The 141,347-nt window shown below is 37.0% G+C and overlaps 3 protein-coding genes, 2 long non-coding RNA genes, 1 pseudogene and 6 gene segments (V, D, J or C); 6 read left to right on the top strand and 6 right to left on the bottom strand.

Annotated features, from left to right (window-relative positions):
- Positions 1 to 1,118: 1,118 nt before the first annotated feature.
- On the bottom strand, positions 1,119 to 2,468 carry LOC129409386 (T cell receptor alpha variable 23/delta variable 6-like). The segment is given in 3 exon segments: positions 1,119 to 1,412; positions 2,042 to 2,337; positions 2,407 to 2,468. Coding segments are annotated over 3 exon segments (636 nt in total).
- A 2,905-nt stretch (positions 2,469 to 5,373) lies between these two features.
- LOC129411046 (uncharacterized) lies at positions 5,374 to 5,554 on the bottom strand. The gene is made up of 2 exons (XR_008633113.1): positions 5,510 to 5,554; positions 5,374 to 5,428 (listed from the first exon to the last, which is right to left on the bottom strand). It is a non-coding gene; the product is annotated as an uncharacterized LOC129411046 (long non-coding RNA).
- A 396-nt stretch (positions 5,555 to 5,950) lies between these two features.
- Positions 5,951 to 6,463, bottom strand: LOC129409385 (T cell receptor alpha variable 10-like). The segment is given in 2 exon segments: positions 5,951 to 6,339; positions 6,404 to 6,463. Coding segments are annotated over 2 exon segments (429 nt in total).
- Positions 6,464 to 9,337: 2,874 nt separating this feature from the next.
- Positions 9,338 to 9,950, top strand: LOC129410736 (Ig heavy chain V region-like). The segment is given in 2 exon segments: positions 9,338 to 9,442; positions 9,522 to 9,950. Coding segments are annotated over 2 exon segments (447 nt in total).
- Positions 9,951 to 13,790: 3,840 nt separating this feature from the next.
- On the bottom strand, positions 13,791 to 16,105 carry LOC129410364 (uncharacterized). Its single transcript, XR_008632844.1, has 4 exons — positions 16,075 to 16,105; positions 15,876 to 15,923; positions 14,451 to 14,529; positions 13,791 to 14,344 (listed from the first exon to the last, which is right to left on the bottom strand). It is a non-coding gene; the product is annotated as an uncharacterized LOC129410364 (long non-coding RNA).
- A 3,826-nt stretch (positions 16,106 to 19,931) lies between these two features.
- LOC129410361 (T cell receptor alpha variable 36/delta variable 7-like) lies at positions 19,932 to 21,709 on the top strand. The segment is given in 2 exon segments: positions 19,932 to 19,984; positions 21,371 to 21,709. Coding segments are annotated over 2 exon segments (384 nt in total).
- Positions 21,710 to 23,945: 2,236 nt separating this feature from the next.
- Positions 23,946 to 32,265, top strand: LOC129409383 (uncharacterized; annotated as a pseudogene).
- An 11,264-nt stretch (positions 32,266 to 43,529) lies between these two features.
- LOC129409676 (T cell receptor beta variable 10-3-like) lies at positions 43,530 to 45,449 on the top strand. The segment is given in 3 exon segments: positions 43,530 to 43,741; positions 43,812 to 44,107; positions 45,305 to 45,449. Coding segments are annotated over 3 exon segments (375 nt in total).
- An 11,675-nt stretch (positions 45,450 to 57,124) lies between these two features.
- LOC129409678 (Ig heavy chain V region 6.96-like) lies at positions 57,125 to 57,796 on the top strand. The segment is given in 2 exon segments: positions 57,125 to 57,285; positions 57,356 to 57,796. Coding segments are annotated over 2 exon segments (369 nt in total).
- A 1,414-nt stretch (positions 57,797 to 59,210) lies between these two features.
- On the top strand, positions 59,211 to 65,300 carry LOC110157344 (M1-specific T cell receptor beta chain). 3 transcript variants are annotated; one of them, XM_055156127.1, is made up of 5 exons: positions 59,211 to 59,375; positions 63,287 to 63,634; positions 63,716 to 63,751; positions 64,729 to 64,835; positions 64,926 to 65,300. In XM_055156127.1, exons 1-5 carry the CDS (start codon positions 59,312 to 59,314, stop codon positions 64,947 to 64,949), a joined length of 579 nt encoding a protein of 192 aa, XP_055012102.1. In that variant the 5' UTR covers positions 59,211 to 59,311; the 3' UTR covers positions 64,950 to 65,300. The 3 variants fall into 3 exon arrangements, with proteins under 3 accessions (XP_055012102.1, XP_055012099.1, XP_055012097.1); XM_055156124.1 differs by lacking the exon at positions 59,211 to 59,375 and adding an exon at positions 59,749 to 59,958; XM_055156122.1 differs by lacking the exon at positions 59,211 to 59,375 and adding an exon at positions 60,946 to 61,221.
- Positions 65,301 to 70,738: 5,438 nt separating this feature from the next.
- LOC110157522 (solute carrier family 2, facilitated glucose transporter member 1) lies at positions 70,739 to 77,396 on the bottom strand. The gene is made up of 11 exons (XM_020921867.2): positions 77,192 to 77,396; positions 77,130 to 77,133; positions 76,004 to 76,121; positions 75,230 to 75,390; positions 74,410 to 74,650; positions 74,071 to 74,233; positions 73,313 to 73,497; positions 72,776 to 72,877; positions 72,555 to 72,656; positions 72,027 to 72,230; positions 70,739 to 70,915 (listed from the first exon to the last, which is right to left on the bottom strand). Exons 1-11 carry the CDS (start codon positions 77,394 to 77,396, stop codon positions 70,739 to 70,741), a joined length of 1,662 nt encoding a protein of 553 aa, XP_020777526.2.
- Positions 77,397 to 84,290: 6,894 nt separating this feature from the next.
- On the bottom strand, positions 84,291 to 139,307 carry smoc1 (SPARC related modular calcium binding 1). 4 transcript variants are annotated; one of them, XM_055158034.1, is made up of 15 exons: positions 138,993 to 139,307; positions 120,169 to 120,334; positions 120,020 to 120,082; positions 112,001 to 112,113; positions 111,719 to 111,818; positions 107,591 to 107,638; positions 107,265 to 107,291; positions 106,539 to 106,595; positions 105,336 to 105,416; positions 101,582 to 101,774; positions 100,512 to 100,594; positions 97,005 to 97,110; positions 95,820 to 96,064; positions 94,551 to 94,592; positions 84,292 to 84,969 (listed from the first exon to the last, which is right to left on the bottom strand). In XM_055158034.1, the coding sequence occupies exons 1-15, from the start codon at positions 139,089 to 139,091 to the stop codon at positions 84,953 to 84,955; spliced, it is 1,440 nt and encodes a 479-aa protein (XP_055014009.1). In that variant the 5' UTR covers positions 139,092 to 139,307; the 3' UTR covers positions 84,292 to 84,952. The 4 variants fall into 4 exon arrangements, with proteins under 4 accessions (XP_055014015.1, XP_055014009.1, XP_055014001.1 ...); XM_055158040.1 differs by lacking the exon at positions 107,265 to 107,291 and having other exon boundaries at positions 84,291 to 84,969; positions 100,527 to 100,594; positions 106,539 to 106,628; XM_055158026.1 differs by lacking the exon at positions 107,265 to 107,291 and having other exon boundaries at positions 106,539 to 106,628.
- Positions 139,308 to 141,347: the final 2,040 nt, after the last annotated feature.

Below are 141,347 nucleotides of genomic sequence, written 5' to 3'. Positions count from 1 at the left end.
CTAATGACTGAAATTGGGTTCCTTTTATTTATTATATAAGTTGTCATGTTCACGACTCTGTTTGAAAAAGACAAACACGATGTTTTTTATTGCAGTTTTGATATGTTTTTGTCTGTTTTGGTTTGTTTAAGTTGCAGTGACTTGGAATAAATTTTAAAATCTGAAAGTTGCATGATTTTGTTTTTCTACTAGTGCTCATAAGGTAATTACATAAGCTGCAGATTGTAATATTATAAAACTAAATATTTATGTTGCTGTATTGTCTCAACAAGCAGCTGCACTGTTTTATTAAAACAATTTGCACATTAAAAGTGGGTGTGGCCAACTGAAATGTATCTAACTTTTGAGGCAATGTGGTTTTTGTATTGAGAAATGGGGGCTTTTATCACTGTGAAAGAAGCTGCACAGTAGTAGATTGCACTGCTCGGCTCCTCTATGGTTAAAGTTGAAATTTTGCCCTTGTTTGCTTCTCCTCTAATTTGTACTTTAGCCCCAGACTCTGGAGATCCTGAAGTGCCATAGATGTAACCCAACAACTGCAGCTGTCCATCATTCAGCTGTTTGTACCAAAAGATTTGGTTGTAGTTATCGATGTCATGGGAACACTGGATTTCAGCGATGGTTCCTTTTGTGTTGTATATGTCCTTTGGAGTCTGGTGGACCTGGTCATTCAGAGAAGAACCTACAAAAAATATAGTTAAGTAGAAAGTTGAACAAATTGTACAGTGCGTTGTTATGGAATTTATATTACCTGAAACAAAATTAATATGAAAAGATAAAATCAATGTAACGAACATCTTGCTGTTTTTATGATCAAATGGGGAATCAGTTTGGAGACATTGTAAGAACCACCAAGTAATCGTCCAATCAGGAAAGAGTGTGTATGTAGTGGGTGTGGTCAAATGTGTCTAGTTCCTGATTTACCTTTGTAGAGACTTTGCATTCTGCAGATTTATGTTCACCTGTTAGATATAGAATAAGTCCAAAACATTTCATAGTGGCCATGTTGTGTTGTTCAGCTGAATTTTACATCACTTACAATGAATAAGAAAAGCATTGTAAGGACATGATTCAAAACCATTAAACAGGTTTTTGTACAAGGAGAACATGATATGAATTCATTGTGCAGGGCTCGCTGCACAGTAATATACTGCACTGTGCTCGGGCTGTAGGTCCTTTATAAACATGGAAGCATTTTTGGCTTTTCCCGCGCTCAAATCTCCAGTAAATGTAAAATGTTTCTTATAAGATTCCTCATAGTCATTGCTTCCATGGTAGATATGTCCAATACGTTTGATTGACAGGTCGCCAGGTAACTTTTGGTACCAGTGCATCATATAATAATCCATTTTCTCATGACTGCAGACTACTTGGATCTGCTCTCCTGGGTTTTTGAAGACATCTGATGGAGACTGGTGGATTTGAACAGAAGCAAGGCAAATGTGTAAAAGTGAAAACCAAATCAATAATGTTTGCATGTTGTCTGGTCTGAGACTTCACATCTACTGTGACAAGTCTGATTCATAGATGTTCTTTTTGATCAAATCCAGGTGGTGTGTAGATTCAGTCTGGTGTGTTCCTGAAGCTACAGCGCCACCTACAGGGAGTTATAAACACAAACCATCCACTACTCCAATGGAAAGTTGTAATGAACTTATCCTAATGACTGAAATTGGGTTCCTTTTATTTATTATATAAGTGGTCATGTTCACGACTCTATTTGAAAAAGACAAACAAGATATTTTTTATTGTAGTTTTGATATGTTTTTGTCTGTTTTGGTTTATTTAAGTTGCAAAGACTTAAAACAGAATAGATCTTACTACCTTAAAGTTTAATCATTTTTTCTACTAGTGTTCATAAGGTAATTACATAAGTTGCAGATTGTAATATTATAAAACTAAATATTTATGTTGCTGTATTGTCTCAACAAGCAGCTGCACTGTTTTATTAAACACATTAAAACTGGGCATGGCCAACTGAAATGTATGTAACTGTTGAGTCAATGTGGTGGTTTTTGTATTGAGAAATGGGGACTTTTACCACTGTGAGAGAAGCTGCACAGTAGTAGATCGCACTGCTTGGCTCCTCTATGGTTAAAGTTGAAGTTTCACCCTTGTTTGCATCTCCTCTAATTTGTACTTTAGCCCCAGACTCTGCAGATGGTGAAGTGTCCCAGATGTAACCCAACAACTGCAGCTGTCCATCATTCAGCTGTTTGTACCAAAAGATTCGGTTGTAGCTGTCGATGTCATGGGAACATTGGATTTCAGCGATGGTTCCCTTTGTGTTGTATATGTCCTTTGGAGTCTGTTGGACCTGGTCATTCAGAGAAGAACCTACAAAAAATATTGTTAAGTAGAAAGTTGAACAAATTGTACAGTGTGTTGTTATGGAATTTATATTACCTGAAACAAGATTAATATGAAAAGATAAAATCAATGTGATGAACATCTTGCTGTTTTTATGATCAAATGGGGAATCAGTTTGGAGACATTGTAAGAACCACCAAGTAATCGTCCAATCAGGAAAGAGTGTGTATGTCGTGGGTGTGGACAAATGTGTCCAGTTCCTGATTTACCTTTGTAGAGACTTTGCATTCTGCAGATTTATGTTCACCTGTTAGATATAGAATAAGTCCAAGACATTTCATAGTGGCCATGTTGTGTTGTTCAGCTGAATCTTACATCACTTACAATGAATTTAAAAAAGCATTGTAAGGACATGGCAGCTGTGATGGGCGGGGCTAATGTCGTTTCTGATTCAAAACCACTAAATAGGTTTTTGTACACAGAGGACATGATATGAATTCTTTGTGCAGAGCTCGCTGCACAGTAATATACTGCACTGTGCTCGGGCTGCAGGTCCTTTATAAACATAGAAGCATTCTTGGCTTTTTCTCCACTCAGATCTCCAGTAAATGTAAAATGTTTCTTAAAAGATTCCTCATAGTCATTGTTTCCATGGTCGATCAAATCCAGGTGGTGTGTAGATTCAGTCTGGTGTGTTCCTGAAGCTACAGCGCCACCTACAGGGAGTTATAAACACAAACCATCCACTACTCCAATGGAAAGTTGTAATGAACTTATCCTAATGACTGAAATTGGGTTCCTTTTATTTATTATATAAGTTGTCATGTTCACGACTCTGTTTGAAAAAGACAAACAACATATTTTTTATTGTAGTTTTGATATGTTTTTGTCTGTTTTGGTTTGTTTAAGTTGCAGTGACTTGGAATAAATCTTAAAATCTGAAAGTTGCATTATTTTGTTTGTCTACTAGTGCTCATAAGGTAATTACATAAGTTGCAGATTGTAATATTATAAAACTAAATATTTATGTTGCTGTATTGTCTCAACAAGCAGCTGCACTGTTTTATTAAAACATTTCGCACATTAAAAGTGGGCATGGCCAACTGAAATGTATCTAACTGCTGAGGCAATGTGGTTTTTGTATTGAGAAATGGGGCCTTTTATCACTGTGAGAGAAGCTGCACAGTAGTAGATTGCACTGCTCGGCTCCTCTATGGTTAAAATTGAAGTTTTGCCCTTGTTTGCATCTCCTCTAATTTGTACTTTAGCCCCAGACTCTGGATATGCTGTAGTTGCCAAGATGTAACCCAGCAACTGCAGCTGTCCATCATTCAGCTGTTTGTACCACAAGATTCGGTTGTAGCTGTCGATGTCATGGGAACATTGGATTTCAGCGATGGTTCCTTTTGTGTTGTATATGTCCTTTGGAAGTTGGTGGACCTGGTCATTCAGAGAAGAACCTACAAAAAATATTGTTAAGTAGAAAGTTGAACAAATTGTACAGTGTGTTGTTTTGGAATTTATGTTACCTGAAACAAGATTAATATGAAAAGATAAAATCAATGTAATGAACATTTTGCTGTTTTTATGATCAAATGGGGAATCAGTTTGGAGACATTGTAAAAATGCCAAGTAATCCTCCAATCAGGACAGAGCGTGTATGTAGTGGGTGTGGTCAAATGTGTCCAGTTCCTGATTTACCTTTGTAGAGACTTTGCATTCTACAGATTTATGTTCACTTGTTAGATATAGAATAAGTCCAAGACATTTCATAGTGGCCATTTTGTGTTGCTCAGCTGAATCTTACATCATTTACAATGAATAAGAAAAGCATTGTAAGGACATGATTCAAAACCATTAAACCAGTTTTTGTACAAGGAGGACATGATATGAATTCATTGTGCAGAGCTCGCTGCACAGTAATATACTGCACTGTGCTCAGGCTGTAGGTCCTTTATTAACATGGAAGCATTCTTGGCTTTTTCTCCGCTTAAATCTCCAGTAAATATAAAATGTTTCTTAAAAGATTCCTCATAATCATTGCTTCCATGGTAGATATGTCCAATACGTTTGATTGACAGGTCGCCAGGTAACTTTTGGTACCAGTGCATCATATAATAATCCGTTTTCTCATGACTGCAGACTACTTGGATCTGCTCTCCTGGGTTTTTGAAGACATCTGATGGAGACTGGTGGATTTGAACAGACGCAAGGCAAATGTGTAAAAGTGAAAACCAAATCAATAATGTTTGCATGTTGTCTGGTCTGAGACTTCACATCTACTGTGACAAGTCTGATTCATAGATGTTCTTTTTGATCAAATCCAGGTGGTGTGTAGATTCAGTCTGGTGTGTTCCTGAAGCTACAGCGCCACCTACAGGGAGTCATAAACACAAACCACCCACTACTCTAAAGGAAAGTTGTAATGAACTTATCCTAATGACTGAAACTGGGTTCCTTTTATTTATTATATAAGTGGTCATGTTCACGACTCTGTTTGAAAAAGACAAACAAGATATTTTTTATTGTAGTTTTGATATGTTTTTGTCTGTTTTGGTTTGTTTAAGTTGCAGTGACTTGGAATAAATCTTAAAATCTGAAAGTTGCATTATTTTGTTTGTCTACTAGTGTTCATAAGGTAATTACATAAGTTGCAGATTGTAATATTATAAAACTAAATATTTATGTTGCTGTATTGTCTCAACAAGCAGCTGCACTGTTTTATTAAAACAATTTGCACATTAAAAGTGGGCATGGCCAACTGAAGTGTATCTAACTGTTGAGTCAATGTGGTTTTTGTATTGAGAAATGGGGCCTTTTACCACTGTGAGAGAAGCTGCACAGTAGTAGATCGCACTGCTCGGCTCCTCTATGGTTAAAGTTGAAGTTTTGCCTTTGCTTGCATCTCCTCTAATTTGTACTTTAGCTCCAGACTCTGGAGATGGTGAAGTTGCCAAGATGTAACCCAACAACTGCAGCTGTCCATCATTCAGCTGTTTGTACCAAAGGATTTGATTGTAGTTGTTGATGTCATGGGAACATTGGATTTCAGCGCTGGTTCCCTTTGTGTTGTATATGTCCTTTGGCGTCTGGTGGACCTGATCATTCAGAGAAGAAACTACAAAACAAATCATAACTGAATAGAAAGTTGAAAAATTACCACACCCAAAATTAATGTTGAATGTTTTGTTTTCAATACCTGAATCTAGGATAACACTGAAAATAATAAGAAATATAATGCCCATCTTGCTGTTTTTATGATTAAATGGGGAAGCTGTTGAGACACATGTAAGTACGCTAAGGAATCGTCCAATCAGAAAGGAGGATGTGTTTAGTGGGTGTGGTCTTGATTTATGCTTGTATTGGTATATAAATAATAATCTAAGTTAATATGAGTAATTGTATCTTGGGTTGTAGATAAAACATTTTAATCATCAGTCCTGTATTTCAGTAAGATCACTGAAAGCCCCTGTGAGCTGCTGTGGCCAAGTAATTTTCCTTTTGGGTCAATAAAGTTTGTCAAAGCCCAAGAAACTGCTTTAATGCCTCAAAACAGGGGCTACATATGTGTCTTATGTGACCTCACCTGACTTTTCCTTGTGCAGAGGATCTTGTGTGGGCTGATAAATTGCCTTGTGGTTCATTTGCGCAGGTGTTTTCCAATACAAATGTGCTTGAAAGGAGTTTGTTTTTGATATGAGACTAGGGAAAATGTACCACTGTGCATACTGGGAGCACAATAATATACTCCACTGTCTTCTACTGTGAGATCTGAGATGGAGACACTTGTATTTGAACGACCATCTCCGTTAATGTTGATTTTGTCTTTAACAGCATCTTCAACGTTAGGAAAGTTAAGATTCATAAAACCCAGAAGTGTCATGGCTCCATTTTTCTCCTGTTTGTACCAAAATGTCCGATCGTAGCTGGATATACTGTGAGAACATTTGAGCTCATTGTTGATTGTTTCGTTAGAGAACTTTATCAGGTCTTGAGGAGATTGGGAAATTTGGTCATAAAGGGATTTCCCTGTAAGAAAAAAGAAGTTCATCTAAAAATTCAAAAAATATAAATATGCTTTAAGAATTCTTACCATTTATTCCATGAATTAACATAAGAATTATAAGGATCATATTTACAAGGCTACAGTGAATAGTTCTATGCATAGAAAAAGACTGATGTAATTGCATTTGGAGGTGTCTCATTTAGTAACTGTGGGAGTGTTTGTTAAAAGGCAAGTCATCTGGTAACAACTGTCTCCCTCTTGTGGTGTGATAGAGCACGATTCACCAGGTCTTTATCATACTTAAGGTGCATTGTGTAACTGTCATGGCAACAGAGTGGTTGGCTGCTTTTGTGGCTACCAGGCTCACACACTCAGGAATTTTTAGATCTTTTGTTTGTTTAAGCTCAATTTTTATCATCATGTCATGGGATTTTAACCAAAAAATGCAACATGTGCAGTTCCAAGCACACAAGTGAGGGACTCTTGGATTGTATGAAATTACCATTCTGTTTTTCCCATATCCATGGAGACCACGTACGAGGCTAACTAAAAAGCTAGCTATGAGCTTTTGAGATGCTACAAGCTTTTTATACCATATGTAGCAGGAAACGCGTCAGAAGACCTTCAAAAGGAATTTCTCTGAGACCTTCCAGAGGAAATACTTTAAGGGAATTAACTATTTAATCAAATAAAACAACAGAGAGGAGTGAGAGTGAGGTCTTTTCTGTTGTGTTCACCTGGCTCCCTCCGGAAGCTGCTGTGATGCTGCATGACACAGAGGAGAGACACTTTTGGTTCTTCCTTTCCTCAAACTGCCCTGACACAAATTTGCTGACCCTCCCTGACTCTTGTTATACTGCACTGAGACCTTTGACTGAGATACAAAGGTGACAGAGAAGTGCAGTGTAAATGTTGCTGTAGCAAAACTTGAATTTCCTTCTGGATCAGTAAAATCTCTCTCTCTTTTCTGTTGGGGTACACCACCTGCTTGTCTCCATGGAGATGTTATTGCTTTGCATGAAATGTTCTACAGTATGCCACAAACTTATCTACAGTATCATGCGCTTATTCAGTGATAGTAGTTTTTATAGCTCAAAATGCCCTGGAAAACATTCTTACTATAAGTCTCATCTCAAATCTGACCTGTAACATGTCCTTGTGGTTCCATCTGCTGGATGTATACATTTAATGCCTTACTTTGGAACCAGACAAAGTAATTACTTCCTTGGAGACAAGCAAGTGGCAAACCCTGCACCAAAAATGTTCCACGGTACACCTTTAACATCACAAATCTCATTGTGGATGACAATTGTCCAATAGCCCAGTTTTACCCACTCTTCTCTGGTGAAGTTTGACTGTATTCTTTTCAAACCAAAACATCTCATACAAATACATTGTGTTGCTGTGTGCACCTTCCACACCTGTCACACCCATGCATGACCCTGTCCATACCTCATCTCAAAACCAATTTCAGAACAAACATCTGGAAGATATTACATTTATGTGCCAACTGAACAGTGACTTTGACAGTCTGGGCTTCAAACTACATTAGAGGTGAATAGACAGTGTGAAAAGGAGACAATAACAAGGAACTTTTTGAAACTTAACCTCCTAGGACTGGAACTCTTGCATGGCATGCTTTATTGATTTCTCTTTATTATTTGGGCTGTTTGGGACCTGATGAGTGCAAAAACAGATAATTTTATATTTATTTATTTATTTATAATACTTTTATATTTTTATATTTATATGTCCACATTTGAATGATAAAACATTCATTTGTTTAAATCATTTTGATGGAACACAATAAAGTCATAATTGAATAATGATTTGTTAAAACAATTTCTTATCTGCCTGAACTCAAAATGTGAAAATGTGCACATATGTGGACGCCAGGTCCTAGGAGGCTACATATGTAAAAGATGTGGGTAATAGGACTATCATTGAAAAAATCATGGTATCATGATTTGGCAATAGTCTATGTGCTTTTTTCTTATGTGACTATAAATTCAATATCTGATATCATTCAGTAATTGATTTATATAATTACTTACACATATCTCCATGTGAATGGTTGTTACCATCACATAAATACTATGATAATAAAACACTATGTGTATTCTTTATCCCTCGTTCATCCCCTGAGAAGAGCTGACCACAACATTATACATCTGTGGCCTGTGCAGTGTTAACTAGAAGGGATACTGGACTACCTTACAGTTAGTGAGAACACGGGACTGTATGTCTGACCTCCTGACCTGCAATGTGGGGGACCCCAGGGGACAGTCCTTCCTCTTCACTCTTCACCCTTTAAACTGCAGACCAACTCCTTCCTGGCCTGTCCTCTGGAATCAGTGCAGGGCATGGGGACAGGAGGGTCCTGCCTTAACTCACATCGATGATGGAGCATGTGTCACCTCCTGCAGGACACCCTGCGCACTCTGGAGAGCAGCTTTAGTAAGAGACTGATCCACCCTCACTCTGTGAAGAAGAGGTTCTACAGGTCTTTGCATCTTGCTGCTGTCAGACAGTACAATGAACAGTGCTAACCCTGTACATGTGTCATCCACACAGTATCAGAAATAACATTGCAACATACTGTGAATTATCTCCTGTATAATACACTTTACCTGCTGTGGATCCCATTCATGCTGCATTGTGCAGGAAAACAGTCAAAGTCACTTACTGTGAACAATACTGCTGTAGCACTTTATTTTATTATACTTGGACAGTGTTGGTTTCTAATATTTATTATAATGATTGAATGATTGAATGCCTCATTTTATTCTCTTGCTGTTCCTAAACTGTATGTTGCAACAATGGAATTTTCCCAGTGGGGGACAAATAAAGGTTCTCTTATTTGATCTTATCTTCCTTTGATGACCTGGTGCAAAGAGATGCATAGAGAACAAAATGTCATTCCTACTGTAACTGGAGTTGTCAATCCTACCACCAGGAGGAGCTAAAATACAGTATATGTATGAGTATTAAGTAGAGCTCTTCCTACAAGCCCCCATTACACTAAACTTTATTGAAGTTCAGACAGCAAGGCTTCAGAGACAGAAATCTGACACAAGATGCTAATACTTTTTATTTGGTTTAGTTTTTACATTTGTGGAACTAAAGGTAAGCAAATACTACACAAACATAATAGATTCAGAAATCTATTGAATTCTTGTTATAATAAGTAATTTTCCCCCCAAAGCTGCACAAAATGTCTCACAAACTCCTCTTGAGGTTGTGAAATTTGCCGGTGAATCAACCAACGAAATGAAATGCTCTCATAAAGATTCAACATTTGAACAGATCCTCTGGTACAAACAGGACAAAAGCGCTACATTCAAATTCCTCGGCTTCCTGAACTTGAAAAATGCCTACCCCGAAGACGATGTCAAAGATCGCATTCAGTTAAGTGGAAATGGACGTTCCGATTCCACTCTCTCTATAGGGAACCTGACAGTAGAAGACAGCGCTGTGTATTTCTGTGCAGCCAGACGCCACAGTGCTGCAGAGCCTTATAAAGCTCTCACAAAAACCCTCCATGTGAAATATCAGACCAAAGAGCCACCTGCAAACAGAAAAACCACTACTCAAGTCAGATAAAAACTATGTAGACTATGAAGCCAGCATCTATCTACACCCCAGCTCAGTCTAATACAATAGTTATAAGTTACTGTAAATACAAAGGGAATATGAAAATTACATTATCTTACTTATAAGTAAATAAGTACATGTATGAAAATCTATGTATTTTTGAAATTAGTGTTTAATTAATATTATATATATATATATATATATATATATATATATATATATATATATATATATATATATATTTTTTTTTTTTTTTTACAGAATCATATCTTCCACTCTTTTGGTCTTAAAAGGTTGCATTCAAAATTCACCAGATGAAAGTGGGCTGAAAAGGTGTCCAAACAGGATCACAAAACAATTTAGATATAGTAGATTTCTAATGTTCAGTCTATAAATTTTTGGTGATTTGGTGGATTATCATCACACCATGAGAGGGAGACAGTTAAGAAATGACTTGCCTCTCAACAAACACACCCACAGTTACTAAGAGCCACCTCCAAATGCAATTACATCAGTCCTTTTCTATCCACAGACTTCATTCATTGTAGCTTCATAAATATGATTTTTCTAATTCTTATGTTAATTCATGGCATAAACGGTAAGTATTGCAAAACATATATTTGTAATTTTTATGTAGTCTTTTGATTATCTCTTCTTTCTTACAGGAAAATCCCTTGACGACCTAATTTTCCAATCTCCTCAAGACCTAATAAAGTTTTCTAATGAATCAATCAACAATGAGCTCAAATGTTCCCACACTATACCCGGCTACAATCACATATTCTGGTACAAGCAGAAGAAAAATGGTGCTATTAAACTTCTTTATATGAATCTTAAATTTAAAGACAACCTTGATATGGGTGCAGATGGTCGTTCAGATTCAAGTCTCTCCATTTCAGATCTCACAGTAGAAGACAGCGGGGTGTATTATTGTACTCCCAGTATGCACAGTGGTATAGTTCAACTCGTCCCCTATAAAAAAAAACATTTCATCCAAGCATGTGTGCATTTGAGAACACCTGCAGAAATAAAACACAACACAATTTACTTGCACAAAGTGTTCTGGTTTGAAAAGAATACAATCAAAATAAAAAATAAAAAAGTGGGTTATTGGACAATTGTCATCAACAATGAGATTTGTAATGTTAAAGGTGCACTATGGAACATTTCTGGTGTAGGGTCTGCCACTTGCTTGTCTCCATGGATGTAATTGCTTTGTCTGATTCCAAATTAAAGCATTAAACTTATACATCCAGCAGATAGTACCACTAGGCCAAGTTACAGATCAGATCTGTGGTGAGGCAAGCCCTCTCTCAGCAAAGGCCTTACTCTGTTGCTTCAGTTGACAATGAAATGTATTTCCTCTGGAAGGTCTTCTGCCACATTTTCTGCATCTCAAATGTCCATAGCTAGCCCCTCAGCTAGCCTCTTGCACAGTCTCCACGGTTATGAAAAAAAAAAACTGTGACTTTTACAAAGTCCAGTTGATTAAAATCCTATGATATGGGGAAAAAACTGAGCTAAAAAACAAACAAAAAACGTTTTCAAAAACTCCTGAGTGTGTGAGCCTGGTAGCCACAAAAGCAGCCAACCACTCTGTTGCCATGGCAGTTACACAATGCACCTTAAGTACGATAAAGACCTGGTGAATCGTGCTCTATCACACCATTAGGGGGAGACAGTTGTTACCAAATGACTTGCCTTTTAACAAACACGCATACAGCTACTAAGAGACACCTCCAAATGCAATTACATCAGTCTTTTTCTATGCATAGAACTATTCACTGTAGCCTTGTAAATATGATCCTTATAATTCTTATGTTAATTCATGGAATAAATGGTAAGAATTCTTAAAGCATATTTATATTTTTTGAATTTTTAAATGATCTTCTTTTTTTCTTACAGGGAAATCCCTTTATGACCAAATTTCCCAATCTCCTCAAGATCTGATAAAGTTCTCTAACGAAACAATCAACAATGAGCTCAAATGTTCTCACAGTATATCCAGCTACGATCGGACATTTTGGTACAAACAGGAGAAAAATGGAGCCATGACACTTTTGGGTTATGCATATAGTAACGTTCCTAACGTTGAAGATGCTGTTAAAGACAAAATCAACATTAACGGAGATGGTCGCTCAGATACAAGTCTCTACATTTCAAATCTCACAGTAGAAGACAGTGGAGTATATTATTGTGCTCCCAGTATGCACAGTGGTACAGTTTCCCTCGTCACGTATCAAAAACAAACTCCTTTCAAGCACGTTTATATTGCAGAACACCTGTGGAAACCACAACACAAGTTATCAGACCACACAAGATTCTCTGCACAAGGGAAAGTCAGGTGAGGTCACCTAAGACACATAGCCTTTGTTTTTGAGGCATTAGATTGAACAATTTCAATAATATTACTGAAATCCAGGAGACTCTACACAAAGCAAACTTTAAATGAGACTGAAAATGCAATGTTAATGTTTTGTCTAAAGCCCAATGTGTAGTTATTCATATTGAAATACATTACCAATTATATACCAATACAAGCATAAATCAAGACCACATCCACTAAACACATCCTCCTTTCTGATTGGACGATTCCTTAGCGTACTTACATGTGTCTCAACAGCTTCCCCATTTGATCATAAAAACAGCAAGACGGCCATATATTTCTTATTATTTTCAGTGTTATTCTAGAGGGAATGAAAACAAAACATTCAACAGTTTGGATGGGGTAATTTTTCAACTTTCTATTCAGTTATGGTTTGTTTTTTAGGCTCTGCTCTAAATGACCAGGCCCACCACACTCCAAAGGACATGTACAACATAAAGAGAACCACTGCTGAAATTCAGTGCTCCCAACTACAACCGAATCCTCTGGTACAAACAGCTGAATAACATACATGCTGTTTGGTGCAGTATATCTAGAATCTGGAGCCAAAGTACAGATCTGAGCTGGTTTACAAGCCCCCATTCCTCAAAACAAAAAACACATTGATTCAACAGTTGGACACATTTCAGTTGGCCATGTCTACTATTGATTATGTTGAGTGATTTAAAAAATAAAACAGTGCAGATATTTGTGTGGATGGTATAAAATACATAATAGGAATTAATAGTTTTAGCATTCCTATTTGCAACCTGTACAATTCACTTATGAGGACTACGCACAGACAGAAAAAAGGAAACATTCACAGTAATATCTATAATATAAAATCATATCATCATAATCATATCTAATATACATAACAATTGTATATATCAATGCATATATCTGTACAATGTGATGCTCTACAATGTAAAATCAAGAACTTGACACATTTGGCCACACCCACTACTTACACGTTCTTTCCTAATTGGACGATTACTTGGTGTTCTTATAATGTCTCCAAACTGATTCCCCATTTCATCATCAGCAAGATGTTCATTACATTGATTTTATCTTTTAATATTTATCTAGTTTCAGGTAACATAAAAAAGAAAATGTTATATTTTGACTAAGCATTTCTTTAGCTTTCTAATCAAAATATGATTGTTTTTGTAGGTTCTTCTCTGAATGACCAGGTCCACCAATTTCCAAAGGACATATATAACACAAAAGGAACCAGCGCTGAAATCCAATGTTCACATGACATCGTCAACTATGATCGAATACTCTGGTACAAACAGCTGAATGATGGACAGCTGCAGTTTCTGGGTTACATCTTGGGCACTTCACCATCTCCGGAGTCTGGGGCTAAAGTACAAATTAGAGGAGATGCGAACAAGGGTAAAAATTCAACTTTAATCATAGAGGAGCCGAGCAGTGCGATCTACTACTGTGCAGCTTCTTTCACAGTGATAAAAGCCCCCATTTCTCAATACAAAAACCACACTGACTCAACAGTTAGATACAGTTGGCCACACCCACTTTTAATGTGCAAATTGTTTTAATAAAAAAGTGCAGCTGCTTGTTGAGACAATACAACATAAATATTTAGTTCTATATTACAATCTGCAACTTATGTAATTACCTTATGAGCACTAGTAGACAAACAGAATCTTGTATCTTTTAAATAGTTTGGTTGTGCTCTCCTCAAATATCATGTTTCTATTCAGTTCATCCTGGAAATAATATTTCTAAACTATATGGTCCTAAGAGCTCTCTATTATTTTATTGCCTTTGTTGCTGAGATGTATTCTGTTTAAATGTTTACAATTCAAATGAACCAAAACTTAACAAAATTTAACAAAATAATAAAATATATCATATTGCTCTTACTCATAATGACTCTTGAACATGACCACTTATATAATAAATAAAACCAATTAAACCCACTTTCAGTCATTAGGATAAGTTCATTTCAACTTTCCATTGGAGTAGTGGATGGTTTGTGTTTATGACTCCCTGTAGGTGGCGCTGTAGCTTCAGGAACACACCAGACCGAATCTACACACCACCTGGATTTGATCAAAAAGAACATCTATGAATCAGACTTGTCACAGTAGATGTGAAGTCTCAGACCAGACAACATGCAAACATTATTGATTTGGTTTTCACTTTTACACATTTGCCTTGCTTCTGTTCAGATCCACCAGTCTCCATCAGATGTCTTCAAAAACCCAGGAGAGCAGATCCAAGTAGTCTGCAGTCATGAGAAAACAGATTATTATATGATGCACTGGTACCAAAAGTTACCTGGGGACCTGTCAATCAAACGTATTGGACATATATACAACAGAAACAATGACTATGAGGAATCTTTTAAGAAACATTTTACATTTACTGGAGATCTGAGCGGGGTAAAAGCCAAGAATGCTTCCATGTTTATAAAGGACCTGCAGCCCGAGCACAGTGCAGTATATTACTGTGCAGCGAGCTCTGCACAATGAATTCATATCATGTTCTCTTTGTACAAAAACCTGTTTAGTGGTTTTGAATCAAAAATTATATATAAGTCCCACCCATCACAGCTGCCGTGTCCTTACAATGCTTTTCTTATTCATTGTATCAGCTGAACAACACAAAATGGCCACTGTATCTAATAGGTGAATAAAACTAGCTTTTTAATGCAGGGAATGCTTTATTGTAAAGTGCTTTTCTAAGAATAACAATTTCTAGTTTGTTTCTATTTATTTATTTGATGATTATTATTTAAATATAATATTTATTTCCTAGTTATAAGCCTAAAATGCCATTGGGTGGGTCTTGATTGTGTTCATTTAAAGTTGCACTATGTAACTTTTCCACTGGGTCCGCCACCTACTTGTCACCTTGGAGATGTTATTGCTTTGTTTGAAATGTTCCACAGTATGGCATATAATTTATATGCTTCTACTTTAGTCAAAGCATATTAACAGATAATTCTAGTATTTCAGGTTTAGTCTTATTTTGTCAGTTTAATTTTTTTTTTTTTTGTAAGTTGTAGTTTTGCTAAAATTGAACAGTACCAAAATTATTCATAATTTGTTGTTATGACATTCATCAAAGTTCACCAAATATCATCTCTGACCAAAAAGTGAAGATCCAGTGCACTCAAACATTTCAGACAGTGTATTTGGTTTCATCAACCGAGCAGAAGTACACTCTGAAGCAAATAGGCAGTGTCAACTTCAAAAAATTCACCATAGAGAGGCCCTACAGAACACATTTTGAAATTAGGGGAGATTTCAACAGTGACAACTATGACAAAATGAGTGTGTTGGGGATGAAAATGGAAAATCATCAGCAGAATGGACTATAATACTGTGTAGCAGGATGTCACAGTGACTTGGGAAGACATGAGAAGATGACAAAAACCTGTGCATAAGAAACAGCTGTAACAAACAGGCTGGTTTGTTACCCAGAACCACACTTAGCATCTTCACCCTTCACTAGAGCACTTTAAAACACTGACCTTTCCTTGCACACAGCACTTTTAACATATTTGCACATCACAAAATAAATTGCACATAATTGGTTTTAAAAAATATTTATTGTCTTTCCTTTTACCATTTTTTATTCCTGAGGCACAGCACTTTAATTGGAAGCTGCTTGCCCCTGAAGGAAAAGGGAGACAATTACCAATTACATTTTAAATTGACTTAGTGCAATATATGGTGCAATATCTGTTTTAGAATGTTTTAAGTGTTGATGTGTATAGTGTATTTTATTGTGTTTTAATGAATGGTGTGGATCTGCTTTTACTTACCTCCCCTTTTTATCTTCTGTCCAGGTGTGAAAAGGGTCCCCCGGAAACGAGCTCCCTCTTTTATGGTTCCCGGCTGGACCATGTGCATTATTTTGTACAGGGGTTTTAGGTTAGGTGTTTTATTGGTTTATGGGTTTTAACATTTAATTGGTGTAATGGTTTTAGGGTTTTTATGTATATAGTTGGTGGTTTTAATTGTTATCTAGGTTTTGGGTTGTTTTATGGAGGTTTAGGTTATGATTTTACACTAATGATAAGTTTTACCATCCCTGTTTTAGCATAGTGGTTTTAGCCAATCAGTAGGACCAGCATAAAAGGCGCCTTCAAAGATCAGTCTGGGTTCTGCTGCTGGAGAGGAAACTGCTGCCTGCTTACATTTTGCACCCTGCACTTTTTGCACTTGCACTTTTTGTAATAATTGAAAAACAAAAGTAAACCGTGGACCACAACTACCTGTCTGTGTTTGGATTTGTTTTTAACCTTGTTCACTGAACCCCAAGCCACTCACGGTCAACCTACGTCACACAGCACCTGTTGTAGTGGCTAACTTTAATGTTACTCACCAATACTTGTACTGTGAAACTCTTTGGGCAATTGTAACCCAATGGAACCCAAAATCTCAAAATGCTGTTAACTAAATTGCATAGGACTTATCTTATGTGTCGTCATCAAAATATGTATAAGTAATAGGATCTATGACTAGATACCCATACACATTTTTTTTTCAAATGCACCTTGACCACATGGTCAAATTAAACTGTAATTATTCTCTGTTGAAAACTTATATTGTAAACAGTTATGATCATAATATTGAAAAGGTGAAGATGACTGCAGTGTAAATATTTGCATCTTGTGTTTAAAAAAATTGTTTTTTTCAATGCTGTATCAAAAATCAGTATTGAGTATTGAGCACTGCGCTCTTTCTTATTGAAACTGAGTTGGAAACTGCAGCCATTTTAGCAAGCATATTTCTATTGCACAAGTTGCAAACAAAGACATTAAAACCACAATTTGAAGTCAGCACTTAAATTTGTTACATTTGTCAGTCTAGCTTTGCTCAAATGAAAGTAAATTGAATACTTTCACTCTTGAATACCTTTTATTTTAACAGCCTATTGTGCATCACATGATTTTGTCATCACTTCCTCCTCCTACATGTTTTAGCTCAAGTTCAATCTCTCCATCAGTCTTCTCTCATAACTCACCACAGTCAGTGTCTTCACCAAAGCCCCTTACAAAAATGATACATCTGTTATGTTTATGTTATCTCACAGGTAACAGACTAAGGCCAAAACAACACTATTGCATTTCTATTGCATAACTTCAGTTTGTGTTTTGCAGGTATTTCTTGGGCTGTGCTTATCAATCAGCCTCCATCTTTATTTGTTAACCTTGGTGCTACAGTCAGTCTCGACTGCTCACACAACCGATCTGACTACAGAGTGATGCTGTGGTACCGTTTAATATCTAATAACACTGCTCTAGACCTCATCGGATATGGATACAGTGACTTTACCAAAGACAGCGTGGAGCAGCCTTTTAAGGACAACTTTAAACTAGAAGGAGATCTGAAGGCCGATGTAAAAAAGGGATTCTTGGTTATTACAAATATAACAGAAGAGCACACTGCCACGTATTACTGTGCAGCAAGAGAAGCACAGTATTCAAACAGAGCCACAGTCACAGCACAAAACCTGCTCTGTGAGTCTCCTTATCTGATAGAGGTACAGTCAATACAGGGGGAAATATGAGAAAATTAATTACGGCTTTATTATTAATATTGAGTCGCTTTCACATTGTATTTTAAATAAGTAGAAGTATAATATTACAGCACTTTTGTATATTTTTGAAATCTTTTTTGTGCTCATGAAAATGGTAATTTACATGACAATAACATGACATGACATTATTCAAAACATAGATTACATATAGAGTTGTACAAATCCAAAAATGCTAAAACTTTTTAAAGAAGGTATATTGTGCTTACGTCTCCTATATAGTTCAATTCTATGACATCTGTGGATCATTATGTTATAATTCGCAATATTAATCTAAAACGACTAAGAAATAAGTATGCTGAAGTCCACAAAAATGGCAAAATGCCATCTTGAAAAAAAAAAAACAGTCAAAGATTGTGCAAGCATGCAATAAATCACAACAATCACAACTTTGGGTGAGTAAATGATGCGGTGAAGCTCTGAAAAGTCCATTTTGAAGCATACGTTTGCTTTAAAGTAATCTGCAGCCCAAACCTGCACTAACCTGGCAAAATGTTCTTTGACACAAAAGCCTCATTACTGTCTGAGAGCCAAAACTGTTTCATTATTATTACATTCATATGAACCCATCTATTCCAACCCCCCATGTCCTTCTAACATGGTAAAAAGGAATGTAAAATATCTGCCTGCTTTTTGTAGTACCATATCACCAAAGCACATTTCTAGTTTGTGAATTATGCTCAGTGATTGGCTGACTACTTAACATTACTACCATGCATCACTTCCTGTTTACACCTCTTGTATATAACATGCCACATGTGCACACACACTCACAGTTCAACTCTCAACATGAAGACATCTCTTTACATCCTTCTCTTTGCTACGGCCATTATCAAAGGTTCTGTTGAACTCATTACTGCACATTGTTGCCTAATTCTAGTGTATCTGATTATATCTAACTAATGATTTGCTATGTTTTTTTTCTATAGGGGTTTTTCTCAAAGATAATCAGAAAATAACACAGTCTCCATCTTATGTGTTGAATGAACCAAAAACCTTTATAAATCTGAATTTGAGGCACAATTTGTCCAACCATGACACTATTCTGTGGTACCAGCGTCTTAAAGGGGACATGACTCTCAAACTCGTGGGCTACCTGTACTACAACAGCCCAACAGTTGAGGACCAGTTTAAGGATCGGTTTAATATAACTGGGGATGCACGGACATTTTCCAATCTCCACATTTCTGATGCAAAAGTGACAGACAGTGCGGAGTATTTTGGTGCTGTACGAATTCCACAGTATCAACATTAGTGAAGTTCTTCTACAAAAACTGGAGACCACGAAACCAAGATTATCTGACAGAGCAGCTGTTCACCTCAAATGAACCTGTCAAAAAACAGGGCCATATGCGTGTAATCCAAGCACTCCTCACACTTCACATACAAACCCCCTTCTCCAACGCACTAGAAGAAAATGTCTGAACACTGAACACATCATACACACAATAGTTAGAGTTAGTTATATAATATATCTCTGGATTATATTAAAGTCTGTGGGTCACATTTAAAACATTTAGACTTGCATGGGAGATCCAAATACAGAAAAGATGCAGTGATCTTCTAAACTGGTTTTAATGATATATTGATATTTCTGCATTTCTGTTGTTAAAGGTACACTATGTAACTTTTCTGGTGGACAGTCTGCCACCTTCTTGTTTTCAATGAGACCCTATTGCTTTGCCTGGAAATCCACACAATGACTTTAAACTTATTTCTCATCTTGGAGGCAAGGTGATGCCAGCAGGCCAGGTTACAGATCAGATCTGTGAAGAGGTGGCTCTGCTCTGTAGACCTATAAAAAGACATTAAATCACTGAACAGGATTTTAGCTGCAAATTAGTCGCCTACAGACAAGTAACAAGCTGGTGGACAAGTAACTTTTTAGGTATTATCCAGAAAATGAAAATGTATTTTTGAGACTGCATGTAAAAACATGGTGTTGTATAATTTTAGCTTGTTTGAATTGATTAAACCATTTGGGGGCAGTGTAACACCAGCCACACGCTCTCAGCAGGAAATGATGATGAATAAAACCACTGTAATGAACTGAACCCTCCCAAATGATCCAACTCTCAACATGTCTCCACCTCTGTTCACGTCTGCTGCTGCATTCTGTCTGTATTTTTCATGTAAGACTCAGATTATCACATCTTTTTGAAATTATAAATTATACTTTAGTTAAGACATTTTAAATTCACATTTTATCCCTTCTTCTTGATAGTTCTAATTAGTCTTTGCTTAGATTCAGTTTTATAACTCCTGCTTGACTTTTTGATGTTTAGTCATATATTTCACATTTGTTCAAATCACATTTTCATCTCTGTTTTTTGCATATACAAGAATAACTACCATTTTCAGAGACTGGAGATTTTGACCAATTGCTACAGCTACATTTGAATATTTTTTACCTCCACAGATCTAGCAGCGGCTGTTAAATTTCAGCAGTCTCCCTCGATAATAGTGAACCAAGGTGTTAGCGTGTCTATAGAGTGCAACCATGATGACAGTTCCCTCACTGTTATGCTCTGGTACCAGCACCGGACAGACACTCAGTCTATGATGTTGATTGGATACAATTTTGTGGGAAGTGATAACTATGAGAAAGAACTTGAAAAGCAGTTTAAGATGGAGAGATCCTCTGTGAAGACCGGCTCTCTCACAGTGCTCAGTACAAGCCCCTCACACTCGGCTGTGTACTTCTGTGCAGCCAGTATCACAGTGATGAAGTATAGAGCCACTCCCAGCTAAAAACCTACTGCACACAACATACAAGAAAGTACTGTGACCACGTTTACATGTCTACACATCAAACACTGCTCATCTAATGCTGTATATGGACACACCTCTTTTATATAAGAAACTATGATAAATGTTTTTACATCTACAAAACAGGACCTAAAAATCGGACTGAAACTTTAAAATTAGCATGTGTGCAAGTCTTAATCATTTCACTTTTATGGAAATACAATACTGATCATGCATTAATATAGTTTTAATCCTATTGTATTTTATTGACTGTGGAAGTTTACTCAACCAGACACAACTCATTTGAACCAGGAAATGATGATGAATAAAACCACTGTAACAAACTGCACCCTCCCAAATGATCCAACTCTCAACATGTCTCCACCTCTGTTCACTTCTGCTGCTGCATTCTGTCTGTATTTTTCATGTAAGACTCAGATTATCACATCTTTTTGAAATTATAATTTATATAATTTTGTTTAGTTAAGGCATTTTTAAATTCTTGTTTTATCTCTTCTTTGATTGCAAACATGTAAACTTAATCTTGATAGTTCTAATTAGTCTTTGCTTAGATTCAATATTTTTAGTCCTGCTTGACCTTATGAATTTTAGTTGTAGTTGACATTTGTTTGAATCATGCTTTATTCCACTTTTAGACCAGGTTCATCTCTGTTTTGTGCACATACAAGAATGCCATAACTACTATTTTCAGAGATTGGGGATTTTCATCGATTTTTACAACTGCATTTGAATATTTTTTATCTCCACAGATCTAGCAGTGGCTGTTAAATTTCAGCAGTCTCCCTCCATGATAGTGAACCAAGGTGTTAGCGTGTCTATAAAGTGCAGCCATGATGACAGTTCCCTCACTGTTATGCTCTGGTACCAGCACCGGCCGGACACTCAGTCTATGATGTTGATTGGATACTATTATGCAGGAAGTGACAACTATGAGAAAGAACTTGGAAAGCAGTTTAAGATAGAGAGATCCTCAGTGGAGACCGGCTCTCTCACATTGCTCAGTACAAGCCCCTCACACTCGGCTGTGTACTTCTGTGCAGCCAGTATCACAGTGATGAAGTATAGAGCCACTCCCAGCTAAAAACCTACTGCACACAACATACAAGAAAGTACTGTGACCAAGTTTACATGTAATACTGCTCATCTAATACTGTATCTATAGTGATACACCTTTACTTTTATGTACAAAAAAAGTTAATTGAAATTAATATTGAATTAATAAATATATTTTCACATCTATGAAACAGTACCTACATTTGGGGGAAAAAAAGTAAAATATACAGTATGTGTATTGTTTTTATGGAAATAGAAAACTGTTCATTTAGTTTTTGTTCTACTGTATTTCATTGACTGTGGTTTACTCTAGTTTACTCAGTTACTACTCAACTAAATTACTACTTGACAAAACTCATTTAAACCACCAGTGGCTCTGCACCAAAACACAAGAAACAGTTTCAAAGGTGGTTTGATTAAGAAGTAACTGAAAAACTTAGAGAGATACTTTATTGATCCTGAAGGAAATTCAGGTTTTGCTGCATCATTTCCACTCTTCAGTGACCTTTGTGTCTCAGTCAAAGGTCTCAGTGAAGTTTAACAGGAAGGCTGGTCAGGTAGGGTCAGCAGATCCTGTGTCAGGGCAGGTTGAGGGAGAGCTAAAAGTCCCTTCTCTGTGTCCTGTAGTATCACAGCAGCCTCCAGGGGGCGCCAGCTAAACACAACAGGAAAGGCCTCACTCTCACTCTGCTCTGGTGTTTTGGTTGGCGATGAAATGGTTCATACCCTCATATTATTTTTTCTGGAAGGTCTTCTGCCACATGTGGTGTAAAAAGCCTGTAGCATCTCAAAGTGGGGCGCCAGTGGCAAAAAAACGTTGTGTCCTTAGGCAAGACATTTCAACCACATTGCCTAGTATGAAACTGGTGTGAGCGTGAGTGATGGTGGTGGTCGGAGGGGTCGATGGCACAGATTGGCAGCCTCACTTCCGTCAGTCTGCCCCAGGGCAGCTGTGGCTACAGTAGTAGCTTACCACCACTGAGTGTGGAGTGACTGAATAATGAACTGTTAATCGCTTTAGGTATCTTGAAAGGTGCTATATAAATGCTATCAATCACTCAAACGTCCATAGCTAGCTCCTTAGCTCTAGCTCCTTAGCTAGCCTTATGCATGGTCTCCATGGATATGGGAAAACTGTTCATTTCACATGATCCAGCAGCCCCTTTCTTGTGTCCTTTGAGCTGCACATGCTGCATTTCTTAGTTTGTTAAAATCCCATGAAAAAATATGTATTGGAATATTGTAATTGCAATATTTTTGTGTATTTACAGCTACTGAAGCTATCCTCACCAAAGATAGTGAACCAAGACACAAATGTTGAAATGAATGATGTCATCGTGACAATAATAATATGGATATACTTTGGTACAAACAGGTTCAGGACAGACAGTTGAAGTTAATTGGTTTCAGCTACAGTGGCTTGTCCCTTGTCCTTCAGGATGATTTTGAAGAGAAATTTGTGCTAAAGAAATTAGACATAAGACAGAAGATCTGAGCATCTTGAATGTGAAATCATCAGACTCTGCAACATATTTCTGTACTGCCAGGGCACAGTGATGCAGGATAAGACCACTCCCAACTCATACCCCTCACACAAACATGCATGAGCTCAACTGCCACTGTATGAGCTGAGTTCACCATGTCCCTCTTATAATTTCAAATGGACCATGTAATCATACTTGGAACACATCAAAAACACAGCAAAATTATACTAAAAATATTCAAGAAATGACCAAAAATCGCCCTTACTCTTGAGTTTCATCACACATACTGGAATGGTCAAAAGGTTATATTGAGTTACACTTCACCTCTCATCAATCATCTGTAAAATTTGTATTTAATTTACCGTCTAAAACTCTATAAAAAGTAATATTAGAAGAGAGCTGGAATACTTTTTGAAACATTTTCTTACCATTGACCAAACTGTGAAAATGTTGGACTAAATCAGAATCATTCTAATGCTCCAACATGATGGTCCATTGCGAGGTTGAGATGGAAGGTAAAATAAAATATTATCAATAGAAAAATGTACAGTTTAATCATCAACACAGTGCTGTTTTGCCTTGGGTTATGATTAATATATAATACAGTTAAAAAGCAAAACAAATACTAATACTGACATATAAGGACAAGACAGTTTTCAGTTACAGACAGATTAGATTTCACAGAGGGGAAGACAGTGAGCTGAAGTTTTAAAGGGTGTCACTTTAAGCCACTCCCTCACCCCTCAACAAATCAAAAGCTAACTGCATAATTTCACATTCAGGACATGGAAAAGTCTTCTTGTTATTTGTGAAACATGTCGAATAAGATTAAGTTGCCTCTTGCTGTGGTCGGATTCATTCTCACTTTCTTATTAAGTAATGTTTATTTTTTATCACAACAATATATTTTGAAATTGTTTTTGAACTTTAAAATGTATATCTGTGTTTTTATTTACAGAGGCAGAAGCTATAACATTTGATCCATCTCATCCCAGGATAGTTAATAACTCCACAGAAGTACGGATCAACTGTCACCATGATGATAATAATATGGATATCATGCTTTGGTACAAACAACTCCAGGACGGACAGATGAAGTTAATTGTTTACAGCTACATTGGAAGTGACCCTGTTTTTGAGAAAGACTTTTTGAAAAGGTTTGAGATGAAGAGAACAGACAGGCAGACAGGAGCTCTGATCATCTCCAATGTGGAGCCCAATGACTCTGCGATGTATTTCTGTGCTGCCAGTACACAGTGATGTGGTTAATGTGAGTCTGATATTAAAACCTGCTCCTGGATCTCATTCAGCGCACAAAAACACACATGTTCAAACTGAGAGGATTCAACTAGACACACGACAATGTTGTTTCACTAATTACTATCTCACAACTATTGATACTTCATTGCTGATGTCATCAACAATCCCTGTGGGTGTGACGCTAACTGGAGGCACTGCTCTGTCTGAAGCTCTATTACTCAAATTAGCCTTTGATCTGAGCCTTGTTTTAACTCAGCAGAGCTGACTTAGCTGGAACTACAACATGTGTTGTTTAAATCCATTTTGTATTTATTCTTGAGTTTTCACACCATCTTAAAAAAAATTGACAGTGTTTGCTAATGTGCGGACTGTGTTACCACGCTGAACATTCCTCCATAGACATACATGTAGAACACCCCCAGCATGATATATTAAAGGTATCAATATCACCCCATTTGGTTTCATTTCTAGACTAAAGGGACAGTGTTTATCAGAGCTAATATAGGCGATATGCATTTTTTTCATATATTGAGCTGGTACAGGGCTTGAATGCCAAATAAATAAATAAATAAATATATATATATATATATATATATATATATAATATATATATAATATATATATAATAAGGAGTTTTAAAAAGTTAAATTTCAATTTAAACAAATTAATAATATGGAGCTAATTTCTTGAGCTGCGAAATTGAAATGACAAAACTGTTATAAGTTGAGCTTTGTCACCAGTAGGAGGCACTGTTGTTGTGTATAAAACCAGCTCATAGAGGAGGAGTGTATACCACAACACAATTTACAGTAGTGCATTTGATATCTGTTGAGTGCTGGTAATAACATGTAACTATGGCTACTACAGTATTAAGACTTCTGCAGCTTTTAATTCAAATTAGTAAGAAAAACTATTTCAAGATTTACCATTGTAATGTACCAGTTGTATTTTAATGTATGTCTTTTGTTTTTCATATTTCTGCCTTGCTGTGCATATCAAACAACTTCCATTTGTGCTGAACTATCATGATTTTATTGCATCTTTTTATTGCTCTCATCATCACAAAGACCACCATTACATGTACTGGTATAAACAGAGTGCTTCAGAGGGCATGACATTGGTGGCATATTCTGCTGGAAAAGATACAGCCACTTTTGAGAGCACTCAGCACAAATCCAGGTTTATTTTAAATAGACCAAATGTGTTTGAATGCTTCCTGCACTTACATAATCTGACGTTTGAAGATTCAGAGTCTGTTTTTTACTGCGCTACAAGTCGAGCACAATGATACAGGGAAACACAAATGTTTAACAAGAACTTGGCATTCACTCAAAAACATGAAATTTGATTCTCGACACAAATTTGAGATAAACATGCAGGTGTCACATAGAGTCTAATACTAAATGAAACCTCAAGGCTCCAGGTTCGAAAGACAAGAAAGATAGTGAAACATAGAGCCACTCCCAGCTAAAAACCTACTGCACACAATATACAAGAAAGTACTGTGGCCAAGTTTACATACCTAACAGTGTATATAGTGTATAATGTTTTTGATTAAAAAAAATAAGACTAAACTGTATTGTCCAAGTAAACACAAAAGTACTCAACTAAATAATTTGGATTCCAAAATGATAAGTATATTTTTTACATCTATAAAACAGCACCTAAAAATGTACGTAAACCCTTAAAACTATACAGCATGTACCATTAATAATATCACTTTTATGGAAATACAATACTGTTTATTAATATAGTTTCTGTAATATTGTATTTCAGTGGCTGTGGAAGTTTACTCAACAAGGCAAGACAAAAGGCAGAAATTTAAACAAATGAAGAATATGGTATGACATTGGTGGCATATTCTGCTGGAAAAGATAAAGCGATGAATAAAGTGCAGATTATATCGTGCAGAGTTAAACATAAATATGAATGATGAGTTGTTGTTTTTGTTATATGAAGCTTTGATGTAACAAAAATGAAATGTAGTCCTCACCACAAAAGTGAGATAAGCAGCAGGTGTCTTTCACACACTATAGACACAGTACACTGTCATTGTCTTGTTTCAATGATGATACAGCTCATGTCACGAAATCTATGTAATTATTCAAAGGGAGATTAGATCAGTGGATTGTCTTCAGATGTGAAACGATAACAGGTTTAAGTGAGAAGACACTGACCTCTGCTGGTGGGAAACAGGATTACATTTATAAAGTATAGAATTCAAGATGTGATGTTAACTCAGTCACTCGTAGGCTGTGTACGTTTGTGTTTGTATTCAGCTACATACCCCATACATTAGGCCTGTAGTTGTAGATACGATTCATCATTTATCTTACTAAAGAAGATGAAATTATAAGCAAAATGCAAATAGTTTAACTTTTTTTCCTCAAGCTCTGTGTATATACTATTATGGTATGTCTGTGTGTGGTCTCCATGATATAAAATTATATTAAGATCAACTTTTAGCATCACATTAAAGATTAAAAAACTATAAAAAGTAAACAGAGCAGGCTCAAGACCCACCTGTTCAGCCTTTGATTAAAATGTTATTCTTTTACTTGTTTTTATTTATTCATTTTAGGCATACTGTTAACTTGAACTCATATTCTTTTATCATTTTTAGGATTTCCAGTGTTTCCTCTGTAGGAGCCCTCTGCACAGGGAGCGGTGGTCGGCTGCGGCTGTCACGGTCTGTCATGTGGGCTCCTGGTGGATCTCTCTGCTGGGCCTGTGGTGATTCCTGGTGGCGGAGGACGGCTCTCTGCTCCTGGTGCAGATGGCTCCACTGATGGTGCGATGTGCAGTTTTATGTATTTTAGTATGTTTGTATGTGTGTGCGTGCGTGCGTGTGTGTGTGTGTGTGTGTGTGTGTGTATGTGTTTGTGTATATGTGTATGTGTATGTGTGTCTGGGTTGTTTGGTTGTGTGGGGTCGGGCAGCTGTGGGGTGAAATAATAAAAAAAAAAAAAACTTTAAACATTACTGATTGACTTAGGCAGTAAGGCATGGATTTCAAATGAGCATTTCCTAGTGATTTTGACTTCTTAAGGGAGTTTATAGAGTGTTCAAATACAGATGCCATTTACTAACACAGAGTTTGCCTATAAAGAGAAGAATTCTACCCAAAGCTGCTCTAACGTTGTGATGTAGATCTTTGTTTTTTGTATCTGATTGGATCTGAGGTGTGGCCAGGAAACGTGTCACTTCCTGTTCTTAAAATTGCCTTCTGTATATGTATTATGTATATATATTTTATTGCCTTGTGCTCCTACTTTGAGTTTGATAGTCACAGCTGCTCCTCTCTCTCTCTCTCTCTCTGTCTCTCTCTCTCTCTCTCTCTCTCTCTCTCTCTCTCTCTCTCTCTCTCTCTCTCTCTCTCTCTCTCTCTCTCTCTCTCTCTCTCTCTCTCTCTCTCTCTCTCTCTCTCTCTCTCTCCTCTGTGTCTGAGGGAGCGGAGCTTTTTGTATGAAGTGTTTTCATGGTGGGGACAGGGGGCACCGTGATACAATCCTATAGAGACGCCATACAAAAACCTCTGTGCTCAAACACAGGGCTGTACTGACAGGACTGGGACAGGAGCAGAGACAGGAGCAGAGACAAGCCCACATGGACACTCCCCTCTCTGAACTGGACACTACTCTCATTGAAGACACTGGCCTATAATAAAAACACTTGATCAGTTTAATACCTGGATGTTGTAATATAAAGACAATATCAAATACAACTAGAATATGAACTGACTTTTTTTTTTCTTTGGCCCTTTTTGAACAAATTTGGAGTATTGAGGAACATTGTTTGATCAAATGAGTATCACAAACAGACTTCTAATCAAATGAGACAAATAAAGTGAACGGAAACATCAAACATCTGGATTTTTTGGATTACCCTGAACTAATTTGAACTTTTTGGACATTTTAAACTTTTATAATTGTAGAAATATCCTTGAGGTTTTGTTTTTGAATGGATTCAGTTTGACAAAGAAGAAGCAGAAGAGGAGGGAGAGAGATTTTCAGTGTCAGTTTTGATCTTCACCAACAACACTGTGGCCAGCACTCAGCCTGCGTACTTTGGACCAGGCACCAGGCTCACTGTACTAGGTAAGTACTAACAGTTATTGTGTATTTTAATGTATTTTGGTTTGAATGCATCACTTTGGAAATAGTTTTACAATCACACAAAATAGAGAGGTTTGAGGCTCCATATAACGTCACTGTGAAACATGAATGAAGCCTACTTTGGGCAAGGAACCAAGCTGACGGTTTTAGGTAAGTGATAATACTTCAAAAATATGGCTAGATTATTACAAGATATGAGTTAAAAATATAACGCAATTAAAGAAGTTGGTGTAACAATGTTTTGAGATGAAGCTTGAGCTCTGTGTCAACTATGAAGCTTATTTTGGCCAAGGGACCAAGCTGACTGTTCTGGGTGAGTAAACCAATAGTGTAGCTTTGTGAAAATTACTCCAGATTGTCTCTATATTCATTTCATTTGTGAGTAGAGTACTTTATAAAATACTTGGTTGGATTTCATGAGCTGGTTTGGACACCAATTAAATTCACTGTGCCTTTGGTGAGAGTGAAGCATACTTTGGTGGAGGAACCAAGTTAACTGTTTTAGGTAAGAAAAGACTCAACTATCTATCTATCAAATCTGTTGGCATCTACCTTTTAAAAAATGTCATGTTTTGTAAAAGAATCAGTGATTATAATCACAGTGAAATGGAGAGATAAAAAGCAGGTGGTTTTTGAATAGTTGAGTTGATCTGTGTACATACAGTGAAGCTTACTTTGGAACTGGCACCAGACTCACCGTTTTAGGTAAGAAAAATAAGAAAAGTTTTGAGTGTCATTATATTATTATGTCATTATAAATCTCCTAATTGAAGCTTTTGAGGTTGGAGAACAGAGTTGGTAGTAGAAAAATACAGTTGTTAGTGAAACCAGTGCTATAATGAATACTTTGGCTCCTTGCCCAGTCTACGTGGTCTAGTACTGAAAGAAGTTCTTAGTATTCAGATGTATTACTGTGAACTACCAAGCAGAGGCTTACTTTGGACCAGGGACTAAACTTACTGTTTTAGGTAAGAACAACCAAAATTATTACAAAAATAACATTATGTCTAATGTTGTAACTTAAAGAGGCACTGTGTAACTTTTCTGGTGGATTATCCGTCAAATGCTTTTCTCCATGGAGAAGTTATTACTTTGTCTTGAAAGTCTCACAATGTGGTATTAAACCTCTGAGCTATAAAACCACTTGTGATTGAAAAAATGTAAAGTAGAGCTGTTTAATGTTGTACTGTGGAACATTCCAGCCAGAGCAATGACATATCCATAGAAACATGCAGGTGACAGACCCCCAACCAAAAAGTTTCATAGTGCACCTTTAATAAAAAAAAAAAAAAAAAAATATGCCAGTATGGATTATAAAATGTAAAGTTTGTCTATGATTAGTTTGGTAAAGTTATTGTGTTTTGGCTAGTTGTAAAAGTGTAACCTTCATTTGTAGAAGAACTTAAGAGCCTGTTTTAGGTACAGAAAAAAAAAAAAAAAAACTCTAAACATTGACTGATAACAGCTGTAACACAGTCACATTTACTATATACTGCTCAATATTGGACCCATGTGTAACTATATTTTGAAGCACGATATACTGCTACAGAGATATACTGAGATAAACAAACATATTTAAACTTCTTTATGCCACTGAAACAAAGTAAAATAGTCCCAAAGTCTGTTTTAAAGACATCAAAATCTCTCCACTATTGCACAGAAAAAGTACCCACGAGAAATACTGGGCCCCAAAATATATTGTTCAATCTTTCATATATTGAATGATAAATGAATATATTAATTATCGTGACAGATCTTTGTGTAACAGAGCCACAATGAAGAGAACCCAGTGATACACCCAGTACTATACTTGCTTTGTGAATTACTCGATTGTGCTCATAATTTTTTCATAATTCATCTTTACAGAACCCAACACTGAAATCAAAGAACCACAAGTGAAAATCTTCAAACCATCAGATAAAGAAGGTCCGAAAACCAAGACCCTGGTGTGTGTGGCCAGTGGATTCTACCCGGACCACGTCACTGTTACTTGGTTCATTAATGGAGATGAAGCTGAAAATGGGGTATCTACAGACAGCGCCCCCCAGAGGGAAGACAACAAGAATTACACCATCACCAGCCGACTCCTGATCCCTAAGGCAGTGTGGTACATCCCGCACAACACTTTCAAATGTGAAGTGCAGTTTGTCAACAGGCTTTAACGTCACAAAGCATGCTGATGAAATACAAGGTAAAGGAGGATACAAATGTGTTTGAATGAGATGAATAAAAAGGCAGAAGTTTTTTGGTTCTAAATCACCTTTGTCTCAACAGGAGAAAAGGACATCGTACGGGGTATGTATACTTTGTACTTGTTGTCTTGATAACTGCAATTCTAATGCTGCATTCATGTGGTCCTCGAAAAGCTGGGACTTCTGCTTCTGCATCTGAAGTGAACTGCTCTGTGCAGATGAATCAAACTCTGATGATTCGTCAGTTTAACACATTTGAGCTCTTTGACCAAAGTTGATCACATTTTAGGGGTCAATTGTCACTTCCTCACATCATTAGAGCAACAGATCTGCACACTGACACTACAACTGTTAAATCACAGGTGTAACGTTGACTAGCTAAAGTAAAAATAATATTTAGTTTTAAGAGAGCTACAACAACATCTCTGTTACTGAGCGGACTCATTGTATCGATGGTGACATCAAAATCCAGACTTTATGAGAAAAACAACACAAACAAAGTCTAAATCCTGTCTCATCTCAGAACCCCGAGTTTATTATTTGGATTACAGTATAATCCTAAAAATAATAATAATTGTGAAAAGTTTAGGAGTAAAAATAAGTCATGTCAATTCAAAATATACAAAAAAGTATTTTTTATTTAAACTACAATTAATTCACATTAACTTAAAGGGTAATACATAAGACAGTACATGTAGGTTTTTTATGTTGTTTGGTGATGATGTCAGTGAATTGTGAGAAACTGCTGAATCATAACTAAACATTAACACTAAAATGTCATATCTCTAGTTGGTTACGTGTTTAGTTTTCCCATAATATTCATATTATTTGTTTAATTCCTCAGAAAAATACATGAAGACCACTCAAGCTGGCAAACTGTCGTACACTGTTCTGATCGTCAAAGGGCTCATCTATGGAGTGTTTGTTGGGGCTCTGGTCTGGAAACTTCAGGTCAGTGTCACAACATATAAAGTATAGTAAAAGAAACAGTAATGATTCAATGCGTTTGAAATCTAATATAAATGTCTCTGTTTTGGTTTAGGGAACAACTGGGAAACAGTGAAAGAAGTGGAGCGCATGGATTAAATGTTATATTTTAGATTATTATAGATTATATGTTATGTTTCTGGTTGTGAAATAGATAGTCTAATGCATGTTTATGTCTGAATACTGAATAGAAAGAGTTAAACAGCTTTTTGAATGATAATGTTTCCTTTTTCTTTACCAAAGATGGTGCACATCTGCCAAATTAGACAATATAGACTTGAGAAGAAATGAGATGTATCATAAAATCTAGGTGTAAAGTCCTGATGATGGGCTGTGAACTCTGTCAAATTATCAAATTATGTCATTTGTGTTTTCGGTTGAAAAAGAAGTAAAAAAATACCTTAAATGTTGTATAATCTATGGATCTTTAAGAGTCTCTGTTTCATTGCAAATACTTTGAGCTCAATCCCTGATATACTGATAATGTTAAGATGTAAATAATGTATCTTTGTGATTTACGCTGTATTGATACAAATAAATGTTTTGCATAGTGTCCAAGAAGTCACTCTTATCTCAAATTATCTCTACATTTATGGAAATATAAAATTAATAAAATAAAACCATACAAATAATATAATAAATAAAAATAATTTTTCAAATTATACATGGACAAGTTGATGTGGAAGATAGACTGTCTCACTGTAATATGCATTATACACTGTATTGCCAGTCCATAAACGCACATAGCCCCTTTAATTAAAATAATATTATTATTCACAGTAATGTCAAAGTCTGACAAAGCTGAAGTTTTGAAGTCAGCGTGATGGAAAATGACACGTTTTACAGGAAGTGGTCTGTGGTATCGGAAAAACCCGGTTGAAGCGCTTGCTGATGTGAGAGGCATTTTGTGAAAGTGCAAGAGACAGGATGCGGTCACAGCAGCTGCAAAAGACCATGTTTAAGTAGAAGCATAAGCCCCACCCCCTGCACCTGTGCCCGCTAACCTGACCTCCATCTATACATTAGCAACACGAGCTGCAAATACAGCTGGTTATATGTGCCAAACAAATGTACTTTTTCTGATCATGAAGGGTTTTATTAGAAATGAAAACACTAAATACAGTAAGAATAATTCGTCTGAACAGCAGCACAATCACACACAACAATGGCTGGAGTACATTACAATCTAATGGTAATTAAAAAAAGAAAAGGAACACATGAGATTTACTAAGAACAGTAAAAAGGTTCTAGTTTCGTTTTCTGGGTTGCCTGGATTTTTCTGTGTGGAGTTTGGATGTTTCTTTCTGTGTCAACCCAAATCACACCAAAAGTAAAATCCTCCAGCTAAGATAGTCCTGACCAAGCCTAGTTCAAGATCTGAAATGGGTCCCCGGGTGCAGCGTTGAGCCAACTGCTCTTGACAGTTTGCCCCAGCGTGATGTGAAGGATGGGTCAAATGCAGAGAGTAAACTCCCCTACAGTGACAATAAAGGTTAATCTTAAAAGTGCACTGTGTAACTTTTTGGTTGGGGGTCCATCATCTGTTTGTTTCTATGGATATGTCATTGCTCTGTCTGGAATGTTCCACAGTGTGACATTAAACAGCTCCTTACATTTATTCAAGTGCAGGTAGTATTTTTGAGCGACTGTGTGTGGGGTTGCCTCTCCACAGATCTGACCTGTGACTTGGTCTGTTTTTTTCTCCATAAAGATAGAAAGGTTTAATAGCACATTGTGACGTCTCCACAGAGAACAGCATCTGATGGACCCTCCCCTGGAAAAGTTACACAATGCACCTTTAAGATTTATTTGATATAGTATCTCTTATTTTTCTGTGACATGCCCAAACTGGTAGTAAGTAAATATCTGGTCTGAACTAGGACAAAACCTAAAACATGACTCAAGTATTGTCAATAAGGACTATACGCGGAGAACAAAATACTGCTGAAGACTAAACATTGTGGACCACCAACCTCCAACTCTCAGCCAATCACAATCTTATATCTTTGACTCTAACCAATCCCGTTGCTCCATATGTGTTTTTCATGTAATCACAGCCCTGTATCTCTCATCCAGTCACAATATTTCAGTACCACCACTCACTTACAGCCTGGTTTACTGCGACGAAAACCCCACTAAACTATGGACAGTGTCAAACGTTACAATTACTTTATTTTTCTCCTTTGGATTAGTGGTAATTTTTAAAAAATCACTGCATATTTCATGTTGATTAGATAAGAGAATAGAGAAAAATTAATTATTCTCTTTCACTTTTAGCAGGTCAAATTGATGGGACAGTGGTCAAGCAAAGTTCATATTTGGTCACAGCTGTGGGAGACAATGTGACAGTGAACTGTGACCAGTCTCTAGGTTTAAACACAGACTGGATTTATTTCTTCAGACAGCGTCCAGGACAAAGAAGCTTGGTGCTGGCGGCTCAAACTACACTAACTTACATCACTTATGCAGAGAAGCGATGGAGGCAGTATATTCATAGGGAATGGCAACCTAAAGTAATTGGTTTAAAAACACTGAATGTGAGCAGAGAGGATGAAGCTGTGTACTTTTGTGCTGTGAGCCTCTTATCTACCACAGTGAGACAGGAAGAGAAGGCAGATGAACAAAATCTATACACCTGCAAACACACACACCACAAACATAACACATTTCAGTAGTAGGTACTAGTGCTACAGTTTTAAAACTAGCTCCAAAACTACTCAATTGTAAATAGAACAAAATGGACATTCCTATGTATTTTTAGAATGGTCTTGGTCAAGATAAGTGATACAGGAAATAAGATTGCAGGCAAATTGGTCAATGCTCAATCTTGTCTGTTCTCTACTTTTAAATCATGACTTTATAACTATGAAAATGAATATAGATTATGTTCACTAGGGGGCACTCACTTCTCAGTCATGTGGCATTCATATAAAGATATTATAAAGTGAGCCTCTTATTTCAAAGAGAAACAAAATGGCCAAACATGTTCTGTTCTTCTTAGTGATGCTGGTCTGGCTAAATGAAAAAGGTAAAGCCTGTTTACAGATGCATTATGTACATTTCTTGTGGAGGGTTTGGTACCTGGTCATCTCCTTGGACATGACTGAACTTATCTATCTTGCGTTTCCTCAATTACAGGGACATTTGTAAAGATAGCCATAGTGTGGAATATGGAACAGTCCATTCAAAGCACAAATATCTCCATGGAAACAACCAGGTGGCAGACCCTCCTTAAAAAAATTCCATATTGCACCTTTAACAACATACAAAACAAAAATGACTGAACATTTAAATTGAGTATAAAACATTATTTTGAGTATGCAGGTCGCGCTACAGATCGAGATGTCACCCAGTCGGACATGTTGTGGAATCATAAAGGGGAAACAGAAACAATGAAATGCAACCACACTAAATGAGCTACTTATTTCAAAATGTACTGGTACACACAGAGACCTGGAGAAAACATGAGACAAATCGTATTTAAATCCAAATTCTAATCCAGATTTTGAGTCAGATTAGAAACAAGGGAATTACAGTTATAAAGCCAAATGCTTAAAATGGGACATTGACAGTGGAAAAGCTGCAGCCTGGAGACAGTGGAGTGTACTTTTGTGCTGTCAGTGAACACAGTGAAACAAACTCATTTCAAACATGAACAAAACTCAAGATAAAACTAATAGAGAAGATCAGAGAGTCACTGACACCTACTGCACTTGGCAAATACTCAGTACACAGTGGTTAAAGACTACAGTTATGACAATACACTTAATGTATCAATGATTTATAGAGGCGTTTGCCAATTTACTCAGAATCACATCAAATGATTTAATTTATTGTTAATTAATACTGCTGTTGATGGAGCACAGATATTAAATCTGTGCTGCATCAACAACAGAGGGTTTGTTACCACAAAAAAGCAGTTCTGAAAAATAAGAAGGGCCAAGAGATGTTATAACAGAGGTCTCCAACCTGTAGCTCGGGAGCTACCAGCAGCTCTGTATCATTCTGATGCCTTTGTGCACTAATAAATGGATATAATTATGTAAATGTTTTATAGGCATCAAACTGTACCCCATCTAAAGCTGTAATATTTATTCCATTTCTTGTGACCACTAAAATGAGTAGCTCACTGGCATTTTTGTTTTGTAAGGGTAGTTCATCAGAAAAAAAGTTTGGAGACCACTGTGTTATAAGATGGTTTGTGTGGGTCAGTGGAGTGTTATAAGAAAAAAAAAAAAAAAAACATTTTAGTATGAATAAACATATTTGTTGATTAATGTTCTTATATCTTGCAGTGTCACATCATTGAAATGGTTGTTGTTTGTCATTACCACCAGGAGGCGCTCACTGAATAATATCAAATACAGAAAGCCTCAATAGTGTCATTTCATTTGAATAGACCCAAGACACAAACATGCTCAACCATCTCCTAAAGTTGCTAATCATTTTAATTCGGACTAAAGAAAAAAGTAAGTTCATTTTCACAACACGAAATGATTAAAATATATATTGGTTAAAGGTGCACTGTGCAGATTTTCAAGTGGAGGGTCCGCTAAGTACTTGTCTCTGTGTAGATGTTACTGTTCACCTGGAATGTCCCATGGGATGACATTACATACATACAATCACAGATCTAGCTTCTACTTGTTTTGGGTGTTACTATTGCTCAAAAATACAATAATTGCTTATTTGGATAGGGACGACTTTCTCTGGTGACAAGCAAGTGGCAGACTGCACTGGAAATGTTACACAGTGCATCTTTAAACTGCAACTATCCTCCACAGGTACAGATAATGCAGATGCTGATGTGACCTAAACACAAACAATATTGACAAAAGATGGAGAAAATGTCACCATGGACTTCAGCCACAGAAAAGGGCCCACGTATTCTCAATTGCACTGGTACAGACAGAAACCTGGAGAAAACATGAGACAAATTGTATTAACAACTCCAACCACAGAGTCAGATTTTGAGCCAGATTTTAGAAACAAGAGATTTAAATTTACAGAACCAAATGCTGAAAATGGGACATTGACAGTGGAAAAGCTGCAGCCTGGAGACAGTGGTGTGTACTTTTGTGCTGTCAGTGAACACAGTAAGACAGACTTATTGCTGTGGCAAATATAAAGTGGTTAAAGCAAAGTGAAGTGAAATAGCATAGTAAGCACACCAGACACTAAGAAACAAAAGCCAAGTCTCAATGTAACACTTTTAAAATGGAAAAATATAAAATAAACAACCTATTAAAATTCAAATTAGTTAAAGCAAAGACTACCCAGTTGTTTTATGTGTAGAATACCTCAGTTTGTGGTGTTGTTTTAATATTTATTATGCCTCAAAATTAGCATTAGCATTAGCATTAGCATTGAGACACAAACACACAAACATCTCTCTTTCTAAACATTTCTAAACAAGTATTCATTTTATTTGTACCATATGTTGTCAGTCACATCCACCCGCAGCTCTCTGTGCACTTCCTTATCCTTAAATATTTTAATCAATTTAGCACAACTCAGCAAAAGTGAGGTTGCCAGGTGCTATTGTGAACAGAGCCTATTATTCACTGACTTTGAATTTATTCATTTTATAAACTGCCCTGATTGTACAAGTGACTTCATTGTATTATTCTGTGTTTTTATTCTTTTCTCTGTACTGTATCTTTCTATGCACAAGTTTCAAGTTTACATTATATCAAAGGATAAAGAAAGTTAATGTTTACCCTTAACATTTAATCCTCTTTGGTCTTCTTCTAGGTTTCTTCTCTGTCTGCTCTATTCTCAGCATCATACATTCTCTCTATAGCTCCTTTGTGCATCACTATGTCACAATCATGTTGATGCAGTGTCACTTTCTGCACATAGGGGGCGATCTACCCTCAGTCTGGGAAGGTCATATAAGGTGACACAATATAACTACATATCTGTACTTCCTCCAATTCATTTCAGTCACTCAGGCCCCAACATGTTCAGACACACAATCACCTTTCTGGTGGTTTTGTTTAGATTACAGGTAAAAGGTAAGATCCATGAAACTTTACATTATGTATTTACGTATTATCGTAGATTTTTTTAAATGACCATTTATATTTAAATTATAGGTCAAGTTGAGGGTTCAGATGTGACCCAGGATGGATTGATTTGGGCACAAGAAGGAAAAGAAGCCAACATGACCTGCACCCACACAAAAGGAGCTAGCTATAATCAAATGTACTGGTATCGACAGCTGCCCGGAGAAACTATGAGACTCATAGTTTTTACATTATATGGCAAAAATGACCATGACTTTGGAGATTTCAGCAAAGAAAAATACTCCGCTCACCGGGCCAAAGCTGAAAGTGGAACATTTACAGTGAAAGATGTAACAGCTGCAGATAAAGCCATGTATTTCTGTGCTGTAAGTGAACACAGTGAATCAAACTCATGCAAAACCTCAACAAAAACATATCAAGAGTCTGGATGTACAGTAGGGGGATTATCAATCCACAGCTGTCTGAATGAAGACAAGCCCACCTACAATGGAACTACTCTAACATATGGTTTTCTTCATTAACACAAGAGTCTGTCTCCAGCTCAGACAACATGGGCTGTTTTAATCATGCGTTTCTAAGAGTATTTCTACTAATCTTATTTTATGGTAAGATTTTTTTTGTTATTATCAACATTATTTTGTGATAGTCCTTCTCCATGGCCTCCCCGAACTCCTCCCAGCTCCGAGTTTTTGCCTCCGCAACCACACGGGCTGCAGCACGCTTGGCCCGCCGGTACCCATCAGCTGCTTCAGGAGTCCCCCGAGCCAGCAAGACCCGACAGGACTCCTTCTTCAGCTTGACGGCATCCCTTACTTCCGGTGTCCACCACCGGGTTCGGGGATTGCCGCCGCGAGAGGCACCACAGACCTTACGCCCAGCAGCCGCATCGACAATAGAGGCCGAGAATGAAGCCCACTCAGACTCCATATCTCCAGCCTCCCCCGGAATCCGGGAGAAGTCCTCCCGGAGGTGCGAGTTGAAGGTCCCTCTGACAGAGGGCTCCGCCAGACGTTCCCAACAGAAGGAGTACTTTGAGGATCTCCTCAATCCCACCGTCACGTCTTCCGAGGAGGAAGCTGAGGCTGGGTACTCGGAGGCGGACTCATCCATCACCTTGGCTGAAGTCACTGAGGTGGTTGGAAAGCTCCTTGGTGGCAAGGCTCCGGGGTTGGATGAGATCTGTCCTGAGTACCTTAAGTCTCTGGATGTTGTGGGGCTGTCTTGGCTGACACGCCTCTTCAACATCGCGTGCTGGTCGGGGACAGTACCTCTGGACTGGCAAACCGGGGTGGTAGTCCCTCTGTATAAGAAGGTCGACCGGAGGGTGTGTTCCAACTATAGGGAGGTCACACTCCTCAGCCTTCCCGGTAAGGTCTATGCCAGGGTACTGGAGAGGAGAATCCGGCTGATAGTCGAACCTCAGATCCAGGAAGAGCAGTGTGGTTTTCGTCCTGGCCGTGGAACACTGGACCAGCTCTACACTCTCCATAGGGTGCTCGAGGGTTCATGGGAGTTTGCCCAACCAGTCCACATGTGCTTTGTGGACTTGGAGAAGGCATTCGACCGTGTCCCTTGTGGTGTCCTCTGGGGGGTGCTCTGGGAGTATGGGGTCTGGGGCCCTTTGCTAAGGGCTGTCCAGTCCCTGTATGACCGGAGCAGGAGCTGTGTTCGCATTGCCGGCAGTAAGTCAGACCTGTTCCCGGTGCATGTTGGACTCCGCCAGGGCTGCCCTTTGTCACCGGTTCTGTTCATTGTATTTATGGACAGAATTTCTATTCGCAGTCAGGGGCCGGAGGGGGTCCGGTTTGGGGACCACAGGATTTCATGTCTGCTGTTTGCGGATGATGTTGTCCTGTTGGCTTCATCGAACCAGGACCTGCAATGTGCACTGGGGCGGTTTGCAGCCGAGTGTGAAGCGGCTGGGATGAAGATCAGCTCTTCTAAGTCTGAGGCCATGATTCTCGACCGGAAAAAGGTGGCTTGCCCTCTCCGGGTGGGTGGGGAGTCTTTGCCTCAAGTGGAGGAGTTCAAGTATCTCGTGGTCTTGTTCATGAGTGAGGGAAGGACGGAACATGAGATTGACAGGCGGATTGGTGCAGCTTCGGCAGTGATGCGGTCGCTGTATTGGACCGTTGTGGTGAAGCGGGAGTTGAGCCGAAAGGCGAAGCTCTCGATTTACCAGTCAGTCTTCGTTCCTACTCTCACCTATGGTCATGAGCTCTGGGTAGTGACCGAAAGGACAGGATTGCAGATACAAGCGCTCGAAATGAGTTTCCTCCACAGGGTGGCTGGGCACTCCCTTAGAGATAGGGTGAGGAGCTCAGTCACACGGGAGGAGCTCGGAGTAGAGCCGCTGCTCCTCCACATTGAGAGGAGCCAGTTGAGGTGGCTCAGGCATCTGTTCCGGATGCCTCCGGGCATGTCCCGCCGGGAGGAACCCCCGGGGGAAGACCCAGGACACGCTGGAGGGACTATGTCTCTCGGCTGGCCTAGGAATGCCTCGGGGTTCCCCCGGAGGAGCTGGAGGACGTGTCTGGGGTGAAGGAAGTCTGGGAGTCCCTGCTTAGGCTGCTGCCCCCGCAACCCGGCCCCGGATAAGCGGACGAAAATGGATGGATGGATGGATTATTTTGTGAAACCAAATATTATCTCATTGCATCATAGATGCATGTAATGTAATTGTTATGTTTTTAACTATTAATTAAAACACATGAGACATACTTAATTCTGTTAGAATTAAGTATGGATCCCACTAAGGCCAGCCTGCAGGCTCAAGTCTTTTTTCCATTTAAAAACCATGGAAGAGAACAAACTATTTTCTGCTTTAGTTTGATTTTTCAAAAGATAGAATATTTAGTTTTAAGTTGAATTTTGAATTGCTATGGTAACAGCCCCACATTCATACTCAAGATACAACTAATACAGAAGATTAGAGTCACTCACACCTGCTGCATTTAGCAATTTATGCAGTATCACTTTCTGCATATAGGGGGCGATCTACCCTCAGTCTGGGAAGGTCATATAAGGTGACACTATATAACTACATATCTGTACTTCCTCCAATTCATTTCAGTCACTCAGGCCCCAACATGTTCAGACACACAATCACCTTTTTGGTCATTTTGTATAGATTACAGGTAAAAGGTAAGGTCCATGAAATTTTACATTGTATGTTTATTATCACAGAGTTTTAAAATGATTCTTTCATATTTCAATTACAGGTCAAGTTGAGAGTTCAGATGTGACCCAGGATGAATTGATTTGGGCAGAAGAAGGAAAAGAAGCCAAAATGACCTGCACCCACACAAAAGGAGTTGAATATTCTCAAATGTACTGGTATCAACAGCTGCCTGGAGAAACTATGAGACTCATAGTTTTTACAATGTATGGCAAAAATGACCATGACTTCGGAGATTTCAGCAAAGAAAAATACTCTGCTCACCGGACCAGTGCTAGAAGTGGAACATTTACAGTGAAAGATGTAACAGCTGCAGATAAAGCCATGTATTTCTGTGCTGTAACTCAACACAGTGAATCAAACTTATGCAAAACCTCAACAAAAACTTATCAAGACTGTGGGTGTACAGTAGGGGGACTATCAGACCTCAACTGTCTGAATGAAGACACGCCCACCTACAATGCAGTTACTCTAACACATGGTTTTCTTCATTAATACAAGTCTGTCTCCAGATTATATTTGCCAATGTTATTTAATGGTAAGACTTATATCAGCATAATTTTGTGAAACTCAAAATTTCTCATTGTGTCATAGATGTATGTACTGTAATTGTTATGTTTTTGACTCAATTTTAAAAACAATGCAAAAGCACAAACTATTTTCCTCTTGGGTTAAGTAAGTCTTTATTTATATAGTGCTTTTCACAGACATATGTCACAAAGACGCTTTACAGAGGATTATTGATTCACTACATACCCGGTGATGGTAAGCTACTATTGTAACCACACCTGCCCTGGGGTAGACTGACGGAAGCGCTGCTGCCAGCCAATTAGCGCCATCGGTCCCTCTGAGCACCACCATCACTCACGCACACTCCATTTTTATACTTAAGCTATTCATGGATGTAAGTTTCATGGTACAGCGTGATTTTGAGGATGTTTGATCTTTCAAAAGACACAATAATTAGTTTTGAGTCGTTAATTGCTATGGTAAAAGTCCCACATTTGCAGATTTCTTAATCAAAAGATCAAATTCACAACATAAACATAACTTGTATTTCTCTGTTAAGGTGTGTGTTTTTCCACTGTGATCCAATTTAGCAATTTATGCAGTATCACTTTCTGCACATAGGGGGCGATCTACCCTCAGTCTGGGAAGGTCATATAAGGTAACACTATATAACTACATATCTGTACTTCCTGCAATTCATTTCAGTCACTCAGGCCCCAACATGTTCAGACACACAATCACCTTTCTCATCATTTTGTATAGATTACAGGTAAAAGGTAAGGTCCATGTAACTTTACATTATGTATTTATTATCAGAGAATATTCATTTCTGCTTATATTTCAATTATAGGTCAAGTTGAGGGTTCAGATGTGACCCAGGATGAACTGATTTGGGCACAAGAAGGAAAAGAAGCGAGCATGACCTGCACTCATACAAAAGGGATTAACTTTATTCAAATGTACTGGTATAGACAGCTGCCTGGAGAAACTATGAGACTCGTAGTTTATACAATGTACGGCAAAAGTGACCATGACTTTGGAGATTTCAGCAAAGAGAAATACTCCGCTCACCGGGCCAGTGCTCAAAGTGGAACGTTTACAGTGAAAGATGTAACAGCTGCAGATAAAGCCATGTATTTCTGTGCTGTAAGTCAACACAGTGAATCAAACTCATGCAAAACCTCAACAAAAACATATCAAGAGTCTGGGTGTACAGTAGGGGGACTATCAGACCACAACTGTCTGAATGAAGACACGCCCACCTACAATGCAACTACTCTAACATATGGTTTTCTTCATTAACACAAGTGTCTGTCTAAAGCTCAGACAACATGGGGTGTTGTGATCATGGGTTTCTCAGCTTCTTGTTACTAACCTCATTTAATGGTAAGATTTTTTTTTTATATCACATTTTTTTGTGAAACTCAGTATGATCTCATGTATGTACTGTAATTATTATGTTTTTAACTTTTAAATAAAACATAAAATACATAATTAATACTACAAGAATGCTTCTAATCATACTAGATCCCTAAGCCCAGACTGCAGGCTCAAGTCTTCTTCCATTTAAAAACATTGCAAGAGAACAAACTATTTTCCTCTTTAGTTTGACCTTTTAAAAGACAGAATATTTATTTTTGAGTTGTTAATTGCTTTGGTAACAGTCCCATATTCGTGGCTAGATTTCATAATCAAAAGATCTAATTCACAACATAAACATAACTTATATTTCTCTTTAGGTCTGTGTTTTTCCAGTGTGATCCAGAAGAACATTTTGTGGGAATCTGAAGGAAGGAATGCCACACTCCACTGCAGCCACACTAAAGGAGGATTATATTATCAAATGTACTGGTACAGACAGAGACCTGGAGAAAACATGAGACAAATCGTATTTACAACTCCAAACTCTAATCCAGATTTTGAGCCAGATTTTAAAAACAAGGGAATTAAAGTTACAAAACCGAATGCTGAAAGTGGGACATTGACAGTGGAAAAGCTGCAGCCTGGAGACAGTGGAGTGTATTTTTGTGCTGTCAGTCAACACAGTGAAACAAACTCATTTCAAACATGAACAAAAACTCCAGATTAAATTTATACAGAAGATCAGAGTCACTCACACCTGCTACACTTGGCAATTGATGCAGTATCACTTTCTGCACATAGGGGGTGATCTACCCTCAGTCTGGGAAGGTCATATAAAGTGACACAACACATATCTGTACTTCCTCCAGTTCATTTCAGTCACTCAGGCCCCAACATGTTCAGACACACAATCACCTTTCTCGTCATTTTGTTTAGATTACAGGTAAAAGGTAAGATCCATGAAACTTTACATTATGCTCTTTTTTTTTTTTTTAATTACCATTTATATTTCAATTATAGGTCAAGTTGAGGGTTCAGATGTGACCCAGGATGGATTGATTTGGGCAAAAGAAGGAAAAGAAGCCAACATGACCTGCACTCATACAAAAGACATTACCTATACTCAAATGTACTGGTATAAACAGTTGCCCGGAGAAACTATGAGACTCATAGTTTATACAATGTACGGCAAAAATGACCATGACTTCGGAGATTTCAGCAAAGAAAAATACTCTGCTCAACGGGCCAGTGCTCAAAGTGGGACGTTTACAGTGAAAGATGTAACAGCTGCAGATAAAGCCATGTATTTCTGTGCTGTAAGTCAACACAGTGAATCAAACTCATGCAAAACCTCAACAAAAACATATCAAGAGTCTGGGTGTACAGTAGGGGGATTATCAGACCACAACTGTCTGAATTAAGACACACCCACCTACAATGGAACTACTCTAACACATGGTTTTCCTCATCAACACAAGTCCGTATCCAGGTCTCTAACATTATATTTGCCAATCTTATTTCATGGTAAGATTTTATATTAGCATTATTATTATTGTGAAACTCAAAATATCTCATTGTGTCATAGATGTATGTACTGTAATTTTTATGTTTTTGACTCAATTTTAAAACAATGCAAAAGAACAAACTATTTTCCTCTTCATTTAACCAATTCATGGATTTAGGTTTCCCGGTACAGCGTCATTTTGAGGACATTTGACCTTTCAAAAGACAGAATATTTAGTTTTGAGTTGTTAATTGCTAGGGTAACAGTCTCATATTTGCAGATATATTTCCTAATCAAAAGATCAGATTCACAACATAAACATAACTTGTATTTCTCTGTTTAGGTGTGTGTTTTCCCAATATGATCCAGAAGGACATTTTGTGGGAATCTGAAGGAGGGAATGACACACTCCACTGCAGCCACAATAAAGCATATTACAATCAAATGTACTGGTACAGACAGAGACCTGGAGAAATAATAAGACAAATCGTATTTCCAATGACAACAACCAAACCTGATTTTGAGCCAGATTTTACAGATGATATATTTAATGTTCCCAGGCCAAATGCTGAAAGTGGGACACTGACAGTGGAAAAGATGCAGCCTGGAGACAGTGGAGTGTACTTTTGTGCTGTCAGTGAACACAGTGAAAAAATCTTTTTAAAACATAAACAAAACTGCAAGAGAAAACTAATACACAACATAAGAGAGTCCACTCACTCCTGCTGCATTTAGCAATTTCTGCAGTATCACTTTCTGCACATAGGGGGCGATCTACCCTCAGTCTGGGAAGGTCATATAAGGTGACACTATATAACTACATATCTGTACTTCCTCCAATTCATTTCAGTCACTCAGGCCCCAACATGTTCAGACACACAATCACCTTTCTGGTCATTTTGTATAGATTACAGGTAAAAGGTAAGGTTCATAAAATGTAACATTATGTATTTATTATTGTAGAATTTTAAAATGACTATGTGCCTAAAATATTATATTTCAATTATAGGTCAAGTTGAGGGTTCAGATGTGACCCAGGATGGATTGATTTGGGCACAAGAAGGAAAAGAAGCCACGATGAGCTGCACTCACACAAAAGGAGCTGGTTATCCTCAAATGTACTGGTATAGACAGCTGCCTGGAGAAACTATGAGACTCATAGTTTATACAATGTACGGCAAAAATGACCATGACTTCGGAGATTTCAGCAAAGAGAAATACTCTGCTCACCGGGCCAGTGCTCAAAGTGGGACATTTACAGTGAAAGATGTAACAGCTGCAGATAAAGCCATGTATTTCTGTGCTGTAAGTCAACACAGTGACTCAAACTCATGCAAAACCTCAACAAAAACATATCAAGAGTCTGGGTGTACAGTAGGGGGATTATCAGACCACAACTGTTTAAATTAAGACACACCCACCTACAATGCAACTACTCTAACATTTGGTTTTCTTCATCAACACAAGTGTCTGTCTCCAGCTCAGACAACATGGGCTGTTTTAATCATGCGTTTTTCATTTTATTTTTACTCATCTTATTTAAGGGTAAGATTTTTTTTGTTTTGTTTAAGTATCAGCATTGTTTTGTGAAACTCAAAATATCATCTTATTATGTCATAAATGTATGTACTCTAATTGTTCGTTTTTTAACTTTTAAATAAAACACACAAGACATATTACTTATACTGTGAAAATGCTTTTAATTATATTGGATCCCTAAACCCAGACTGCAGGCTCAAGTCTTCTTCCATTTAAAAACTTTGCAAGAGAACAAACTATTTTCCTTTTTAGTTTGACCTTTTAAAAGACAGAATATTTAGTTTTGAGTTGTTAATTGCTTTGGTAACAGTCCCATATTCGTGGCTAGATTTCATAATCAAAAGATCTAATTCACAACATAAACATAACTTATATTTCTCTTTAGGCATGTGTTTTTCCAGTGTGATCCAGAAGAACATTTTGTGGGAATCTCAAGGAGGGAATGCCACACTCCACTGCAGCCACACTAAAGGAGCTACTTATTATCAAATGTACTGGTACAGACAGAGACCTGGAGAAAACATGAGACAAATCGTATTTACAACTCCAAACTCTAATCCAGATTTTGAGCCAGATTTTAAAAACAAGGGAATTAAAGTTACAAAACCGAATGCTGAAAGTGGGACATTGACAGTGGAAAAGCTGCAGCCTGGAGACAGTGGAGTGTATTTTTGTGCTGTCAGTCAACACAGTGAAACAAACTCATTTCAAACATGAACAAAAACTCCAGATTAAATTTATACAGAAGATCAGAGTCACTCACACCTGCTACACTTGACAATTTATGCAGTATCACTTTCTGCACATAGGGGGTGATCTACCCTCAGTCTGGGAAGGTCACATAAAGTGACACAATACATATCTGTACTTCCTCCAGTTCATTTCAGTCACTCAGGCCCCAACATGTTCAGACACACAATCACCTTTCTCGTCATTTTGTTTAGATTACAGGTCAAAGGTAAGATCCATGAAACTTTACATTATGTATTTACGTATTATCGTAGATTTGTTAAATGACCATTTATATTTAAATTATAGGTCAAGTTGAGGGTTCAGATGTGACCCAGGATGAATTGATTTGGGCACAAGAAGGAAAAGAAGCCACGATGAGCTGCACTCACACAAAAGGAGCTGGTTATACTCAAATGTACTGGTATCGACAGCTGCCGGGAGAAACTATGAGACTCATAGTTTATACAATGTACGGCAAAAATGACCATGACTTCGGAGATTTCAGCAAAGAAAAATACTCTGCTCAACGGGCCAGTGCTCAAAGTGGGACATTTACAGTGAAAGATGTAACAGCTGCAGATAAAGCCATGTATTTCTGTGCTGTAAGTCAACACAGTGACTCAAACTCATGCAAAACCTCAACAAAAACATATCAAGAGTCTGGGTGTACAGTAGGGGGATTATCAGACCACAACTGTTTAAATTAAGACACACCCACCTACAATGCAACTACTCTAACATTTGGTTTTCTTCATTAACACAAGAGTCTGTCTCCAGCTCAGACAGCATGGGCTGTTTTAATCATGCGTTTTTCATTTTATTTTTACTCATCTTATTTAAGGGTAAGATTTTTTTTTGTTTTGTTTAAGTATCAGCATTGTTTTGTGAAACTCAAAATATCATCTTATTATGTCATAAATGTATGTACTCTAATTGTTCGTTTTTTAACTTTTAAATAAAACACACAAGACATATTACTTATACTGTGAAAATGCTTTTAATTATATTGGATCCCTAAACCCAGACTGCAGGCTCAAGTCTTCTTCCATTTAAAAACTTTGCAAGAGAACAAACTATTTTCCTTTTTAGTTTGACCTTTTAAAAGACAGAATATTTAGTTTTGAGTTGTTAATTGCTTTGGTAACAGTCCCATATTCGTGGCTAGATTTCATAATCAAAAGATCTAATTCACAACATAAACATAACTTATATTTCTCTTTAGGCATGTGTTTTTCCAGTGTGATCCAGAAGAACATTTTGTGGGAATCTCAAGGAGGGAATGCCACACTCCACTGCAGCCACACTAAAGGAGCTACTTATTATCAAATGTACTGGTACAGACAGAGACCTGGAGAAAACATGAGACAAATCGTATTTACAACTCCAAACTCTAATCCAGATTTTGAGTCAGATTTTAAAAACAAGGGAATTAAAGTTACAAAACCGAATGCTGAAAGTGGGACATTGACAGTGGAAAAGCTGCAGCCTGGAGACAGTGGAGTGTATTTTTGTGCTGTCAGTCAACACAGTGAAACAAACTCATTTCAAACATGAACAAAAACTCCAGATTAAATTTATACAGAAGATCAGAGTCACTCACACCTGCTACACTTGACAATTTATGCAGTATCACTTTCTGCACATAGGGGGTGATCTACCCTCAGTCTGGGAAGGTCACATAAAGTGACACAACACATATCTGTACTTCCTCCAGTTCATTTCAGTCACTCAGGCCCCAACATGTTCAGACACACAATCACCTTTCTCGTCATTTTGTTTAGATTACAGGTAAAAGGTAAGATCCATGAAACTTTACATTATGTATTTACGTATTATCGTAGATTTGTTAAATTACCATTTATATTTCAATTATAGGTCAAGTTGAGGGTTCAGATGTGACCCAGGATGAATTGATTTGGGCACAAGAAGGAAAAGAAGCCACCATGACCTGCACCCACACAAAAGGAACTGGTTATACTCAAATGTACTGGTATCGACAGCTGCCGGGAGAAACTATGAAACTCGTAGTTTATGCATTGTATGGCAAAAATGACCATGACTTTGGAGATTTCAGCAAAGAAAAATACTCTGCTCACCGGGCCAAAGCTGAAAGTGGGACATTTACAGTGAAAGATGTAACAGCTGCAGATAAAGCCATGTATTTCTGTGCTGTAAGTGAACACAGTGAATCAAACTCATGCAAAACCTCAACAAAAACATATCAAGAGTCTGGGTGTACAGTAGGGGGACTATCAGACCACAACTGTCTGAATGAAGACACGCCCACCTACAATGGAACTACTCTAACATATGGTTTTCTTCATTAACACAAGAGTCTGTCTCCAGCTCAGACAGCATGGGCTGTTTTAATCATGGGTTTCTCAGCTTATTTTTACTCATCTTTTTTAACAGTAAGATTTTTTTTTTTTTTAAGTATAGCATTATTTTGTGAAACTCAAAATATTATCTTATTATGTCATAGATGTATGTACTGTAATTGTTAGTTTTTTTAACTTAAAAAAAAAAACCCACATGAGACATATTATTTATACTTTGAGAATGCTTTTAATTGTATTGGATCCCAGACAGAATATTTAGTTTTGAGTTGTTCATTGCTATGATAACATTCCCACATTTGTAGCTAGATTTCCTAATCAAAAGAGCAAATTCACAACATAAAAATAACTCGTATTTCTCTGTTTAGGTGTGTGTTTTTCCAGTGTGATCCAGAAGGATATTTTGTGGGAATCGGAAGGAGGGAATGCCACACTCCACTGCAGCCACACTAAAGGATCTTCTTATTATCAAATGTACTGGTACAGACAGAGACCTGGAGAAAACATGAGACAAATCGTGTTTACAATGACAACAACTAAACCTGATTTTGAGCCAGATTTTAGAAATGATAGATTTAAAGTTACCAGGCCAAATGCTGAAAGTGGGACATTGACAGTGGAAAAGCTGCAGCCTGGAGACAGCGGAGTGTACTTTTGTGCTGTCAGTGAACACAGTGAGACAAGCTCGTTTCAAACATGAACAAAAACTCAACTGAAACTAATATAGAAGACACCTGCAGGATTTGGCAAATACTTATTTACTCTACAGATGCTGGTGGTGGGAAATCAAACCACATGAGTGAAGAAAGAGTACTGTAATGCAATCAAACTCCATGTTGAACTTAAGTTAATACTGACTTTAAAAATAAAGTACTTAATGTGCATGCACTGTATAAAGTACTATGAATTACTACTATACTACAATATCTATATTACTACCACTACTATATCAGTTCATTTGCATAACAATTTGTCTCTATTCAATCATGTCCACTAGGATTGTAATATAGTGTTAGAGAATGCACTGTGTTTTTCAGCACCATGGACAGCAGTAGAGGTGCATTGTGTAACTTTTCAGCTGAATGGTCCATCACCTACTTGTCTCCATGGTCATGGTATTGCTTTGAACGGGGGAATATTTCAAAGTTTAGCATTAATTCTTTTCTTTCCATGGAGAAAAGCAAATAATGTCACCAGGTTAAGTTACAGGTGATCTGTGGAGTGGGATGCCAGTACACCAAGTCCCGAGAGGTACAGCGCCTCTAAACCTGATGCACAGAAGAGGTCTTTGGCAGTGATATGTGTAGAGGCAGAGGACAGTGGAGTGTACTTCTGTGTAATGAGTTAAAATACTACAACTACTGTGCTTTTCAGTCATGTGTGCCTTATCAAACCTTTTGAAAAGCTCTATAAGAAGTTTGAGTGGTAAAAAATACATCAATACTGTTTATGTACGAGACATAAAATAAAAAATTTCTAGCACCGAGTACCCAGAGACATTGTGGTAGTATTTCAGTCTAATACAGTCCAGTCTGGCTATGCTTCTGTTGTAGGGAGTATTATACCTCTGACGACGTAGGCCAAGATAGCAAGGTCTGAGATGGCAATGAGTGTCCACAGTGCAGCACAGCAGTGAACTCTCTCCAACAAATATCAAACAGAGAATAGCCGACAGGGCACAAAAGAGTAGACAGAGGTTAAAGTGCATGAAATGGGTGTTAGAATCTTCAATTCAAAAGGAAGTTAGTATCATTTTTGGGTGATTTTACAGAGAGATGGGGAGAGAGAGAGAGAGTGAGAGTGATACTTTTTTTAAGTTTTGTTGCAGTAATATTTCCACAGCACATCTCAATCTCCTTTTTGTTTCAATCAATGGTCTCAGTGCAGTTTAACAGGAGGACTGGTCAGGTCAGCAAATTCTGTGTCAGGGTAGTTTGAGGAGAGGAAGAGCTACCAATGTCCATCCTTCTTATCCTGCGGCATCACAGCAGCCTCCAGGGGGAGCCAGGTGAACACAACAGGCGATGCCTTACTCCACTCAGGTGTTTCAGCTGGAGATGAAATTGTCTATTCCCTCAGATTGTTTTCTCTTTTAGAACATGCCAAAGTATTTATTCTGGAATGTCTTCTGCCACATTTGCTGCCACATATGGTCCAAAAAGTCTGTAGCATCTCAAATGTCCATAGCTAGCTCCATAGCATTTTTTTATTTGTTAAATAAAACTCCTTAGCTGATTTTTTTAAGTGTTTAAATGTTTTGATGATAAAGATACATATTTTTTTCAACTATTTTCAAAAACTGCCATTGACGTAAAACTGATAAACATTTTGCACAGGTACCACACCAAACAAAGTCACATGCACTTAATTATTTTCCCCTGCTTTTTTGGCGTGTTATGTTTGCTCCACAGACATCATTTATTCTGTTATTTTGACACATTCAGAGAAAATGAGACTCCTCCTATCCTCCTATATCTTTGTCTCATCCTCAGAAGGCTACACACTCCGCCCTGAGTTACCATCATGTTCAGAGTTCTATTCTCTTTAGTTACACTGCCTCTGTGCTTTTCAGGTAAGATTGGAAAGACTTTTATTGTATTTAATCAATCAACTTTTTTTTTTTTCATAAATTGTTTGCCTGTGTATATTTTATGGTGGTCTGCCGTCTGGTTGTCTCCATATGTTACTGTTTTGCCTGAGATACTCTATATTCATCTATCTATCTATCTATCTATCTATCTATCAAATGCTTCTAACCGGTTCTGTTGCTCTCACCTGGTTTTGTTAATGGAGATAGATGGTTTAATTCTATATTGCTGAATGGTCCAGACCCTGCACAAGAAAAGTTACATAGTGCATCTTTAAATGTAATTAAATGGGAATAAAAACATAATATGAATTTAATTGTTTTTCCTTTTTCCACAGATCAGTCGAAATATGCTGTCACCCAAAGTCCCAAAAACATCATCACAGCCCCAGTGAACGTCATAGTGATAGACTGCAGCCATTCAAACTCAGACTTTGACATGATCCTGTGGTACAGACAGACTATTGGACTCACAGACCTGACCCTCATTGCTTATGCCAGATTTTCCAGTTTAGTTGTTGAAAATACATTTGAATCCTTGTATAATGTCAGTGGGAGTGGGTCCAGTCGATCGTCTCTGCATATTTTGAAAGTGAAAACAGCTTCAGACAGCGCTGTGTATTTCTGCGCTGCCAGTAGCCACAGTGAGAAGAAAACTCCACAACTTTAACAAAAACCTGGCGTTCACTATAGAAACCACAGGTATACTGACTAATAACTGTGATCACACACCTGCAATGGGCTATTTGATATGTTGATGTAATTTCATACGCATTAGGACCATTGGGGGGCGCTGTTTTGCTACAATAAAAGACAGCATTTCCAAAACCTCTACAATGTGATTTTCAACTGGACAGCAATAAGGTGACAATTTGGGAAGAAATATATGTAATTTTCATCTCCAAAACACAGTATGACATGAACCTTACTGCATTTTTTTCCATTACAATTTTATTTGCTAGACGTTTTATAAAACATATTCATTATTGTAAGCAGGCTTGCCACTCTATAGATCTGACCTGTAACTTGGCCGAGAGCTTTTGCTTGTTTCCATGAAGATAGAAGAGTTTAATGCAGTACTGTGGAACATTCTACGCAAAGCAATGACATCTCCATGAGCCAAGCAAGTTACGTAGTGCACATTTAAGTAAAACAACATATTTATACACATACTGCCCACTGAACAAGAACCAATAGGATCAGCAGTGTTTCAAGTACCTCCCACTTTTTCAAAACCCGTATTGCATTGAACCTTCTTACAAACCATACAACATACATAATTAATCATGGAACTTCATATCATTTTAATAGCCTTTAAGATTATATTGGCTTCAGGTATTATTCATATATTTTATATTTTTGGCATATCATTATGTACTAGTATATATTTGTTGATGTGACTACTTAAAGTGCAAATTATTAATTATGATTTTTGTTTTTAAGGCTCCACTTCCAAAGTCCACCAATCTCCATCAGATATAGTCGTCCAAATAGGAGAACCAAGTGAAATAACGTGTTCTCACAGCATTCAAGACTACACTGCTATATTATGGTACAAGAAGACCAAAGACTCCACTCAACTACAGCTTCTCGGACTCATGAATGTGAAAGACGGACTTCCAGAGAAAGGAATAAATGTGGAGATTAAAGGGGGAGCATTAAAGGACCAAAATTGTACTTTAACTATTCCACAAAATGATGAGAGTGCCACGTATTATTGTGCAGCAAGTAGCACAGTGAGAAAAAGAGGTCTGCCCCACTACAAAAATATTCACGTGATTAAACTGGGCTCACATCCATTTGCACCTGAGGGATGAAGAACACAGCCAAATCTGATATAAAAGTACAGGAAATAATGAACAAAACACAAACGGAACCACAGAGGGATAAGACACGTAAAAATAATGTGGAGAATTCTGACACCTGCAAATGTGGATTTCAATGCATCAAAATATCAGAAATGTCAAGGTTTTAATACTCCGGTAGAATAAACTTGGGGGAAGCCAGTTTCTAAATTGTGCAATAAGTGCTGTAGCATTAATAGGACAAGGTAGGTTATAAAATGTTATTATGTTATTGTAATTATATCAACACAAAATGCATTAAGGATAAAAGTATAAACAGCCATACAAAATCTATATTGATTTGTGTCCTGTAGATGGGGCTGCAACTCAAGCACTCAGTGTCAACATATGACTTTCACAATGTCAGCACATGATTTTCACAATATGACCTTACTATCTGGAGCATTTTTGGAAATTATAGCTGCAAATATAACTAATAATAATCTAAACTAATAAGAAACTAATAATATATCTAATTTGATTGGGCAACATATTTTAACAGAGTTTTTTTTTCTGCTGTAGGATACCTCAGTGCAGTATTTGGTTGTCAAAAGAGAGAGGGATATACTTTATTGATCCTGAGGGAAATCAAGTTTTACTGCAGCAATATATCCACCGCACTTAGTCAGTTAAAGTATTTAAAAAATTCTCTGGAAAATCTTCTGCCACATTTGCAGTCAAATATGGAGGCTCCTTAGCTAACCACAGATATATAAAGGCACATGGTAATATAAATGAAATGACATTCTATTGACTAAAGAAAGAGTGTATTTATAATTGTCATGGTATCGGTATAGATATTGAGTATTGCCTCTTAGTATCAAAATCAGGTTTGAAATTTTAGTATTGTCACAACACTAGAGCAGTACGACAGTTAAAACAGATGACGAATTGATGCAGGATAATTACGAACTGCTAAAGATCCAAGTCTCGTAAAGTCATCATTTTATATAATAAGGATAACATCTCCATAGCGACAAGTAGGTGATGTATACCCTCCAGCAGAAAAGTTACATAGGGCACCTTTAACTCTTCCCATACTGTAATGACATTCAGACCCACTCACACAAACACACGTCTTATACTTTGAACCAGCACCATACACATAACCAGAATGAGGCTCTTTTGGATTGTGTGTTGTATTGCAGGTATTTCTTTCAACTTTAACATGATCTAATTTTATGTGTATGGAATTTTTATTTTAAACCTATTTCCAGGTTGCTGCGTGTGTTTTGACATCTACCAACCCAAAGACCTGTTCGTACTCCCTGAACGAAGAGTAGAGATGTCTTGTTCTTATAATAAAAGTGACCACAGGGTGACGCTCTGCTACCAAAATCCAAGAATAGCTGAATTACTTTTTGTTGGATATCTGCACTATACTTATACCTCTGTAGATGCACAATTTGAGAAAAGACAGTTTGACCTGTCTGGAGATTTGAGCGGTAATGGTTTACAGGAATCCTTCTTGTTAATCAAAAAGGCTGGACCAGAGCATACTGCCATTTACTATTGTGCAGCTCAGTCGTCTATCAGACCCACAGTAACAGCAACTGCACAATCTATAGGCCAAAAAGTATACACACATACTGAATTATATGGTATATGTCAAAGCTCCACCTACAAGCACCTGCCATGCCAACTAATGATCATTACTTCCTGTTCAAATTGAGGAGAAGAAATTATCAGTTGGAGACTTGACTTGAACTTAGAATGATTTACAATGATCTACTTTTGTCTATTCTTCCTTATGACAGGTAAAACAATTTTAGTAATGGGTGATTCTAAGCTGTTATGTTTTTTGTGTGATGGACACTACTTAAAACAACTACATTAATTAGCTGTATTTTTATATTGTTTCTTGTTTTTTCAGGTTGCTGTCTTGGTCTTAAAGTCCACCAATCCCATTCAAATGTAATCGAGAAACCCAATGAAAAAGTGCATATATATTGCACTCATGAGAAAACGGACTACAGGCTGATGCTCTGGTACCAACAGCCATTTGGAGACACGGCCATGAAATTAATCGGATATTTATATTTTAAAGATGTCACTATGGAAACGCAATACCAAACTTTATTTAACATTAGTGGTGATTTGGGGGGAACTACAGCCAAGAATGGGTCACTGTCAGTCCAGTTAGAAGGACCGGAGCAGAGTGGAGTCTACTTCTGTGCAGCCAGCCAAGCACATCAATACAAAGACAGTCACAAAGTGAACAAAAACTATAGGTTTGATATTTTCATCAGTGGTTTTCAATGAGAGAGAGAAAGAGAGAGAGAGAGAGAGACAAGAGGGAGAGAGACAGAGAGAAAGAGAGAGAGAGAGAGAGAGAGAGAGAGAGAGAGCGGACGACGCACCTGCTATTGTGGGTTTATTCTGGTTTGGGATTATCAAAAGTATTCTCACATATTTATTGTCTGTATTAAATTTCAGATGAATTGTGTTCTTAACAAAAAGGGTTTCCTGTATAGGACTTTTGACATTAACTTAAATTGTATTGTAATGTGTCTCAATAAAAACATGTCTGTAGCTGTGTGGGGTTTGTGAAGTAAGAGCCCTCCTCTTCCTGTCTATCCTGAAGTAAACCTCAGATGTCTGTGATGAGACGAGACATTTTCAACATGAAGTCCACTGAACTTATTATTCCTTTAATCACCACATTCATGATTACAGGTATGAAAACATTTCAAAATGACATCAATTCTATTTAATCTCTTAAAGAATGAAACATATTTTTATGACTCTCTTTTGCAGCCGCGAGTCTTAACAAACACAAGGTCCTCCAGACTCCTCCTGATGCATTTTTTGAACCTGGGTCTGAACTAAAACTGACCTTGTCTCACCAAATCAACAGCTACGATACAATTTTATGGTACCAGAAATTAACTGGAGACACCTCACTCAAACTTATAGGATACATATACTACAAAAACCCTACTGTTGAAAATACATTTAAGGGCTTATTCTCTGTCAGTGGAGATGGGGAGAAGGCGGCTCATCTTCATTTCCTAAATGTGACTCCCTCAGATAGTGGAGTGTATTTTGGTGCTGCAAGCCAAAGCACACAGTTATTGTAACCAAGGAAATGCTCTTACAAAAACCTCTGAAATTATATGTGTGAATAAGTTTACGACCAGGAAAACAAAAGGTGAAAAGGTCAGTTAAGTATTCTGTGGAAGCACTGCAGAATGCATAATTTTTTCCTTCAACCAGGTTAGGCCAAACAAATGCCACTTTGCATTGGTGGCTATGTGAGAAAATAGCTGATTTTTACCTTTTCTTTTTTTTTTTTTTTCCACAATCAGGGTTACGATCAGGGTTAGGCTATACTAACCAGGCCCTGCCTTGTTTAGTTTCTGAAATCTGACAAGATCAGGTTTGACCACAAGATTTAGAAAACATTCATTTGGTTATGGTTAGAGTGTAGGGACAGGTTAGCTAACAGAGTTTTGACAGAACTGCATTGGAGGAAAATGTTAATTAAAATAAATGCAAATGAAAACTAAGTATTTGCTACAAGCCTGTTTCATTCTTATTATTTTTTAAGTTTTATGTGATATTGCTTTGCACAATGAGAGAAGAGAAACTAAATAAAACCTTGAAACCATAGACTGTATAAAACGATGTGATGAAGCGATGGGGCAATGGTTACAGGGGTGAATTTGGGTCAGAAGAATCCACATGCGGACTTCCTATTTGGAATGCGCTGCTAGCACACTAACGATGTCCATTTATACATACAGTCTATGTTTTGTAAGACTTTGGCTAATTTGTACATCAATGCAAAGTGAACAGCAGATGATAACTTAAGTTCATCTAATGCGTTTGTCCAACCCACTGATCATGTGACCACACCTTTACTATGAGCTGTATTCACCACTATAGCTCTGAGACAACAACATGCTGTTCCTTGGTCTGTCTCTGTCTCTGTCTCTACTGTTCCAACTAGGTCAGTCTTTCTGATGTGTTTTCTTCTTTATTTTCATTGAACTTGAATCTAATCATTTTCTGTACCCCAGGTCTTTCCATCACAGTTCTCCAGCCAGTGAGACACATATTTACTGACCCTGGCTCTTCCATAAAGATTGACTGCAGTCTGGAGGGATATTCAATGAGTAGTGCTGCAATGTACTGGTTCAGACAGAGGGCCCATGCAGAGATAGAGCATGTTTGTAAAGAATACGATAAAAAAACAGATCATTTTGAGTGTTTACTCGATGGATCCAAGAATAACTTTTCTGTAGTGATCAGTGATTTGGCCACAGACGACACAGGGATGTACTACTGCGCTGCCTCTCACAGCAACACATTCAACCACATGACTGCACCAAAACACTGAGGCTGCTTCTGAGGAGAGGACAGAGTCTGACCAACTTCAACTGTTTGTTAGTCAAAATAAATTTAGAGTAAAAATTCAGTTGTTTTGTTTTATCTTGTTGTTGTTTTTTTGCAACTTATAGTGCCTGAATTTGTAAAGTAACCTGATATCCGATACGTTTAATATGTACGCTATGAAGAACTTGTAGGAACATACTTTCTCAGTATAATGGAAAATAAATAGTTTGACTTAACAAAATACCTGGTCCGTGTTTCCCAGCAGTTACACTTTTCAGACAATGGACAGTCCCTCCATTGTCCCTCCGACACTGTTGTGTCCTTGGGCAAGACACTTAACCCCCCTTGCCCATAGTGTCTGCGTACACTGGTGTGTGAATGTGTGTGTGAATGTGTGTGTGAATGGGTGAGTGGTTCCTTGTTGTAAAGCGCTTTGAGTGGAAAAGCGCCATAGAAAAATGTGACCATTTACCATTATAATCATGTGGCCCCACACTGACCTCTACAGGCAACATGTGTCATTGCACTGCGAAAGACCAACATTTTGGACAATTTAATTTACTGAAATAGTGAATTCATGCCATAGTCTTCATTTATTCAAGTTATTCAAAACTTTAAAAAAAAAAATCTGATCCAAAAATAATATTGCCACTAAAGTCTTAAAGCACTACATCACATAAAATAACCACACACTGCACACTGGTCTTTTTCAGTATCATAACAGTTAAAGCACTGCTTTATTATGATATTGTAAATAGTAATATATAATAAAAACACAAGAACTTTGATCAAAAAAATACAAAAGACTGAGTCAGAAAGACTCCACACAGTGGAGTAACCGCAACTTTGTCCTTTCACACGTGTCATGTGACGTATGTCATGTATGTGCTGTACACAAACATGTCATGTCCTATATCTTCTTCCTGTTCTTTAAAAAGCCCTTCTCTTTGTGTAAACTCAGTGAGATTTATAGATATGAGCCCAGCAGCTGCTCAGAGGAGGCGCTGAGAGCGGAGCTTTTTGTATGAAGTGTTTTCATGGTGGGGACAGGGGGCACCGTGATACAATCCTATAGAGACGCCGTACAAAAACCTCTGAGCTCAAACACAGGGCTGTACTGACTGGACTGGGACAGGAGCAGACAGGGACAGGACAGAGACAAGGCCACATGGACACTTCCCTCTCTGAAGTGGACACTACTCTCACTGGAGTCAGAGGCAATCATACAAAATGTAGATTTTTCATGCAACTGTCTCCAGATGTTTGTGGGTCTCATGAGAAAGACACAGATCTGTGACTGGAGCAGACGCCTGTTCAGGAGACAAGACAAAAGCAGTCAGAGCTGTGGAGGATCAGAGCCACAGTCTGGTCTGAAGAACACTTTGTTTTATGAATGAGATCAGAGGAACAGAGAAATTTGAAGTTTGAGTTTTGATCTGCACAAACAGCACTGTGACCTACTCTGAACCTGCGTACTTCGGATCAGGCACCAAGCTCACTGTTCTAGGTAAGTATTATAATGTTTATGTTTGAGTTTGGTCTTATATTAAGTCAAATCACACATATGCTGAGTGGATACAGATACATTTGCATGTAAGTCAAATGACAGTGAAAGACGCTATAGAGTTTGTTGCTCTGTAATGGTGCACTGTGATAATGTGAACGAAGCTTACTTTGGAACAGGAACCAAGCTGACAGTTTTAGGTGAGTAAATACAATTAAAAGTTTCAAATTTAACTGCTGTGGTGTGAAAAACTGCCATTTGAGGCTGGGCTTCATATGATGAGTTTTTGATATCAAACTTGAGCTCTGTGCCAACTATGAAGCATATTTCGGCCAAGGCACCAAACTGACTGTTCTGGGTGAGTAGGACCAATGTAGCCTGGAAATTATAACGTAAAATAGAAAGTGAATAATGTTGGTTGTACATATGAGTTGTTATTTAGTAGTTGAGTTGATAAAAGTAGCTGGTTCAGTGTTATGGCAATGGCTGAGTACAGTGTGCTAATACTGGCACCGAGGCTTTCTTTGGTGGAGGAACCAAGTTAACAGTTCTGGGTAAGACATCATATAATATTCATTTAAATACCTTGAGTGTGCTCTATGTTGGGACTATTTGCAGTATAGTAAATTATGGATTAAATCACACATTTCCATATTACACTGGCTGTTAAGTTATAGGAAAGAAATCAAATGCTCCAGTGTGATTTTAGTATTGAACAAGTTCACTGTGACTCTGGGACCGCTGAAGCCTACTTTGGTGGAGGAACTAAACTCACTGTTTTAGGTAAGGTCTGTGTGTTTAATACATAATTAGTCTGACACAGTGAGTGGATGTATGGATGGACTGAGTTATTATGTCAAGCCTTATTGCTGTGCTAACAACCGAGAAGCTTACTTTGGCCAAGGAACTAAACTCACTGTTTTGGGTAAGTCAGAATGCTGTAGTTATTGGTAGCAGTAGTAGTAGTAGTAGTAGTAGTAGTAGTGTTGGTAATAATACTAGTAGTGGTAGTAATATTAGTAGTATGTATGTATGGACGGTCCAGTTGGTGTCTATTGATAAGCACTCCAGTATTTGGACATAGTATTTCACACTGTGACTGGCTCATATGAAGCCTACTTTGGTGGAGGAACTAAACTCACTGTTTTAGGTAAGTCAAAATGTTGTAGTAATTAAAACTAGTAGCAATATCAGTAGTAGTAGTAGTAGTAGGAGCTGTAGAAGTATGGTGTCTGTTGGTAAGTACTGCAAAATGTATTTGAGTATTGAACCTTCACGCTGTGAGCCAGTCCTATGAAGCCTACTTTGGTGGAGGAACCAAGCTAACTGTTCTAGGTAAGAAATCTCCTTGAATTGCAAATTAATTGGTATAAAAAGACATATTAATATGCACAATTGTACTGAACAGTGACTGAAGTCTTCATGTACATGTATTTGCAGTAACTGCAGTAGAAAAATCCTTTTGATTCAACATTTGGTCTTGAATTCAAAATGGAAAAACACTGGGGTACTTTTTGTAAGTAAGAAAAACTAAAATAGGTCAATAACAAACTGTGACTGAGATTCACAATTTAAATATTTACTAAACTTGTTAATGTCACTAGATTTTAGTTTGTAAAGCAGCCCAGGCCCCATGCAGGTGTGACAGTGGTAAAGATGTGATAATATTGAGGAGAAAAAGTAGGTGGTTTTTGAACAGTTAAGGCGCTCTGTGCTCTTACAATGAGGCGTACTTTGGAGCTGGAACTAAACTCACTGTTTTAGGTAAGAACAATGTACTTCAAATAGTTCAAACTATAGCTGCAAATACAGACATTGTCATAACCTTAAATACATATAAGATTATGTCATATTTAGACAACTCTTTTGTATGGTAATTGATCTAATGTCCCACTTAATGCTAGGAGAAGTGGAGCTAAGTAAATTCTAGTAAGTAAATGTTTGGCGCTATGCCCAGAGTTAATAGGTTCTTATCATATCCATATATTACTGTGAGCAACCAGTACGAGGCTTACTTTGGAGACGGGACCAAACTGACTGTATTAGGTAAGAAAATGCAAAAAATACTTCGAAATTCAGTTCTAAAAAGCTGTGTTGTTGATAGCAAATGCTTGAAAATGATGTTAATTTCAACTAAAATATACAATTGAAAAGCAATCACAAACCCTGCGTGATCTAGCATTAAATAATGATCTACAATGTTTCAATTCATGTCATTGTAGTTGTAATGGTATTTTGTTTTAGATAGGAAGTTAGGTTAGCTGAGAAAATAGTTGGGGAGGTTGAGGTTTTGACAGTTGCCTTGTATCAGTGTGAACAACTATGATCCAGCATACTTTGGAGAAGGGACCAAACTGACTGTTTTAGGTAAGAAATCTAAGTCTAAATTATTCTCTGCAGTACAATGCAAATTATGAATACTTGGTTAAAAGACAACGAGACAAAACTTATGTTAAAGATGCATTATATTAACAGACAGTAAAGTAAACAAAAAGATAATGTAGGATTTAAGATATTTCTTTGTCTATTAAGTTGTCCGCTACAGAGTGATTCTCAATAGACATTTTAGTTTCTATCCATACATGTTGAGATGTTGGGGTTTTAACAGTAGGGCTGTATCAGTGTGAACTACAATGAACAAGCTTACTTTGGAGAGGGAACTAAACTCACTGTACTGGGTAAGTCTTAAGGCATCTTCTCAAAATCTACACAAAAGTCAATTTTAAAAGCAAATTCACAGCAGTTTTTGAATGAATAAAATTTAAAGTTATATGTTTTGAGAATTAATATCTGTAAACAAATGAAAGTCAGGTAACAGTGATAAAATGGCTATTGCATTATTATCCAAATGTAGAAAAATAGTGGTTGAACTGAGTATTAAACTGACTGGGGCATTTGGGGTAAAACAGGTTGAGGTTTTAACAGTAGCAGTGTAACAGTGTGAACAAGCACCGATCAGGCTTACTTTGGACAAGGAACTAAACTCACTGTATTGGGTAAGTTCTGGACAAAACAATAAATATGATCAAAGTTAAAGTTAATCTGTGCTTATGCAATATAATAGTTCTCATTTTTGTGGAGAATATAGTTATTGCATTGTTATAGAGACTGAAGCCAACTCTGAAAGCAAAAACAAAATACTGATTGAAAACAGTTGTCTTAAACAAAAGGAATTTGTTCTAAATACAGAAAGCTTAATATGTATTGTATAGGATGTAAAAATGACAAGAAAAGACATTTAACATACAGCTTTATAAAGAAAATGTGTTAACTATTTAGGCTATGGTAAAATCTTGTAAAACTGTAAAAAAAAAAAAAAAAAAAAATCTAACAATATGACATATATACAAATTATAGTAGTTTAGAATAAAATTATTAATACAATCATAGGGACAAATACTTTATTATAGGAAAAATGTTCTCTCTAAACTCTCCACTGCCTGTAAGTAGCCTAAATTAGTTTGAACATGAGTATATACAAAAAATTACAAAGTTTAAGCTACAATTATAATTACAAATGTGTACATGTAAAAATACTTGTTCATTATCTACAGACAATATAACTTAAACTTGCAGTAATTGAACACTGGTTTAACTTTAAAGGTCCTATTACACAAAATTGACTCATGATCTTTACTGTAAGCAATGTTAGGATATTGTTACTTTATCAAAAATATACCTTGAGTTGTGTTTTGTTTCATTCACACACATGTTTGAGTAACTGTTTATTATTAGTCAGTCTACTCCTCTAAAGCTCAAGTTTTCAAGTCAACAGCTCCTTTTATCGTTAGTTTAAGAGAGATAGGCAATTCCGGGGCTGAAATTTGACAAATAATTCTAGTGAAAGTGTATGAAATTTAAAAACCATCTGAGAGAATAACTCAGCCTAAATATGCAGGGTTTGTGTGTTAAATCTGTGAATGAAACAAAACACAAGCAGTTTTTGATGATGAAACAACATTATAACATGGATTAGAAAATAGTGCAATATGGGTTAGAATCACACTGATGAAAATGCATGACAATTTCAGTTTCAGATCAGAATATTTGTTGAATTGTTGAATGAATTGTTGGTGTGTGTATTTTAACTTTTTTTCTTCTTCTTCTGCAGAAGAGGGTCTCAAGCCCACACCACCAAAAGTTTTAATTTTTCCCCCCTCTGAGAATGAGAGACCCAGGAACAAAGAAGAGCGTAAAGCTAAGACACTGGTCTGTGTGGCCAGAGACTTCTACCCCGATCATGTGACAGTGTCCTGGAAGGTCAATGAAATTCTCAGAACACCAGGGGTATCTACTGATGAAGCCCCCCGGAGGATTGGTCAATATTACACCATCAGTAGCCGCCTCAGGGTTGATGCAACAGAGTGGAACAATCCAGATAACAGTTTCACCTGCATTGTCAGTTTCTACGATGGGACTACTCACACTGATTACCCTGCTGAAATTAACGGCAAGAAAGGTAAGTCCAAGGATTTTAAAATGGTTATATTCAAACAGAAAAAATCTAATCATAGTTTTTGTTTGTTTGTTTATTTTTCAGGAAACGCACAGGATGATGAAGGTGGCCTGACAAGAGGTACATAACATATATTATATCAGAGGAGTTGATTTATATTAGAGGGGGGCAAATGAGAGGCTTCTTGCCCCAGGCCTGTACTATATTATTTATGCTGTTTGACTTTTTGGAACTGTACTCTCAAAAAGTGGATCAGGGCTTAAAAGTAGAACATTTTTCAGACAGTAGACTAAAGATATTGATAAAATCTATAGTTTTGTCAGTATTTTTAGACTTGGATTTGATTATGAAAAACTATGTAAAGATTTACAGACAGAACCAGACAAAAACGTACTGAGAATCTTTTCAAAATAGGGCGTCTGTAGCTCAGTTGAAGAAGTCTTCCCATTTATCATAAGGTTTACCGTTCAAATCTCTTAAGGATTTTTTAATGGTCCTCAAAGTTGGAGAGAACTAAAAAATAATGCACCCAATTGTAACATGAATTTCAGTGAGCAAAATTTTCTGTATTTTAAACAATTATATTAAAGGTGCATTGTGTAACTTTTCTGGAGGTGGGTGCATCACCTGCTTGTTTCTATGGATATGTCGTTGCCCTGCCTGGAAGGTTCCACAATATGGCATTAAACAGCTCTAGTTTACATTTATTCAATTACAGTTTTATAGCTCAAAAATACAGACATTCTGACTGTGAGTAGGGTTTCCTCTCCAGAGATCTTACCTGTAACTTGGTGTGGTTTGATCTCCATGAAGATAAAAAGGTTTAATGCCATACTGTGAAACATTTGAGACAAAGCAATAGCATCTCCCTGGAAAAAAGCATTTGATGGACTCTTCACCAGAAAGTTACGCATTGCACCTTCACGTCAAAGAGGCCAAAGTAAGAGGTGTCCACATGTAGACGATGTATTATGAATAAAGGGCAAAAGGATCGCTGCAAACTGCAAAAAGTGATAATTTATTTGTTTTATTTTTGAGTCAGGACTGCAGGTGCTTGGATAACATCGATGTGTCTTATGTTTGTGTTGTGTCCACAGAGACATACCTGAAGATTACTCAGAATGCCAAGCTCTCATATGTGGTCTTCATTGTCAAAGGTGTGGTCTATGGGCTCTTTGTCGCTTTCCTGGTCTGGAAGATTCCGGTTGGTTTTAAAATATTAATTATTTCACAAAATTATTTATATTTTTTAAGTCTTGATGAGTAACTGTGTCTCATCTTGTTTTTGTTCCAGCGTTCAAATGGAAAACAAACCTAAGTCCAATGGAGATTGAAGTTAACGTCTATAGAAGAACCGTCTCGTCAGTGTAACCAGAACTGATACTTAGTGCTTAGTTTAGCAGATCATATTTTGTATAATCTCTATATATTTTTATCTGGCATTTCTAAATCTGTAGTAGTGGTGAGTGCATTTTAATCTTTCCCTAACCCACACTCCAAAGCACTGATGTGTTAAAATGTGTATCTATAAATATACTGAGTTTTAATAGTTGTGTATTTGTAAACAGCTGACTATTCACATATCTGCTTAAAGCTTTATTATTTAAAGTGTGATGTATGTACATAATGGTATCATTGCATAACTTTTTAATAAACATATTTGTCCTTATTTGTCTTGTTGATGAGTTTGGAGTTAGATTACTGAGAGTCATATCTGTTAGTTCAGTTCATTTAAGAGATTAAGTGAGGTCAAAGGTCATGACCCTATAAAGTGCTACTGTACATGAAGTAGCAGCATTAAAAACAACCGAACTTAAATAAATGCAATGAATGTCATTTTAATTGAGATTAAGATCCAGTCCTCTACAATAGTCAGTGATATGTCTATAACCAATCCTCTCTCAGTAAGAGCATGTATAGAGCTCATATTATAATTTGCATTTGTTTTTAATAAAAGAAAAGAAAATATAACCAGCAACAGCAATATCACAATATGATCTGTACCTTTTTATGGTCCTGCCCTATAAATCTGCTCTATAAGTCTGTCCCAGTCATGTAATTACTACACTACATAGTTTTGACAAATATGATCTCATCGTCTGCCTCAGCATCTGTTTTTCTCCTGTTATTTAAAGCTGCTGTTTTCTCGCAATTCTCAGGCTGTATTTATGAGAAATGTTTAACCTATAAAACCAACATTATTATTCAGAGCACATAATTATGTAGTTTTGACAAATATCAGAAAACAGGAAGATTTGTAAAGTTCAAGGAATTGTTTGAAGAGCGAAATAATATTTTTCAATCAATCAATCAATCAAACTTTATTTATAAAGCACTTTTCATACAAAAATGTAACACAAAGTGCTTTACAGAGATTAAAAACAATCCCACATTTCCACCCACCCAACCCCCACAGCTGCCCGACTCGACACAACCAAACAACACAGACACACACACACACACACACACACATTAACCTGCTAAAATACATAAAATGACACATAGTAAGATGTGAGGCTGAATTTTTGAATCATTATGCAAAATAAGTGGGAATTTCGCACATGGCAACACCAACATGGACATTTTGTAGCTAAAGGAGGCTTTTCCCCTTCCCATTTATCCACTCAAATATTCACAGTGATTCATGCATGTTTGAGTAATTTTTGTTCTCCTGAATTCACGACATCAATGTTTCCATCAACCCCTGTTTCCACCAGTTTAAAATATCCAAAATGTAACTAAAAATATAAAATCCACAGGTGTCACAGATTTGAACAACTCTATAGCAGACAAAAGCACTATATGTTTCCTTTAATAAACAGAGAAATAATACAAACAAACCACCACCTCTGTCACAAACACAGAATAAAATAGAGACATAGATTAAAAACACAGGAGTAAAATAGAGACATAGATTAAAAGCAAAGAGTAAAATAGAGACATAGATTAAAAGCAAAGAGTAAAATAGAGACATAGATTAAAAACACAGACTAATATAGAGACATAGATTAAAAACACAGTGTAAAATAGAGACATACATTAAAAACACAGTGTAAAATAGAGACATACATTAAAAACACAGTGTAAAATAGAGACATAGATTAAAAACACAGCGTAAAATAGAGACATAGATTAAAAACACAGAGTAAAATAGACATAGATTAAAAACACAGAGTAAAATAGAGACATAGATTAAAAACACAGAGTAAAATAGACATAGATTAAAAACACAGCGTAAAATAGAGACACAGATTAAAAACACAGAGTAAAATAGACATAGATTAAAAACACAGAGTAAAATAGAGACATAGATTAAAAACACAGAGTAAAATAGACATAGATTAAAAATACAGAGTAAAATAGAGACAGATTAAAAACACAGAGTAAAATAGAGACATAGATTAGTGCAAATGCAGCAGCAGTGACAGGAAATGAGTCTGTGGTGAGTCAAACAGGTTCAAACAGGCTGTTGATGTGAGAGGAGACAGGACGTGGTTACCGCTTCTGCAAAAAGGCAACATTCAACTTTAACCACAAGCCCCGACCCCCTGCACCTGCCGCACATGTCGCACCCACACATGACCCTGTCTATACCTCAAGCCAAAGCCAATTTCAGAACAAACATCTGGAAAATATGATGTTTATGTGTCAACTGAACAGTGAGTTTGACAGGTATCTAGTGCAGCAGTGTGTAGGCTTCAAACTCTGAGGAACATTTTTAACGGCTGACAGAGTGAGAAGAAGAAAAAGAAGCTTTTCAGAAACTTAAATATGTAAAAGATGTAAAATATCATGAAGGGAACATTTACACTTAAACGCTAAACTTTATTGATCGGCGGAGGAAATTATTTGGACACAGTCGCTCACACATCACTATATATTATAATAACATAAATTATAATACATTCAGTGCAAAAATAACAAGAGACTGGTGTCAAATAAGGCATCATTGTATTGCAAGTGTATATATACTAGTAAAAATAAAAAATATATAAAATATATTTACATATAGAAATATAATATAGAAATATCTACAAATATATCTCAGTTAAATACAGGAGGTCATACAAGGAGAAACAGTGCAAAGATATGTAGTGATTGATCTGTTACATAAGAGTGAGCTGTTGTACAGTTTTATGGAGTATGGTATGAATGTAGTCCTGTATCTCTCACTAAACCTTTTGGAGAGTGAACTCCTCAGTGAGTTGAAGAGATGCAAAATTTTACTAATGGATATTTATTTACAATAGAAGCTGGTCTTAACACACATTAAAAATAGTAGTCAAAAAAGGAAAGTTTAAAAAAAAAAACAAAAAAAAACATTTTATCTTTTAAACATTAAAGTAATATTTCAGCACAATTGTAGGCACTTGTACAATCCTTTGATGTCTGATACTTAAACCTCAACTAACATTTCAACTCTATACTCTGTACTTTTTATACTCTGAACCAGGGGTCTCTAACCTGTAGGTCTCTACCCCCTTCCAAGCAGCTCGGCAAGAGATTTCTGAATTATACTTATTACCATTGTAAATCTGATCTGATGATTTGAAATTCTGATGCCTAATCTTGTGCATTAAAAATGGATAATAGTTCATGTTTTATGGGCATTTAACTGTACCTTATCTATGGCTCACTGTGGCTCTTACACTAGTTTCTTGTGACCGCTAAAATGAGTATCTCTCTGGCATTTTTGTAAAAGTAACTCACCGAAGGAAAAAGGCTGGAGACCCCTGCTCCATATTCTTTATACTCTACTGAATATATGGGAGGTACATGTGTTGTTAAGAGCACATGTGTCAGATGAACAGATAACTCGAGGGTAAAACATACTCTTGTATAAAATAACAAGATTTCTGATTTGACATTTGATAATGTCTCTCTGGCCTCCGAGAATAGTTTTGTTTTTTCAGAGTGTCGATCTCGGTTATAGAAATGTTAAACATGTAAACATGACAAAGTTGGATCTGTGGTATGCAGCAGTATATTGTTTAAAGCATAGATAACGTTTTTTTAAAATGACATTATGAAAAGTGGGTGTATGTTAAGAAGAATGCCTCCCTCTGTGTTTCCTGTTCTGAAAATGAAGGGTATAAGCACCTTGTGTGTTTCATGTGCTTCCAAATACTGAAACTTGTTCTGACTAGTGCCATCCAGTGGGTGTTTATGAAACAGCAACAATCAGATACCACCACACTCTCACTGTGGACAATTTCAATTTTAAATTTGCTACAGTTGGCGACAAACAGCGCCACCTGGTGGACATTATGTGACTATAACATATGAAAACAAGATCTGATGTAAGGATTGGATTGACTATTGGTCAACGGCGTTTGGGTTGTAAAGTTACAACACTTGTTAGAGGGAATACTTAGTCCCACAACCTTTAATAATAAAATGCTTTAATAAAACCTAGTAATTTCCAATTATAATGTATGGTGTCAGAAATGCTTGAGATTGAGTATACCCGCATACTCTATGTTTTTTTTTTCTATCACTGATCCTCAAGATAAATAACTCGCCAAACCTTTACTGTTTTAAACATGAGAAATATATTGTGTGTCTATTGTGTTGATCCTTTTTGAAAGTCACTTAACTTTTCCAGTCCATTTTTACCCACTCTCATGTGGTGAATTTTGACTGTTACCTTTTCAAGCCAAAACACCAAGTTGTCCAAATGTCTCCTTTCCCCTGACTGGTTGATGTAAATTGCAAATCTTGGGGTAGATTATGTAAAAAATAATATACTACTTTAAAAATATATTCTAAATAACTATAATAAAAGTAGTATGAATGAGCTAAAACTGTTACTTATTCTAAAATTAAATATTTGCTCAGATCTGTGTTTGTTTTTTCAGACATCATTTAGGACATGTGTGAGATTTCACACACCAGTGCACGAAACCGTCTGTCAATCATCATTCACACTGTTAGGTATACAAAAAAGCACTATATGTTCCTATTTATTTTTTTAAATGTATTTTCTGAAGAATTGTATATCGATTTAACATCAGTTATTACATAGTGAAGTAAAAACATGAATCACCAATAATGATGTTTTATTCACAGAAAGCCAGTGTAATACTTACACAGTGATGTGAAAAGAACTGGTTAGACACATATAAGATTAATACACAACTAAGCTAACTGAAAATGAGTTAGTGTCCCTGTACAAATAAACAGAAACTGTACAAAATAAACTGATACAGCATAGCGATTAGTTTACATTTACATCCAAGTGGCTCTGCATAAGGCTGTTATTTTCAGCCAGTCTTAGCCAGCTATATATCCAGAAAATAGCACCAAATTATCTTTATATTTTTTCCAGTGATGTAGTAGTAACAGTGTATTTAAAGATGCACTATGTAAATTCTTTTGGTATGGGGTCAATTGCCTGCTTGTTCCCACAGTATGGCATTAAACTTATCTATATTGTATTTATTCAAGGCATTTAAAATATATATTCTATACTGTGTGCAGAGTCACCTCTCCATAGATCTGATCAGTAACAAGGCCTTGTATTGTTGCCTGCTTGTCTCCATACAAATCAATAAGTTTAATGTCATGTGGTGGAACATTCTAGGAAAAGCAATAACATATCCATGAACATAAGTGGGTACCAGACCCTCCATTAGAAAAGGAACACAGCACACCTTTATAGGACCCATGTTACTCTATTTTCTGATCTATGTTATAATGTAGTTTCCTCATCACAAACATACATGGAGCTGGAGTTGTGTTTTGTTTCATTCACACGTTTTACACACAAACCCTGCATATTTAGGCTAGGTTCTTATGGCAAATGAAAAACACTCTACTCCACTTTGTGATGTCATGTGGTAATACAAGAAGTACTCCAGTGTGTTTTAATACAATTTCACTAGAATAGTTTAAGTGATTTCAGCCCTGGAATTGCTCACTTCTACTGAACTAAAGGTTAAAGGTTAACTTGAAAAGGATTATTCAGAATGTGTGAATGAAACAAAACACAACTGCAGGTAGGTTTTTAATGAGATCTTTAACAACATTATAACATGACTCATAAGAGTTGAGTTTGTGTAATATAGGACCTTTAAAGTTCCAGTCCCATGTGGTAGTGGTCCTTGTTCATTTGAAGGTGTTGAATCCAGTCTTGCTGAGTGGGATTCCCTCTGCTCCTCTGAACTCCTCGGCAATGTCATCAAACGTGCGCCCTTTAGTCTCAGGCAAACGCAGCAGAGTGAAGGAGAAGGCCACTACAGCCACCAGCATGAACAGCAGATACACATATGCCCCACACAGCTTCTGTTAAGGTAGAGGAAACAGGATTAAAGATGCACTGTGTAACTTTTCGGTAGTGGGTCTTTCATCTTATTTTTCTACTGAAATGTCATTGCTCTGCTTGGAATGTACCACAGTATGACATTAAACAGATCTACCTTATTTTTATTTTCAATTACAGTTGGATTTGACCAGTAACTTGGTCTGGTTTGGTCTCCATGAAGAAAGGTTTAAATCCATAATGTGAAACATTCCAGATAAGGCATAACATCACCAGAAAAGTTACATAATGCGCCTTTAACTATTAAAAAAGGGAGAAAAACATGTGCTTGCACATTTTTGCAGTAGAAAATAAATACAGTAAGGACAAATGTTTTAATTGTATAATTTACTAGTGTTACAATAGTAGTTGTTGAGTTGTTTCAGATCTTCTTACTTTAATCAGTACTATAATTATAGTTCTCCTTCAGGCTTGAATTGCTATTGAAACTCAGTCTTCTCTAGGTATTGACTATGTTTTAATTCTTAAATTTGTTGAAATATTAACACAAGTATTTTCTGAATTTATGCAGAACTTACTTTTAAATGGTTTTATTATTTTGTGTATTTTTAAAGGTCCTATATTATGGAAAACTCATACATGTTTGAGTAACCCTTTATTATTAGTCTGTCTTCATTTCCAAACCTGAAAATGCTCTGTTCCACCTTGTGATGTCATGTCAAGCTGTAGTTTTCAAATTAACAGCTACTGTTACAAAAGGTAAAAACCTTTTGTTCAGTAGATTGGCAGTTCTGCTACTGAAGTCATCCAAATGATTCTAGTGAAGGTGTATGGAGTTTAAAAACCCAGTGGGACACTTCCTGTATTACCACATGACATCACAAGGTAGAACAGAGTGTTTTGTATTTGAGAGAAGAACTCACCTAAATATGCAGGGTTTTTGTGCTAAACAAAAGTGTGAGTGGAACAAAACATTACTATAGGTATGTTGATACGGAAACAACATTATAACATAGATTAGAAACGAAAGTAATATCTACCCTTTTTATTACTTTTATTCTGCTAATAAATTTCTTTGGCAATGGATTTATACTTTGCACAGAAAGAAAATAATATATAAAAAATATAACCCACAAGTAGAGGAGGGAAGAGGAGGGCCAGGACAAACTTGCCCCCCCAGTTGAGCATGCTGGTGAATGCCATGGCGATGGGCCGTCCAGGCTGGTCAAAAAGTTCAGCTGCGATGAACCACGAGATGGGACCAGGGCCCAGCTCATAGGCTGAGATCAGACAGAAGACCAACAGCACCTGCAAGCTACGCAACTCAGGGACTAGGAGCTGCACAGAAGGAGGGGAAGAAGAGGGAGGAGACAGTGTTTGAGGTGGTCTGGCATTGCTGCTGGTATTGGACAAGCTGCTACACTTGTGTGTCTGTTTGCTATCTATAGTGATTAGTTTTGTTTGACCTGAAATTTGATTTTGTTCATAACTTTTTGTTTATAAGATAACAGTGCACCAGAAATGTATTTTTTTTACAAAAATAAAGCCTATTGTTTTAGAGTTAGGAAAGTTTGGATGGTACGATATGGACCCCAATAAAAAAAACATCATTATCTATTTTGAATTATGTTGTCATGGTGAAGCTATATTAAGAATATTTACCAACATAGAGTCCACGATGGTCATGAGTAAATTGCACACAGCAATTGACATGAATCCAGTGAGCAGCAGCTTCCTCCGGCCGGCCCTTTCCATTAGGAAGAACTACAAACAAAAAGTCTCTATGATCTGTGTTTTTATAGCTCTAATGCTTTCTGCAATTTAATGTTTCTAATGAAAATTCCCTCTGCTTTAAATTTGAAGAAACAGTAAAAAGTACTCACAGCTACCAGAGTGAAAAACACATTGACCGCTCCCACCCCCAGAGTCAGATATTTGGCCTCTTCAAACTTGGCCTGAAACATCCTGGTGGAGTAATTAATGATCTGAAAGAAACACATATATATGTATATATAATAATTAGTAAAATATATTTATTTTCTTTTGAAATTCTGCCACAGTAGTGTAATATAGTCTAAATGCTATGAAATGTTCTTAGACTAAAAATAATGATGTTAACATTGTATGTTAACTGCATTTAATTAGTTTGACCCATTTGGGCATCCGTAGACAGTGCCACAAGATGATCTCCAAAACAGTTAATAAACGGATGGATTCATTTATCGTTCATTGATTCAGTGAGGATGAAGAGAGAGTGGCTTGCAGAGAAATACCATTTCACAATCCAGCATTCACAAGATCCAGCTTCCTGTTATATGGTGCCATTTTCAACATGGTTGACCATTCAAAAGACATAATATTTTGTGGCTATGTAACTTTTCATCATTCTGGACCCATGGATAAAATACTTGTGAACTCACTGCGTTGAACCCGGAGAGCTGACTGCCCAGGTTGACCACAAGCACGAGGACGATGGGTTGTTTGTAGCGCCGTTTTTTGAAGAATTCTGCCACAGTGACTCTGGCCTGAGAATGACTGGCCTCCTCTTTCATCTCCTCCAGCTCGGTGTACACTTTATCTGTGTGGCCCCGCAGTCTCACCAGAGCTAACATGGATGCAAAGAGATGTATTTACTATTGTTGTAAATTATACTTTTTAATATTTTTTTAGATTAAGTAAAAGAACTGAAAACATCTTTGGGTCTGTCTGCATTTCCCCAGTTATTAAAAAACAAAGACAGTAAGGTAGGCAGAGATGGGTCGGTAATTAAAGTGAATGAAATGGAAGCATGGTACAAAAAAAAAAAAAAGTCAGGCTTGTCACATGTGCATTACCCAAGGACACAACTACAGTACGTAAGAGAACAACCAACCAGGTTAAGCTTAAGTTAATCTTTATTGTAGGGAAAATTGTTCTCTCTATTTGACACCTCCTTCACTGCTCAGCTAACTAAGCTGCATAGTGTCTCACTTTATTGTGACCTCAGATGAACAATAAGTAAATAAATACACTTTTATACTATTTCAACATTGCAGAATCTGAAATAATATAATAATTAGAACCTAGTGGAATATTCCTGTATTTCTTACATCCAGTTAGTTCTTCCAACCTGTTTATCTCACTCTGTACAATGGTCCTAACAAAGACCAATCTATGAAGTGATGTACATGTAGCGTACCAGCCTCAGCCTGATGATGCTGCCCCCTGTTGATGAGGAGGTAGCGTGGGCTCTCTGGGCAGAAGGGCAGTACCACATACTGGAGTAGAGCTGGGAAGAGGGATAAGGACAGCATCAGGTCCCAGCGATGCTTTGTCCCCAAAACTGTCTCCAAACCAGCCACCTGCAGCAGTTGAATTGATTGTCTTTATTTAATTGATTATCTAATTATTACATTGTTAAACATTGCTATTTTGTGTCTGACTGGATTGAGTATCTACGCCCAGTCACAATCTGTGTGCACTTTAGTCTCAAGTCTTGATGGTCCATTAGTTTTATCCACTTATAGTATGCCCTCACCATTCCTATGAGTATCCCGGAGGCGAAGGAGACCTGGTTGAGTGTCGCGAAGGCACCTCTGAGGTTTGTTGGAGACACTTCCTGGATGTAGAGGGGGTTCAGGCTCATGACGAGTCCACAGAACAGACCAAAGGTCAGGCGTCCAATGATCAGAACCTCAAACGACTCACTCAGCTTAGACACAAACATGAGGCACGCTCCCAACACAGAGAGGATGTTCACGATCAGGATGGAGTTACGCCTGGAAGACAGTAAATTGTTGAAATTAAATGGCTTTTTCAGGTGATTAGGTAACATGGACTAAATATACAACAAAGCAGTTATATAGCCAGGTCTATGTACTGGCCCTGTATTGTTTAAATTACATTTTCAATAAGTAATTAAATTTATTTATATTAATAAGAAATAGAGTATAGTTTCACCCACACATCCAGGTTGTAAACAGAAATTTGGGGCCACGGGGCATAAAGTCTCACATGGACCCCCCTCTAATATAAAGTAATAGGAAAAAGGTTCCATTCTGGGCCCCTAAAACCCTATGGCCTGGGACAACAGACAGTCTGTCTAGTGCCCTGCGCGCATCTATTGAGGAATGGTATCAAAACATACAGATCATGTTCTTTACAATACAAAGGAATATGAAAAGTATATATTTTTATTGAATTAAAGATTTAACTGTTAGATTGTATTAATTCAGATGTAATCTCTCTCTCCCAATGCAGTTTTTTTCTTTTTTGTTACTGACATCTTGTAGAATGATAATGTTGAAATATTTGAAATATGAAAAAATATAATATTACAAAACCAGTGTTGATTTGACCTGCCATAGGAGTCTGCTAAGTGCTTAACTCCCAGTGACCCAATGAGAGCTCCGAAGTCCTTGATGCTGACGGACAAGGACCAGAGCAGGGTCAGGCTGTGCTCTGGCAGAGACTGGTTGTGTCTGTCCCTCCAGGTGTGGTTAAAGAACTGCTCCATGATCTGGGAGAGATAAGATAAGTCTCTGTTACATGTTGTAACTGCAGCTTACACTGGTTTTAATCATCTGCTGAATGTCCCAATCTGCTAAATTTGATGCTCCGGTACAATTGATAATAAATCTTTAAAAAAATGTTTTAATGGACTTAGCAGATTCAAACATTAACAAACACCTTTTATTATCACATCTCCTTTAGCTGCTGTGTAACATCTTGTCAAAATCTGAGCTTTCAGATAAAGGTTTGAATTACATTTTATAGCTGAATTGGCTTAGAAATCATATCACTTTTTATCTGGTGTGAAATCCACTGTGAACTCTTCAGTCTGGTTGAAAGATGTCAAAGATGTGCTCATTTTTGGTGCAAGGCTGTGTGAGTTCAGCGAGTTGACATTTCAAGTAAATGTGATTTTATTGGGTGTATCTCAGAGATGGAGTAGTGTTTGAACAGGAGACATGGTGAACTTTTGCCTTAACACTCTGCCACTTTGCCTCTGCATTGTTCTTTGTTCTGCTTAACCACTGCAGACTTTTCATTGAGCTACAAATATGCATGATGTGAATTGTGTGTGTGAGATTTGGATGGTACCTGTGACTTTAGGTAACCTGTGTACTCACCTTGGCCGGAGCGTTGACGTTTCCCGTGTGGTACCCGATCTGGAGAGATCCCAGGACTGTGGCCAGGATAGACGTCACCAGAGGGAAGGTCATATGACTCTGCAGTAACAAGTGAAATCTTACCATAACCAGTAATATATTCAAAAAACGATTACAGTGGAGTACAATGGAACTAGGGCTGCAAGATAGTATTTAAATTACATTTAATGATTCTTTAAGTTATTGATGCTCCTTAATGTGAAATTTTCACTTTGAATTCCAAATCTAACGCAAGTCCTAATATGCATAAGACACTTCTCAATTAGATATTTCTTTTTCAAAATCGTACAGCCCGAGGTGGTATCATATTTTAATCATATGCCAATACCGTCTGAACAAATAAGACACATGAGAAATTAGGAATAAATCCATAATTTGATTTAAGATTGTACGTATTTATTTTTACCCAACTAATGAGTGCAGCACTACACTACAGGGCCATGGTCCCTCACATGCATCTCCATATGACCATGAGGAGGTCAGTGATGGCAGAGACCACAGTATTTTCACACTGCAGCATTATAAACACAATGTACTCATTTAGCACGAGGCACCACAGACACACCACAGACCCTCTGCACTGATTATAATCACTGTGTTTGTTTGAGATGAACAAAAAACTCACCTCCGGAACTGCCATTTGTGTGGGTCAGATTTCACTCAAGATGAAAGTGCATTTAACTTCTCTTCTGCAAAGAAACATTATATATAAGTCATATAAATATATCTGTATCAACTAGAATCCTCCTAGAGTTATCACAGCTTTGACACCTGCATACAGTTCACAAACAAAAAGATACAACAATCACATAAACACTACACCAAAGTTAATATATTATTAAGCATATAATAAAAGTAATATTGATATAAATTTCATATTTTACACTGACAAATGTGGACAAAGTAGACAATAGATTTACTGCTATTTTAAGACTGTAAAGAAAGAATAAAAGTTACTCAATAAAGTTATACAAAATAGTATAATAATTTACATTTTTAATATACATTTTACTACACACATCAAGACAAAACTTTATCACTGACTATTTTACTAATTATTTTAGCAAACAATTATGTAATCAAATACCGATCTAGAAATATGAGACGAAACATAGAGACATCCATATATTGAGTTTTGCATGTCCTCACCTGTGCTTGTTCCAGTTGGACATGGATCGTCTGTCTTCTCTGTGTATTTGGCTGTAGTCTGTTCCTGGAGCGTCTCGTGAGCCCTGTGGTCACACCTGTCTGCTGAATTTGAGGCTGCTCTGACAGAATGGAGCTGCTCAAACTCCTCATTTACATCTACTGGACCAACTGACTCCAGGTCAGTTTTTTGCTGGCCTGCATCCATCCTAATAAAGTCTCCGTTAAAGAATACAATTGCTCCTCAGTCAGGTCCATGTCATTGAAAAAAAAAAATCTGATATCAACAGGGGAACTTTGAATGTGTTGTTGTGACATAGTGGGCCTTTGTCTCATTTAAAACTAACATTAATTTGTTTCATTTCACACATTAGTTAATTTGATGCCATATTCAACTAAACAGTTATATATAATTCTTAGTTCTTTTTGTTAATTACTATTCATTTAAATATGCTTTATTTGTTCATTCATGTCAGTTACATCATACATTCCCTATACTTACCTGCAGCTCCACATGGTCCAGACAAAAAAAGGGACGTGCCTCATGTTGGTAATTTATAAAACCATGTGGAGGGGCGGACTGGTTTAAGTTCTGTTTCATTGCTTTAGTGTATTTGGTTTTCATAGTTTATTTTCAACACACTGTTTTGTTTATGTTAAACACTTTGATTTTAAAAGGGACATAGGCCCATGTAAATGAAATCCTATCTTTGGACTTTGGAAAGTACCTGTATAGGGACTGATACTCACCTGGGGGAGGTACATCCTGTTGGGGATATAAAGGTGAGCATGTGTTGTCACTTAGGGAGAGCTGTCAGTGCAAGTGTGTATGGTGCTGTTGCTTTTGATTTAAGTAAGTGTTAAGCTATTTGTTTGAACACTTTATTTGTACTTTATTTTATGCTACACTAAAAGTCTGTTTTAAATACATTTTAGTCACATCAAAGACACTTTTTTGGTTTTAGTCTGCCTCCTACTCAACCATTTCGGGCCAGCTTCCCTACAGTTGTGTTTATAACTTTAATGATGTAGATACGAGTCACAGCTTAAAGGGCACATATTTTACTATTTTTTGATCTATGTTATAATGTTGTTTTCTCATCAAAAACATACCTGCATCATAAGGTGGAACAGAGCATTGTGAGCTTTAGAAATGTAGACAGACAGAAATATAGACCTCATAGCACTGCTATTTTAGTTTAGTTCCTAAAACTCTGAATCACTTCATTAATTGTGCCTATAATGCTCCTTATGTAGTTTTTTATGTTATTTACATTGATTATGTTTTTATGTTTTGATTTAACTGAACTCTTTTACTGTTATGCCCTTTTTGATATGAACAAATGTTTTTTGTTTTTATTATTATTATTATTATTATTATAATCCACGCCCTTGTAATAAAAAGCTGTACTCCATTTTATACCTGCCCAGAAATAGAAATAAGCCATTTTAACTGTGGGTTTCTCCAAGCCAGTAAACAATGAATGTAAAAGGTTAAACTAATTATTGTGGGAAGGGAACATAACCAAATCCATAAATTTTAAACACAACAATAACTTTTAATACTCAGCTTAAAGTATGCACCAAAGGGCATGCATATGGGAAGTTGTAAAATCCACCTTAGAGACACGTGACGTTAGATTTTGGCACATTCAGGTCAACCAGCTTTTTTCAGGCGTAGGTCAGCTGATGGAAGAGAATATGTCTTTTATTTGAAACCAACTGAATGGACCTATCATATCTTAATAATATGGTGTGATAACTTTCAGTTGTTCACAAAAATGCGTCAACATTGTCAACTTTTTAATATTAGCATAGATTTAAATCATATTAAATAGAGTTAAATAAATTGTTAAATTTATTTAAATTAATTATAATAAATTTATAAATTAAGTTTATTTCTGTAAAGAGGCTTAACTTAAGACCAGTATTGAAGCTTTGCATGGTTTATGTCAGTAAGTGTCAGATTTATAACGCAACAAGGCAAAGCACAACATATTTTCAGAGTATTCAAAGTTTAAGTAAGTGTCCACCTGCAAGCTCCTGCAGCTGAGATCCCCATTATGGTGGATACGCCTGTCGAGACAATGACCTTTGACCCTGAGCCCTGGTCCCCGGGGAGATGACCTTGCTGACCCTTTGTTCAAGCAGGTGCTGGTGTGGCTAACCACAGCATTAAAAACAAATGGTGAGCAGTGTGTACACTCTTTGCCCCCACTGCTAATGTTTGGCTAGCGCACAAGCTAATGGGCCTCTCCAATTACCTGTAATAGTGTTTGATCTGCTGCTAAGTGTTTCAATGCACACAAACAATGGAGAAAAATCACACAAGATTGCATATTATTACTTATTATAGTGTGCTGTATTAAGGTCTCAAATGAGATTTGGATTTTAAAATATTAGTTACAGTAATTCATCTCTATAAGGTCAAGAGTTGTCTCCAACTGGTTCTAATGTTGTGAAAGTGCAAAATAAAATGTTTGTGACAAATAAGTTTTCAATATCTGTTTTACTGTTAAAAATTATTTATCCAATGTAATATAGTCTATTATGAGACAGTGCTGATTCAGAGTGCTACCACAAGAGGGAGGAGTGAGCAACTTATGTTCCTTATGGCACTCTACCCTCCTCACATAGCACCTGCACACACAGAGCACACACAGGGGTATGGGCTTCCTGGGTAGCTCTTTGGAACATTTCAACACAATAGAGTCACATGGGTGTGCTTGTGTGTGTGTTTTATCAATTTAGGCAAGGCAAGTTTATTTGTATAGCACAATTCGTACAAAAAGTAATTAAAAGTGCTTTACAGAATAAGAAATACATTAAAATCATAATAAAAACAAATCAAAACATAAATAATCATGAAGATTAAAATTAAAAAAGAGATACATAAATTGGAGAGAAGAGTGCGGAATGAAAACCTTTCAGTTATATGCACAGTCAAACAGAAATGTTTTGAGCCTAGATTTAAACAGCGTCACAGAAGAGTCTGTCTCACATGTTCAGGAAGACTGTTCCAGGTTTTAGCTGCATGAACCTGAAACGCTGACTCCCCTTGTTTAGTCCTGACTCTGGGCACCAGCAGGAGGCCGGTCCCTGAGGTCCTCAGAGTGCGAGATGGTTCATATGACACTAACATGCCACAGATGTACTTTGGTGCTCGGCCATGGAGAGACTTGTACACAAGCAGAGCTGCTATAAAGTCTATTCTCTGAGCCACAGGATCCAGTGCAGAGACCTGAGCACAGGACTTATGTGCTCGTACTTCCTAGTTCGAGTAAGGACCCGAGCTGCAGCGTTCTGGATGTTCTGCAGTTGTCTCACAGCTCGTTTGGAGAGGCCAGTGAGCAGACCATTACAGTAGCCTAACCTACTGGAGACAAACGCATGGATAAGTTTCTCCAAGTCTGCTTTAGACAGTAAACCTTTGATTTTTGCTATGTTTTTAAACTGAGAATTTAGTTCTCAGTTTAGGCTATATGTTTGAAACTTTCATTGCTGTTTGTTAGAGGTACAGGTGAGAGAGAAAGAATCCTTTGTAACTTGAAAATACCACTAGGGTTTGATCTTGATTTGGTCTTGACTTGGTCAGTGGAATAATGTCAAATGGACATTTGCATCATGACCAGTTGGGGGCACTGCTGCACCCTTCCTGTCCTTGATCTTTTGAGTCTTTTTAGCAGCTCAGACTAAATTTGACATTGCCTTTTTAGTGCTTTTGCTTTAGTTTCATTTACATTGATGCATTCTTAGTTTGATGTTGTTTTTATGCACCAATATATTCCTGTATAGCAAAACTGTAAAAAAAAATAAAATAAAATTAATTAATTTAATTTTTAAACAAATTAGAAAAATAAAGGAAATATTTTCTAAGTCGTGTTTGTACTTTTGCAGTACAAGTTTGTGCAGTTCATTTTCATTATCAGATCCTGATGCTCTTTTGAGGCTTGTAGTTTTGGCACTGATAGAAAAATAGCACCTTTCTCTATAGGTTAATGTTTAAAGATGGCCCATTCTTCAGAGTTCATACAGTATACAGAAAAGTATTATTTCCTCTGAATTTCCTAAACATGACTGCGATTGTGAACACAAAAAGAGCAAAAACATTAGAACAAAACACACTGCAATTTGTAATTCATACAACAAATCGCTCCAAATATGGGCAGTTTATTTTTACATTAAAAACATGTGGTTCAGGTGTGCTCAGTTATTTTACGATTGTTCTCAGAACACAGTGCTGTGTTTTACATGAGAGACAGACAAGTCCATGTGGTGGTCCATGAAGGAAGGAGTTAAAAAACAAACAAATAAACAAACAAAACAGTCCCCATGCTTTATCACAATATACAATAATGACAGGGATGCTTGTGGTGGTCATTTACAGTCTAGGACTTCACATTGTTTTGTGTAGAAAAGAAGAACTGTAACTGAAACAAGGGAATGGTGATCAGACATGTGGAAGAACATGGAGACTGGTGATAAACATTGTATTTACTCTGACAGAAACAACAACAAAAGCACTCACTGTTGTGTCTACATTTATACACAAAGTTCACTGTGGGGGTTGGTGAAGACTGCTAAGCCATGATAATAATGCTAAAATGCAGTGGCGTCTGTAAATTAATAATGATCTGTGTAAAATGTGAATGAGCTCAAAGTTTATGGTGTTTCTCTGGTCTTGTCAGCAGCTGTCACCACCAAATGACACACAGCTTTTGCTAGGAATGGTGCTAAAAGTATAGTTAATATGTATCCAAATATTTGATTCAGTAAAAATGACAGTGACTCCTAAAACTTTGATCGTTACAGGGCTTGACATTAACTATATCAAAAGGTTAGATTTAAAAGTGCATGGTGTAACTTTTCTGGTGGAGGGTCTGTAAAATGCTTTTCTCCATAGACATGTTATTGCTTATTTGGAATGTTTCTCAGTATAGTACTGAACCTTTCTATTTTCATGTAGACCAAGTTACTGGTCAGATCTGTGGAGAGGTAGCCCCGCTCACAGTTAGAATGTCTATATATAAAGCTATAAAACCACCTGTAATTGAGTAAATGTAAGGTAGAGCTGTTTACTGTCATACTGTGAAACTTTCAGGCAGAGCACTGACATATCCATAGAAACAAGCAGATAAGGGACCCCCATCCAAAAAGTTACGAAGTGCACCTTTAAAGTTTGGTTATTCATTCAGTCCCACTGGTCACTTTGGCCCTTGTATTTTTATGCACAATCCTCCTCACCTTCTCCTTCTAGTTTGGCTCCAGGTTAATTATGAGGGTTTAGATTAAGTTTGGTCTTGTTTTAGTTGGACTAGTTAGTCCTGGTTGAGTAGATGTTTAGTCCTTGTTTACTCCCAAATTGTTTGTGGTGTGTATGCATAGGGGAATGAATTTATCCTTGGTTACAGTTTGATCCCTGTTCAGACATAGAATAAATGTTACATAGCTTAAAGGTGCAATGTGTAAGTTTCCTGGGGTATAGTCCTTCAACTGTTTGTTTCTATGGAGATGTTTTTGTTTTACCTGGAATTTTCTACAGCAGTGCAATCCATTTGCAAAGACCCAAGCGACACTACAAGGTCAAATTATGTGGAGAGGCAACTACGCTGACAATGAAAATTCATGTTTTTAAGATATTTTTGAGCAATAAAAATACTTGTAATTCACTTAAAGGTTGTATGGAGGATTTTTTTTTTGTTTCAAGTTGTCAATGATAGCATTATAGAGATGCAGTAGCCTTGTAATTATGATGACCAAAAAAAAGAGAATAAAAATTCATCAACTCTGGACGTGGTGGTGCCAGCTAAACATTTGCCAATAGATAACGACATTGCCTCGTTATCTGTTAGCTGACAGGCTGTCAATCAATCTCCCTACGTTTCTAGCGTAACTGACTTGCCTGCGCGCCGCCGGTACGTGGTTTACGTACGCCTGTCACGCAGTCCACAGACTCAAGACGCACAGACGCAACAGTTCTTAGCGGCTTTTTTTGACCTATATCTTCCTCGCAGTTAGCACAAAGTTTGTTGCAATGGCAGACAAGAATCCAGGAGCAGTTAGCCGCAAAAGAAAGTCAGTTTTTGAGATTGCTGAAAGAAGAAGACAAGGGGAAAAGCAACGAAGCCAAACTAAGGTGATTCTTGAAGATTCATTCCAGCGATGGCGCAACTGAAGCAGACGCAGGGTCTAAAGACTGACGCATTGGTCGCCAAATTACTCCTGGACAGGTCACTTCTGCTTATTATGAAAACGTACTTTATTTCCAAGAGCTAGTCAAACGTTTTTCAGGACATGAAAGCGATATCCTATGTCTGAAAACATAATTTTCAAGGCAAAGAAAGAGTCCGCTTGCTGCTGCGTGTTGTAGCTAGTTCATTCGCACTGAATCTCCGTGCACTCTTCTCTGCACCCCTTTCCTGCTCCTCTCCCCGCTGCCCGTTCCGCTCTTCCCCCTGCTCCTCACTTCTCCGGGCACGGAATCTCCGCGCACCGCGCCCCGCTCCCCTCTCCTCTCTCTCTCCTCTCTCGCCTCTTTCTCCCTGCTCCTCACTTCTTGTCCGCGCACGAAATGTCCGCGCACCCGCTCCCCCCGCTCCTCACTTCTCCGTCTTGCCTAACCAACACTGTAGTTACTTGTTTACAAGTCATGTGCAGCGCACCGGCTGTAAACAAACCTGTTTCTGGCATACGGAGGAGGCGGGAGGAGGCGTTTCTACGTAGGAGCTGTAGGGGAGGGGGGGTGGTTTCACGCATGCGCAACATTTGAAAAAGGACAAACAGTCGCTGGATTTCTCGTTCCTTGGAAAATCCTCTATACAACCTTTAATGTGTAATGGATACATTTTATGGCATACTGTGGAACATTCCAGGGAAAGCAGTAACATCTCCATGGAGACAGTTAGATGGCGGAGTTGTATGATACACATTTAAAGTCAGATTTATACTTTTTGTTTTCTTTCTTTCTTAGTTAAGAATGTTTTATTATGATTTAAGTAAATTTCACTAGACAAGTAAAATGATCTGCCAGTGGAACAAAACTTTTATACTGAAAATACATCTTGCTGCACTTTGTATTTTCTAATGTTTCTAAACAAAATCTAATGTTGCTTAAATTAAGAAAAACACACTTAAATTAAGAAAAACATACAAACTCCATTGATAGATCACTCTACTTTTCAAACTGAATCTACTCAAATCAAGTAAAATGTTTTTAATTTACGACATTTAACTTACCTAGATATTGGTTTTTGCAATGAACCCATATTGCACGGGAGGCTAAATAGATAATTTGCAGGTCACCTTTGATCAAAAACACAAGCCACACTGACCAGTGAGCAAAATAGTTAATGTCAAGCCCTGACTGTTATCCACAATACATTTCTTCAAGCTTTCCACTGGTGAATATATTTGAAATAGGAAAATGTAGAATTTACACAATTTATTATCCACAAAATTATGAACACTGTTTTTACAATACAATACATCAGACAGGGAATGTGTCAAAATCAGCTGCAGCTCTTCCAGTGGTGAGCCTGTCTTCTTCTTCACAAATATATTCTCATTTTAGACCTTCAGTCTCTTGCACATACACACACAGTACATAAAAGTACGATGTTGGGCCTGGGGAGAAGAAAGTGCAAATATTCTGGCGCTGTTTCACTTGTTTTTATAAATTACAGGTTTCATATTTTCAGCTTGTGTCTTGAGTTTTCCTCCGTGCAGCGCTCGGACAGGTGGGGTCCCTCTGTGCTCATCGTCTCCTCACACCAGACGACCAACTGCCAACGCACACACACAGACAGTGGGGACAAAGGACACATGTTAACTGAGGGTGCTGACTGGACAGGAAACAATGTAAATGATACAATGATAAAAATGTGTTTAAAGATTGTACTTTTAAACTGTTTTAAACTGTTTTGTGAAGGAAAAGCCCAACCAGGGACAGCAGATGAGAATTAGCACAATCTATACACTCTATATAATTTTTTCCCCAAAACTGGGTTGTGACCCTCAGGTGTGTCGCAAGAGTTTTTTTGGGGGGTCACCTTGTCATGATTTGTCATGATTTATCCTGATTCATCAGCCGGTTTCACTTCGTAGAAACCATCTGACCTCGCAGTGTTAGAATTCGTTCGCTCGGACGGTAGGCAGGGTACTTTTTTATTTTTCCCACATCCTGTAGGAAGAAGGACAATAACGTCTTTTCCCTTGATAAAATTCACCAAATATTCTCTTTGTTCCGGTTTTAAATCCTTGATCTTGGGAATCGTTGACAACACTGAATGTATGGCTGGGGTTTTTGCAAACCATCTAGTGTATTTTGATTCCTGACCTAGTTGCTGGAGAGAAACGAAATTGAGTGGAGGCACTAGGTGGTGCCAGCCTGGCTTATCACGATCTGCATGTTGGTTGAAATGTTAAGACATTGTATAATTTCTAATATTTTTGTAATAATTTTATTGACTATTTTGTTCCAATATTGCTGGTGCAGTTGGATGTTGAAGAGAAAAAGAAAATGGGCTACATTCCAAATAGGCTACTTATAGATCCCTTCTATTGCTGGTTCAGTTACAGTTTTTCATAGTTTAAAACGTGAGTAATACCAACAATAAAATATCCTCATTATTGTTCAATAATAGTCAAATACACCTTTATTTTGTGATTTACAAATAAATAAAAAAGGTTTGTGACTTTTAAAATATGGGTCCCCAGAAAAAAAGTCTGGGAAACACTGATCTATATGAATCGTATCATCTGCATGCTCTGCCTGTGACTATGTATGACTGCATTGTCCCTGTCAAATAAATACATGAATTTATAGGTTAAAAAGTAAAGGTGGGTAAGGTGACCAAGATGTGTACTTCAAAACAATATTACTCGTGTAAATGGTAAATGGGCTCTTTTTTATATTGTGCTTTTCCACCTTCGAGGCACTCAAAAGCATTTTACATCAAGCAACCACTCACCCATTCACCCGCACACTCATACACTTGTGTAAACTGACACTGGAGGTTTCTTCATTGCTAAATAATTCCATCATATATTTGATTTCTGTATGTATGTATATAAAACGTAGAAAGTAGTCAAAATGAAGAAAAAAAAAAAACACTGAATGAGACTTTTGACTGGCAGTGTGCATCTTCTGTCATATTTTGAAGTGGATCAAAGTTTCAAATCTATCTTCTGTGTAAACCCAGAATTTCCTACCTCTCCACTCTCTGACGTCATGAAAAAGACTAGTGATACGCTACAGGATGGTCCTATAAGTCAAGTTGTTTTATGTTGTCCTGCATGTGTTTTCAAACCATACTAGACACAAGATTGACTCCTCTCATGAATCAGACGGGTGAGTTTGGGGCTAAGACGTGAACAGTAGAGACACAGAGAGGAGCTAACACACAGACCGATTGCTTACAGATGTGTTCAGTACTTTGCAAGGGTCCAGGGTAGTCGGATGCTTTTGAGTTTTAATCTTTATGAATTTATTTGCAGGTGAGCTATCTGTCTTGGCCACGTCTTATTTCTGTTCAGTTGCCTCCTTGATTCCTTAGCTGTAAACCCTCCCCACTTTGGAAAAGAGACCAAATAAAAGAGAAGAAGTTCATTTCTCAGTAGATTTGACTGACAGTTGAGGAATAAAGGAGTCAGTGAAATAACTGAACAGATATGGGTCTTGTCTCAATACAAGTTTTATAAAATGTTACTAAAAAACTGCAGAAAATAACTCAAAATCATTCCATCTTTGTTGGTTGTAGTGTTGTTACGATACAAAAATTTCTAACTCACTTTCACGGTAAGGAAATCATCTTTTGAAATAGTCCTGTACAGTCAATTCCTTGTCTTCATGCTATATAACACATGTATACAATAATGCCATTTTGAACACAAAATGCGAACCTGAATTAAATTGTTTTTCACTGCAGTCTGCATAATCTCTGAGTTCTGGCTAAGCATTGCAGGCAATTCATTGGTGACTGGGACTCTACTCAGCAATTCCTATTACATAAATGAAACTAGTGAAAATGACATGGCTAGAAACTCTTACAAATTTAAAAATGTACTCCAGAAAGTGGATATACCAAAATTGCCTTGGGGAGTTTTTTATAGTATGGATTAGTGTATTGTTTTGTTTTTTTATTTGACACTTCCAGTTTGTATTACCCAAACTTTTCGTGGTCTTTCGTAGCCCACATGAGCTCTGTAAAAGCAGCAGGGGGTGGATATCTGCAGGTGTGTGTGTGTGTCAGGGCTCCTTATGTTCCTGTGAAATGGAGGTGCAACTGATTTCATTGGATTTTGAAAGACAAGGTTTAAACCCGAGACTCCGCCGTGTCACGCACGGCACGCCTTTCACTGCTCCATAAATCACATGTTATTCCACAGACAGGAGCTGCACCACTGGACCTGTATTCACATATACTTTAGTGTGCCAGATAAAAGATTACAGTCTATTGTATGGAATCTATAATAACTAATAAGTACAGGAATAGAAACTATAGGATGTTAAGGGTTAAGTTAAAGGGCCAATATTATTATTTATTTTAGATATTATATTACTTTTTTCTGATCTGTTTTATAATGTTGCCTGGAGTTGTATTTGCTGTTGTGATGTCATATGGTAATATGTATGTCACTGTGTTTTTAAACTCCTTACACCTTTACGAGAACCATTTGGATAATTTCAGCCCTGGAAATGCCAGTCTTTCCTGAATAGGGTAAATGTTAACTTGAAAACTACCCCTACGTATATGCAATCACAAAGTGGAACAGCATTTAACATAATAATATAGGACCTTTAAGATGTGTTGCTAATCAAAGAGCCAAGCCAGGCAGTCCTTGGTGTGAAAGGTTTGGGAATCATTGCCTTAGAATATTTAGACTCTAGCTGTAATCTAAACTCTAATTTCTAATTTGAATAATCTGATATTAGTATATTTTAATATCTTCTTTTAAAGGTGCACTGTGTAATTTTTCTTGTATAGGGTCCAACACCAGCTTCTCTCTATGGAGATATTGCCTGGAATGTTCCACAGTATGGTATTACACTTATTCATCTCAATGGAGACTGCAGGTGACACAATAGAGCCAATTACATGTCAGATCTTTAGAGAGGCAAGCCCACTCACAGTAAGAAGGCTTTTTTAAGTAAAAAAAAAACAAAACATGTTATTGATTAAATGCAAGATGGATGCGTTTAATGCTGTACCGGGACAGTCCAGACAAAGCATCAACATCTCCATGTAGATAAGCAGATGGCAACTCCTCCACCAGAAAAGTTACACAGTGAACTTTTAAATTTCTTCTCGCCACTCGCCCGGGTCAGGTCTAAACCATCTTGCCAGGTGCTGTTAAGTGAATCCGCGCCCTGACATTTTAATGAGCCCTCATTTGGCGCTCAGATAAACCTCTTTGTTGTTTGGATCTTTGTAATTACTGCTGCTCTGTCCAGCTCAGTCACTGTGGACACTGTCTGCAGCATTACCAGCACAAAGCCCCAGCCTCTCCCCGGACACTTCGGCCCCACTTGAGATAAAGAGGTGAAAGCAGAGCCTGTCCTGCTGTGAATCGCCCCTGTCACATGGGACAGGCCCATACAGGAGTGCTGGCTTTGGGGCTGGGAAGCAAGGGACACTGCTTATCATGGCGGCAGTGAGGGGACAGGGCTGTTTACAGGGGTTTGAAGAGGACAGACAGACTATGTGCTTGGTAGATGAAATAAAAGTTCATACTCAGTCTAAGATAAGATTGAGAGAGCATGCTTTTTTCTGAATTAACTTGCTACAACCTGCTATATCATTCATCTTCTTCATAATATTACCTATGAAGCAATATATTTCATTACAACAGTGATAATAAAAAATCTATGCTTTAGACAAAAGAATGTAACTGTCAACACACAATCATTACCACATTATCTTATACTAGTTCTGAAAATGATCTATCTATCTAGACTACTCATATTTAACCTTGACTATTCTCTTTCAAGGTGAAATTTGTAAATAATGTAAAATGTGATTTTTTCAGTATTGATACTGAGATTTGGTTACAATACTAGAGATACTAGAGGCAGAGGACACTTCTACCAGGACATTAAAGTGTACCTTAATCATAACTATTAGCTGACTGGTATCTAGGTATATTTTTTTTTCACAAAAATAAAAGCATTGTGGATTTCCAAATACTGGGTAACCTTGTTCACCCTGGATTTGGCATTGGATGTTGTTCCCTGATTACAAAATGAGAAAAGTTTGGAATTGTATTTGGAGGACTGGGTGCCCCTCAGCTACAGAGCGCTGTATAAACATGTGAAAATGTGTGTACTGGGACACAACAGCAGGACATTTCTCCAAAGGAATTTTGGGACTTTTTCTGTTTTCCCTAGTTCTGATTAAACTATTAAACACAAAAAACACAAAACTAATTACCAACTTGGTTACATGCAAATACTCATATTCATGGGTTTCATCTTCCTGTGATAGGCAACATTTTGAGGACTTTTCACTATTAAAAGAATAAAATAACACGAACAAAGAACAAATGGTTTATTAAGAATGATTCAAAGGTTATAACTATTCTTATGTAAAACCTTAACTCCTTAATGAAGTAGTTACTAAGTAGTTAATAAACCTGAATCATTCTTAATGAAGGTCTTATATTATAGAAAGTTGACTTTTGTGAGTTTTAAGACATGTTAGAATATTGTTACCTCATCCAAAACATACCTGGAGTCGTGTGTTGTTTCATTCACACATATCTGAGTAATCCATTGTTATTACTGTTTACATCTCCAAAACTCAAAATGCTCTATTCCACCTTGTGATGTCATGAAGCAATAGTTTTCAAGTTAACAGCAACCTTTTCCCTTTTTTTACATGGGCAATCCCAGGGCTGAAATTTTCCAAATGATTCTAATGAAGATGTATGTAGTTTAAAAACTCTGTGGAGCAAGTCCTCTGTTACCACATGACATCACAAGGTGGAACAGAGTGTTTCCATTTGATAGAAGAACTCAGGCTAAGGACTTGTGTGTTAAACATGTGTGCATGAAACAAAACACAACTCCAGGTATGTTTGTGAAGAGAAAACAACATTATAACATGGATCGGAAAATAGGTTAATATAGCCCCTTTAACCTATTTGTTCATTAAGTGTTTCTTCATGCTTTATTAAGGATAGTGTAGTTAATATAAAGTAACTGTCCTACTTTTCCATCATTCTTCACCCTATATGGATAGAAACCCTGTCCCTCTCCTATAGCTGGCAGTGGCAGTTGTGTGTTTACATGTGTGTTGTGAGTGGCTCTGATGTCATCTTCATTAAGCACAAGTGTGAGTGGAGTAATGCTCTTGGCTCAGACACACAGGCCCTAACTGGAGCTACAGCCCTAACCCAGCCTCATAATGTCCCCATTCATCCCTATGGAGTGACAGAGATGCGCTGGATACACAAACCAGGGCCCTTAATTCTGAACAGTTTGTAAATAACCACTGTCAAAAATAATTAGTGTGTGTTTTATGAGCCAGACCTGAATTGTGTCAATAACTATAAATCATAATAAAATACTGCTTTTGTGAAGTTTTTGCATGTTACTCCAAACCAGATGTTTGTATTTATTCAAATGTGTTTACCTAAATCGTTAAGTAATTAGCATTTTGCAGACAACACCGTCAACTGTGTAGTGATTTGTTTGTTTTTTTACAGGCTACTACAGCGTGTTCTAGGCATGGATAGCTTCAGTGTACATCGCATCTTGTTTTGCTAATGTGTACACGGGCTCTTTTGCCTTCATAGTGGAGTTAAGTGGATCTGGAATTTCCCCCATTTAAACCTCCTCTTGCCAAATTTATTCTACAGGACAAGTCATAAATATTTCACAAAATTAGTGTTGACTTGTGCTGTGCTTTTCTTTCACTGGCTGCAATGTATTTTATTTGGATTAAAAATGTCCATGTTGGCAGTGACACTTTATCTATGATTGATTAAGTCTGTCCAAATGCATCAAGATATAGTTTATTTCAATTTGTCAAGTTGTCACAGACTGGACTATTTATTTATGAAGAAGGGGCTTGAGGGTTGAGATGGGCATGCAAAAATATTGACAGGTCTATCTAACATTTCTTCAAAAACTAAGTTTTCAATTTTTTCAATCAAATTTCAAAAAAGATTTTAAATATATTGTTTATATTTTAATCTATCTGAACATATATTTATTTTTAGATCTGTTCAAACTGGGTTAGAGCAAGGAAAAAGTCTTCAAAAGAAAATGCACTGGTATCACCCATTGAAACTAGTAAACCTATTAATTATTTATGTCTGTCACATTCACCGATTTATCTACAAACGGTTATTCAAAATGATCAGTGATGCAACCTTCATGAACAAGTGGGCTCTTTTGAACGGTGTCTTACTGTGAACAGCTGGAACCAGATTATTTTTTTTTAAAGAATCAAATATTTTTCTTTTAAATTTTTATAGAGATAAACGCTGAAATAACATAAGAATCAGTATAGAAGTAGAGCATGCACCATGAGCTTTGTGCACAAAAAATATTGCAATATATATTTTTTAAGTTGTAGTGCAATGTTTTACTTAGATTTTCATAGTTTCATAGGGAAAACACACCCACACTGTCAGTTTGAACCAATTTAAATCATTCTTAGCCTTGGTCATTTCTCTCTGTGATTTAGTTTGTTGTTAAAATAAGTTCTCCCATTGGTTTCTGTCATAGAAATACATTAAAAGAGCCAATCTTTTTAACGACTCTTTGAAGTGAACCGATCCAAAAGATCTCAAAAAGGAGCCGAAAGTGTCATCACTAAAAATTAGGATGAGAAAACTAAAGAATAATCAAATACTTATGTTTGGGCTTTGGACAATACCATTTACTCACAGAGAACAACTGTTAGTAACTGGCAGCACCATTTTACCCTCACTTTGTTTGACTAGAACACGTTATATTCATTAATTCCCACATGTATTTGTTGCCCGATGGCCCAAACTCTATAAACACATTGTCTTGTTTTCTTTTGCCAGTGTATTAGAGTGTGTCCTTTCTCACAGCTGTGCTCCACGTTGCCTTTAAGGGCCTGACTTCCTCACAAAAGCACGTACCGTTAACTGTAAATATGTCCAACTGCACCACTGTGACCATCCTGCACATGATAAGATTTAAAACCTGGCAACGTAAGGCCGACTTAAAGAGATCCAGCCGCTCATACCTGCACTGCTCCCCCGTCCATCTTAGTCAGGGCAGAATGGTGCCATATGTGGAGTACTGGTTTGTTCATCTCTTTTCATTATATGCTACATACTTCAGCCAGTGGTCACATAAAGAGCTGAATAAAGCTGTCAAGACAACGCAGATAGTAGCTCTAACTGCAAGCCACACTGTTTACACAGATGAGGTGAGTGGTGTCAATTTAAGGTGATTTACAGACAAGATATAATCTAATCTATAGAGTATGCATGATAATATACTATTTTATACTTTTACAGTCATGGTAAACAACAATATATTTCCAAAACGTTAACTGACTTTTTGTTCAAGTACTGTTCAGGTACTTAAGTATGCATTTTTGATATCTGTACTTTACTTAAGTAGATTTTAAAGTGGACATTTTACTTTTACTTCACTACATTTGAGAGCAGGTATCTGTACTTTCATCATTTCAACATTTTAATGGGACTTAAAAGTAAAACAATCAAACTAAAATATGCAAATAAAAACAGCTAGGAAAAATACTAACAATTTTCATTTCTGTTGGAACTAATCTTTATCATTTGAATCTTTATTAGAGCTCAAAATCTGTGCAAAATACTAAACTTTTTTTTTTTACTCTTTAAGTAAATTTTTAACTTTAATACTTTATTTAAGCCAATGATATGTGATCGTTTTCCTTTAACTTGAGCATTTTTTGGCTTTTATATCTGTATTTTTTACTATAAATTCCAACATTGCTGTTCAAAGTGGAATTTCACAGTAGCTTAGTTTAGTTTATTTATTTATTTACTATGGACAGTGCACAAAACTTTGTACTATCTAATAGGTTTAGATAGCTTTATAGTAAAATTGCTGGGCAGGTTGACTAATACTGTTTTACTAGTATTGTTTGTATCTGTCGCTGTGTAGTTTCCAAAGTGCTGCACAGAGACAGATATAACCAAGTGTGTTATACAAATAAAGTGGATTGAAATAGTAAGTACAGAGGAGTAGGCAAGGACAGTGGGTAGGGGAAAAAATAAATAGTCTGAAATACAGGACAATACATTATAACCACGATAACATTGTAACATTTTATAAAAGTCGATTTTGCATAATTGTCCCCTTTATTACAAACTCACATTGGTCATACCAGCAAATTTATCAGGGAAAAATATATAGGCTGTATAAGGTCAAACTCATATTCAGCTGATACAAGTACTGGCACAATATTGTAACTAAAGGAGTCAATTTTGCATCATTTGGTGAACTAACAGCAAATGCACTTTAATTTTTTCCCCCTTTTAATTCCAATTATTAGCTTACATTATACATTATTCATGGGTTTCAGTTTTCTATTTATATGCAACATTTTGACCATTAAAAAGATTTTGTTTTAAATTGTCATTTGTTATGGCAATGGTCTTAAATTCTCATCATTGTGAATGCCATGGATATGAAGCCAGGTGGGTGAAGGTGAGATTCCATAAGTTAGAGTAGCCTCCTCTCTGCTCGTCCAATACCGGCTCCTGTTTACCCTGGCACCATCACCCTGACCAGGCCTGAGAGCTGTGACGTTATGCCCAAAGAACCAGCCACGGCCGCTCTGTGCCAACGCCAGTCTAAACACATGACCTCACACACAAGTGGAGCTGAACCCTCAACCACAACTGCACCAATGGGACTAATACTAACACATAAAAATACACAGAAGCAATGCACAGCTAGATAATATTAATAATAATAATACTTTTATAGAGTCTAGATGCTACATAACAGTATCTCAAATTACTACATCTTAAGACAAATGTGTAGATCTAGAGAGAAGAAAAAAGTAGTACCTCGTTTTTATGAGGTCTGTGTAAACGGCTCATAACACACCATTACACGTAATATTTTCTCAGTTGCTTATAACAGCCAGTAAATCTGTCTGAACCTGGGTTTCTACAATTTATTACGTCTAATCAAGCAAAAACTGCCCAGTGCCACCACATATAAGAAATGGCCTCTATTCAAAGACAATATTTATTTTTTAAACTAACACTTATTATTGATGACATGGTGACCTATACCTCAAATTATATTATTATAGGTTTTGCATTATGGGTACTTGATTGGGGCAGGCTAAAACAAGGAAAGCAAATTAATAAAGTGCCTTACTGAATAGATTTGTCCCTTGCCGTGTCCCCTGGTTTCCATTACCTGCAAAACAGATAATCATACTTAATCTTTAACATAAAATATACTAACTTAAAGGGCCCATATAACACTATTTTGAGATCTGTTATAATGTTGTTTTCTCGTCAAAAACATACACTACTGGTCAAAAGTTTTAGAACACCACACTTTTTCCAGTTTTTTACTGTTTATTGTTTACTGTTTATTAAATGTGTGGCACTTGTAGGTCGCTTGGCTTTCACTCTTCTGTCCAGTTCATCCCAAACCAGCTCGATGGTGTTTAAGTCTGGAGATTGTGCTGGACACTCCATGTTTTCAAGTTTACCATCTTGTCCTTTTCTCCTGAGGTAGTGTTGGCAGAGCTTGGACTTGTGTTTTGTATCTTTTATCCTTTTTTTAACCTCTGACTCTTCAGTATTTACTTTTGTACCATTTCAAGCTAATTATTGGACTTGCACGACTTGAACTGCAATAAATAACTGGAAAAATGTGGGTGTTCTAAAACTTTTGATCGGTAGTGTACCTGGAGTTGTGTTTTTCTTATGTTATGTTTTGTTATGTTTAGCACACAATTTAGGCTAAGTTCTTCTCTTAAGCAGAAAACATGTAGATGTCATGTGGCAATACAGGAAGTGCTCCATTGTGTTAAACTAAATACATCTTCACTAGAATCATTTGGATAGTTTCAGCCCTGGAATTGTCAGTCTCTACTGAACTAAAGGTAAAAAGTAGCTATAAAGATTTTTGATTCTAACCTGAAGTGTCAATTTTGCATAATACTGGACTTTTATAGGTGCATTATTTAACTTTTCTGGTGAGGAACATGTCACCTGCTTATCTCTAAGGAGTTGCTATTGCTATGCCTGAAATGTTCCACTGTAAGACATTCTACACAGGTTTTATTTCACTGTATCTGTTTTTATTGCTAAAGAATCACTATGTATTCTTACTGTGTGCAGAGTCACCTCTCTACAGATCTGCATCATCTGCTTGTCTCAATGGAGATTGATACGTTTAATGCCATACTGTGTAAATTTCCACACAAAGAAATTAAATCATCATGGAGACTCTTTCTCGCATAACTAATATTCATTGCATTTGTCTTTGTCTGTCCCTGCAATGATTTTGGTGAGACAAATTAGCATGACCCCAGCTGGCCTCTGATTCACACTGCCGTAGTGACCTTTGCTAACCCCTCTGCACTCTAAATCCTACCCCCTTGTCTCCTTGTCTCCTTTCCTAGCTCCTTACCATCTTTGCCGACGCCCAGGCAGCCCTTCAGCTCTTGCAGCGAAATGGACCGGTCCTTGTTCAGATCACAGTAGTCGGTGAACTTTCGTGCACATTTTTTGGGTTTGGCTTTCTTCTTCAGGTATCTCTTAAAAGGTTTCAGCTCCTTCTTGTTGATCTCATGGCTGCCATTTAGGTCCAGCTGAGCAAAGTACCAGTGCACCACACGTTCCTCCAGAGTGTGGTTCGGGTCAGGCTCAACAAACCTGGGACCAAAAGTTAGCTAGAATTATTCAATAAACAAACGAAGAGGGATTTTTTTTTCTCCTTCCTTGATAAGACAAACAAAATGACCACAGACAAGTGAATTTAATAGCAATTGCTGAATTGTTCATCTATGTCTGTCCCTATTCAAATAAACAATAAATAAACAAACACATAAATTCAACAGGGCTGTTTGAAAAAACAAATAAAATGATTGGAGTCATTATTTACATCTTATGAAACATTTGTGACCTAATAGAAGAAAGGGAGACGTACTGATACTTTGCAGCTGATGGCATCAACATTCCCTGGGGATATGAAGCTAACTGAAAGCACTGCTCTGTTAGAAGCTCTGATACACAAGTTAAACTTAATCTGAGTTTCATTTTTAAAACAATCGGACCAGAAAGAACTGATTTGGTTGGATCTAACAGCTGAGATGATTGCTGAACATTCCACCAATCGAGATACATGTAGAAGACCCTGAGCATGCTGTCACTCCAAAGTATGAATAATTACCTAATGTCTAAATCATTTACACTTTTTTGTAATTGAATGGAGCAATAATTTTAATGATGACAGATTTTTTTTTTATTATGCAGCTACAACCTTATCTTGGAATTTGACATATAATAGCCAAAAATAGGCATGCTCTTTAGTAGGGTTTAACCAAACTTTGGAGACCAGAACTCACAAAATGACAATGCAACCAACTCAGACCGCCATTATGGAATAAAATTAATGATGGTATTAAACTGAAGCTGAAAAACTGGTTAAATCAGGTTTCATGTTTTTTTCATTTGAATCATTACTTGGGTGATATGACCTATTTTCACTAAAATATAGTGTTTACAGTATAAAACAACTAAATACATGATGTCTTGAAATAATTTTGTAAACTCCCACTGAGTAGTACTGTTCTAATGTGTAACATGTACTTACCTCCCACCACTAGAGGGGGCTGGTGAGTTTATAGCTTGCACCATGTCTGTTGTGAGGGCATCTAACAGGCTTGTAATGAATTCCACTTTCTTCCCTTCTGGGCAGCCTGAAGACAAAACAGCACAGTTACATTCTGCAACTAATCTGAGCCATTAAAGCTTATAGACCTGCACACACATGGGCCGGTGCGGTAGTAAAAGTCCTATATCCGCCGTATAGCAGTATAACAGGTGAATCAGATAGTGTAAGCAGAGGAAGTACATTGTTTGGTTGTTTTGTAAGGTTTCTTTGGTGAGGCCCATGGAGTAAAGTGGAGCTGAAAGTGTGGAGCAGCGAGCAGACCTGTTAAACTTTATGACATGATTCAGAACACCTTGGGTAGCTCACGGTAATTGTCCAGATGTATGGTCTTTAATAGCATGTTCAAACCGAGCAAATTTTTCCCCCCTAATTGTGTCTCTAAAAAGTGCACTTCAAACGCAGCTGTGAAGTTAAAGACGCACTATGTAACTTCTAAGGTGGAGGGATCGCTACTTGATTTTCTCCATGGAGATGTTATTTGTTTGCACAGAATGTTCCACAGTAAACATATCTCCCTTGCGTTTATTCAGTTACAGGTGTTTTATAGCTCAGAAATACTTTGAAAAACATGAATTCTTACTATGTGCAGGCTTGCTTTTTTTATAGAGCTGACCATTAACTTGTCTCATTGTGATAAACAACTGTTCTGCTGGACGGTCTGTGATCTGATTTTTTCCATGAAGATTTGATTGCTTTGCCTCACATGTTCCACAGTATAGCATTAAACCTCTATCTATCCTGCATTTATTCAATTACAGGTGTTTTTATTGCTTACAAAAACATGAGCACATGCAGGGTCACCTCTTCACAGATCTGACGTGGAACTTGGCATGGTGGTGTCACTTTTTCGTCTCCATGGAGATAGATATGTTTAATGCAATACTATGTAGCATTCTGGACAAAGCAACAACAGGAGACAAGGAGGTAGCGAATCCTCCACCAGAAAATTTATACTGTGCACCTTTAACTCATTTTTGTCCCCCCTCCTCCTCCCTCCTCTATCCCTCCATTTTGGTTCACGTTGATAGCTGGTACACATGAGGTGGTCTAGTGCCCTACTAGTCCAGTTGACTTCATTTAGTATGTCCAACACAACAGTGTTTTAATCCAAGTGTTAAATTGGGGAGTTATGTGGAACACAGTGTCATACTGAAGAAATTAATGTTGTGAAGTGTTAAAAGCAGTGCACACTGGACCAAAACTACATCCTTAAAGGTGCAGTGTGTAACCTTTCTAGTGGAGGGTCCATCACCAGCTTCTCTCCATGGAAATGTTGCCTGAAATGTTCCACAGTATGGCAGAGACAGAAGACAATGCCATAGGGCTTAAGTTACATGAATTACCAATGCATGTTTTCAAAGCAATAAAAATCCATGTTGTTGAATAAATGCAAGATGGATACGTTTAATGCCATACCAGACAAAGCAACAACATATCCATGAAGACAAGCAGATGGCATACCCTTAACCAGAAAAGATGCACAGTTCACCTTTAAAGTTGTTTGAGTTTAAATAAATGTAGTGATTTACTTTCTCGTCATATTACATTAACATTCGATTCCCTTATCTTTCTATTAGGTATGTTAAGATTATTTGGTTAATCAATAATGATTATTATTCAGGTCATCAAGTACAAAAAGAGGCAAAATTTCAATTCAATGTTGTTTATTGTGAATAAACAGTAAATTGTTATGTATCATCACAATTAGGGATGGGACCAGATTTCATACCACAAGATCTCACGAGACAAAACAAAATTGTGCACGCATGAGAAAAATGATCTTGTAGGGGATTCCCCCCCCTCCCCCCCTCCCCCTTTGTTTACATTTGGATTGAACATAAAATGGTTAAGTAAATTTTTGGTCCAAAAAGCAGTGCTACAGTAACAGTAAAAAAAATATGCAATAAAGTAAATACAAAATTGTGATGCCTCAGTCTCATGTCTTATACATATTTCAGGGCATTGCTAAAAAAAAAAGATGGACATTTTTGGACATGCATGACTCTCCAAAAATTGCTGTTTGCAGATTTAGAAATTCTTTGCTTTTATTAGCTCAATTGGAAAACTTGGCTGCTGGCTGCCATCGTGACTCACTTATATTTAGGCAATAATTATTTTACAAGCTGTTTCTAATTTGAACAAATTGGATTTCATCTAAGCAATCTTGGCCGCAGAAAAGCAAATAAACTTTGTCCTTTAACATCTCATATCCAAAGATTAAGTTTTGGACATATGCAGACTAGAGCAGTATAGAACAGGGATCTTCAGTTACATTTTCCAGGGGGGCAAATTTTCAAAGGGTGCTGGATGATGAAACCATACAAACATTCAATTCATTAACAAAAATGTACTGTGTAATTGAAAATATAATATAGTTAAATATATATAAACCATATAGCTATAATGTTGTGTCACATTACTAAAAACTTGACTAAGCCAATGCAAACCTGCAGTGACAACCAGAAACATTAACTATAGTGCAGATCACAGCAAATGTAGGACAACCAGGTTTAAACCAAGAGCATACCATTACAGAACCATTGCTTTCAGCTCCTCTTTCTGTAGTCCCCTTAGCCCCCCCTCACCCCCCTCAGCTCCCCTCCCTCTCCGCTCTCACACCTTTACTAAACCACAGCACATCTGCCTCTCAGTCAGGAGTCATGCTCCACTCTGTAAACTCACCAGATGGGAATTAAATAAGAGTTACAGCTTGGACCTGAACACAGCGGCAGCACCAGCAACAGAGCAACAACATGGACTCAACAAGACAGTGTTCAAAATCCACACATTCTGTTGTTTGATCACTTATTGTTTAAAGATGCTCTTTAGTATCACTTTATAATAACTTAATTTGCCATTATAAAGCATGAAGACTTAATTTGTAATGTATAGTTTATTAAGAATGATACTGGCTTGTAACTGTTTAAAGGGTTAGGAGTTAGGATTAGGGGAGTAATTGCATTACTAATCCTAAATCATACTTTTAAAACTTTTTTATTTTCTGTAAATATTATGAATTAAGTCTTTGTTCATGCTTTATTAAAGCTATAAAAAGTGTAGCTATAGTGTTTCCATGTTTTTCTGCTGGAGGGTCTGATACTTGCTTGACTCTATGGAAATGTTAGTATCTTACCTGAAATGTTCCAGAGTAAAGCATTGCATTTTGCAATTATTCATTTACAGATTTTACAGTGTTAGTTTTAAAATAAATACCTTAGAAAACACACCTCTCCACAGAGATAGTTCAATGCCATACCATCCAACATTCTTAAATCAATAACACCTCTATAGAGACACCAGAAAAGTTACATTGTACACATTTATGCATAATGACATGATTATATAATTATGATTTTAGATATTTAAAGCAGAAATACAGCCATCTCCAGCTCCAGATGCCTCCTCAAATAAAATCAAGAGTTTTACCTGTGATCTCTCTACCTGGGAAGGGGTCCTCTGTGTCTGTTATTCGAGAGCGAGCAGCATTGTCACATTCTGGAGTCCGGTATCTGTAACAATAACAAAATATCAATGTAATATAAATGTAGACATATCTGTTACAACAAAGTACAAAAATGTGATGTGAACCCTGCCAACAGAAAATAGCTTACTTTATTGTTTATGAATTTGATCATTAAACTTCCTGATAAAATACAAGTGATATATGGGCGTAGACAAACTGGCATGCTTATATTTATCCTGGCCACAGTCTAACAGTGAATAATGGATCTGAAGACTCTAGATTTTGATTCAAATCAACATGAAACTAAAATATCATTAGTTGTTTGTTTTGCTTTTTCCACTGTGTGATGTGTTGCCAAATTGTATTTCAAATGTGCATAATGTGATTTGAATGTGAAACATAGAAATTAAATACAGTCATAAAGTATCTCGGAAAAGGCTTATATCTGCATTGGGGTCACAATAGCCAATTATCTATTTATAAAAATAAGTATCTAAATAAATAACTAAATATGGGTAAGATAAGGTAAAATAAAAGCATATAGTTTGTAAAAAAAAATAACACACATAGGCAAAAATGTTTGTTCCTGTACCTCGATCCTGTATTTTTATTGTATTTGGGCAAGTTTTGCACTGTACTGTCTGCATATAATTATAAAACAATCAGAAAGTGTGTGTTAGCATGCTAGATGTCATTAGTATGCTAGTTCACGTTAACAAGCTAGTTCTTGTTAGCATTACAGTGATGGCAAAGTCTGCACTGGCCTCTGAAAGTTCTGAAAAGTGGTTATAAATTCATAACAGTGAAAATTTAGGAAAAACTTTGGACCACTGCAAACTGTTTAAAATGAACTAGTTCTGATTTTAATTTTTTTTTATGACAGTAAAACTCAGGCACAGCACCTTTAAGAATGTCAATAGAGTAATGAAGTTGTGAAATTTTGTATTTTATCTTCATATTTACATAAGACACAGAATCACCTTTCTAACAGCATATAAAAGCAGCTGGTGTTTGTGTTAAAGTTTACTCTGACCTGGTGGAGGTGCCTGGGATGGGTCTCCCTGTGTCCACCAGCACACACCAGCAGTAGCCCGTGGACTGGTGACACTGCACTGGTTTGTACAGACCCCCAGGCCCACAGTCTGGGATGAAGATGGCCTCTCGGGGGTTCAACCGAGACTCATCCAGAGCGCTCTGCCTCTCCTGGTCACAAGAGGGGACCTTCTCTACAACCACAGAGATAGAATATTAACATACCAATATGACCAAATTACTATAGGGCTACAATTATATTACATGAAATTGAGTCTTTTTCTGAACTTTAAGCCACGTTATAATGTTATAACTAACAATAACTAACTAACTATAACTCTGTCTATACCTCACAAGCTCAAAATGCTCTGTTCCACTTTGTGATGTCATGCAGACATAGTTCTCAAGTTAACTGCTACCTTTTGCCTTTAGTTCAATAGAGACTGACAATTCTAGAGCTGAAAGTAAAAGTGGATAGAGTTTAAAAGCACAGTGGAGCACTTCCTGTATTACTACATGACATCACAAGGTGGAACAGAGTGTTTTCTGTTTGAGAGGAAAGGACTAAATAATCCTATATATAACTAAAATATTATTTCAAATTGGTAACTTTTTGGGCAACGACAAAAGTTCCTTTTGAAAGTTGCTCTTGCTGCACTTTGTCCTGTTCTCTCATTATTTACATTCACATCCATTTGGTGCACGGCTCTCTCTTCAGCCCAGAACAACATCAGACTGTTACCATGGAGATGAAGTGTACCGACCAATCAGGAGCCATTCTTTACTTTAGGGTCAAGTGGATTACAATATAACGCAGAGAAAAGGGTCAATGTAAAGTTGAATACTGTCTTGAACGAGTTTAATGTGAAACATTCCTCCTGCTTGTCTCCATGGAAATTTTAAAGGCATAATCTATCTGAAGAATGTCATAGTGTATGTTAAGTGTAGTTTTAACTTTGATATGTCACCACCAGAAAGTTACACTGTGTTCCTTTAATCAAATCAAAATCCAATAATTTAATATGCAAGTTGTGACTTTGGATTATTGTATGTTTGTGTTGTTGGATATTTGTGCTTAAATATTCACAAAATCCATACTGAAATTATTAAAGAAAAACAGAAATAGACTTGTTTTACAGCACAGATTAAAGCTCAAATTAAAGTCTAACAAAGCCTTAGATAGAGCAGTGCTTACAGTTAGCATCAAACTCCCAGGGAATGTTGAGGACATCAGCTGCAAAGTATCGATCAAAACTTGCTGGCACTGATTTGACTTTAGGTTAGAAAATTAAAGTCTTTAGTTATCATTTAAGCAACAAAAACTAGCTATGATTGAGTGCAGTGTCATTCTCCAGTAGGCTTCCTTCGGTGTTTCTTAAGTCTTTGCCAAGTTTCTAATATCTGTATAATTTAACACTATTTAATATATTAAACTTATTCTAGTGTCAGGATTTGCAAAAGGAAATCATTTAGCTGCATTTAAATGTAAAAGGCCAGTGTGTATGAAACTTAATATATTAATACGCATACTTTCTCTCTGTCTCTATTTCGGTCCTATTTATTTTGAGTTGATTCTTTCCTCTTTAATTTAAATGACTGTTGTGTTTGGCAGAGGCTGAATGGACGGAAACTGAGGCTCTTTAAAACAAAACAAAAGGACTGAAGCCACACACAGAGTGGGCCAAGAATCACTGTAACAATTAGCTCATTGTTGTAGATGTCTCCTCGAGGCGCATTCATAATATAATAAAGATGACAATATGAGATTTGAACAGTAATGCAGATTCTGCAGCAGGCTCTGATTGGAAACTACAGTGGACATGATGATAGTTAGGTTATTGTTTGCTATAGATTTTTTTTTTAAATATATGTTTTTATTATTTATTTTAATATTTAGCAAAATTAAAATAGACCAAAAAGATAATAAAAAATAAAAATAGGCAAAAAAATAATATATAAAATAATACAGAAAATAAAAAATAAGTGTGTGTCTGAACCCTCTCTTCACACATTCAACACAAAATTTTAAGTTAATCAGTGTCATAGAAAATTCAACACAATTCTCAAATTTCTTCCATCAGACAAAAAGTAAAAAGCATTACATTTATCAGGCTCTAGTTTTCATTTGTAATGCGGATTTAAATTAAAGTCCCACAGTTCATTTTCATTATAAATTATCAGTTGTTTTCTCTAGAGATAGACTGATAATTCAGACTTTTTAGAGTATTGGCAAACTGCCTTAAATTTCCAGCACGGTTCAATACTATGTTTTGGTGACTTGCAGCCTGAAAACCCATAAAGCTTTATTTGAACACTTTAGTACAAATAGATACCTGTTGCAAAAATGCAACTACACAGCTCTCTTATGGGTTTGTGGTGAAAAAAGGCTCAGTAATTTAGCACAAAAATGCATATTGGCAGAACTTATCGGCCATCGACATGCCCATCGGCATTCAAAACAATCCATCTAGTTTGTCATGAGCAGAGCTGCATTCATGACTTTTGTAGGATTGTTATAAACTGTTTTCATTGTTTTTTTCTGTCTATAAACAAGTTTGGTGTTTTATGCCCACTCTGTTGCATGTGGTCAGTGTTTTGCCAATTTTCCTACTTTTTTTCCCATTTCCTTTGCTTTGCCCAAGCAATTTTGTTAGCAACAATCGCTCTCAGCTGTCGATAATCACTGCAATATTGTTTACACACCTTCTCTATGGTTAGAATTGTAGAAATGTTAGCAATTATAGCCTTGTTATATATGGATTGTGTATTCTAAAACACTAGAGATGTCCTACCATTCATATATACATAAATAAGTGTACGTAAAGGTGTATTGTGTAACTTTTCTAGTAGAGGGTCTGTCAAATGCTTTTCTCCATGGTTATTGCATTGTCTGGATTGTTAATAGTATTAATTCTTTCTATCTTCTTGGAGACCAAACCAGACCAAGTTACAGGTCAGGTCTATGGAGAGGCCATGTCATGCTAAGGAACATTCCAGGCAGAGCAATGATATATCCATAGAAACCAGCAGGTGACGGACCTTCAACCAAAAAGTTACATAGTGCACCTTTAACTGTGAGGAGTTGAAAATGATTTCTACAGGTGGTCACTAAACTAGGATTTACATGGAAAACAATTTTATAGACTTGAACGTTTTATATGGACTCAGCCTTGGCTGACTTTATCCCACTAAATCTTTTTTTGTGTTTGTTTTTCTTTTGTTTTTTCCACACCACAATAAAGTAAAGGTCGCATGTGAGTTTTTAGTGTTATAAATGAGCTTCATGACAATGTCGATCTCAACCTCTGAGCAACTTGACAAAAATCTGGCAACAAACATTTATTTTGAAAAATAGTTTAGCCATTTTTCTTCCTAAACAAACGCCGGCATCTCTTTAAATCACTCTTATGGCCCATACAAAGTGAATAAAGGATTGTGCAAACATGAGGCCGGTCTGTGAGGGCTTCTAGACAACAAGACAAAGAGACCTAGTTTGAATAATCAATGTCAGTGAAAAGTCATTATAGCCCTACTTTATTTAAAATGTTTAATTTTTTTTATATAACATTAATGAGTCTCGCAACTGCTGTACTAATAAATACTGTGGCACTGAAACTGAAAGGTTTACTAAATATCAAAAATCAGACATATGGCACAATGACCTCTAATGGGCAACAATGAAAACAGACTACATGTTATTTATTGGATGTATAGCTTTACATTCACCAGTGATGGGTCCCATGCTTGCCTCTCACCTTGTTTTCTGGCTGAGGAGCTGTTCTGCTTGTTCTCTTTATAGACCAGCTGTTTGATCCACAGAGTCGGAGCAGTGATCTCTGAAAGAAAAGAAAAGACACATCTTTAGCTGGCTCTTTTTATCACTGAAGTCTGAGATGCTTTGCCAACTCCAGTCTGTATCCACAAGCCAAAAACCTGCACTACAAATCAGACCAGGATCCAGTGTAACAGAGATATTTCTCAGTATCTGACACTGTGTTTTGACAATCAGGCTTTGCTTTAAAACCACAGACTTTAAGAGGATTGGGCACTGGAGTTATTCTTTCAGGTTTCAGTAGAGAGATTTTTCATTGAGACAAAATCATTACAATTACTGAAAAAAAGATATGGAGAAAATAATAATAAAAGAAATATATTTGGCCTTTTAGTATTCCGTAAACAATATAGAACAGCTTCTTGAGTAAATTAATAGTTTCCATGTTCTATGCATTGGCATTACCCTCAGGTATAATCTTCATCTGTAGAAATCTATGGTCGCTCAAAACAGGCGTTCATTGACTTACCCAAAACTGTATAAATAGACAGATATATTGTTTCACCGCTATATTGATTAGAAGATGTTTGCACCTTTTAGTGAATTGGCTACCAGCTTTAAATCTCCAATAGTGGCCGAAATTTAGTTTTGGTCAACCTGCTGCCTAAAGAATGTATAATGCTTTATTTGAACACTTAAACACAAAGAGGTAACTGCACAAAACGTGATTACACAACACTCTTATAGGTTTGTGCTAAAAACGACTGTGGATAAGTTTGTAGTAAATTTAAATAGATAATTATCAAAATCAGCCCTATTCCTAAAAATATCAACAAAGCTTATGGCCATTGTTTTTTTTCTGGATTGCAAACTTTGGTATCAGCATCGACCATAAAAAAAAACATATCCAAAAAAAAAAAAATAATAATAATAATAAATTGGGGCTGTAATTGAAATTTAAAAATTATAATGTGTATTTAATTTTTTATAACTGAAAGCATGCTCCAAATTAGATCAACTTCCTTCATGGATAAATAATACTATCATTTATCACTATAAAGTCAAAACCTTAAAACATTTTTTTGTAGTGACTGTTGCAAAGACACGTTTCAGACCATTTGACACTCTTCCATATAAATGACTAAACACTGACCAGAAATGTGATCGAGATTTGTTTGGGACTCACCGTCTCCCTCGGGGGGCACGTGGGTCTCCATGGTGGGGGTGGGCTTGGATCCGTCGTCTGGGTTGAGAGTGAGAAAGAAACGGAAGGAGACTACCATTATTGAGGTTAATACAATCTACTCTCCAGAATTGTTGAATGGTTGGGATTTGCACATGGCCCGGCCACAACACACAGGACAAAAACATGAACACGCACAAACACAAAAGTCTCATTCATATGTCCACACTTTACACACTTTACACACACTCACACAAATAACATTCAGCACAAACCACGCAAACATCACATCTGCTCTCATGCCTTCAAAAATCCACCAACACCCCATTAAAACTAAAAATATACTTAACTCCAGGAGGGAAACATTGCGCCTGAAGGATGGGTCAAATGCAGAGAATGAAGTGGCATTAATAAAGTATACTTTAATTGCTATGCCAACTCATCACTGTGAACCCCAGTTATATTAGTTCAAGGAAATATTACTGCCAAACTGAGAAACTGTTTACTGTGTGTTTTATGACTGTTAAGTTTTTTGTGTTAAATTTTAGATTGAAAAGCACTTTATAAAATTTGATTTCACTGGATAGATTGGATAAACACATTGACTGCTATAAAGTAATTATTAGACCAACATGAAGTATTGTATTTTTACCACTTGTTCATACTCCAGTTGCTCTAAATCTTGTTGGTGTACAAAGTGAAGACACAGTCCCTTTATAACATACTCACCAAAGTGGAGTTTTGAAGCATCTCCAACTTCCCTTAAGAAAACAGTCAAATCACATGCAAGCCACAAACAACATAGACAAACAGCATTGTCATCTACATGTTGCATACTTTATTTATATGATTTGTATATATAATTTATATAATTTATATTATATATTAACTGAGTTTGTCAAGGATTAATGGGAAAAACATGGGTTATACTGGGGTTCTATACTAAAACACATGTTAAATATAACGAAGGCTGAAACCGTTACATGTGATACATATTTGATACAAACTCAAACACAAGAAATCATGCACAAATCCTGCAGCAGATCTCATCTCACCTTTTCTGCCTGAGTTGACTGGACCTGGCGGCCTGTCTGTCACTGATCCTGGATAAAACACACAATAATGTTATAAAAGAAATTATCAATTGAAAAAAAAACAATAGCTGCTTTACATTCCAAAAAATATATATCTTGGCTTGATTAAATTGATAAATAATAATGTCAAATAATAAACAGAGCCTAATTAAAACAGCTGAGAAAAAAGTTATGATCTTCACCCATTAAATAAATACATTTTAGTCAAAACTCAAATCAGTATTCAAATTCAAGTGTTTTTTTGTTTGTTTGTTTGTTGGTTTGTTTGTTTGTATTTTTAAGGTCTTATATTACACAAAATTTGCTCTCGTGAGCTTTAATTCATGTTTTTGCCTGATGAAAACATACCTGGAATTGTGTTTTGTTTCATTCACACATTTGAGAAATCCTTCATTATTAGTCTCTCTAAATCTCCAAAAGTTCAAAATGCTCTGTTCAACCTTGTGATGTCATAAAGCAGAAGATTTCAATTTAACAGCTACTTTTTATTTTTTGCTCAGCAAAGATAGGCAATTCTACAGCTGAAAGCATCCAAATGATTTTAGTAAAGGTGTATGGAGTTTAAAAAAACAGCAGAGCACTTCCTGTATTACAAGGTGAAACATAGTGGGAGGGTTTTTTTTGAGAGAAGAACTAGAATCTAAATATGCAGGGTTTGTGTGTTAAACATGTGTGAATGAAACAAAGCACAACTCCAGGTCTGTTTCTGATGAGGAAATAATATTATAACATAGATCAGAAAATAGTGTAATATTGGCCCTTTAATAGAATCGAGATTTAATCGAAATTTTCTGCAGTGTCCTCCTTAAAAAATGTATCTGTTATAATGAAACACAGGTGCTGCAGTGGACCCCATTGACGTCAAGTGTGAGGGTGATTTCCCTGGTTTATTAGAGTTCGATGAGCACATTCTGTTAGTACTTAAGGTGGACACATACCAAAACACATTATCCCAACACTGACAAACCCGCCTAATCTGACCCATGTGTGAGCAAAACTGTTCTCTGCCCACTGGTACATGGAAGCAGCAGGGATTCGCGCAGGAAGTGAGGGAAAATGTGTGTTGTTGTTTTTTTAGATGCACTGTGTAACTTTTTCACTCTCAAACAGCTCTACCTTACATGTATTCAGTTACAGGTGGTTTTATAGCTCAAAAATACCTAGAAAAAAGGGCATTCTGATTGTGAGCAGGGTTGCTTCTCCACAGATCTGACCTGTAACTTGGTCTGGTTTAGTCTTCATAATGATAGAAAGATTTAATACTATACTGTGTAACATTCTAAACAAAGCAGTAACATCTCCATGGAGACAAGCATTTGACAGACCCTCCAATACAAATGTTACACAAGAGAGATGGAGATATTTTGCATGAACTAAAAAGCAAGCTACTACCTGATAATCCATGTCTCAGCATGAATTCCCATAAATTCAGTTTATAGTTTAATAGTTTATTGTTTAATAGTTTCCAGCAAATGAATGTGACAGGACTGATTTGAGTCTTAGTAAACTGAAAGTTAGAAAAATCAACACCACAAACCAGTCCCAGGTGAAGGGTAAAGGGAAACCAGTCCCAGGTAAACAGGTAAAGGGAAATCTACAGTAGCTTTCTTTTTTTTACTATTTTATAATTTGACCAGTAACTGCAAAAGTCAAAATTGCTCACTAACATCAACTATGGAGTGGATCAATAATGGAATCCATACCAAAAAATTAATAAATTATGTTACCTTTTTTATCTAAATATTAATGTTAATATTTAAAATAAAGTAAAACTTGTGTAATTATTTTACTTTGTATCAACATAAAACAACTGGGGAGAAAAAAATAGATTTTTGCCTGATGAAGGCCTAGTTGCCGAAATATTGCTTTACTGTGAATAAAGCTCACTTTTGGCAAGTTAGACAGAATGTAGGACTCTTCCTATTTTTGAGGGAAAAAAGATAAAATATTCATTAAGGGTCAACATTTCATTCTGGGAGTGTTTTAGAGAACTGGAATTGAAAATGTCTAAACTGAAAAGTGTGTTCAAATATTCTGTTAGACCAGGAATATGCGTGGAGTGAAATACTGCGCTGGAAAAGGATGAAGTGAATCTAAACTATGCGCAGCTATGCGGTGAATGAAAACTTGTACATCTGTTGAGGAGCAGAGGAGGGCATGCGACCACTTTCACCACTCTGCTCCAAATGTGCTCCATATGTAGCTCCAGTGACGCTGCAATCCAACTCTGGCCAAACGCCCCAGTATTATCTTCGCAGGAAAATGACTGTGATTATCATAAAGTGTTCCCATCCCGGACAGGCAGACAAGGGTTTTGGTGTGGGGCAGGAGGGGTAGGGGTGCAGGAGGGGGCAGGAGGGTATTAGCCTCCTGTCTGACCCCAAGCACCTGCTGTAGGCACATGAAGTACACATGTGCCCCAGTTCTGCCTTTACACACACACTCCTTTAATTGTATCTCAACGACCCCACTCACACTGCAGACTTCTCACGCTTTCACCGAACACATTTACTGAGGAATTTATGTTTTCTGTTCACATTTCGGTTAATGTTCAAATGTACATGCCACAATTATTGATCATAGTTAACTATTAAAACAATCATGATTACATTTTGATATATGTTATCTAGACAATTGCCAAGAGATGTTATTACAAAGAGAGAAACATTATTCAAAAATCTAAATCTGATTCACTTTTAAGAAGCCTTCAGGCACCATATTTCAACCTTCATTTGGTTAAAAAAGCATGGCGGATGTTGCAGCCCATACGCATTAACTTCAAACAATACACCACATTAAAATTAGGGCAAGACTGGATCTAAACCTGGACTAAACCAAGACTAAGCCAGGAGTTGAACAGTACCAAACCAAGTCTACAAACCAAGATAAAGGATAAGTTTGAAAGCATGCTTAAATGTGTCCAATTGAAGTAGTAGTCAGTGGACAAAAGCTCCAGTCAACACCCATATAACACCAAGTCATTTGACTGATTTGTGGTGTATTTGCATATATTTTTAGCATATTATTACATATTTATGATATGGAATAGGCTTGTCTTGAGGGAGAGTTATATTTTTCTGATTTATCCTTATTTATCCTAGCCCAACTTAACCTCTAACCTCTCAATGATGCAGCTAAAATTCTGCACCTGTGATCGGAATGCAGCCTGTTTCATTTGTAGCTTTAGCTTGGCATGGATCAGATCTGTTCTGATTGCACTAAACCTAATTTTGAGGTATGGAACTAATGCAGGACAGATGCTACAAAATCCCAAAACTTGTAAAACTTTAAATGTAGGTAACTATAGTTAATTTTCCCAAATATTTTCCCAAATTTCCTAGATTTTCTGCATGAACACACTGATGTCTTGTTGCTATGGAACTAATGTGGGACAGATGCTACAAAATCCCAAAACTTGTAAAACTTTCAATTTGGTAGCTGCAGTGAATTTTTCCCAAATATTTTCCCAGATTCTCTACCTGAACACACTGGCATCTTACTGGTATAGACCTAATACAGAATAAATCCTATAAAAGGTACAGCAAAATCAGAATTTCAGTAACTATAGTGAATTTTCCCAAATATTTTCCCAAATTCTCAGATTTTCTTGTAACTCATAAAACTCAAACTCACTCATGTAGAGAAATTTCCTAAATATTTTTACATTCGCATTTCACAATTTAGGTAACTATGGTGAATTCTCCCAAATATTTTCCCTAATTCTCTGGATTTTCTACCTGAACACATTGACATCTTGTCAGTATGGCACTAATCCAGGACAGATGCTACATATTCCCAAAAGTAGTAAATGTACAGAAATTTCTCCCCAAAATTTCTCCCCAATTTTCCCTACAAAATTTCTCAAATTTCCCAGATTTTCTACTTAAACCTATTGCCGTCATGTTGGTATGCAGGACAGATGCTACAGAATCCCCAAAATTCCCAAATATTTTCCCAAATATTTTCCCCTCAAATTTCCCAGATGTTCTACCTGAGCACACTGGTATAAAATTAATGCAGGACAGATGCTATAAAACGTATAGCAAAACTCAACTACAGTGAATTTCCCAAATATTTCCCAGACTTTACCTGAACACACTGGCGTCTTGTTATGCACGGAGGAGCCACTCACTGGTTTCCCATCACTTGTGACGCACCAGCAGTATCCTGTCAGCGTATGGCACTGGACCTGGGACCAATAAAACATGAAACGCACAAATAAGATGCAGATAGATAATATTTCATTAGCCAGCGTTAAAACAACAAAACACAAGGAATCAAAGCCAAAAACTGCTAATGGGGAACAGCTATTGGACAGAATGCTCTTTGTCTCATGGGCTGGGAATGGGGAGGGGTATTAAGATGAAGGACCTGAGCAAAAGTCCCATCTTCGTTACATTCGGGGATAAACATGGCCTCCTGCGGTCTGCGAGCCTGCTCCAAAGCCTGGGTCCTCTCCATTCTGCATTTCGACTGCCCCCCATCTGTAACAAAACATGGGTCAGACAGGGAGAGGAAAATATACTGGTAACACTATAATAACTTAATTAGCCTTGAAGTACCAATGTCAGAGAGGATGACACATTTCACCAAATACAGTTAAGATTATTATATTTAAGATTTTACTAAACATTCTATATTATAATTTATATTTACAACAGGTATTATTCCACCAAATTAAGTAGAAATTAGAGAAAAATGAAAACCTGTCATATGCACTTAATAAAGCATGAAGAAAGATTTAATTCATAATGAACAAGTAGTTTATTAAGAAAGGTTCAGGCTTAGCAACTGTAACTAAGGGATTATGGTCAGGATTTAGGGTTGGGCCATATAAATTATAAGTTTTATAAGTTGTTACAAAGCCTGAATCTTTCTTAATTAACTATTTGTTCATTATGAATTATCTTTCTTCATGTTTTACTAGGCAGGAATAAGTGTAGTTATTATAAAGTGTAACCCATTATAAAAATGGATACCTTTTTACAATGCATTGTTTTACAGTTAGTTGTGTTGATAGTTATAGAGTGTGTACACATGTACATCAGTATCACGGTTATGATCAGGTTTTTTGAGTATCCCGGATTCGTCATGGTGCATGTATACGCAGTATCCCGGTTTCAGTATCCCGAATAAAGCAGAATCCCGGTTATGACAAACTGGGATATTGTAGCTTGTATATTCCAATAGTAACCAGGATACTGATGTGCATGTATACACACTCATATAGTTAAGTACACTGGAAATACACTTATCATTAAGTTGGTCTCTAATATATTCAATTAGATTTTACACCAACAACTCATACTCAGAAAAAAGAAAAATGTAAGCTTACTCTACAAAATCATCTTAAATTAGTTTGAAGGTGCATTATGTAACTTTTCTGGTGGAGGGTCCATCAAATGCTTTTCTCATGGAAATGTTAATGCTTGGTCTGGAATGTTTCACTTAATGGTGTTAAACCTTTCTATCCTCATGGAGCCCAAACCAGACGGGTCAGATCTGTGGAGAGTATCTAGGTATTTTTGAGCTATAAAATGACAGACCCCCCAGCCAAAAGGTTACACAGGGCACCTTTAAAATGAATTATACCGTGTTGTTTAAAACTTTTTTTTTTTAATTTGTGTAATAACACCAATAAATGGCTATTGACTCAAATTAATTATTAACAATTATTTATGAGTGTTTTTTCAATGGGTTTGAAGTGCCTTTATTTAAGTTAGTGCACCTCTCCAATCTTTATTAATAAAGCGTTAGATCTCTGATTTTTTCCTTTCACTTTTGAACTGATTGCAGTCTATTTTTACTTCGCTAATGGAATAAAACAGTATTTATATTGTGAAGTTACTGGTCTGTTACAATAACTAACTGACCCTTTTGTATGGATTCAAACAGAAGGCATGTCATCACAGTCAGCCTCTATAAGAGACTGTAAAAATAAAGATAGTTATTTTTGGCAGTGGGGCCTGTTTCTGTGTCCAACCTAATTTCATTAATCTGCTCCATCACTCAAGCCAACACTGACCACCATAATGTAAGCATACATCTCCACTGTACATATGAAAGAGTGTGGAGGGGACGAAAGGTTGAGTAATATGGGGCTATCAACGACTACTGTTTTCATTGCACAGAGCGGCTTTAGTTAAATACACAGAGACCCCAGGGAGCGCACCAGGACCACAGAACTGAGTCCTGCCAAAGACCTGCTCTGAATGGATACCACCTGATCAGAGCGGATTGGACTATGATGTCATCAAACTGTGACACGTTTAGATGTTTTTGTATTCATACCTCGTGCTAAATCTTCACCATCAATTAATCTGCTTGTGTGTCACTCTTTGATTTGAACTGTCTGGTAAATGAACAATTCTGTAAAGCCCTGGGAGGCGACTGCTGTTTTTGCTGTATTTTGAGCTATGAAAAATAAAATAGATTGAAAATGAAAATATTTTGAACCTTATTCAGAAAGCTGCCTCTTTGTTAAGGGCTGCCAATCTCAACAGTGAACAAATTATACACAGATTAAGAAGCCGTTTTCAAGACACAGAGAGAAAGGGTGCATTGTTGACTTATACAAATTCATCTACATTATATAATCTTTTAGCTGTGAGACTTTTTTCTAGTTATCTACTGAAATGGGATTCCTGATTAACTGAAAGTTTAATGTAAAGAAGGTTTTCAACGCTGGTCATCTGGACACTGTTACATCAAGACATTTCAGCTCCAGATGGTACTGGCTTGAGAGTTTAGGGCACATATTTACACTATTTTCTGATCTATGTTATTATAATGTTGTTTTCTCATCACAAACATGCCTGGAGTTGTGTTTTGTTGCATTCACACATGTTTAACACACAAACCCTGCATATTTAGAAAGAGTTCTTCTCTCAAACACTCTGTTCCACCTTGTGAGGTCATGTGGTAATATGGAAACACAAAGTGCTCCACTGTGTTTTAAACTCAACACACCTTCACTGGAATCACTTGGATAATTTCAGTTCAAATTGCTAATCTCTACTGAGCTAAAGGTAAAGGAGCTGCTAACTTGAAAACTACCACTGCATGACATCATAAGGTAGAACAGAGCATTTTGAGCTTTGGAGATGAAGACAGACTAATAATAAACAATTACTCAAGTGCATGAATGAAACAAAACACAACTCCAGGTATGTTTTTTGAGGAGGTAAAACCATTATAGCATGGCTTAAAGCTCACAAGAGTCAATTTTGTGTAATATAAGACCTTTATACTACACATTAACTGTGCCAACAACAACTAAACAACTAACATCAAAAGTAAAGGTGAGCTGAGCAGAAACAAATCATAGAATTTCTACTCAAAAGGGACTGGAAAAAACACAGCAGTGCTTTAAGGTTTGGTTGCTAAAGCTGCTGAGAAAAAACTGGCCCAGCATCCAACTCAAGACAGCTGACGAATCACCTCAGAATATAATTAAACCTAAATAGGCCATTCTAATAGGCCAAAGGGACAGTAGTGGAGCATATAAATGTATTTTAACAGCATACTAAATTACAGGTCATGAATCGCCTCACGTCATTGCTGGTGTTAGTATTAGTGAAATACATCATGCTATATTAGACTTCAGATGAACAGTCTGTCAAGAGCCCACGCTGACTTGGAAACAGGTCTGGAAATTGGAAAAGGAATGACATTAACACCATCTCGCTCACTTAAATATGTCACTTAGGTACACTCAAAAGCTTTTAACGTGAGTATCACAATTGAAAAGCATATATATGTTATTTCTTTGGGTGGATGGTTGTTGTTGTGTTATACTACAACATAATTCTTGAAAAAGTATATATTGATTTTTTTGAAGGTAGCTGTATACAATATGACTAGCAGCATTATGCTATTAAAAAAAATAAGTTTTTTAAAGGTGCATTGTGTAACTTTTCTGGTGGAGGGTCTGTTAAATACTTTTCTACACAGAGTACACATACAAGTCACAGGTCAGATCTGTGGAGAGGCCACTCCACTCACAGTCAGAATGCTTGTTTTTCTAGGCATTTTTGAGCTATAAACCTGTAATTAAATACATTTAAGGTAAATAATCAAATATCCATAGAAAGAAGAAGGGAGCAGAAAAGTTGCATAGTGCACTTTGAATTAGAGCCCGACCGATATGGATTTTGTTGTGGCCGATATGAAACCGATATAATGGGAGTTGGAGCTGCCGATATAATTGCCGATATATTTAGTGATGTAAAAATTCACTGTTAATCTTGAATTATAAAAAAAAAAAAAAACTTAGGTTTGGCTCTGGTGGGCAGAAACTGGGTTTATTTAGGCAATATTTATTGTTATTCTGCCTCTTTACATGATTTGTCATAGGACTAAAGCAGGTCTAAGGCAGGTCCAAAGCAGGACTAAACCAGAACTGAACCAGGACTGAAAAAGGACTAAACCAGGACTAAAACAGATCTAAACCATGTGTAAAACAGGACTAAACCAGAACTTAACCAGGACTAAGTGTCGGGACTCGGTCTCTATCTCTCTCCCTCTCTCGACCCCAAGATTAGTCCTGGTTTATTTATTTTATGCTGAATATATATATTTGCATATATTTTTGAAAGTTTCGTTTTGAGCCGCTGCCGCTGTCAAACTACCACGAGTCTGCACGCGGCGTGAAGAGAAAAAAAGTGAGAGAAAGAGAAAACACGGCTCCCAATATGGATCAGGCTCCTGTCGTTCGCTTCAAAGAGCCGGATCTAAGAGCCGCTTCGTTCGCGACCAACCATCACTACTAGCGAGTAAATAAACTAGCGCTATTAGCCTTTAGCGCGCCGCGGTAATTAATTATATGCGCAAAGTTCATCGTTCACACGTCTATTTACAGCTCATTTACATATCAATGCAGGTCCAGTAGCAAATATACGGCCAATATAGTCACTTTACAATAGACCAATAGAAAACAGACTGTTTATGTGCGGAAGCTACAGCAGCTAATCGCTAACATATCAGAACAAACCAAAACTAGCTTCAAAGTTGACATATTTCCAACACTCACCGCTCACATAAGCTCCTCAATGTCCTTTTAATCCAGACACAAACCGATTGCCCATAAAAAGAAAATAATCTCAGTGTTGAGCACGGCTGCGGGTGTAAACAAACACACGCGACTCTGGTGTGTTCAGGAACAGTACGGTCACACACAGACAAAAATGACTCCACAGATAAATACTGATGCAGAGCCACATATCTGGACATTTATCTGTCTGTAAATTGGCTTAAATGAACATAATGTAGAGAGTCTAAGCTTTATAATGAGGTATAACATGCCCATGTGAAATATCGGCCCCTATCAGCAAGTATATCGGCCGATAGCCGATATGGTTACTGTTGCTCATATTGTCCGATAATATCGGCCAACCGATATATCGGTCGGGCTCTACTTTGAATCAGGTAATAATAGCACAGTACACTATATAAATAAGGTTAGTTGATTTTAAACTGCGGTACACGTATGCTACTGGGGGCTGATCAGTAGTTCTTGTGAATTGTCCAGGCAACTTTGTCATGATTACTGTTAGAGACTACAGGTTTAGCCCTGGTTTAGTCCTGATATAGTCCTGTTATAGACCTGGCTTAGTTCTAGTATTCCTATAGGTCCTTGGTGTGAAAAGATGTATATTAATGAATTAAAAAGGACTTTTACCATAGTGATATAATACATATCTATTTAAAGGTGCACATGCGTAATATGTCTGGTGAAGGGTCCATTATCTGTCTGTTTCTATGGAGTTGTAATTGGTTTGTTTTTAATGTTCCACATTAAAATAATCTATCACTGTGGAAAAAAGCAACGGTGAGTTAATAAGAATGCATGTTTTTACAATATTTCTGGGCAATACAAAAAGGAAATATATACTAGGCCTACTACTATATGGATACATTTAATACCATTATGGGAAACATTCCAAAGCAATAACATCCCCATGGATACAAGATGGTGATACATGAGCAGAAAAGTTACACAATCCACCTTTAAGATATGTCTACAACTGCCTAGAGCCAAATATACAAATGAAAATACTTTTAAATGCTGATTATCACTGGCAAAGCACTCAGCCATGCCAGAGATACTTTACAGAATAGATATTATTGGAACAGTTGAGACCAGTCTGACTGTCTGAGTGAAATGTCAACACAATTTCAAATCTATTTATATTCAGCTCTGAGATGCTTTTGTTGCTGCAAAAATAGAAAATCCATCTTAATCTGTTTTTCAGACCTTGTCCCTGTTAATTTGCTTCTGGTCTGCTCATGCCATTAAAGCTAGCCTACCCTCACACATCCACACTTCAGACTGCGCCAGTGTTCTTTCCACTATTTCCATTTTAAATTTTACAAAAGATATTGTTATGATTTGCATATGATTGAGGACTCATATTACGCTATTTTCTGATCTGTTATAATGTTGTTTCCTCATCAAAAATATACCTGGAGTTCTGTTTTGTTCCATTCACACATGTTTAACACACACATCCTGCATATTTAGGCTTTCTTTAGGAGGTCTTTTCTCTAATAAAAAACACTCCTATTCCACCTTGTGATGTCATGTGTTAATACATGAAGTGTTCCCCTGTGTTTTTAAATTCCATACACATTCAACAGAATCACTGGGATAATATCAGCTCTCTACTTGCCCATCTCTACTGATCAAAAATTAAAGGTTAGGTAGTTGTTAACTTGAAATCTACTGATTTATGACATCACAAGTTGGAACAGAGCATTTTGAACTAAAGATGTAGACAGACTAATAATAAAGGTTTACTCAAACATGTGAGAATGGAATAAAACACAACTCCTGGTATGTTCCTGAGGAGGTAACAACATTTTAACAGTGCTTAAAGCTCACAAGACTACATTTTTCATAATATAGGTATGCTCTTTAAGCTATAATATTGTTTAATTAGAGTCCTGCATTTTATTGCTTAAAATTGCAGCTAACTCGGTGTTTAAAAGAATGGGTTAATAAGCCTGACATATGCAATTGTGCCCTTTGTTGATTGTGGTTTTGTTGCTAGCGTTTTGTCTTGTAATCCCATCAAATTCACACAGCCAAGTCTAAGCCAGAAGTTGTAAACAGAGATTTGACTAAAGCCTTATTTTGATCATTAAATGTGCAAAAACTATGAGCTTCGCCTGGCTCAGAGTTCCCTGGAACCGCTCAGTATTATGAAATAAAAACACGCATTACCTTACGAAAAACTAGGACTTAATCCAAAAATGTCTTTCTGTTTTCCAAATAGACAGTGCACCAAAAAGAGGAGGTGGTAAAGGGGGAAATGCCAAGCTCAACCTTGACTCCAGACCTATCAATCTCAGTGTTGTTGAGTGCCTGGCATCTCGAGACTCAGGAAGTCACTGGTGCAGGTCTGGTTAGGTTTACACGGAGACACAGAAGCGGAAAATTAAACACATCTTCTCATTCATTTCATCTCTGACCACTGTCCACCTTTAAAGGCCCCATATTATGCTGTTTTCTGATTGGTGACATAATCTTGTTTCCTCATCACAAACATACCTGGAGTTGTGTTTTGTTTCCTTCACACATTTAACTCACACAACTGGCATATTTAGACTGACTTTTTCTCTCAAACTGACAAAGCTGTGATGCCATCTGGTAATACGTGAAGCACTCCACTGTGTTTTTAAACTCCATACACATTTACTAGAAAGATTTGGATCATTTCAGCCCTGGAATGGCCAATCCTTAACTTGAAAACTAGAGATTCATGGCATCACAAAGTGAAACAGCAATGTGTGAATGAAACAAAACTCCGGGTCACAAGAATCCATTTTGTATAACAGAACCTTTTAATCCCTGCTATAAGGACTATACTCTCACATTTGAGGTTTTTACAAAAATAACTAAAGGGGTGAGTGCAACAAGTGGTACATGTAAGTTTTTGTTAGACAACTGTTGGTAATTATTTGTGAATTTAAAGGTGCACTATATAACATTTCAGATGAAGGGTCCACAAGAAGGTTGTCTCCATGGAGTTATCTCCATTGCTTTGAATGCTCCACTGTATGTATGAAGGCACCACAAGGTCAAGATGTAAGCCAGATCTGTGGAGAGGTGACCCCACTCACTATAAGGATGCATTTTTGCTAAGTTATTTTTAGTTCAATGAAAACACTTGTATTTGAATAAATGGAAGAAATATTATTTTAATGCCATACTCTGGAAGATTTTAGACAGAGCAATGAACATTTCCAAAGGGATAAACCAGAGGTGTACCTTCAACCAGAAAAGTTACATTGTGCACCCTAAAAATGCTTAAAAAAAACAAAAAACTATAACCTCATAATTTGTATTTTTTTTTATATGAAAATGTGTAAAGGGCAGTGTGAATTTACCTTTATAGTCAATATCTCTGACCACTGAAGCTGTGGTCGGAGCTACAGCTGGCCAGTTTTTACCTGGACAACAAAGACAGCATTTAAGTCTTTCTTATATGATTTTTGCTGTTGTGTCTAAACTCTAGCCCTGGGTCAATTTAACTTACTTCTACACCTCCCTCGATGAGACAGTGTGATGGTCTTGTCTTTACAGCGCGCTCTCTGCAGTTCACAGCTGTTCTCGTAGCTTCGTCCGTCTGAACCACACACGGGTTTGCCCTGAGTCCTGGAGCACAGCAGCCCACAGTGACTGTCCCGGTCCCCGATCAGCCACTGCAACCATACAACCACACAGCAAAGATTAGCAATGCTCAGTGCAGTAGACTGTTCCTTATAGTAGCGTGAGTAGTGAGGATTATTTGGCCTTTAGATTCTATTAGGCAAAACAGTGCAGTGAAATGCGAGTGAAATGAGTGGAATGGGGTGAAGAATGGGGGTCGACAAATCAAAGGAGCCGAGACGTTAAGCAACTTTAATTTTTTATTTTTATTTTTTCAGAATTTCAGAATTTTTGAATGTCAATATTGATATTATATGACACAGTATTTCCAATGTGTCCAAAAAGTTCAATGCCCTTATCCCAGAATGACAAAGTTTTTCCTTCATAAAGTGGAATTATAAAGTTGAAATTGTACATGAACAAACCTAACTTCCACTACAGTCTCTTGCTATAACTCACAGCCTATTTTCTTGTCCTCATCCTCAACCAGTCACCTTTTAAGCCTGCAATTTCAGCTATAATGTGTATTAAACCGCAGTAGCATCACTTAATCTATTAATAACTGCAACCACAAACCACGAGGATAGAGTAATACTTTGATTGCTTGCATTATAAAATTGAAAACTGTTAAAGTAAATTGCATAATGTCTTCTCACACAGACTAACAGTATCCCTTGTTTGTCTCTCCGACTCCTGGATTTCACTGTGAACAAAAGCTGTATTCACATTTTGCCAAACCAACACAAATTGGACGCGCGATTCTCTTGGCCCATTCTCTTCAGCCTCTGTCTCTCTTTGTTGAGGCCACTGTAACGAGGGCGTGTACTGCTCTTTTCTGAAGTCAGATTCTCATGTATCTAATTGATCTTTGGCTCAGATGGTTCATGAACAACACTCATGTCTTTAGTGGTTATGATTGGATTAAACATCATTGTTGGACTACAGCCTTATTCTGACAGCAGTAATAACATTTGGCTACAAAACTCACCTAAATACATCTAAACCCAAAAAGATTAAAGAGGAGTAAAACGACATGAATACATTTGTAAAACAGGAGAACTGTGCTCCCTGGGATTGCCTGATGACGAATACAAGTTAAAGGTGCACTATGTAACTTTTGGGTTGGGGGTTTGTCACCTGTTTGTTTCCATGGATATGTCATTGCTTTGCCTGGAATTTTCCACAGCATGACATAAACAGCTTTAGCTTACATTTCTTCAATTACAGGTGGTTTTATAGCTCAAAAATACCAAGAAAAAACAGCATTCTGACTGTGAGAGGGGTTGCCTCTCCACAGATCTGACCTGTAACTCGGTCTGGTTTGGTCTCCATGAAGATAGAATAGTTTAACACCATATTGTGAAACATACCAGACAAAGTAATAACATCTCCATGGAGAAAAGTATTTGATGGAAAAGTTACACAATGCATGTGCGTGTATTTAAAGGGGCACTATGTAACTTTATTGGTAGGGATCCACCTGTTTGTCTCTATGATGATATTGCTTTGCCTGGAATGTTCCACAGTATAGCATTAAACATATATACCTCCATGGAGACAAAGCAGTCATACCGTTACATCAAGATACAGGAGAGGAGATGTGGAGAGGCAAGCTCCTTCACAATAACAGTGCATGATTTTCAAAGAATTTTCAAACAATAACTGTTATTGAGCCAGGCATGATAGATTAATTTAATGCCATGCAGTGGAGTTTTCCAAAGCAATAACGTTTCCATGGAGACACGCAGGTGGCAAAACATCCACAAGAAAAGGTATATAATGCACCTAAAAAAACAAATCTGCTCAAATTTTCTCGCAAATTAATCATCTTGATATTTAGATTTGATGTTTTGTTCTCTGCAGGGTTTTCCCCATCTTTGTTCCACAGTTGTTAGAATAAGTTCCAGCAGTGCACATGCATACACAGCCTCTCATTATGGCAGGTTCAAAGCATAAAAATGTGGTGGAAAAACACATTGCCTGCAACAAATGAGATAAGTTTCCATTATTTATCCGCTCCACTTGTATCAATAATCCAGGGTCAGGAGCAAAACTTTATGACGTGTAAACCGCCTCTTCATTATAAATATATTTTGGACAACACCAAAATAGTTGCTAGGAGACAGATTTTTCTCTGACACAACAGCAATCAGAGCGGTAGATGGTCAGACAGCCAAGCCACTGATGTCATGAAAAAGTTGTGTAAAACTGTAGTCCCTCTCAAACAATGAATCATGAAGTTTAAAGTGCTCTGAACATATTAGTTACAAGGCAGTACACAGAGCATGGGAGAAGTTAGCTAAGCCTTGTAAAACCGCCATGTATGTCCTCCTTTCTGATACAGCTGCCAATAAAATCATATTGGAAATGTCACTGACACTATTTCACTGGAAAAGTTGACACTGGAAAATGAAATGATCTGTAATTTATGACGAACAGAGGTTGGGTTTGTATCATATAATTTTAATAATAAAAATCTTATGAGGATAATATTAGCTTGGCAGAGTTAATTGCTTTGACTACTGTGTTCAGCTGTCATTTATTCTCATGGCATGAAACCAACAGTAATGAGATAGGGAGCAGCAACTGATTTATTGTGATTGTTAATTGATTATAGAAATAAACGGCAGCTAATTTAGGAATTAATTTTTATTATCTGAACTATATAGACTCTACAACATATCATGTACAGAGAGAATAGGTTAAAATAAGGTCATTAAGAACAGAAGATTTTGTATTTTTTTTATGAAAATCTGTACCCTACAAGATGCCCCTAAGCTACTATGGTCAACCGTGTTAAAGTAGATGCACTTGCTTACCCAAAGCTGTATTTGGGGTGATTCTTGCACGCTTGAGAAATCTTTAATCTCTTATTTTCACCACACCATTTTGCCGATCAACTTCCATTTTCACTGTCATCTGTACATGGCCACTGCTCTGTACTTACTTCATTCTTCAATTTTAACATCCTAATTGGTGATACATATAGGATTTGGCAGTGTTTTGTAGTCAATTTTGTAAAATGGGAAAAAAACACTGCTCACTAGTAGAGCTGGGTATCATTAAGAAGTGACCGGTATGATACATACCTCCATACATAGGCCACAATACAATACATACCTCAATGCAGTGCACTTTCGATTTGATATGATATATTTCAAATCGATTTGTTACAGTTCAATAAAAAATAATGGCTAAATCAAGGCTGTGATTCTAAAAGTCTATGTTAAACCACTTTTTATACCACAAACATTTTAATCATCAAAAAAGTGAAAACGTCAAATGTGTTGCATAAACGAGTTTCTTTTCACTGAACAAGCAACAAAACTGTAGCACTATAACAAAATACTCTTGGCGATATATCAATACAGCAGCCCACGATATCGATACTGTATCATCACATTAAGCGATACGATATTTCGATATTTCAATATTTTTGCACACCCCTACTTGCTAATGTGATCTGCACCTATCCATCAGAGGTGCCATCTCTTTCTTTTGATGACGTTTACAGCGACATCAGCTTCCATTGGGCACCACAGTTTTGGAACACAGAAATCAGCGCACTTATTTCTTTCATTAAGTTAGTTAAGTTTTAAATAAATATTGTGGTGTAAAATGTCCAAATTATAACATAACGATCCACAGGTGTCACAGATTAGAACTATCACACACAAGAACTATCATTTAATAGGACTCCTTTAGTACATAAAAATATACAAAAATAAAAAACTGATGTCAACTTTTATCTACTTTTATCTTGTTACAGTATTTCAGCAGCATCAAAGGTATTCATATTTAGAAATGCCGTTTTGACTTTTTGCAATAGTCTTTGATGGTAATATAATAAAACATTGGCAGCCATGTGTTTGCACTACTTGTATTTTATGTCATACTTTGGCTCGCATCTGTCTCTGGCTTTATATTGAGTTTGTAAGAATAATAATTTCAAATGGAAACAAGCAGCAGGTCAGAGAAATATCAATAATTTACCGTTCTCGTTGGGATTTTACCATTTAAACCTCTCTTTCCGAACTGACAGACTTGGACTTCATTTCTGTGTCTATCACATGATATCTTAATCAACTCGCCAAGAGCTGAGCAAATACTACTGTAGTCCAAAATAAATTAACTACATCAAATACAACAGGGACTGATAATGGGGCGGTAGAGCTTGTTCCTCTGGCTTCTTCCACTTTGTAAGATGGAAAATATGGAGCCACTTCAGCCCTAGAGCGTTTTATCATAGTAGCGACTGAAATAAAAAGTTTACGGGCGAGTAAATGCTCAGGTCAATGGTGCAGACAGGATGTAATATAAGACTAATTATCGGCTGTCAAAGCTATCAACACTGGCAGGAGTCTGTGTGGAAAAATAAGATGGATGTGAGGACTCATTCACAGCCTAAAAGATTTAAATACAATTGGAATATATAATTATTGAGCACAGAGGACTACTACATTATAAATAAGAGAGTGTTTTGTCTGTTCAGCAGGGTTAAACAACCCATATCACACTGTCTTTTGATCTGTTAAGATGCTGTTTCCTCATCAGAAACATAACCTGAAGTTCACACATTCACACATTTAACACGCAAACCCTGCATATTTATGTATAGTTCTTCTCTAAAATGGAAAACCCTATGGTAATACAGGAAGTGCATACACCTTCTCTAGAATCATATGGAAGATTTCAGTCCTCGGATTGCCAATTTTTGCTAAACAAATTGTAAAACGAGCTGTTAAAGGGACAGTTTGGAATTTTGGACATAGGGCCTCATTTCCTAGTGAGCCAGAGTGTTGGAGACGTGTGGAGACACTTTTTGAAATATTCCATCCAGTCCTTGTATTTGCAGAGGTCACTGGTGCTAGGCTAGTGCATGTCAACGGGCACAGTTAGCCTGCCACTAAAAACTGTCTTACCCACTCCACAAAGCACCCAAGGCAAAACAATTATTATGCCAGACTGTCGATGTAAATGTCTGTGTCAATAGAATAATTTTAGAAGTAAAACCAACCGTGTATTTGAAGGATTTATGTCTGAGCAGCAGCAGCGAGTTGTACTTCCTGATAGAAAGCTTGACAGCGGCGGCCTGATATATGAGAAAATAGTCCCTCAACATGCAACAATGCGATGCAAGGTTAGTTTTATTTCAAAAATTATTCTGTCAACACAGACATTCACATCAATAGTCTGGAGTAATAATATATTTGCCTTGAGTGTTTTGTGGAGTGGGTAAGACTGTTTTTAGTGGCAGGCTAACTGTGCCCGTTGACATGCACTAGCCTAGCACCAGCGACCTCTGCAAATACAAGGACTGGATGGAATATTGGACTGGATCTGGACCACGCATCTCCAACACTCTGACTAACTAGGAAATGAGGCCCTATGTCCAAAATTCTGCAATGTCCCTTTAACTTGAAAATTACCACTACATGACATCACAAGGTGGAACAGAGCATTTTGAGCTTTGGAGATGCAGATACTATTAATAAAGGATTACTCAAATATGTACTCAAAAAGTTCAGATATATGTTTTTGATGAGGTAACAACATTCTAACATGACTTAAAACTCACAAGAGTCAATTTTGAATAATATAAGACCTTTAAATCTTTTTTAATCCTGCAGAATTGATTGGATGATTATTGTTGTCGAGTTTAATTGCTCATTACTAATAGTTCTTATGTTTGTTCCGGTTACATCTATCATTATAAAGCGTGTACAATAGTCTTAGTTGTCCAGATGCTCCTCACATCCAGGCTCATAATCTTGAGAAAAATCCCACCTCACGCACCTCATGTTTGGGTTAAATCTAGTAGTAATCAAAGGCAAACTATATGTGGTATCATTACATGGTATTTGTGGTCATAATACTACATTGCTGGCCTGGTTGTAGTTCTGTAGCTTAGTGATCAGTTATGGTCTGTCCTTATACTAAGAATGAGGAAAAATATGTATCTGTAGACACTGACACTGACAACCCAAGTTCAGTTATGACTGTAATAACTTTTTTAAAACCAGTAAGAGCACAGGTTACATACAGGTGCTTTAAAGGAACTAATATTATATTCTATTGAAAAACTAGTTCTGTTGTCTTTTCTATCACATAAAACTCAGTATTGAGTATTCAGCCTTTTCTTTAGTAACAAATAGTTAGTTTTATTTATTTTTCATTTTTATTTTATTGTTTTCCTACAGTAGAAATAGGTAATGGTCGCCAGGGTGGTCCTAAAACTGGAGGTCTAAAAGTTGCAAAAAACAAAGATTTTCAGCCAAATACTGAACACACAGCTGCTCCTTTCCCTTCAGTGAAAAGTCGATACTTCCATTGGGTCAATACCATTTGAATAAAACATGGAGAGTTATTTAAACAAAAAGAGAGGACACAGTGGGGTTCTATTGAAATCCCACTGTTTAGAACAAGACAGTTTAATGTGATTTGAGTTTTGGCTTCACAAAGCTCTGTTCCCCGGAGCGCTGGAGTAAATCTTTAAGTCTTTATGAGCCAGTTCAGACACGGAGGACATCAGTTTATCATTGAAGACACATCCTCCTCTTGGCTTTGTCAAAGTGAACAAAACTCTATAATCCTAAACAGGCAGGAATATTTGTGTCCAACTCTCAACAGGAAAAATACTTTGAAATTGAATTCAGCGTTTTTATGACACAGGTGTCCAAAAACAGTTCAATAAGGGTTCTTCTCTGATTGGAAGAAACACAGAGAATGGAAAAAGTGGTAGTGGACAAAGCTCTAAAGCAGTGGAAATGTAGCTCTGTTGTTGTGTCCTTGGGCAAGGCATTTCATCTTCAGTAAGTATAGGATATATAGTTGTGTTTGAATGCTTATGAGTGAATGAGAAAATTAGTGGTAATTCGCACTAGTGACTAAAAGATATCACATTTGAGTAACTCTTTATTATTAATTTGTCTACATCTCCAAAGCTCAAAATGCAATTTCAGGGCTGAAATTATCCAAATGATTCTAGTGAAGATGTATGGAGTTTAAACACAGTGGAGCACTTTCTGTATTCCCACATGACATCACAAGGTAGAACAGAGTGTTTTCCATTTGAGAGAAGAGCTCAGCCTAAATATGCAGGATTAGTGTGTTAAATGTGTGAATGAAACAAAACACAACTCCTGGTATGTTTTTGATGAGGAAACAGCATTATAATAACAATGATGAGAAAATAGTGTAATTTGGGCTCTTTAAGTAATAACAGTAAATGGCCTCTAATTTAATCCAAACTTTATTATGGTTAAGAGCTGCTGCCTTGCTCCTGACTCACAGCGCTAAATAAGACGAGACGTCCAGCTTCAGAATAACATCATAAATCACTGATCTGGGGTCTTACAATGTCCTGATCATTCTTTAGTCAGAGCATCCCACCCACACAACCAGGTCCCGTAAAGACAAAACTGATACTTGAGATAAAACTTTCAGGACTTGTAAAATCAGTGGAAAATGTGAATCAAATGTGTGGGTTTCTTAACTGAGGTCTCCATGTGCCTCTGTGGTTTACACTAGACCCATATCTTGACAACAAATGGTATTAAATGGTCAGCTTACAAGCATCAAACGTCAGTGCAGACATGTGATTATAAATGCAACACTCATCATTGGATGAACCTAGAATAAGTGAAAAGCAATTGGATAGGCCTGTCACAATAACAAATTTTGAAGTGTGATATATTGCTGAAATAAATATAGATGATAAAAGATAATAATGAACTAATTTATGCCACTGACAATAACTCAAGAGCATATTTATACCACAAAAACTATTTAAAATCTACAATATTTAAAAAAAACACACACACACTTACAGCAGAATGAAACACTTTAGTACTTTGTAATGAGTCACAGAAGTCAAATGTATTCATATAGTCAAAAATTACCGCAAAATCCCCAGTAGTGCAGAGAAACACACATTAAAAGAAGCAGTAAAAGAAACACACAATAAAAACTGACCCTCAGAAATTATCGTTCAAACGTTCATATTCAACTTATCAAGAACGACAAGTTGATACAGAAATTATCGTGACAGGCCTACAGTTGGAAAATTTTACAATACTACACACAAACCAGCTAACTACAATCAGTATAAATACATCTGTTTCCAGGAATCTCTGCTTTGGTCTCATTCCTCTCTCAGTCATGTTGACAGTGTTACCTTAGCATCCTTCAACTACAATTACAGTAATAGAATCACTACAGATGCCAATATTTTATTATTCTAATATCTTAAAATCTATATGAATTTTTACTATACATCTACTGGATGAAAGGTATTTAATTTAAAAGACCACTAACTTTTCTGGTGCTCTACTGTTGTGTTCTAGCCAGGCTGGTGCCACCTAGTGCATCCAGTCAATTTCATTTCTCTCCAGCGACTAGGTCAGGAATTGGAATACTCTAAATGATTTGCAAGAACCTCAGAAGTTGTAGACCATGAACCAGCCAAACAGAGAAGAGCTGTGAAGCCATGACATCAAACTCAAGCGCCTGTCTGGTTCCCTTTTGTGGTACAGCACAACAGTAAATAAAGTGGTCGAGATGGATGTAGACGAAGCCATACCTTCTGTGTTGGCAACGATTCCCGAGATCGAGGATTTAAAGCGAAATAGAAAGTTAAAGAGAATGTTTGGTGAATTTTATCAAGGGGAAAGACGCTATTGCCCTTCTTCCTAAGGGATTTGGCACATTACATATGTCACGACCAAATAGCAGCCATTGCTTAAATTTAAAAAGTACCCGCAAACCATCGAGCGAACAAATCCTAATGCTGTGAGGTCAGACGGTTTCCACGAAGTGAAACCGACTGAAAAATCTGGCTAGTTATGTTCCACAGTATGGCATTAAACCTGACACAAGTTACAGGACAGATATGTGGTGAGACTAAGCCACAGTATAAATGCATTTTCCTTGGGTTTTCCTGAACAGTAAAAACACCAGTAAGTGAATAAATACAAGATTAATACCACTGTGGTACCAATATTCCAGAACAGCAGGTGGCGGATCCTGCACCAGAGAATTTAGTGCACATTTAAAACCTGATCTAAGAATCTATCTTCTGAAACTGTCTTTTGTCCCTCACCCATACTTACCCGACTGCTAAAGTGCTACCAAACCATTGTATACTTGCTGCTTATTTAGTTTGTCTCAGCCGTGTTTGAAGTACTTTTGCCTGGCTTTACACATAATCCCTGTTTCTCTGAAGCTGCTGACTCACTGAGCTGCGTCACAGTCACCATCACACATTGTACTGTTACAGAACAACAGAGTCCCTGCACCTGGTTTACATCCACACCACTGCACACCTAAAGACACTGGCATCTGTCTGCGACCTTATAAACCAGGAAAACGTAGACTTTATCATCAAATTAAATGCTTTTGGCTACTTTCACTTTACTGTGGTCTGGGGACAGTGACAGTAAAAATACCCCATGACGGCTATCAGGCTTCCACTGTCTTGCTTATTTGAATGTAATCAGTTGTGGTTGGTTTGGCAGGGACAGTTAGACCTGGCAAAAGAGAACACACAAAGACTGGAAGTGACTAGCGTCGTATAAACAAACCACTGAAATTAGACCACTTTAACTGAACTTAAACTTGAGCAGGAGCTGTGGTGGGACCGCCTGCTCAGATAACATGACATAATGGCCCAGTGTTTGTTTCTTTGGACCTGTAAAATATCTCAGATTACTTCAACAATGGGGTTTAAATTGATCTAGTCACTGTGAGAAGTGCAGAGGCAACTGTGTACCTGGTGTTTGCATGTTCTTCCTGTGTCTGGTGGGGTCTGGTTTCATCCATTAACCTAAAACATGTAAAACTCTCCAGCTAAGGTAGTCTTGACCAAGTCTAGCTCAGGATCTGGAGATGGGTCCCTGGGCAGTAGGCCTGTCATGATAACAACAATAAATGATAATACTGAAACTAATTTAGGTCACAGACATTATAACCCAAGAGGAGATTTAAACCACCAAAACTATTGCTAAATCAGATAGTTACTGTCCCAGATTCCAGACAGTTAGTATAAATTTTCAAGTTTCAGATAGTTATAGTTAATGTGTAATTGTTTTTAATCATTGTAAAGTGCTTTGTGTTGCATTTTTGTATGAAAAGCGCTCTATAAATAAAGCTTGATTTGATTTTGATTTGAAATCTATAATTTTAAAAAAGAGAGAGAGCTGCAATGATTAAACAGCAGAATAAAAATACTTCAGTACTTTCTTTTCACCTTTAATGAGTCATGAAGTTATTAATTCAACCTTTTATTGGTCAAATCCACAAATTTCACACAGAAATTAGAGCAAAGAAATAGTACACACAATAAATATTGACTCCAGAAAAACATCTTTCATATACTGATATTGAAAATCAGGAGCTTGACAGCAGCAGGTACAGAGACAGGGGCAAGGTTTTTTCCAATTCAATTCATTCATTCAATTGGAACAGGATGCTCATTTTCTATTTGGAACGCAGCGACTAGTGGGTTAGCTATGTCCATTTATATATATGCAGTCTATGGGATTTGTGCAACTTCGCAAATGTTGGGTGACAGGTGAATACATCAGGAATACATTAGGTTCCATGCTGCATTTTGACAATCATGAACAGTGTCATTTCCACTCTATTATCCACTGTAGCTCAAAATTACCTCAGTGAGGAAGGGAACAACCTGCAAACCACAGCTGCAACAAGTCACTGAACACCACACACCTAAGTCATCTCTAAATCTGTTATTACGTACTTTTAACAGCAAGAGCTAATTGGCATTTAGTTTTCAGGAAATCTATAAAGCAGATGCCATCGCTCATACCGTTTCAATTACTTCACAACGTAAGGGAACACACACAGCCCCGAGTCCTCTCTCATTCGCTCCACTAAAATGTCTAATTGGGTTTTGTCTTAAAAAGAAGCCTGTAATTTGGCATTTTCAAAGTGGCTCTTAAAGATGGATGGAGCATATTCGCACAGGAGGTGTAAAGTGTGTGTGGTGCAGGGTGGGAGGTGATGGGCCCAAGGCTTTTAACATTATAGCTATGATCAGTGCATGTAAACAGGCCTATGGTAAAGATGCACTCACTTCACCTGCTGTATTAAAATCTGCTGTAAACAATGTGCAACAACCTACAAAATACAACCGCGGTGGTCCTTCTGTGATAAAGGTATGGACAGAGTTAACTGTTGTGTTGTAATCCAGGAAGCAACATGTTATTTTCACCCAGCTGCAGTGAGTCCAGTGACGCTCAGTAAATCTCTATAATAATAACAATAACTAAATGTTAAGATATAAATGATGAATATTCTATCTTAAAATTTGCCTGACAGTGCCATTCCTCCAGTTCCTTGTATATTGCATATGCAGGAAATGTTGCAATTAAGCGATTAGGATGGCATAGTCAGGCAATCTTAAAGGTGCATTGTGTAACTTTTGAGGAGGAGGGTCCGTCAGATGCTTTTCTCAGTGGAGGTGTTATTGATTTATCTGTAATGTTTCATAGTATAAAACATTTTGGTATTAAACTTTTCTATCTACATGGAGATTGAAAAAAAACAAGTTACAGGTCAGATCTGTGGAGAGGCAACCCACCCTCTCACAGTCAGAATGCTTGTTTTTCTAGGTATTTTTGAGCTATAAAACCTCCTATAGTTAAATAAATGTAAGGTAGAGCAGTGTAATGTCATAATGCGGAAAATTCCAAGCCGAGCAATAACATATCCACAGAAACAAGCAGGTGACAGACACTCCACCAGAAAAGTTACACAGTGCACCTTTAAATGCAATGTAATCAAAAATCTGAAACAGAAGTCATACTTTTTTCATGACTGTAATAGCATGATAGTAGGATGGCAGAGTGGTAACACTAAACACGAGTAACAGATGGGCCTTTTTCCATGTAATTATCATAAGTAGCTACACTTTCACTTATTGTGCTATAAATTACCGTGCAATTACTCTACTGTAATAAAGTACCATCTATAATTTGGTAACAAAAAGGCTGTGATATTAAATCCCAGTGGAGTGTGTGGGTGATGGAGGTCATGTTTGGAGCATTTGGAGAAAGTGCTGTATAAGACTAATGTATTATTATTATTTTGTAGGTTTCTTGGTTAATGTATTAAACTATTTTCAAATCTATGTTATAATGTTTATTCTTCATCATGTTGTTTTGTTTCACATGTTTAACACACAAACCCTGCATATTTAGGCTTTTTCTCTCAAATAGAAAACACTCTGCAAATCTCTTCTGAAGTAAAGGTAAAAGTTAGCTGATAACTTGAAAAGTACTACTACAAGGTGGAACAGGGCATTTTGAGCTTTGGAGATGTAGACAGACTAATAATTAAGGGTTACTCAAACATGTTTGAATGAAACAAAACACATCTCTCTTAAAGCTCATAAGAGTCCATTTTGTGTAATATAGGACCTTTAACTGTTATTTAGTAGTGCTTGCACAGTACAGCCAGATTAAAAGTGGATTAAACACTTCATTAATTACAGTTGGCTCTTTCTCCTTCCTGAGACGCGGGGAGCAGGAGTCACAATGAAAGTGCAAGTGGTGGCGGGGTACTTCCTTTTCGGAAACGCTCCCAAATCTGATTAACAGCATTCCTCTTTTGTCACTAATGCTGCGTCTTGGCTCGGGAACAATCGATTCCCTGAAGTGTGTCCCACATTACAATAGACTGGACCATAACCAGAAACAGAGACTCAGACCACACACTTGTTCATATCAAAGGACCGTCTTAAATACTGTAGTATGTGGTAGAGAGGAGGTGATTCCACAGGGGCAGTATGTCTCAAACTGTGGTGCAAGGACTGCTACTGGTACTCGTACACAGCAGTCTATTGTAGTTCAAGATTTGCATTTAACTCCAATGTTTTCTTCTTTTGCTTTTGCTTAGTCTAGGGGTTTATTCAATAGTGGAAAAAGTGCTCAGTTTTGTTACATAAAGGTGCATTGTGTAACTTTTGTGGTGGAGGGTCCATTAAATGCTGTTCTCTGTGGACATGTTATTGCTTTGTCTGGAATGTTTCACAGTATGGTATTAAACCTTTCTATCTTCATGGAGACCAAAACAGACCAAGTTACAGGATACAGGTCAGATCTATGCCTGTTTTTCTAGGTATTTTTGAGCTAAAAAGTAAAAGCACAGATGCAGGAGCAAAAAAATACTCAAGTAAAAGTAAAAGTATCAAATAAAAAAAATTGCTCATGAAAAAGTATGAAAGTACCTGTTTAAAATGTACTTAAAGAGTAAAAAGTAAAAGTATCTCGCAAAAGATTTTGAAATGGAATAAAGCTAGTGATTTTGATAAAGAGTTGTGCTGAATTTGTTCAACACACTACAAATGTTTTAAAAAATAAACCCCTCAGCCTTTTCAGCAGGTCTCACACAATAATAAATATATATATTTACTTTTCAGTCCTGCTCAGAAATGTAGTGGAGAAAGTGCAGGTACCTGCTCTCAAATGTAGTGAAGTGAAGGTAAAAAGTATAAATTTTTAAATCTACTTAAGTAAAGTACAGATTAGTACAAACAGACAGTAGAGTAAATTTTTTAAATTAAGTACAGTATTTGAATACTTTTACTTTGTTACCTTCCACCACTGGTTGTACTTAATATTTTAGCTCCTTAATCTTTGTTTCTTGTTTATTTGACAATGTCATATGTTGTCTGTAATATCTACTGTGTGTTTTGTAGTTGTTTTTAATGTCTCTTTGTGCACTTACTTTTTGCACATGTGCAATGTGTTTTTTTAACTACAAATGGCAAATAAACTGACCTAACCTAACCTAAAGTTTTACTGCAGCCCCCTTTAAGATAAAATGAGATAAGTTAAACCTGTTTTGTCCCACAATGGGGAAATTTTATGTTGTTTTTGAAGAAGCAAAGCAAAGCTCATTTGGCTGGTGCAGTTGTATAAAACACACAGTTTAATGGAGCTACAAAATATAGAAACGTTCAGCTCTTAATTGTCCATTTGCCAAACCAGTGTCAGCCAGACTGCATCTTTTGTCTCTCAAAAGAGCGGAGAAGGTCAAGGAGAAGATCCATGCTATGTCTTCTGTCAGTTTTTGGTATAACCTGATTTTTTTTTTTTTTTTTTTTTTTATGTAGTGGTATAATGTTTGTTTTGAGACAGTCATGGTTTAGTCTTGGTATACACTTCAAAAATGAATAGAAGTCATAGGTAAATTCAAATTACTCAAATTAAGTACATTTCACTTGATTTGACTAGATTTGACTTGACAAGTAAACTTATCTACTAATGGAGTAAGTCCTTTTTTCTTGATTTAAACAACATAAGAGTTGTTGTTTTTCTTGTCTTTAGTGTAACTATATGTATTTTCTTTTTTAAGTACAAAAAGGCCCATTCCATTGGTAGGTAGTTTTACTTTTCATGTGAAATTTATTCAAATCTCAAATTTTCTTAATTTAAATAGTTTTAACTTGTCAAGATTTTACTTTTTGCAGTGTAAATTATTCACTACTGCTTGTTTCAGACAAAAGGTGAGTCTGTAATCTGAATGTAAAGTCAGCTGACATATGTGTTCTTGTCTAATGGAAAAGACAGTTGTATCACGAGCATCTCGAAGGCAGGAGATGGTTTAGTGACATTGCACTGATCCGTGAACACTGGGATCACAGTCTGGCTTTAATTACACTGATTAGACTGAGCTGAAATTGAGCATGAAATCACTGATCTGGAGTCAGCAGAACAAATTTGATTGGCTGCTGCACAAGACCTCCCCAAAACCATCTGCTGCTTTGATGTTAAAGGCGCTGTACCTCATTTTCACTCTCTTAAAAACATGAAAAACACAAGCAGTTCATTTTTCTGCCACCTGTCTGCTACCTGCTTGTCTCCATGGAAATGTAATCGCTTTGTCTAGAATGTTCCACAGTATAGATTAAACCTATCTGTCACAAGGGAGAAAAACAAGTTACAGTAAAGCTATTACAATTCAGATCTGTGGAGAGTATGGATATATTTGAAGTCATTTAACATCTCCATGGAGACAAGCAGATAGCAAATCCTCCACCAGAAAAGTTGCACAGTGCACCTTTAAAAAGTTTGTAGTGGTCCATTGTTATTTCTCACTGACCTTATCTAGTTTATACAGGTTTTTCACAACTCTCAGAGACCAGAGTGGAGTTTTGCAGTAACAGTATAAAAACAATAACTACCATGCTAACAGTGCACTTCCTGGTTATTGGACAATAAAATGCTTTCTAATTAGATGCAGACAGCACACAGTTCACTTATTTGGACCTCAAGAGCTGCTTATACAAGATATCTGTAGTGGAGCTAGACAAATTTTGCTCAGATACATGGAAAAAACTGCGCACACTACAGAACTATAAAGATCATGTGTTTCTTATTTACATAAAATCAGCATGATACATGAACATTTGAAATAAAAGAAAAGAAAGTGTATCTTAAAGTAACAGTTCCAATAATTCTGGGCTGTTGGTGCTTATACATCTTATCTTCAGTTACAATGTAATTCTCTATAATTTCTCATCTAGGGTTGGATGAAATTTCCAAAAATTATTATCTTATGATGATTATCAGATATGTGCTAAAACGTGCCTGTAAGCGTGTTCTTACTTGCATAATCACCACATCAAACTTGGGACTAAAATGGCACTCAATATGGAACTAAACCATGACTAGACCAGATCTAAACCAGGACTAGAACAAGAGCAAACCAAACCTACATTAAACTACATCTGGGGGGTCACATATCACCTAAAACATAAATAGACTGCAAACTCAAAACTAAAATGCACTTATACAATATTTCGAGATAATTTGCAAAAATAAGTGCCATTTGAAAAAGTTAGCGGAGGCCAAAGCCAAATTCATTTTACTGCTTTCAAAATATCATTCCATCTCTCCTTGATAAAATCCACTATACAATAATGTCATTGGTAATACTTGTAAAAATGGTAACAAAAAGAAAAAAAAACAAACTTTGTGGCAATTTTTCTAAACAGAGATATCTGTTTTTGCTATTGCCATCATCAATTTTGTTATAATGAGGATAAACAGGACAACAATGGACTAAACCAAAACCAGCCGAGAGTGTCAATCAATTTTTTTTTCCTGACAAAAAACTGCTGCAGAAGAAGTAAATCTCAAATGTTTGTTTTCAAAAATGACAAAATATGACTGATTATTACTCCAAATCCTTATACGGCCACATGGATATTCTCAAAACTCTCTTTCAACTGACAGATCTGGTTTAGCTTCCAATAGCTTCACACACCATGTAAAAGTCCAAGCAAAAACCCAGTACAAAACTATTCTGTCTCATAATATGTCACAACACTTTCTACAATTGAGCTCTACAAATTGGCTGTAGTTTACTCAGGCAAAACAAGTATTACAGTAGCTAAGAGCGTAAAAGGGTGGGCACCTGCAGAAGGGCACCTGACGTAAAGCCAAATCAAAGGGCTACCATGGTAAATCTGAAAGGCTTCGGGGATGATAATGTGAGGGGAAAAGACACAGTAAACCAAGTAAATCAAGAATTCCACTAAATAAAAGATCAAATATTTTAATGGATAATAATGTGACTATTTTGCTCTATAAATAAAGATGTATTATTATTATTATTATTTACAGTTGTCAGATCTCCACCACTCCAGCTCCAAACTTATCTAGGTCACCCATAGAGTTCCAAAAGCCTTTATATAAAGTTTGGTCAGGTAAGTTTTATTTTTATTGTGTTTAATGCACCTATATATTATGTCTTCCCTAATGCTGTATATCCTGCTCCTCTGACCTCCTCTTATAGGATTAAGCAGAGATGTGTGAGAGTGCTGGTATTTATTGTTACCTCTAGAAGATCTGCATTAGTACATTACATATGTTTCAAGACCCTGCATCAACCTTTATGTGATGTTCTGTTTAACTTATCTAACTTAAGCTATACAAACACCTGTAACTGAATAAAAGCAAGATAGAGATAGATAAGATTTAAAGTTATACAGTGGAACATTCCAGCAAAGCCAGAACATCAGGCAGGTAGCGGACCATCTATCTCAAAATAGTAGTAGATTTTCTATTGCTATGTGGTTACTATGTGGCCTAGTTCTAAAACCATTCTTAAACTGTTAAGGAAAGGTCTGATTTTTTTCCGCATTGTGTGATTTTTTTCCTGCTTTGATACTTTCAGATTAGTACCTAGTTTCAATACCTGTTTTAGTATTGATAGTAATTATTTGAATACCCTATATGAGACAAACTCTTGCGGTTATAATGAATGGATTTAATTAATATTGTCGGGTTTGAAGTGGCACAAAAATGGCACAGAAAAATGATACTGTTGTCATGGAAACATATTCATTGGGTTTAAATATACTTTCTACATTCAGTTTGGCACAAATGAGTAAGTTGGAATTTCCATTTTCACATCTACCATTGTTGATCACTTTTGTCTTTTTTCTGTTCTGCATTTTTACAATTCATCATTGGAGCAAAGTTACAAAATAAACATGAAATTATCTAAAATCTAAACCACAAAGTGAAAATGAAATTACCTTAACATGAACATGAACTAATCGGCTTTGGTTTGACTCAGGTTATGTTTCCTAGTGACTAATTTCCAAAGAACTGTGCAGGAGAAGAATCGGATGCATCATTTTGCCTTTGGGGGAAGAATCGGCATGAAAGTCATAAAACAGGCATGACAAATGAACAAAACATTTAGAGGAATAGATTATTGTTATAGATTCTTTAGCAAATGACACGCCTTTAGCAAGTACTTTTAGGCTTGTTGCTAACTGTTATAAAGCTTTGAACACCTTTCCCATTTTAAAAGATAAAAATCTTTCTGTCCTTTTTGATTAATAATTGCATTAATAAACCCCACTGACTGAGAGGAGCTGGGTCTGTTTGTTATGACTTTTAAGATCGTTTTCTAGCCCATAAAAGAATATACCCTCTTCCCCTGTAAGTGAATGGAAAGTTGGAGACTTAAATGGGCCGAGGAAAAGAAACACACTGACAAAGCATCTGACAATAAAAAGGAATTTAGGGTCCAAACTGAGTGAGATGACAAAACATAAACACGCCTAACTGTGTGTGTAGCTAATCCTAATGATTATTTACTGGTTCAATGGTCATATCAAGTTTATAAGTTACAATGAAATGCATCTATCACCAATTCTTTCTGAAAACGCCATCCATGTTTTTGAATAACTTTTTGAACATGAGTTATCAACTAAAACAAAGTCCCTTTGTCTGACTTGTATCATCTGCACTGTGCGAAATCAAAGAAAGAGTTCAGACGAAATGTAGCAGCGCGTGCTAAACAGAGACTCACTGTAACACAAAGATACATTTAACAGTCAAGCAAACCATGAAAGATAATGGGGCTTTATATGTGAACAAAACACATAAAGCTCCATTATGTGGTAGGCTTCATGATTGTGTTATTTAAAATAAATATTGGAAATTAGAAGTAAGCGTAATGTGGGTTGTTTTAACATTACCTACAACTTCCTAATATAGTATATATACATAGTATATATTCCAGTACAAATGCCTCGATATCTCAACATGCCGTGATGAGCCTTGATGCTTTGGCGTGTTTAGTATCAGCATTATATTTGCATCAGTTTCATAATTCACTTTAAATCTAACTAAAACGCTGCCCCGTGCGTAAAATAGAGGTACTCACCCTTGAGCCGGGTTTCTGTGCGCACGCGTGGCGCAGGTGACAGAAGAGCAGAGGCGCGAGGACGTGAGACGTGAACAGGACCAACGTGGACAATAACATACTGCGGAGTGGCGCTGGACGAGCAGGCACGAGTTGGTGACGTTCAACAGGTCCCGTGCGTGCAGACAGGACCAATAATGCTCCAAAATGTCAGTCCTCAAGAAGCGATGTTTCACCCAATATCGTGTCCTCTGGGTTTATTCACATAATGGCACGTGCGGGTTGAGGGACTTGGCACTAACCATTTCAGTGACTTTTATCCGCGGAGCGCGCGAGTCAGCTGTACATCGCATCCACAGGTCCAGTGCCCAGTGTGCACTGAATTTAAAAGCAAAGGTGGGAGCAGCGGCGCTGACGGACGTGCAGCGCGGTCCAATAAAAATATCAGGTTTAAAACCACGCCCAAATGAAGTTGGATGAAGTTTGCTGCTGTGGTCAGTTGGACGAGAGAGAGAGGAAAGGCAGCTGCGTAACCTCAGCTATAGACCATGGGAGCAGGACAATGACTGAGCAATTGTAAGGGTCAATTTTGAGTTTCTTTTGCCCATTACCCACATTCACAAGCAGAGTGTGGACTATAATGGCCTGGTGACATTTAACCTGCTGCTATAGAACATATATATAATGAACAGATCCACTGATTCAGGTCAAGGACTGTCACCTAAGTCATGAATCTCTCAGAGAACTTTATGAAGAAACTGTGTTTAAGGAAAATGTCTGTGTCTTACTAAAAAAAAAAAAAGCTAAAGAAGCCAGAAAAGGTAAAAGACACTTAAATCCCAATGAGTACTCTTAATTATTTATTCAGGCATATTTCACCTTTATTTGAAGTCTTTTGATCTTTCCAGGAGACTTGTGTCATTGTCAGTAACTGTCCAAGACTCAGTCCAACATATATAATATAATGAATTACATGTAGCTCCATGTGAATGCTGATGGTTGTTACCATCACATAGATACATTCTTTATTGAAGTGCGTAAATGAGCCATGGTGTTCATAGCTCAAAGAGATGAGACTGTATAACTTCAGTTTTCCTCTGATCTTTTCATGACATTCACAATGAAGCCTAAGAATTAGTTGAAAAGAATCTGAGAGTCCAAAGAGTGGAGTGCAGGTGTCCGTCAGCAGACCCCTTTAGAAGAGGGCCTGGTGGTCACCATGTGGAGGGACGATACGCTCCCCTGCCCCAGCTCCTGCACCCTCGGGTTTGTCTATGGGATATTTTTAAAGAGTGCGCAATGACAGTTGAGCACCTTTTGGAGTGGCCCATTCAAGAGGCTTTAATTAGAGCTATAGAGCTGCGAGAATTGCCACAATTATGGCCAGTATTAATGATGTGTGAGCAGAGCATTGAATCAGTGGAGTTTTCACACACAGAAGGGAGAAGGGGGGACATGAAAGTGAAAAGTGGACTATCTGAATTCTTTGGTACAGTCAGGGGAAATCAACAAGAAATGGCACATAGAATAACGGTAAGAGGACCAAGGAGACAACGTGACCATGTTACATCACGCCTGTGAAATATGCATCATTTAAAGTTCTTTATTTATCATAAAATAGATATGTACCTAGATCAGATGTACTGATGTATGTGGCCCTGAACCACATGTGCCCCACCAAAATGTGACAATCACACCCTGAAGTTCTAGTGGAGTGCCTACAGAACAGAACACTGTGTGTCTATCTTCACAACACGTGTGTTATACTGTACCCATCTATGTGAGATCTGGATACATAGATGGTTCTGAGGTCTAAAAGTCCATAGGTGACAGGGCGCTGGAGGAATGTTAACGAGTCCACTTTCTATCTGCTTCCATTGAGCACTCATCTTTACAAAGAGCACAGGTCTGTGTGGGGCTGAGGGTTGTTTAGGGAACGCACAGGTTCACACTTGAATCCTGTCGTCATTTGGCTACAGATCAAAGAAACCCTCCACAACATAAAGCATTGAATGGACACACTCAATAGATCTGTACTTCCCAATTACTGCAGTGACCCATCTCCCTAAAGGATTACACTGGCACATACAGACTAAATTAGCAGGTGTCTGTGGACAAGGGCCACCCAGAGACGGGGCACCCACAGCGGGTGTCCACAGATGTTCAGCTCTAAAGCCCCATGGACAGTGCACACACAGTTTAAGTATAGACAATAAATAATGAGAAGGAATAATGGTCAAACTGAGAATATACTTTGCAATAAATACAGTTGTATATATTGCCCTAGGTTGCACCATATATGTAGGGTTGGTTTGAGCTGTCAAAGTGCAGATTACTTGAGATCTCTCATAGAGTGTATACCTGTCCAAGGATAGA

The sequence above is a fragment of the Boleophthalmus pectinirostris genome, unplaced genomic scaffold, assembly GCF_026225935.1.
Source record: "Boleophthalmus pectinirostris isolate CB_2022bp ecotype Guang Dong unplaced genomic scaffold, ASM2622593v1 HiC_scaffold_10, whole genome shotgun sequence".
NCBI lineage: Eukaryota > Metazoa > Chordata > Actinopteri > Gobiiformes > Gobiidae > Boleophthalmus > Boleophthalmus pectinirostris.
Note: the sequence above shows the minus strand (reverse complement) of the source record. Positions and strands in the feature narration are given on the sequence as shown.

Bases quoted from the DNA above. Each gene is read 5' to 3' on its own strand.
- LOC110157344 (XM_055156122.1), top strand. From the start codon at position 61,113: ATGTTTGGCGCTATGCCCAGAGTTAATAGGTTCTTATCATATCCATAT. The intron at 61,222-63,286 runs GTAAGAAAATGC...CTTCTTCTGCAG, and splicing joins GACCAAACTGACTGTATTAG to AAGAGGGTCTCAAGCCCACA. The intron at 63,635-63,715 runs GTAAGTCCAAGG...TTTATTTTTCAG, and splicing joins TGAAATTAACGGCAAGAAAG to GAAACGCACAGGATGATGAA.
- LOC110157522 (XM_020921867.2), bottom strand. From the start codon at position 77,396: ATGGATGCAGGCCAGCAAAAAACTGACCTGGAGTCAGTTGGTCCAGTA. The intron at 72,657-72,775 runs GTGAGTACTTTT...TTTTGTTTGTAG, and splicing joins TGTTTTTCACTCTGGTAGCT to TTCTTCCTAATGGAAAGGGC. The intron at 70,916-72,026 runs GTGGGTTATATT...CTACCTTAACAG, and splicing joins TCCTCTTCCCTCCTCTACTT to AAGCTGTGTGGGGCATATGT.
- smoc1 (XM_055158026.1), bottom strand. From the start codon at position 139,091: ATGTTATTGTCCACGTTGGTCCTGTTCACGTCTCACGTCCTCGCGCCT. The intron at 97,111-100,511 runs GTAAAACTCTTG...TTTTGTCTTCAG, and splicing joins CCCAGGTAGAGAGATCACAG to GCTGCCCAGAAGGGAAGAAA. The intron at 94,593-95,819 runs GTAAGGAGCTAG...TCTGTTTTGCAG, and splicing joins CCTGGGCGTCGGCAAAGATG to GTAATGGAAACCAGGGGACA.